Source organism: Macrotis lagotis, chromosome 1, assembly GCF_037893015.1.
Source record: "Macrotis lagotis isolate mMagLag1 chromosome 1, bilby.v1.9.chrom.fasta, whole genome shotgun sequence".
Lineage (NCBI taxonomy): Eukaryota > Metazoa > Chordata > Mammalia > Peramelemorphia > Peramelidae > Macrotis > Macrotis lagotis.
Window position 1 is genome coordinate 270,571,939 of NC_133658.1, and position 144,179 is coordinate 270,716,117.

The following is a 144,179-nucleotide window of genomic DNA, read 5'->3' on the forward strand; positions in this document are numbered from 1 at the left end:
TATTTGCTCCCAGATTGAATACACTGCCAGAGTTTATTGAATAGACAGAAGAATTATAGATTTAGATCTAGAAGAGACCTAAGTGGCTAGTAACATCATAAGACTTGCACTTTAGGAAATTGCTTTACCAGTTGTGGGGAGAGACATGAGACTAGAAAATGATTAAGGGGCTATTATTTAAGAAAACTTAATATGTGAAAATTCATCTTTATATAATCCCATAGTCACATAATACAGGTTCTAATTCAGTTTATTTTAAACAGATACCCATTCTGATTTTATTCATCATATAATGAACAATAATGTTCATGACACAAAATCAAAATCACAATTTTTAACTATTTAGATTACCTTACACAAAAACAACATTTTATTCATATTCAACATTTACATAATCAATTTACCTAACTTTTACAAATGTCCTAAAACCATTTTCAGTATTTCTCATAGAATTTGAGGTGGTGTTTTTGTTGGTTTTTGTTTGGTGTTTTGCTTTTATTCACTAACTTATATATAAATAGACTCTGAAGTTTCCTCTAAGAAGGCATTCTTGAATGTGACCACCTAGAGTTGTCTGAGTGGTTCAAAAGGTTGTACTTTCAATACCGAAGAAATGATGATTTGACATTAACTTTTAGGTCTGTAGATTATCAGATTTGCATTTGAGTTAATTCATAGTTTCTTAACCTTTTTTGGGGGGCGGTTTATAGACCCAATTATAGACTAAGAACAATGTTTTAGAATTCACAAAATAAAATACACAGGATTATAAAGGAAACCAATTATGTTGAAATATAATTATCAAAATATATATTAAAAATAAGTTCACAGACCCCAAATCAAAAACCCTTCTTCTAGTGCTTTTCCCATACCCTCCTCTGACTTGTTATGTGATATTGGGCAAATACTTTTTTTTTTTTTTTAGGTTTTGCAAGGCAATGGGGTTAAAGTGGCTTGCCCAAGGCCACACGGCTAGGTAATTAAGTGTCTGAGGCGGGATTTGAACACAGGCAGTGCTGACTCCAGGGCCAGTGCTCTATCCACTGTGCCACCTAGCCGCCCCTTTTTCTTTTTCTTTTTTTTAAGAAAGATTTTATTTATTTTGAGTTTTACAATTTTCCCCCCATTCTTGCTTCCCTCCTCCACCCCCCATAGAAGGCACTCTGTTAGTCTTTACATTGTTTCCATGGTATACATTGATCTCAGTTGAATGTGATGACAGAGAAATCATATCCTTAAGGAAGAAAAATAAAGTATGAGATAGTAAAATTACATAATAAGAAAACAGGTTTTTTTCCCTCTAATTTGAAGGTAATAGTCTTTGGTCTTTGTTCAAAGCCCATAATTCTTTCTCTGGATACAGATGGTATTCTCCATTGCAGATAGCCCAAAATTATCTCTGGTTGTTGCACTGATGGAATGAGCAAGTCCATCAAGGTTGATCATCACCCCCATGTTGATGTTAGGGTGTACAATGTTTTCCTTGTTCTGCTCATCTTGCTCAGCATCAGTTCAGGCAAATCCCTCCAGGCTTCCCTGAATTCCCATCCCTCCTGGTTTTTAATAGGACAATAGTGTTTCATGACATACATATACCACAGTTTGTTAAGCTATTCTCCAATTGAAGGATATTCACTTAATTTCCAATTCTTTGCCACCACAAACAGGGCTGCTATAAATATTTTTGTACAAGCAATGTTTTTATGCTTTTTCATAATCTCTTCAGGGTACAGACCCAGTAGTGGTATTGCTGGAACAAAGGGTATGCACAGCAAATACTTTTTTTTTTTTCCTTAGTTTTTGCAAGGCAATGGGGTTAAGTGGTTTGCCCAAGGCCACACAGCTAGGTCTTTATTAAGTTTCTGAGGCTGAATTTGAACTCAGGTCCTCCTGACTCCAGGGCCTGTGCTCTATCCACTGTGCCATCTAGCCTCTCCATTTTTAAGATTCTTTTTAAAGACCTTTTCCTACCTACATAGTAAATTCAACCTCATAGAGGTTGTTGTATTATATTGTGCTGAGAATGCCTAGACTCAGGACTTCTGGACCTTTGTCTGGACTAGTGACCTCAACTGAAGGACCTCCCACCCCTAGAAATTTGGGAAATCCAAACAAATCAAGAAGGGTTCTTAACAACATCTCTCAGTAAGATAGTCTTTTTTTTTTTTTTTTGTTATTCTTTTTAGGTTTTTGCAAGGCAAATGGGGTTAAGTGGCTTGCCCAAGGCCACACAGCTAGGTAATTATTAAGTATCTGAGACTGGATTTGAACCCAAGTCCTCCTGACTCCAGGGCTGGTGCTTTATCTACTGCGCCACCTAGCCACCCCTCAGCAAGATAGTCTTAAAGTTTTATTTTATTTTTCCAGTTACATGAAAAGGTAGTTTTCAACATTCATCCATTTTCAAGTTTATGAGGCCCACATTTTTCTATTTATGAGTTCCACATTTTTCTAAGGGTAGTCTTTTTTTTTTTTGCAAGGTAATAGGGTTAAGGGACTTGGCCAAGGTCACCCAGCTAAGTAAGTGTTAAGAGTCTGAGTTCATATTTGAACTCAGATCCTCCTGACTCCAGGGCTGGTGCTTTATCCATTGTGCCACCTAGCTACCCCCTAAGAGCTAGAGCTAGAGCTAACCAGGTCAAGCAGAGAGGAACCTGAAGCACCTGATCAATTAATTTGAGGTATTCCACCAATCTGCAAAGCCTGACTCATTCTCATACTCTCCAGACACAATACCACAAATGTTACCAAAGGTCAGCCAAAATAATGTCTTGCTAAATAACACCTGCCTTTTCCACTGATCAATCTAATTTATCTCTCCTCTCTAACCTAGACACATATGGAATGCTGGAATTGATCTCTAGTACATTGCTTTACTTATATTCCTTCATTGTGATACCAGATGATAATATTAAGCCTCTAAGAAATATATCAGGTACAATTAAAAAGCATCCTTCAAAGCACTAAGCATTTTACAATCTGGTTGGGAGCATTTATTAGAATTGGAGCCTGAAGTATGACTAGGGGGCATAATGACCTCAGGCCTTTGGCAAAGTCAGAAGAAATGCTGTTCTTGAGCTTGATGAGGACATTTGTCCTTCTGCTCTGAGTGGTTTTGGCTCAGGTCCCTGGATTGTGGAGGGCACTTGTGCAGGGGTTTTGTTTAAACATTGGCTTCTGCAGTGAATGAGTTTGATGTAGGGCCAAGCAAACCCAATGCTTGCTCTGACCCCAAAGAAGAAAGAGAAAAGCCTCAGTCTGTCTGAACAACATCTCTTTTCTCTCTTGTCTCCATGTTGGGCTGTTCTCGGCATAGAATTCTCAAACACAGCTAGCGCCTTCGTGGTTGGAAAGGCTGATGATGTTCCTTACTTTTTTTTTTTCACTTTGGATATTTGTGTAGCAGTACTGTGAACTCATCTTCCAGAGCAAGGCTGACTTCATCTCCTTTAGGGAAGGTGGGGTATCCTTGAAATTTTGGGAGACCATCAGCTCCGACCTCCATTGCCATATACTCTCTCCCATTATTAACCATCAGTAATTAGTTCCTGGTTTCATTTAACCAATTAATATCAATTACCTTTTCAAAAGGGATATTTACTAAAAAGATATAGCAAGAACCAAATTTACAAACATTTTTCTCATCCACCCTTGAGGGCAGAGTCTCCTTTATATTATCTAGTACCAACTGGAGTGAGGGCTCAGACAATGAAGTTTCTACTAGCATTTGCCCCACCAAGTTCCTTTACAAATGTGTTGTAGCTTATAACTGGATAAGTTTGAATCCCTGAGACTAACATAGTAAGGGCAGTTTACTTTGAATTTCAGTCCTCATCATCTATTTTCTTTCTTTTATTTTCTTTCTTTTTTTATTGGTTTTTGTAAGGCAATGGGGTTTTAATTGACTTGCCCAAGGTCACCTAGCTAGGTGTCTCCAGGGCTGGTGCTTAATCCATTGTGCCACCTAGCTACCCTCATCATCTTTTTTTTCTGGTAAATCCTGCCATGGACTCCAGCTCCTGGACTTTGGGTGGCTTGCTCTGCTGACCATTGAAGGTCACAAGGTCATAGCCATTTCCAGTTTCTCAGAGGGGGTGGTGGTGGTGCATATATCCAACAGAGACAGACAACAGAGACAGGATCATATGACTAAGGCTGGGAAGATAAAGACCCGAAGAATCTTCCCACCAAAGGCTCTCTCAGCCTTCTCATTTCAACATTGGATGGATAGGAATAAATATTCTCTTGTTTTGGCCTATTAGTGCCTTTTGAATGTATTCCAGTTCTGGCTATAAAAGATGTCAATAATCTACCTCCTTATCATAGGCAAGATGACCAGAACCAATCACAGAAAGAATGTCTGGGCATGGGTCCAAATTGAGAATCAGGTCACTTCTTCATATCTTTCATATCATCTTTCCCTCCAAACCCTCTCCACATGGGGATGAACCCCATTATACCTAAATTATTTGCTCCTTCTAGGACTGTACTTTAGCCTTTTCTATTCTTTTCAATCTAATACATCTCTAAAAGATCACTGAGGTAAGATTGCAGTTTTAAGAAAGACAATGGATGAGAATTGCCTTTCCCCAGAGCCTCAAATAGCAATTTTCACATTTGGAACAATCATCACAATTAGATCCTGGGACAAACAGCACTCAACTTGTCCTCAGATCAATCATGGGACTCCATAAAGAGGAGTCAGAGACCCCAGGATATTGGCTACTATTGGGGGGAGACACTGAGATGCCATGAATTTGCTACAGGGTAGACCAATGACCAGGGAGAAATTCACCTGTTTTTGGTGGTAAGGAAGAAATGCTTTATCTGTTAATTTCCAAGTCTAACTAGTTATTCTTTTTTTTTAAATAAGTTTTTACTGACATCTTTTGTTATTAAGTTGTCTCAGTTTTCCTCTGTTTCTCCTCCTTTCCCCCCTCCTGGAGAGCCATTCCATATAACAAAGAATTTAAGAGGAAAAATGAAAATGAAGAGGAAAGAAAATAACAAAAAGCAATCAAAGTATTTTAAAAATCTGACCCATAAAGTATTGCCTATATAGGTTACCCAAGTCTATATAAATATTGTTTACAATTTGGTTTGCCTAAATTTGGATTATAGGGAGACATGAATAGATATATCTGGAATCTCACTCACCCCTCTCTACTGGAGATTTCTATTCCTGACTGACTGACTGGAAGCAAAGGATTGAGGCTATAAAGTGGACTATTTTGCTCTCCTCCGAGAGTGGATACTCTATTACACCTTCCACATTACAGGGGTTAAGGGTGCAGTACCCCCTCCATGGAAAATCCATAGAAAATTTTTTGGCTTTCCCTTTGTTTCAGAAGAGGTCTGAATTATTATGGTATTAAAAATAAAATATGTTGATATTAATCAATATTATACATATATTTTATGCATTTCTGAATTTCAAAATTTTTCTATGTTGTCTGCAACTTCTGCAATATCCCCCCCGCAAATTCCCATTTAATTTCTTATGCTGATTCATTATATATGGAAACTGCATTGAGGAAATTTATGATGTAGAAGGTGTACTGTATGATGTACTGAAAGTTTCTTCCCAAAGTTTTTTCCTCCTTCCAGGGGCTTTTCCCTGAAGAGTGACTGGTTCTATGTATGTACTCTCAAAGTCAGAAGGCAGGGAAGAACCCTCCTCTCCCAAACTCCTGCCATCTCTGCCTTTCATACAGCCAGAGAACATTGAGTAATCATTCTATCCACCAATGAGGATAGTCTTATGCAAATACCCAGCTTTGAACTCAGATAATATAAACAATGGATCCATACTAATAGATCCCTCCCCCCACAAGAAATTTGGGAGAGGTGTTTGTGGCAAAGATGGTTCTTAGTAATCTGGCAATATTCATTTTCAACTGTTTCAAGTTGTCTTCATTTTCATTTCAGCAAATTAGCCTTGCTTATTAGTTTCTTTGCTGTTGTGGGAATGAACATAATTGTCAATTTATACATGTAACAATAAGTGATATTATACAATCTTTTAAAATAATTATTTTGTAATATATTATTTACATTTTTATTTGGAATATTTATAATTATTACTTATTTTATTAAGTATTTTTGTAAACTCTACATTTCAGTACCCAGGGAAAAACCCTAGATATCCAAACCTAATTGTGGCTCTGCCTTCCATCATAAAAATGAAGAACACCGTGCCTTTCAGAATATATTAGCCCTCTGCAGACCTATTCCTTGCTCATCTCTAAATATTAGTAGCAAAATGATAAATGTGAGGTAGAAAGTTGTGGATCTGAGATCTCCATTTCTAGGATGCCTGTTTCCTTTGTCATCCGATGTCTGTAGTAATAATAATGATAATAACCGCAATAGCTGACATTTAAATAATGCTTTAAAGTTGGCTAAGTATTTTACATACATTATTTCATTTAATCTTGGTGCCAGAGCGTATTGTATGCCAATGAGGTATGTCTTCTTCTTCATGAGGGTAGTAGTCCTTTGTGCTGATAGAAAGCTTTTGCACTGCTATTTCTTTTTGCAAGGCATTGTGGTCAAGTGACTTGCCCACATTCATACAGCTAGGTAATTATTAAATATCTGAGATTGAATTTGAACTCAGGTCCTCCTGACTCCAGGACTGGTACTCTATCCACAGTGCCACCTGGCTGCCACCCTTGCACTGCCATTTCAAAGGAAACCCTTCTACTATTGGTTTGAGAGTTGGCAGAGTTTGGACCTTAACTTTCTTTGGATATAGTGAAAACCTTTCAGGTTGGTTGGTGGGATAGGAGGTGTGGAGGTCTTGTCTTCCGAGTCAGAATGGCTACATATCCATTTCATCAATCTGCTAGCTAGGGTGTGCTTAGCGATCTTGAAATATTTGATTCCTTGGGCTACTCTATTCTAGGGGTTGTCTTTTCCTACTTAGGAAGTGCAACCTCATGGTTGTGCTAAGTCTCTGAGAATGCTTAACATTACATAAGCTATGAATGTAGATGGAAAAGATTAGCTTATAGGAATAATTTGTTACTCTCTCACCTTTGAGTTATAAAGGACAATCAGGTGCTGATAACTGCTGCAGGAGGTAACTGGCAGCTGGCCCCGAGTTTTGATTACAGGATGTAGAGAGGATTATGAGTGTGACAGGATGTTAGTCTTTGTTTTGAGTAACTGCATTAAAGTCGAGGGACTCTGAGTCAGTGGTGTGTCAGCTGGGTATGACTCCATGTGTCTTGTGATCAACTGAGGATGTCCTTTGGATAAGGATTCTTAGGTATTTGAGGACTTAGATGGACAGAAGGTGGAGGTTCGACACCTAGGTGAGTCTCCCTTTAGAGAATTTGGGAGTATTTAAGAATTAAGGCTGTGAAGATGTAAGAGAAGGAAACTCCTGAAACTTTGACTCTCTGTGGATGGGCACAAACCCTGGATTCTTGAACAGTGGACAGTGCTTCAACTTTCCTGAGATGATGAAGAACATCCTGATTGATCCTCATGTTTTCCTGTGACTGGTACTGAGTCTATGGGAATGGAATCTTGATGAGGCACCTTCTAACATAGTAAACTAAAACAGCTATAAAAAGACTTTCTCTCTCTCTCTCTCTCTCTCTCTCTCTCTCTCTCTTTCTCTCTAAATTAAACTGTCTTGTCTCAAAATTTCTGTTATGGGGAACTCCAACATATTGGGGAACTCATTTTTCTTTTCTTTTCTTTTTTTATATTGTTTTTTGAATTTTATAATTTTCCCCCCAATCTCACTCCCCCCCCCACAGAAGGCAGTTTGATAGTATTTACATTGTTTCCATGCTACACATTGACCAAAATTAAATGTGTTGATAGAGAAATCATATCATTAAGGAAAAAATAAAATACAAGAGGTATGTCTTCTTGATGAGGGTAGTATGCAAAATTGCATAATAAGATATCTTTTTTTTTTTTAAAATTAAAGGTAATAGTCTTTGGTCTTTGTTTAAACTCCACAATTCTTTCTTTGGATGCAGATGGTATGCTCCATCGCAGATACCCTAAAATTGTCATTGATTGTTGCACTGACGAAATGAGTAAGTCCATTAAGGTTGATCATCACCCCTATGTTGCTGTTAGGGATTACAGTGTTCTTCTTGTTCTGTTCATCTCGCTCAGCATCAGTTCATGCAAATCCTTCCAGCCTTCTCTGAATTCCCATCCCTCCTGGTTTTTTTTTTATACGTTTCTTTTGCAAGGCAAATGGGGTTAAGTGGCTTGCCCAAGGCCACACAGCTAGGTAATTATTAAGTGTCTGAGACTGGATCTGAACCCAGGTACTCCTGACTCCAAGGCCAGTGCTTTGGAGTCTACACCTAGCTACACTACACCACCTAGCCGCCCCTCCCTCCTGGTTTCTAATAGAATAATAGTGGGGAATTCATTTTTCTACTGGATCCCTGCCAATATATAGGGCAAACCGGAGTGAGTTCTGGGCAAAAATATTTTAGGTGGGCTTAACAAACTGTGGTATATGTATGTCATGGAACACTATTGTTCTATTAGAAACTAGGAGGGATGGGAATTCAGGGAAGCATGGAAGGATTTGTATGAACTGATGCTGAGCGAGATGAGCAGAACCAGAAGAACACTGTACATCCTAACAGCAACATGTGGGTGATGATCAAACTTGATGGACTTGCTCATTCCATCAGTGCAACAATTAGGGACAATTTTGGGTTTTCTGTGATGGAGAATACCATCTATATCCAGAGAAAAAATTGTGGAGTTTGAACAAAGACCAAAGACTATTACCTTCAATTTATTTTTTTATTTTTATTTTTTTTATTTTTTGGGAAAAAAATTTAATCACAAATCAAATTTACATAGTGTTTCATGGTCAATAAAATCACTGAAAGTTTCACAAAGAAAACTCCTGAATGCCAGGGACATCTCAGAAATCCCACAGAACTGTTCTCAGATACTCCCCCTTGACCATAGGGCAAGGATGTCCAGATACATTGGAGGGGATCATTATTGAACACAAGAGCATTTATTAAGTGTCTGCTAAGAGCCAGGCACCATACAAGGGGCTGGGAGGGTACAAAGACAAAAATCAAACAGTATTAGTGTTCTTATACAGTTTGTTCAAATACATAAATCACAAGTATTCAATCCAAAATACGTATGAATTAAAATGGTTTTGGAAAATTTGACTAGTTTAGAATGAGCTCCTCATTGAGTTGAGGGTGAGTTGTCCACCCATCAAAAATCTGAGTTTTCATAAAATAGTTTTTATTTCATTTCCAGCAGCTTTGATTTGAGCTCCTGAATGTCTGCTGTGACTAGGATTGAAATTTCAAGGAGCTGAGGCAGAAGAACTAGAGAGGATGCTTACTGTATCATCTTGAGAAAACACCTCTCCACCAGGATTGTCCTCCAAGCAATCACCAAGCATATGGGAGGATGAATGAGTGTGTGTTAATATAAGTGAGTGTGTGATACATGACTGGTATTACCTTCAATTTAGGGAAAACCCCCCATTATCTTATTATGTAATTTTACTATCTCATACTTTATTTTTCTTCCTTAAGGATATGATTTCTCTGTCATCACATTCAACTGAGATCAATGTATACCATGGAAACAATGTAAAGACTAACAGAATGTCTTCTGTGGGGGGGTGGGGGAAGGAAACAAGAATGAGGGAAAAGTTGTAAAGCTTAAAATAAATAAAATCTTTTATTTATTTATTTTTAGACTTTTTTTTTTGCAAGGCAATGGGGTTAAATGGCTTGCCCAAGGCCACACAGCTAGGTAATTATTAAGAGTCTGAGGCAAGATTTGAACTCAAGTACTCCTGACTCCAGGACCAGTGCTCTATCCACTGCGCCACCTAACCACCCAAAATTTTTCTTTTAAAAAAAAAGAAAAAGAAAAAATATTTTAGGTGGGTCCCTGAAATATGTAGGGCATCTAGAATTTCTCCAGTGAATCCCTGAAAAAACAATAGAGCATTTGGAATGGAAATCCAAACTCAGTTCTATTTAGGTAGATTAAAAAAAAAATCAGACTGATAAACTCCAAAAGTGTGTGGGTCAGCCCCAAAAGAATCAAGCACTTGGAATTGATGGGAATCAATTCCTTCCCTTCTCCATATCCTAGAAGAGTCTCTAAGATGTGAATTATGACTCATGGAGGCTGCTTCCTATAAGAACTCATAATAATTCTGGGCTCTAACTCTCTAAAAATCAAGCTTAGGCATGACTCACATCTAGGACCTTTCTATAAAGGCTCCTGTCCATAAAAAGAATTCATGTATAAATAAGATATTAAGTTATAGGACAGGTATATATTTATTTCTTTTGTTGCCAAAAATGCCCAAGACACACAAAAACTCATGTGTTCATTAAAAGAAATACTTAAAAACATGAAACAATAATGTATCATACTTATTGTGTTCTCCTGGGAGGTAAGGACAGTTTTGTTGGACTGCTAAATAGATATTTCAAGTTTATCTCAAAACTTTATGGACTGGACAAATCACAAAATCCAGGTTTTTCCTGCAGGTAGACATCTTTTCCCCTGAAGAATGGTGTAATTATAGAAAGTATCTTGTTTTGGATAGTGGGTACCAAGGTAGGAACTCCCAATCACTTGAATTCAAAAGATTATTACTACTAAGTCTGGAAACAGCTATTTCTTAGGGTCATTGCTTGATGACCTGTGCTTAGGGAAAGATATACAAATCAGAAAAGGCAGGGAGATATTTGAGTTCCAACTAAATGCTCCTCTAGACAAACACTTGTGTTGTAACTATTATTGATGCTAGGGGTAGGGAAAGTAGAAAAATCTCCTTCCTCCCTTGCTGAAATCCATGGAAGACTAGATCTGTTCCAAGGGAAAAGGCCGGAAAGAGAGAAAGAGTAGAACCTTTTTACAATTCTCATAGACCACTGGGGTGGAAGGAGTTATACTTGGTTTTGCTGGGTTTTCTTGTTGAAATCCCAGCTATTTTGCTTTCCAGAGTGTCATATTCCAGACCCTACACTCCTTTAGTGTGGTAGCTGCTAAATTTTGTGAGTTTCTGACTATGACCGAATGGTATCTGAATGGTTTCTTTCTGTATTCTTGAAGTATTTTTTTCTTTTACCCAGGTGATTTATAATTTGGTGATAATGTGCTTGAGAGTTTAGTTTTGGCATGCTTGGAACAAAGTAAGTACTTAATAAAATTTTTTATTTATTCATTCATTTATTCATTCAATCATTCATTCATTCATTCATCAGATTTCCAGAACCTTAACTACCTCTCCAAGAGTCTTTGTCTTCAGTCTTTGTCTCCCTTACATCTCAAACTAAATTACCCTGATTTCTAAACCTAGGGGTATACTGATAAATTAAGTTTTTTTATATGCAGACATAAGTTTCATCTGCATTAATGTTTTCTCTAGGACTTTCTTAAATATAGTCAGTAAAGAAAATTAAAAATTCTAACTGATTTGGATTGTTTACTGCTTTCTGAGGTATAAATACACATTAAAATTTAAAAAATCAACCCCAGGAAGCCTGGCTCTAACATACCACTGCATTTCAACATAAGTCCCTGAGGCTATTGAATTTTCCTGGTACACGCTAACTTGGACTCTCTGAACTCAGATATCTGATAAATCTGAGTTCTAATTACTTGCATTTTCCTAATACCAACCTTCTTCCTTGTCATTGTACCTAAGCATTCCAGATCATGAGCATTTTTTTTAGGTGTAATTATCAATAAAAGAGAATAAAAAAACATAATTTAAACAAAAGTGTAAGGTAAAACATAAAATTGAAAACTACTCAGATTTAAATTAGGTGACTTTAAACTTCCTAATCTATCCTGTTCTACAATTTCCCCACCAACTTCTCTTCCATTAAATTGACAGTAGCAGATTTTTTTTAACAGAGAGAAATCAGAATTTCAGATCTAATTCTACTGTTTGAAAGCTGATTGTTTTGGAAGTAGAGGGGAGGAGAGAGATATGAGGTGCACTGATAAATTGCTTTTTTAAAAATTTATGCAGATATGATAAAGATTATGGTGCTAAAGATACAGGCTTCCTGGGTAGCTGTGGGTGTTTGTCTCTGTTCCCTTTACTGTGTGTCCCTTATATCAACCATGTTCCAAGGTGTCCAAGACTTCAAGCATAAAGAATGGAGGAGGACTTGGACAGTGATGGTGCTGTGTTAACCTTTGACAGCATCTTCGGAGCCCTTCCCTAGTCACTCAAATGTGGTGGGACTCTGACAAGATGATATAGATGTGCACACACTTGCTCCCAAAGTCACTTATTTATTCAATCAACTTTGATGATTTATAACTCCTGAACACTCTCCTAAATAGATCTCCAGAGAACAGAACTGTGCTGATTAGGTTGTTACTTCAGCCAGGGTTTCACACTATAATTTCCAAAAGCCAGGACCCTTCTGTGGAAATCAGCACTGAGACCCAGAATGTCTTAATCTCCCTGTCTGAACACATACTTGTAGTGGCCTGCTTCCTGATAGCACAGACCACCCCATGAAACCAGGGTTCCCAATGCTTGGAAAAATGTGTTGTGAGTCCACAGAGCAAGTTAATATATCCCTTATACTATTCTTTTTAAATTTATTCATCATTGTTATTCATTGGTGTCTGACTCTTTGTAACTCCATTTGAGGTTTTCTTGGAGGAGTTACTGGAGTGGTTTGCCATTTCCTTTTCCAGCTCATGAGAAGACTGAAGCAAAACTGAAGCAAAAAGGTGACTTACCCAGTGTCACAAGCTAGGAAGTGTTTGATGCCAGATCTGAATTCAGGAAGGGGTGTTTTCCTGACTTCAGGTCTGGTACTCTATCCACTGTGCCACATAGCTACTCAGATTTATTCATAAAGTGTTTACAATAATTTAGCATATTTTCCCATGTCATAGACACATTCTAATTTTGGGGCCTGAAATTTGAAAAAAATGTATTACATAAAGTTATTGAACTCATTTTACTGATCATGAAATTCAAGGACCTTCTGCTCATAGCTTTCAGGAATCTTTTGGGCAAGTCTGGTGTGTGGACACATGCTTAATCCATTCTGTTTCATGAACCTGAAGCACCAATTGTGTCCTCCTTTGAAATCAATCACTTCTTTTTCATTAGAATTCTTCTTGCCTCATACTGAACCATCTTTGTGGATACAGGAATTCCAATGGCTCTTTGCTCTTCAATCTTTCTCTTCAATTCCCTCTCTAAATCAGGCCATTTTGCTGATTTGCCTCTCATATTCTTATGCCATGGTATTTTCAGGAGGGTTTTTGCTTCCTGTAGCCAGTCTTGGATTGTTTTCTCACTCGGAGGAGGACAAAGTGACGTTCAAACAGCATGATTTCCTTTAATTTTTGCAAACTGGATCACTTTGAACCTGAATTCAGCACTGGACGAGAATATTTTCTGCCCAGAATGTGGCAAAACGTAACCTAATATACTGGTAACAAATGTGAAACAGTGAGCTCAAGGTGCAGGAAAAAGTGGGAAATGCAAGTAAAAAACTATAGCCACTGTTTAGGATGCTCCTAGTTTTTAGACCCCAAATTTTTCAAAAAAGGGTGCATCTTACACATGGGGAAATACAATATACTGATAACTTTTGCTAAATTAAATTTATATTATATAATTGTAAATTATAAAATATGCCCATAATTATGAAAACTCAAGATCATAAAACTCATAAAATAATTATTAATATTTTAGGTGGAGAATTTTATAAGAATTAAAATACAGCAAGACTTCATATGGGTACTAATTTCATATATAAAGTAAACTTTGTAAAGAAAGAATCACTTCAGATGTTACTTTCTTCTCTTCTATTACCAGCACATTAACTACTCAGAGAAATTCTACTGAGTGTATGTTAGGTTGGGGGATAAGAGAGGAGGAAGAAGAGGGGAGGAAAGAAAGGGATATTTATGTAATGGTTATTATATGCTAGGAAGTGTGTTAAGCACTTTAAAAATAATATCTCATTTTATCCTTACAACAACCTTGGGAGGTAAATGCTATTATTATCTTCACATTACAGTTTAGTAATGTATTGTGATTCAAGCAAACAGGTCAAATGACTTGCCATTTCCCTCTTCATCTCATTTGATAGATGAGGAACTGAGGTAAACGGAGATGAAGTAATTCGCTTAAAGTCACAAAGCTAGTAAGTATCTGAGGTTAGATTTGAACTCAGGTGTTCCTGAGACCAGATGCTGTGCACCGAGCCATCTAAAAGCAAGGGTTAAGTTTAAGACAGGAAAAATAGCCTTAATACTGAAATGAGCAGCAATATTAGGTTTGATTCTGCAGAACATTTGTGATTGGTCCATGATGGTTTCAAGACGACTCATAATCCCCATGCAATCATAGTTTTCATCTAGACTAACATTTATGCTGTGAGAACACAAACATTATTAATATTGATCAGGCTATGATACTACTAATGATGAACAATTATGAGGTAACAAAAGGGAACAAGGAAACTACTCTCGTGTAGTGTTCAGAATTGAGGTTTTGGAATTTCCAGGGGTGAAGCCATGATGGCAGAGCAGAGAAAGGATTCAGTTTAGCTCTCTCAATTTTTCCCCTCTCAACAACTTTAAAATAAAATCTCAAATCAAATTCCGGAGTAGTAGTGTCAACAAAAGGTGAGAGTCAGATTTTCTTCTAGCCCAAGACAACTTAGGAGGTTGGAAAGAGAGATCTCTGACATTGGGGAGGAAGCTGGTCCAGAGACCATACGGATGAAACAATGGAAGTGAGACTAAGTAGAGGCTGCAGCTGCTTCAGGAGCTTTTAAGCCAGAGGTGGTAAGGGGGAACTGGTAATTGGTCAGAAACAGTTGTTAGGGGAGTCCTGTGCTAGCACCATACACAGGACCAAATACTGTTAGCCAACACCTTTGCCTATACCCATTTCTGGATCATAATTCAAAGGCAGAGGAATACTTTTGGTAAAGAAGTTGTGGGAATCATGAGGGACACTCCATTACCCACACGCAGGAGTGGAAAGCCTGAGGGATAATATCACTTCTAGCCCCAAGGGATCAGGATCCCAAGGAAGTAGTTCCAAAGATCAATAGTTCCTCCTGGGTAAGGACCAAAATGTTGATTAGGATGACAGTCAGCACACCTCTCCCCAGATCACACCACCTTGGAAATACCTGAAAAGTTCCAAGCCCCAAGAACAGTTTCTGAAAATATCAGTGCAAAAAAGTCTGAACCTTGAGACAGTGCCCTCTCTCTGCCCCCCCCCCCGCCCCCCAAGCTGGAAACAAAGTTCAAACTTTAATATAAAGTTCTCTACCAAAAAATAGGTTAGAAAAATGAACAGTGTCCAAAAAGAAAAAAAAGGAAAGACAAGAACTTAGTAAAAATCTACTATAATGACAGGGAACACATTCAGGAGAAGATAATAAAGTCAAAACAGCTACAAGTAAAACCTCAAAGAAAAATGTTAATTGGACACAAGCCTAACAAGAATTCTTGATAGAACTTAAAAATATTTCAAAATCAAATAAGAATAGTAGGAAAACTAGGTAAAAAATGAAAGCAAAGGATGAAATTTTTTTTAACAAGATCAGACAATAAGATATATGTTTTTTTTCTAAATTAAAGGGAATAGTCCTTGAACTTTGTTGAAACTCCACAGCTCTTTATCTGGATACAGATGGCATTCTCCTTTGCAGACAGTCCAAAATTGTTCCCGATTGTTGCACGATGGAATGAGTGAGTCCTTCAAGGTTGAACATCACCCCCCTGTTGCTGTTAGGGTATACAGTGTTTTTCTGGTTCTGCTCATCTCACTCAGCATCAGCTCATGGAAATCCCTCTAGGCTTCCCTGAAATCCTGTCCCTCCTGGTTTCTAATAGAACAATAGTGTTCCATGACATACATATACCACAGTTTGTTAAGCCATTCCCCAATTGAAGGACATTTACTTGATTTCTAATTCTTTGCCACCACAAACAGGGCTGTTATAAATATTTTTGTACAAGTGATGTTTTTACACTTTTTCATCATCTCTTCAGGGTATAGACCCAGTAGCGGTATTGCTGGGTCAAAGGGTATGCTCATTTTTGTTGCCCTTTGGGTGTAGTTCCAAATTTCTCTCTAGAAAGGTTGGATGAGTTCACAGCTCCACCAACAATGTAATAGTATGCCAGATTTCCCACAACCCTTCCAACAATGATCATTATCCTTTCTGGTCATATTGGCCAGCCTGAGAGGTGTGAGGTGGTACCTCAGAGAAGCTTTAATTTGTATTTCTCTAATAATTAATGATTTAGAGCAATTTTTCATAAAGGATGAAAATTTAAAAGATAATTAAGAGCTTGTTAAAAGGGCCACCAAAAAAAACCTGAAGAAAGTAGTACCTTAAAAAGCAGAATTAGACAAATGGAAAAAGTACAAAATTTCACCGAAGAAAATAATTCCCTAAACGCTAGAATTGGGAGGTGGAAACTAATGACTCCATAGAGATATCAAGAAACAATAAAACAAGATCTAAAAATTAAATAAAAGAAGAAAATATACAATATAAGAAAAATAAGAGTCCTTGCTCTCACCACTGTCCTATAATCACTGATGTATTTACAAGCCTTACTTCTCCAAACTTCAAAGTATTGTAATAGTTAGCATCTTCTTTGTCTTTATAGTAGCTTTGTGAATGGAAAATAGAGTTGACTTTATTGTTCTTTTTTTTCATAGATGAAGCATTTTAGGCACAGGTAACAGGCACCTGCCTAGAGAGGGAAGTTATTAAAGAAAATCTAAGAAGAACATTAAGAATCTATATACCAGGCTATATAGGGGAGGAAGGTGGTGGGGGATAAGTATCCCAATTGGATTGTATGAATCCAAAAGTCTGACATGAAAACCATATTTTGGACTTTGGAAATGTGGAGTTCATTCCTAGCACTCTATTGTATTTTCTTGAATCAGACTTTTTTTCACTACTCTTATAACCCTTTTTTGTTAATAGGTGGTATTTTTGACTTTTAACCTTTCTATTCAACTTAAAACTGGCCTTCAGAGTTAGTGAAGTTTGGGGGACTCTTCCATCTAGGGTTAACCTCCCTATGAGTTAAACTTTTTGTCTCCCTTGTGTCACTAATCATGGCCAAATTTCCCTTGGGGACTTTGGTGAGTGAGGGAGAACTCCAGGTGTGTGCCATGTACTTTCCAGAAGTCTCTGCTACATTTGCTTCTTGATAATCAGGGCACAACTTTCTGTAAGTGCTTTGAAGATTGGGGCAATACCCTTAAAGATTTACTATCAGGGATGGTCCCCTTATATTCGTAACCTCCCATGCCTAGATCTGTGTATTTCTCTGGAAATCACCTGGTGTCCTGTGGTAACCCTGGATTGTGGAATAAAAAAGTTATTTTTAAGCCATAGTGGAAGCCAAAGAAGTTATATCTGCATCTTAGGGAAGGAAAAAAAAATATTTTGAAAGACAAAATGGTCCTAAGTGATGTTGGCCAAATTAGGTAATCCTAAAACCTCCAAAATGGATTTGGTCACTATACCTCAGATTATGATTCTTCAGAAACATTCAGAAAGGTCCAGTTGTTTTTCTTCCCTGCAAAGATCAGTTACTTTTCTACTGTGGGAATTACATTTAATTCTCTGGAACTCAACCTATAGATATCAGAAGATTTGAGTGAATCCTTGATCTTATCAGTGCAAATATTCCATTTGTGTAGTTTATACCTTTTCATCCTGTGCAATTCTTGCCTATTTGTCTTGCCTAAAGCTCCATAGATTATCAACTATATGCACCAAAGAACTTCCTTTAATTCTTTTAATATTTCCTGAATACAAAATTTAGGGTATTCAGCCCCTACCTTCATGACTATATTTCTCTTTGGAAGTTACATCATTTCAATGATGATTTCTGCTCTATTTTTTTAAGTTTTTTTTTTTTTGCAAAGGTTAAGTGGCTTTCCCAAGGCTTCACAGCTATGTTATTATTAAGTGTCTGAGACTGGATTTGAACTCAGGTACTCCTGACTCCAGGGCTGGTCCTCGATACACTGCACCACCTAGATGCCCCTTGCTTTATTTTTTATGTACAGGTTCCTGTCAGTGATGAATTGTAACCTGTTGGCACCTACCATATCTGGGTTTTTGGGGCACTACTTCTTTTTCTTCTAATAGTTACTCCTTATTCTCTTTTTCTAGATCTTTATTCACCTCAGCCTGTTAATAGGTATCTGTCCTGCGTTCTCTTCTCCATCTATCTTATTTCATTTGGTGATCACATCTGCTCCCATGGATTTCCATTTAGTGACATTGGCTTCCTTGCTAATCCTAGGACAAGATATTCCATTTTGGAAAATGTATTGTATACAAAATTATAGTAATATTGCAGGATGATCAGTTGTGAATGACCTTTTCTCAGCAATGCTGTGACTCAAGAGAACTCTGAAGGACTTATGATAAAGTACATTATCCATCCCAAAGGCATAGCTGATGGTTCCTGAATATAGACTGAAGCATAAAAAAATCCATTTTCCAGCTCCTTGTATTTTCCCTGGTTATCCCCCAGGCATGGAACGTTTCCCTTCTTTTCTCTGTCTCCTGATTTTCCTGGCTTCCTTCAAGTGTCAGCTGAAATCTCCAATTTATTCTGAATATTATTTTGCTTGTATGTAGCTGTTTATATGTTATCTCCCCAATTAGACCATGAGACTCTTGAGAGCAGGGATTATCTTTTATCTTTTTTCATATCCACAATATTTAACATAGTGCCTGGTTCTGCTTAATAAGTTTATTGATTGACTAACTATGAGTCCTTCCATTGTTTTTTGGGAGATAGGGTCATACGATAGATTTAGAACTGAAAGGATCTTAGAAGTCATGAAGTACAATTCCATTTTACAGAGGAAGAAACTGAGGTGCAGAGAGGTTAAGGGATTTAACCAAGGTCACATAGATAATTTGTTCCTGATCAGAGATTTGAACCTAGGTCTTTTGACTTCAAATTTAATGCTCTTTCCACTGTACCTTGCTAAGTATGGAGAGCCCCTTGATATATATACTAGTCACTTGGTGATGAATAATTTAGCCATAGAAACCATAAATTAAAGACAGACAAGATTCACATTATACTTTTGCCTTTATTAGAGTGTCTGTTTTAAATGAGCACTTTAATTATGCATAGATTTTTATTAATTTTAATTGTGATAGTTGTTTTGTCAAAGCCCTTATATAAATAATTCTGCTCTTTGTGCTTTGATCTCCCTGAGTATAATAAGTCTCCATCTTTGGTTTGTGTTTCCTTTTATATCTAAGAGAGTTCTGAGCATAGGTAGGAATTCAGTTAAAAATGCTAATAGCCTGACTATATCTTCTAAGTAGATTCCAAAGAATCTAAAGGCCTTCAGTTTCCCAGAAAATTTGTCACCATCCCCCAGAGCATGCTATTGCAAGTATTTCTTATAGTCATTATAGGGATAAGGAGATTCTATCCTTGCTCCATCTTCTAATCCCACTCATTAAGTTTCACAGTTGGCTGAAGGGAGATTTTTTTCCCCTACTAGGAACGACTCTGGTGAAATCCAGATAAAGAGAAAGGAGATATAGAGGTTAGTAAATTTGTTATCAGATGCATCACCTGCTTTGGAAAGCCATAGCCTGGGGTGTGTGAACCCATGCATCTTTGGGTTGTGAATCATCAGGGTTGAATATAACTTTGTTGCTATCATGAAACTGGGGAACATGCAAGCCCTCTCCTTTTTCATATTGGGCTTCTTTCTCACTATTTTCCCCCCTCTAATTTCCAAAATGTATTGTGGGAACCAAAAAACCCCCTAATTTATCTTGGACTGTATTGATAAAAGTCTTGTTTCTTAAATGAAGGAAACTTTGCCATCCTCTGCTCTTGCCAGACCATGTCTGTGGCATCATTCTCAGTTCTGGAAAACACATTTTAGGAAGGGCACTGGTTAAACTGAAGCATGTCTTGAAAATTGTGGTCAGAATAGTAAAGCAGACACCTAGAAATTGTATTATATGAACAATGTTTGAAGGAATTGGGAGTGTTTTTATCTGGGAGGTATGGTGAAGAATATTGGTTCATGGATTCAGAGCTGTAAAGGATCTTACAGGCTATTATACCTAATTTCTTCATTTTATTGATGAGGAAAACAGATCCAGAGAGGTTAAGAGATTTGCTCAGGGTCAAATAGTTAGTAAATAGAAGGCTGGGATTTGAACCCAAGTCCTTGTTCAAAATCCATTGTTTTTTTCTATTATACCACACTTCTGCCTTAAATAGTTGAAGGCTTTTCATAGAGAAGAGGTGGTAAGTAGACATTCTGTATAGCTCCTGAGGGCAGGGCTTGTGCTAGAGATGTGACAATGATAGGAGGGAAGATTTGGGTTCAACATTGAGAAGAGCTTTCTAACCACCAGAAAGGACCAACACCAGAATGGGATACCTCATCATATAATACCCTTCCCATCACAGAATGTATTCAAGCAGGGACTAAATGACCCTCCCTTAGAACCTGTCATAAGGATTCTTGAATAGGATGGAAGGATAGACTTTGTAACTTGCAATGCTCCTTCCAAACTGGAGATTTTATAAATGACACCGTGGCTTCCATTTGAAATTTTATTTTCACAAAACTCTTAATATCATTTCAATGATAAGAACACAGCACAGAAATGAATTTCATATCACAGTGTTTTAAATTGAGAAAAATGTTCAACAGGGAAGATTCATAGATATCCTCTGAGCTACGGACCACAAAGATTAAGAGAAAAACCCAGAATTACTGTCTAATGCCCATTTTGGAATTAAGTTCCCCCTACCCATTGATTCTCTTTTCTGATTAACCACTAGCCTTGTCTGATTGATTAGCTTGTCTACTGTGACTGTTCTCTCTGCCAGCTTTAGCATTGGTAAAATATAGTATTACCAGGATTTTCCACCAGGTGGCAGACTCAGACTATGAGTAAAAACAAAACAAAAGTTGGGTAGGATTCGGGGTAGACCTTTTCTCATTCTTTGAACCCCCATCTTTGGGAATTCTTAATCTATATACTAGAACTGTTGTTTAAGTGTTGCCTGTAAATTTAATTTTAGAAACTATTTCTAATTTCAAAAAGTCATTTCTAAATACATAAGAACATTTTAAATCTCTCATAGTAAAATGCATCCAAGCAAAGACTGGTTGTTCCCTTGTCAGGCTGTAGAAGAAAAAGCTCATGGTCTGTTTCAGGACTGAACTAGTTGACTTCTGAGACCTTTTCTAATTATAAGTCCCATGCATCCTTTTGTAAATCTGTTTGGTTCTTTATTTTTTTTTACATGGACTCAGTTTTTTACCCAGCTGGAATCCATGTACCCATTCTTCAAATAATTTCAGAATTAGAAGGGAACTCAGAGATTATCTGGTTCAATTCATTCTCAAAACAATAACTCCCTCTATAAATGCCAAATCAGTGGTCATCTTCCAGGGAGGAATACTTTTTTTTTAGATTCTTGTATATTTATCCCAAGATGCCCTGCTAGCACTTCTAATTTAACATAGCTCAAAATGAACTCACCATTTCTTTCTTACCCTTTAAAAATATACTATCTCCTAACTTCTTAATTTCTGCTGATGGCATTTTATTTTCCCAGTCTTCCAGGATGAAAATTTCAAAGTCAACTCCAACTGTACCCTCTTTCTACCTCCTCTAACAGAGTTCCTGAGAGACTAGAGGAGAAAAATGAAGGTAGGTGGTTTGACCAATGTAAAAATTCAGGGATTCTGAGGCTCCTAGTCCTCACAATAGAACCTTTACCAATAATGACTTCATTTTGGTCAAGGAGATGCATGTTCACATTGTGGTTTTCAGTGTAGGTTTAAAGACTTATCTAACAATTCAAACCTCACTGAACTGCCTGGCATTGTAACCTTTAGAGTCCAAAACACATAGTTTAGCCCTTAGTTTGTTGAATTGAATTATATTATATCTTACACTGTTCATTCTTCTCTTCCCCAACACCAGCCCAGTCAGACTATGAATTTCCTGAGGGTAAGGATGGAATCTCCTGTCTCTCTTAGAATATAGGCTAACACAATGCCATAGATATCATTATAATTGAGGTGCATAATTGTGACATTGACTTTATGGAAGAGAGTCAAATCTGTTGGATATAACAAGGATTTTGATTATTTGTGGGATTCACTTTCAAATGGTACTTCTGGGTAATTGAGAGCTGATAGAATGAGTAAGCTGACAGAATCAGGGAGAAGAATGCAATCAGTTTCTGAGGGTTGTTATAGGATCTTTCTCTTGAAGAGAGATTGTAGGGTCATAAAAACAGTCATCTCTCTGTTTGCCCATTGGCCACTATGTTCCTGTTGTCTCTAAGCTCAGAAAGTAGCAGACATGTGAAGACCAGTGTCTTCTGTTTTTCTCTCTTCTTCCTCCTACTCTCTCTGTTTCAAGTATATCTTATCTGAAGCCTTGGACCATCTACTTCCCAGGTTCACTCAATTGCTATTTGACTTTTCCCCAAGGAAGAAGATATTAATTGCTGATTTCAGAAACTGGACTTCCAAGTTTTTTTGAACCCCAAAGACTGGATACAAATGTTAGACAAAAAAAAAGTTCCCCACTCTGAGTGGAGGGTTGAATCTCATCCATCCTTTGCAAACCCTCTCTTCCCAGGGTTCTTTGCTCAATCATTAACTTGCTTCTCTTACATCTAAGACCCTTCCAACCACTTGCTCACAGTTCTCAGTTTACTATCAAAAATTGATTATATTCATTTTACTTAAGAGAAGAGTGGAAACCAGAGGGGTTCCTGAATTTGTGCCATCTCTTTCATCCTTGGGTGGATTGTGATTTTAGTTCATCCCTTCTCCTCCCAATACAAACCAAGTCTTCATAATGCCATCTACTCTTATCTCCTTGGTGGTGATGTTGGAATCCAGAAATAGGAATGGAATTCACACAGTCCAAGATTGCTGGAACTTAGTCACCTAGCTGTCTTTATGTCATGTTCCATTTTTGTGTATCTTAATGAAAACAAAACTTCCTGGATTCCCACTCATGGCCCACTCATGGATGTCTCCTTTGAGGCCCCATTGCTTGAAACAGGACTGGAATTATCTTCTTCCTTTGGACTTTCCTCTTCTTCAATCTGGGCAGAGACCCCTTTCAATTTCCTTCTTCCTCTTGGTGATGTCTTAGCTACCAAAAACAAGAAGTGAGATTTTAGAATTAACATCAGGGTAGAAGAATCTTTCAGATTTTCTATGTGAGCCATCAGATATGAGAGGCACTAGCAAAAATGGACACTACTAAGCTAGATCAGATCTGAGATCAGGTGTTATCTCTGGCAAATTTCTGAGTGGGTACCCATTCACATTTATTTCTACATAATTTTCTTACTGATTAGCAATCCTCCTCTCCTATTCTCCAGAAGTCCTGGGCTTTCTGGTGGTTCAAAGAAACCCATCCAGACTTATCTTCTCTAACCCTTTCCAGTTCCAAATTGCCTTCCCACAAACTTCTAGGCCCTCTATATGGAAACTCTTGTCTAGATGTTAGAAGAAATCAAAACATAATGTTTTGATAAACTAAGTCACACTAAAATGTGAATGATTCATTATCCAGTGCTTTCAAGAGTATTTGGAAATGGAGGCTTGTTAACTTAAGGAGCTCTCTAATTGGTGTTACTTAAGGTTGGAACAGTATAAAGAGTCTCAAGGATTATAAAGGAAATTCTTCTGAGAAGTGCAACCAGATACTAGTCCCATGCTTCCAGTCAATAAGCATTAAGCAATCTTTTGGAAGAACATCACCTTCTAGGGATGGAGACATTGATTTAGGCAACTGTATCTTCCTGAGGTAGGAGTGCATTTAAGAGCTGGCAGAGGCTATTAAATCCAGTCCATACTTGAACAGAAATCCTTATCCCTCAAAAGTACTAAATCAGTCTTGTTACTTTGATTTTTATTGCCTAAGTGTGATAATCAGTTCCAAATTTGAGAGTTGGATAGGTGGACAATTGGATGATGAAAAGAAAACCAATTCAGTGTTCAAACTCTACCCCAACACAAGTTGATCATCTTTGAAGAACTCTAAAGGCAAAGGAAGGTCATCTTTCTGAAGACCATGCAAAGCACATTGAAGCAACCTAGTATGGTGGAAGTGGCTGCTGAATTTGGAAGTGGCTGCTGAATTTGGAATCAGATACCTGCCTCTGCCACTTTCTACATGTGTGATATTATACAAGTCATTTAACTTCATTAACTTCAGTTCTTCAACTATAAAATTGAGGGATAGGATATATGACCTGTATAGTCCCAGTTCTAAGTTGAACTCTCTGATTTTTTTGAATTTTCAATAAATGAGAGTTTTACTATTAAAAAGCCTGTTTTTTTTTTTTTTGCGAGGTAATGTAGTTAAGTTAAGTAACTCAAGGTAACACAGCTAGGTAATTATTAAGTGGTTAAAAAACCTTTTCAAAGGGTCACTAGAAGCATAGTTCGGTGGAAGTCAGAAGTCTGGAAGATGGATTTATCAAACCCCTTTGGTGCTGGTCCCACTCTGATTTTCCAGTGGCTTAGACAACTGATGTCTTCTTTCTTGTCATAAAACTCTCTGTTCCCAATACTGAGGAGCATCTCAGGTTGGTTTTCTTTCCTCTAAAATGATTTGATTTTCAGTGAGTACTGTCACTGACTTAGAGGGCATAGAGAAAGAATACTCTCCCCTGGTCAGTTATGGAATAAGAGGTGCAGAGTGAGAAATATTTGTTTTTCTGCTTACGTTATGCTTATGGATTCTGTACAGGAAGAATTTTCTTTGAAGGTTTGCCTAACTTTGAAGATGTACCTTGGGGATTAGTGGCATTTGCTGACTCCTTTTACTTCCTGAGTGTCAAGTCAGGGCCCTTCTATCTTAGGGTAGAAGCAGCAACTTCCAGGGAGGTAATCCTTTTTATTGCCACCTCAGAATTTAATTTTAACTCTTGAATCCAGAGTCCCTTAAAACCAGGGATAAAAAGCAAAAATAAAAACAAACCACATGAGGCAGCTAAGGGATACAGTGATTAGAGTGCTGGGACTAGGGTTCAAATCTGACCTCAGCCACTTACTAGCACTTACATAATACCACTTGCCTCTACCTCCTAACCTCCCTTAGCACCCCCCAAAAACAACCAACTCTAAAACAAAAACAAAATCCAGGACAGAGGAAAGACTGCTTGCTGGTTAGCCATCAGGGAAGATTTTCTCCCAGTGCAAGGTGGTGGTACCTACTCCCCTGAGGGCAGGGAATTCTACTTTATGGGCCCTTTATTGACAAAAACAAGCAGCTCTGCCCTGGGTCCATGGACTTTGCTTTGTAGTATGTTCTAACTTTATGGGAGTCCCACCTGGTAGTACATAATTGTTCTTTTCCTTTTAATACTATTTCTGCTAAATAAGAGTCAAATAAAAGGTAATTAGATCAAGGATTGCTCTTGGAATCAGGAAAGCCAATATTCATGTCCTGTCTCTAAAATATAAAAACTGCATGCTTGTGGGTTGTTATCAGTTGTGCCTAACCCTTTGTGACCCTATTCGAGATTTTCTTGGCAGAGATGCCAGAGTGATTTGCCATTTCCTTCTCCAGTTCATTTTGTGGATGAGGAAACTGAGGCAAAAAGGGTTAAGTGACTTGGCCACATTACACAACTAGTAAGTGTCTAAGGTGAGATTTGAACTCAGGTTTTCATGACTCCAGACCCAGCACGCTATCTACTGTGCCACCTAGCTGCATGGTGTTATTAAATTTGTCAAGGATCCTAGAAGCTCTCTAAGATTACAAGTTATAGATGAGTTGCTGATCTCTATCAGTAGAGGGTATTTCCAAACTGGTAATTACCCACACTCATCTAGATTAAAAAAAGAAAATAGGAAATAAAAAACCAAGTTAAAAGGTAACCCCATGTCATAGACTGAGCCCATTTATTATCCCTGTGCATATAGGAAAATCCACCAGGACCAAGGCCCCCCCCCCCCCCAGATGGAACCAGGAATCTCCTGCCAGTACCCCCTCCTAAATTGTTTCGAAAGCAAAGAACTGACTTAATAAACCTGCAACTTCTCCACCCATGGCGCCTTGTGGCCCATCTGTACCATTCTGCAAAACATCTGGTTTGTATGATGAGGAAGGATACAGCTCCTGAGTTTGGGCTCTCTCAAGCTTGTTCTTATCAAGGGCAATTTTCTGCCTATTCACCAGTGGGAAATAGCTCTATAACTCCTGCCATTGTTGGAAAGTCCAACTGCTATAGCCGGTCTGGAAAATAAACACGAGGTGCATAAAAGCTTTCTCCAAATGTCAATAGCTTATTGTGGAGTGTGTGGCCTCTGCTGTCAATCCATGTTTCTGGGTATTGCTTGGATAAACACTAAGGACTCACATGTATTAGCTAACGTGTGAAAGAGGGCTCTTTCAGTGGTCTGGTTGCCAAGTCTGGGTGGCTAACCATTAGCAGGAAGTTCCCTGGGCTGGAGAGATACGTGGGGTTCCCAATGTACATGGGACCGTGTCTTATCACAGGGAACTCAAACTCCAATAGTATCACCCTAGGCAAATGTTTGAGCAGCATCAACTTCTTGTGGTGGGAACAAACAGTCAGGTTTCGCCCTCTATAGCTCTTCCTCTTTTAAATGGAAGTTTAAATCCTAATTCCTCAAGCCCAGGATTTGGGCCCCAGCATCCTGGGAAGGGACCCACAATAGTCTTTGACACTTGATTTGGAACTTTTGTCACAGAACAGGATAATGGTAGCAGTAATGACAATAAGTCTCTTTATATGATACCTTAACCTTTTGATCTCACAAATAGTATTTCTATTCTTTTTTTTCTTTCTCTTCCATAATGCCTTAAATTATCCCAAATGGAATCCATCAATCCCTTCATTTGCAGTTGAGTAAACTGAGACTAGAGATAAAAAAAAAGGGAGGCAGAATATGGTATAACATGCTTGATAGAATGTAATTTCTTTAAGGGTCAGGACTATCTTGGCTTCTTTTTTTAAAGGCATCTTTTATTTTTTTATTTTTTATTTTTATTTTATTTTTTGTTTTTGCAAGGCAATGGAGTTAAGTGACTTGTCCAAGTTCACACAGCTAGGTAATTATTAAGGGTGTGAGGTCAGATTTGAACTCAGGTCCTCCTGACTCCAGGGCTGGTGCTCTATGCACTGTGCCTTCTAGTTGCCCCCACTGTCTTATTTTTTAAAAATTTGTTTCCAGTGCAAGTGCTTATTATGATGTCTACTATGTATAAGGTACACAAAATATAAAAGGCAGACAGTGCCTGCCTTTGAGGCACTTACATTCTTCCAAGGGGGACAGAATACATTTAGGGAGTACTTATAGCTTATGAAGTTTAATCTCTTCACTCCTGTCCCTGCATTTAGTTGAACACGGACTGCCTCAAAGCAATTCAGGTGGTTTTAACCACAGTCTTGAGTAGGCAGATAAGTATGTCCAGAATTGCTAGTAGGTAAATTCAAACATAGTGAAACCAAAAATAACAGCTGCTCCCTATCATCCTCTTCCCTTTCACCCTGTCCTCCTTTTCCTGTAATGCTCTTCAGCCCCTTGGGAAAGCCAACCCTTTAGGCTAGGCCCTCTCCCCTTATACCTTTACTCCACAGATCTTGTCCCCGTTTCCGTTTCTTGGGCAATCCCTGAATTTTATCCTTCACACAAAAATACCTTAGGTCTTCTCCCTGGGTATCTTGGTTGGTTCCTGGGTCATAATTAGGAGCCACCTGAAGCACATAAGAGATATTGCTTATGTTAGGACAAAGAACCTTCTAATTCTAAGTCATAGAATCATAGAATTTGAAGCTAGATGGGTTAGAGATCATGGAATCCTACCACCTCATTTTTCTAGAAGACTAAGCTATGGCTCAGAGAGGGACACACAGTTAGTAGCTAAATTGAGATTTGAACTCAGTTCTTCTGGCTTCAAAACTACCGCTGGTTTCATCCTTTCCTTCTTGTTATCTTCCCAGATCATTCTTATTCAACCACTTTCCCCTTTGGTACTGCTAAGGTTTGGGTGACAGGAACGAACCTCACTGTCTGAGGTATCCAATTCATCAGACTCTGGCTTCGAGGACTCAGCATGGTTGGCATCTGTAAAGCACAAGAAAGAATTATAACACTCTTAGTTTTGGTGAACAATGGCTTAGAAGGTCAGCTGTTTAGGCCCATATCTTATTTCATTGCAATAATGGGTCTTTAATTTCATCAGAATTACCTGTTATAGAAACCCCCCTGGATCCCACCCACCAAGTTGTTGGTGAGCCTTGACTTGAAGACCTACAATGAGGGAAATTCTTTACTTCCCAAGAAAGCCAGTTACACTTTTATCTAGCTCTAATGGTTAGGAGTTTTCCATCATATTAAACTTAAGCTGACTTCTCTATGACTTCCCCTTAGTGTTCCTAGTTCTGCCCTTTGGTGCCCCAAAGTGAAAATGATAGGGATTGTACCTATGATTTTATAGACTATATATCTCTAGGTATAAGGAACATGAAGATGAGGAAACTTCCTTTATCAATGTAGGTAGGAAATTTCTCTTCAGTCATTGACTTAGTGAATATCCTTGAGTACTGAGAGATTAAAAGACTTGTCCACATTCACACAGCCAGTTTTATGATAGGGGTGGAACTTAATCCAGGTCTTCCTCAGTTGGAAGCTGGTTTTCTATCCACTATGACAAGCCTAATCTTTCTCCCATATGACAGTCCTTAAAATAGTAGAGCAGAACTTTTATGTCCCTCTAGTCTTCTCTTCTCCAGAATAAGCATCCTTCAATTTTTTTTAGTTTCTTTTTTTTTTTTTTGCAAGGCAATGGGGCTAAGTGGCTTGCCCAAGGCCACACAGCTAGGTCATTAATTATTAAGTGTTTGAGTCTGGATTTGAACTCAGGTACTCCTGACTCCAGGGCCAGTGCTCTATCCACTGTGCCACCTAGCCATCCCTCAATTGTTTCTCAAATGATATGAACTCAACACTCTTCATCATCTTAGTTTCCCTCCTCTGGACAGATTACAGTTTTGCAGTGTCCTTCTCACACTGTTGGAGCCCAGAATACTCTAGTGATCTGATCAGGGCAGAGTATGGAGGACTGTCATCTTCCTGCAAGTTATGCCTGTCTTAATGGAGCCCAAAACTAATACTCTCTCATTATATTATTGACTCAAATTAAGCTTTCAATCAACTAAAATCCCAAGATCATTTTCAAACAGTTGTTTGTCTGATCTTGTACATGTGAAGCTTGAGTGGTCCCTCTACAGAGAGATCATATTGGGTGACATCTTTTGTCTCCTTCTGTTAACCTTCCAAATAGGGTCCACTCAGCTTAGAGGAAGTGATCCTCTAATTGTTTTTATGTCTTGGATAGACTGGTCAGTGTGATATAACATGTCTAAAATTGAATTCATCATCTCTCACTAAATTCTTTCTTCTAAACTTCCTTATTTATGAAAGTGCCACTGTCCTTCCAGTCACTTAGGATGACAACTTAATATCATCCTTGACTTTTCACTCTTTCTCACCCCCATTCACCATTCTCTATATCTAATCTAAATTGCAAATTTCTTTACCTTTATAGCACCTTTCATCTGATAGTCTTTTGTTTTCTTTTTTTTTTGATAGTCTTTTCTCCATTAATTCTTTCATCTTTGGCAACATCATTGATTCTCTAGCTCCTCTCCATTGGTTCTATTATTACCCTGATGCCAAACTCATCACTTCATGTCTAGATGTTTGCAATAAGTTGCTGATTGGTCTTCTTGCTTTCAGTCTAGCCTCCACTTGGCTGTCAAATAAATTTTCCCAAAGCACATGTCTGACCATATCACCTTCCTGCTCAATAAACCAAGTGGTTCCTCTAGTTTCCTATTCTAGTAATAGTTCTCTAGATCCCTATTATCTCCAGCATGAAATATAAAACGTTGACATTCAAAATCCTGTATATCCCAGCTCCTTCCTGCCATTTTAGTTTTCCAACACTTTATTTTTCCCCTCTATTATCTGTTGTCCTTGCTATTTCTCAGCCAAGATTCTCAAATTCCCAACTCCAAGCAATTTTTGTTTTCAAGGCAATGGGCCTAAGTGACTTGCCCAAGGTCACACAGCAAGGCAATTATTAAGTGTCTGAGGTCAAATTTGAACTCAGGTCCTCTTGACTTCAGGGCTAGTACTCTGTTTACTGTGCCACCTAGCTACCCCTTCAAACAATTTTTCCCAGCTTCCCCCTTTTACTGAAACTTTCTCCCTCCTCATCCTCTCTTCCTGGATTGATTGAAGTCTCAGCTAAAATCTTACCTTCTATAAGAAGTTTTTCTTTGTTCTCCTCAGTGTTAGTGTCTTCCCATTGAAATATTTTCCAGTTTCTCCTGTCTATATCTTTTTGTACATCTTGTTGTCTCTCCTTTCAGATTGTGAGCTTGAGGGCAAGGACTTTTTTTGTTTTCTTTTTTGTTTGTTTTTCTTTGCAAAGCAATGGAGTTAAGTGACTTGCCCAAGTGACACAGCTAGATAATTATTAAGTGTCTGAGATCAAATATAAGCTCAGGTTCTCCTACTCCACGGCTAGTGCTCTATCTCCGGCACCATCTAGCTGCCCCTTGTTTTATTTTTCTTACCCTTTCTTCGTATCAATAGTCCTTTGCACAGTGTACTGCAAGTTGAAAGTGCTGCTTGACTTGAATTACAGGGACTCCTAAATAAGATTTGAATTCAACCTCTGCAGTAATAACTTAATTGTTTGAAGAATGCTTATTATCCAGATTGATTGTGGTTGAATGAACTGTCCATTAAATTGGTCCAACAGTATAGATATTACAGATGGACATTGAATTAGGTCTAGAATTTTAAGTAGCAGAAGAATAGGTTAGATTGCATTTGGAAAATTGCCCAGCCCTTTAAATGGTCTTATCTTCCTTTGGAAACAAAGGTCAACAAGTTAAGTCAAGGAACATTTATTTGATTCCTACTATGTGTCAGACACCGTGCTAAGCACCAGACATACAAATAAGGACAAAAATCAGCCCCTACCTTCTAGGAATTTACTCATAATTTAGTGGGGAGACTACATACAAACAACTAAGTATCATCAAGCTATAGACAATATAAATTGGTGTTAATCACAAGAGGGAAAGCGCTGACATAAAGGGGGCTACATAAAAGACTTCTCTTAGAAGACAGAATTTTAGTTGATCTTGGAAAAAGTGCAGGGAGGGAGTGAATTTCAGGTTGGGGGTCATGGGGCAGTGAAATTCCAGTAGTTGACAGACCTGAATGTCTTATGGGAGGAATAGCAAGCAGAATCACAAGATTGTAGTGTATGAAGAGGGGAGAAAGGTATAAGAAGGTTGGAAAAGTAGGAAGTGGCCAGATGATGAAGGATTTAAAAGTCAAACAGAGGAGTTTATATTTGATCCTAGAGACAATAGAAAACTTTTCAAACAGGCAGAAGAAGGGAAAATATGAGAGTTTTACTTTAGAGAAATCAATTGGACAGATGAGTAGAGGATGGACTAGAGAAGGGGAGACTTGAAACAGTGAGACTAGGCAATAGGCTTTTGTCTAGTTCAGCTATAAGCCCATGAGAGGGCTTGCACCAGAGTCATGGCAGTGTCATAGTGAGACACCAGCCACATCCTCTCTAATAGCAGAGACTATAGGCATACACCAGTACCAGTTGTCTTGTCACCCTTGAATCTCTTTCTCTTCGGGTTAAATGTTCTCAGTTTCTTCAGTAGATCTTCAAATAGCAGGGTTTCAAATACTTTTGCAACTCTTGCTAAAGTAATTAATTACTAAAATGAACCTAAAACTGAAATGAATATTCCTGTTCTCCTGGGTTTCAAGGCCCACCTAAAATTTCACTTTTTGCAAGAAGTCTTTCACCTAAGACTTAGATGAACTGATGCAAAGTGAAGTGAACTAGGAGAACACTGTACACAGTAACAACAATATTGTATGATGCTCACCTAGCTTTTTTCATTGACACAATAAGACAATGCCAAAGGACTCATGATGAAAAATGCTTTCCACCTTCTGAAAAAAAAACCTAATGAAATCTGAATACAGATCAAAGCACACTTTAAAAAAAACCCTTTATTTTTCTCTAACAAAATAACTAATATGGAAAAATGTTTTTATATGACTGCACATATATAAAATATATGAAATTATTTGCCCTATCAAGGAGAGAGAAGGACAGGAAGAGGAGAGAGAATTTGGAACTCAAAATTTAAAAAATAAATGTCAAAATTTTTTTACATGTAATTAGAAAAAAGAAACAAAATAAAAATGTCTTTCCCATCCTCAATTCTTTAATACTACTAAATGCCCTTCATCTGCTGACAATCACCAATTTTCCTTGTATATATCATGTGTATGTAGTTGTTTTTATGCTATCTTCTTCATTAGACTGTGAGTTCCTTAAAGGCAAAGATTATCTTTTGCCTTTGCATTTCTAGTGTTTAGCACAGTGTCTGGAATATAGTAGGTGCTTCATAAATGCTTTTTTGATTGATTGACTAAAAATCTCTCATCTTTACTGGATAACCTGCCCACCTTCCTTTCCAGTCATTTATGTCCTAGATTATGTCTGGTTTCTTTCAGTCTAAATGTCAATATGGATGTGATTTAGTTCCTTAGCAGCAGGTCAGTCCATTGACTGTTGGCCATATTAAGAATATGAACAATTAAATTAATGTTTGTATATTGTGTAAGAGTTATGTAAATAATACCTTCTGTATCCTGCTTCATCATTACAGAAACTGAAGAGAGGGAGGAGCACATAAGACTTTTGTATTTTGTCTGTTTTTCGGGTCTCATTGCCCCACTTCCTTCCTTCCCCCAAATATAATTTTATGCTTTGTCAGACACCTGGCAATGCTCCTTCCTGCTAGGATAGCAGACACAGTGTGTAGGTTCCTACTGTAATTAGATGATAATAATAACCTTTCTTTCTGTCTCATCAGGGAATAGTGCTCTATGGTGATTTGCAAAATGTTTTAGAGTGAATAGAATCTTTACTAGTCATAGTCTTCTTTGATTTGTACTGAAGTAAACAGAATAGAGATACTTCTCCTAATTTTACAATCACTTTTCCATCATCTATCTTTTAGAGGATCCAGCCTTCTTCTTTCAGGCAATTTGTTAGACTGGAATAGGATTAATTCCTCTCTTGGGGACTATAAAGCCAGGTCAAAGAAAGTCTGTCACCCAGGAGAGGAATTCCCTCATTGACATGTCATTCACCATCACCTTGGTGCAAAAGAATCTATCATCCCATTCTTGGTAGCAGCTTTAGATATAGGAAGAGGGAGGGAACCTGGAGAACAAGGGATAAAGACTCAGGCCCAGGAGAAGGAGCCTGGGCATGTCAAGCTTTCCTGATTTCTCAGTTTGCTAAGGGCCAACCTCGCCCAGCACTAGCCTTGCAGCCATACCTCTAATCCAGCTTTCCTGATCGTCCCAGGATCTTCTAGCTAGATCCAAGGCTCAGCTTACATTGTGAGTTGGCAAAAAAGTCTTAGGCCACATCTCATGATGTTGACTCATAGTCTGACTCCCAGGCAATGTCCATGAAGGGAGGTGACTCAATTATAACACCTTGGGGAAGGTGTAGAGAATGATTACAGTTGGAAAGGAAGAGATAGGAGGAGGTTTCTAGAGTCTCAGTCATATAAAAGGGAAGGATCTTCAAAGGAAATCTCACCAACTGGGCAAATATCTAAGCCATTCAAGCTAACCTTAGTGAGTTGTATTGCAGTTCTATATTAACGTGTCATTTGTATAATATTTTATATTTTTCAAGCAATTCTACTTACATAAAACATAAAGCACTCATTTCCAAATATGTTTACATTTCTGTCATCTTATCTTTCCAAAACTCATGTGAGATAGATAATGTAGATTTATTTTTTTTCCCAGTTTGTAGATGATGAAACAGAGGCTCAGATAAATTGTCTGAGAGCAATGCCCCACTCTAAACTACTTATTAATTCTATCAAGGCCACTTTGAATCTTACCCTCTGCATATTTGTAGACCATTATTGCTATTGTCTTCAACCTCAATAAGTAAATCAAATAAGGTGGAACCCCAGAATTTATTCAGTTTGGATGTCCCTCCAAGTTCACCATAGTCCACTGATAATACTTTGTACCTGACATCTACGTAATAGTATTATAGTTATCAGGAAAATTGACTTTAAACCAAGATTCTCATACCAGTTCTACCACTTTCTATTTTGTTACCTTGGGAAAGTCACTTTACTTTTCTGAGTTTTAGCCTCCTCATCTTTAAGATGAAGATAATTATAGTTGTATTATCTAGAAAAGCAGCAGAGTATAGTGGGAAGATTGCTAGATTTAGAGTTAGGAAGACCTGGGTTTGAATTAAACATTTAATCTTGGTTCCATGAGCTGATTGTGTGACTCTTGGCCATGTTACTTGTCAATCTAAGGTTCAATTTCCTCATCTTTATAATGGGGATAATACTTGTATTACCTAACTTGTAGAATGGTTCTGAGGTCAGATGAAATAATATATGAAAAGGACTTTGCAAATGTGAAACTTCTAAATAAATGTTACACATAAGTATCTAAATAAATTCTTAGGGATTCAGTGAGATCATGTATATAAATTGCTGCAGAAATATAGACAATTATTATTACCATGACATGCTCAAATTCGGTTCCTTAAGGGGAAGATCTCTTAGAATCATAGGATATAGAATTTTTAAGAGACTTTAGAGATCACTTCGTCCATTTTATAGTTGAAGAAACTGAGATCCAGAGAAGAGAAAATGGCCAACCATGGTCACCCAGGTAGTAATTGGCAAAGATAATAGCCTTTAAGCAATTATTTTTCATTTTAATAGAAGGCCATGGTTGGGAGAGGGATTCAGAACTGTCCTGGAGATGAAAATATAATGTGAAAGTACTAGAAATAATGAATTTTTTATTGCTATCCAATATACTAAATTAAGCTATTTAAAAATAACAACTAATAACTAATATGATATATAATATATAATATAAAATACATAATATAAAAATAACAACAAATATTATAATTAATATAACATTATTGATTATAAATTAATATAATATAATATATTATAATAGCATAATACTTTAAATTATGAAAAAATTTGCATATTATCTCATTTTGGTCTCATACCAACCCTGTGAGGCAGTTGTTACAGTCAGTTATTTACATTCTATAAATTTAGGACAGTTAGGTGGCTGATTGGTTTGAACACCAAACCAGGAGCCAGAAATAACTGATTTTAAATCCAACCTCAGACACTTATTAGCTATGTGACCCTGAATTTACAGTTTCCTTATCTGTAAAATGGGGATATTGATAACATCTACTCCCCCCTCCAGGGTTGTTGTTGTAAGGATCAAATTAGATAATAATCATAAAGTGCTTAATACAATACCTGGTACATATACAAATGATAGCTGTTATTATTGGGAAGCTGAAGCTCCCAAGGGTAAGTGACTTGCCCAGGATCACACAGCTAGTAAGTGTCTTCCAGACTCCCAGTCCAATGAACTGTCTACTGTGTCCCCCATGACTAATAGGAGGATTACCTTGTTGATCATCTGCTTCTTGTTTATGGAGAGACAACCTCAGCCTGATTCCTGTTTCCTGTTCAGCCTCATCTGAATCCAGTTTGCTGGGATGATGACTTTGTGGGGATGGCATTTGCTCCTATGAGAAATGAGACATGGAAGACAATAGCATTTAGCATCTCCAGAGCTCTGCTTACTTGTTGATCCCTTCAGACCTGGGGACTTTTAGAAACCCTCCCTAGTGTCCTTGTTACTCCAACCCTTGTTCCAGAGTCAGAAATTCCTGGGCTTCAGATCTAGACAATATTCAGCTATTGTTTCATGTTTAATCTTATTTCAGGTACCATCTCTCCATATGATATTTTATAGATTTACTTACTTTATAGATTTTTCATAGGTTTTACAAATCATGAAGTCCAATTCCTAATTTTTATAGATGATAAAACAAGTTCTCAAAGTTAAGTGACAGAATTGGAATTTGAACTCAGGTCTTCTGATTTCAATGTTAACATTCTTTCCACCATGTCATATTGCAACACTGGATGACTTTTAAATAACCCCCTCTAAGGATTAGTTCATGTCCAAGGGTTTTTCTAACTGAGCTGAGCTCCTTTGGGTCTTGGTTTTTATCACTTTGCTTTTCAATGATGGGGTTATTTTTTTTAGGAGCCTTGTGAGACATTGTTTTAGGCACAGAAAATTTTACTTACTTAAAGAACAATCAATATAATAGTCTAGAAATCACAGTGCACAACTTAAGAAATTTAGAGGCCACTGAAGACACAACAGGGTGGTTTTTTCTTTTTAATTTAAACAGTGCTATCATTTATCTGGAGGTAATCTCTAAGTCTCTAAGTCCCTAAGTCCTGTAGCTGTTACAGCAATGAGAATCAGGAGGCTGCCAAGCAATTAACACTTTTTTATACAGTATATATAGTTCTCTAATATTTCCTGAGTGGGAAGCATGTCTCATGGTTAGAGGAGGAGACTTCTCCTCTGCTCCTCCAGGACAAGGAGCAATTTTTCTGAGTATAGGTTCCATAATTCTGAGAACATGGGGATGGGGTGGTTGTAAGTTGTGGAAGAACTTATTGACTTACTGATCAAACAGGCCAAGTTGGAGTTACAAGACCTAGGTTGTATTCCTAGCTCTGCCAAATAATAACAAAAACAAAGTTTTTTTAAAAAAAATCCACTTTGATTTCTTTGTCTGAAAATGACCAGTTCATATCCCTTGATCAATTTTTCAATTGGGGAATGACTCATATTCTTATAAATTTGACTTGAGAAATGGGCATTTATCAGAGATGCTTGCAAATTTTTTTAAACTTCAAAACTTTACATAATTAGAATTATCTATTTTACATTTTTTAATGCTCCCAAGATCTTGTTTGGTCTAAATTCTCCCCTTAACCATATGTCTGCCAGGTATACTCTTCCATGGTCTCCTAATTTACTTATGGTGTCTTAACTTTATGTGTAAATCATGTACCCATTTTGACTGTATTTTAGTATATGGTGTGAGATATCAGTCTATACCTAGTTTCTGCCATACTGTTTTCCAGTTTTTCCAGAAGATTTTTTTGGACAAATAATGTTTTTGTCCCAAAAGAATGGATCTTTGGGTTTATCATATGGTACAGTGGATAGAATGATAGTCTTGAAATCAGGAGGACAGGAGTTCAAATCTAGCCTCAGATACTTGTTACTTACCAGCTGTGAGACCCTGAATGAGTCACTTAATCCTGACTGCCTCACATCCAGGACCATCTTCAGTCATCCTGATTCATATCTGACCATTGGACTCAGTATGACTCTGGAGGAGAAAGTGAGTCTGGTGACTTAGCAGTCTCCCTGCCCCCCCACTCAAATTCAATTTATGTGCTTGTCATGGTCCTACCTCCATTACATCATGGTCTTATTTGAGAACAAAGGACAAACACCATCATTGTCTTTTACTATAATGTATTGTGTGCCTAATCTATTCTACTGATTCACCACTCTATTTCTTAGCCACTACTAGATTGTTTTGATGTATAACCTACATCAGATTGTTTACCCTCTCTTAGAGGGGAAAGAGAAGGAAGAAGGGATGATAGAATTTGGAACTCAATACTTTATTCCCCCCTTAATAATATTTTATTTTTTTCTAATTATACATATAGTTTTCAACATTCATTTTTTTTTGCAAGGCAATGGGGTTAAATGGCTTGCCCAAGGCCACACAGCTAAGGTAATTATTAAGTGTCTGAGACTGGATTTGAACTCAGGTACTCCTGACTCCAGGGCTGGTGCTCTAGCCACTGTGCCACCTAGCCGCCCCTCAACACTCATTTTTAAAAAAATTTATTTAAGGCAATGGGGTTAAGTGACTTGTCCAAGGTCACACAGCTAGGTAATTAAGTATCTGAGGTCACATTTGAACTCAGGTCCTTCTGACTCCAGGGTCGGTGCTCTATCTACTACACTACCTGGCTGCCCCTCAACATTCATTTTTTATTTTTATTTATTTTTAACTTATTTTTTGATTTTTTTTGTTACAAGGCAATGGGGTTAAGTGGCTTGCCCAAAGCCACACAGCTAGATAATTATTAAGTGTCTGAGGTCAGATTTGAACTCAGGTACTCCTGACTCCAGGGCCAGTGCTCTATCCACTGTGCCACCTAGCCACCCTTTCAACATTCATTTTTATAAAATTTTGATTCCCAAATTTTTCCTCTCCCTCCCTCCCTTATCCCCTCCCAAGACAGTAAGAAATCTGGAATATGTTATATAAGTACAATCATATTAAACATATTTTCACATTATTCATGTTGTGAAAGAAGAATCAGGAAAAAACCACAAGAATCTTTCCCCCAAAAAGGAAAAAAGTGAAATAGCTTTCCTCTGGATGTGGATAGTATTTGGAACTGTCTTGGATCATTATATTGCTGAGAAGAACTAAGTCTTTCATAGTTCATCATCACAGTGTTGCTGCTAACTATGTACAATGTTCTCTTGGTTCTGCTCTTTTCACTCAGCAGCAGTTCATCAAAGTCTTCCCATTTTTAAAAAATCTACCTGTTTATCCTTTCTTGTATCACATTAGTATTTCATTACATGGGCATGATCACAAAATGCCAAATATTTTTCTTTAGGTTGGTACAACTTAAAAAGTTCAATAAAGATACTTGAATAAAATTTTCTTTTAAGTTGCATATCTGATCACAACTCTATATATTTTATTTGCAAATATACTGAAATGCACTTTTGTTCTAAAATCTAGAAATCTATTTTCAAAGTCCTGTGACAAAATAACAATGCTGCATAAAATAAAGTTATCTGTTGTAACTTATGATGAATCACATAATATTTTAAAAATAAAGATCCTAATTCCTATATACATATCTTTTGTAAACATGGTCTGTAAGACTATACAATTAGTTACATGAGAAAGTCAAGCTGTGTTAGGGGAGACTCCAGGGCAAGTTTGTGGATAGTTTGGGTGAAAATGGAACATGGATTACTATGGGAACTTAAGGTGGGGAAGGGAACTCTCACTTTGAATGTCCTCTCCTCTTTTTTACTCCTCTACCCATCCTTAAAGGTTTGAATCTTCCAAGATTACTCCAGGCCACACTTGAACTATCCATTCTCTAAACTCTGATTGAACCTGGAGATTGTACTCCATGTTTTACCACTTCATTGTTCTCTTTTTCACATGGGTCAATCTTGTTTCCTTGGATAGACCAAAAGCTCCTTGAGGACAAGGTGATGGTTTTTCTAAACCACACTTGAATAAGACTCCCACAATATCATCACCTAAAGCTCAGTTCTTTACTTAAAGAAATTTAGGGATGAGACAGCTCATTCCATTTGTTTGTATAACATTATTATTATTTATTTTTTAGATTTTTTTTTTTGCAAGGCAAATGGGGTAAAGTGGCTTGCCCAAGGCCACACAACTAGGTAATTGTTAAGTGTCTGAACTCAGGTACTCCTGACTTCAGGGCCAGTGCTCTATCCACTGTGTAACCTAGCTGCCCTGTATAACATTATTAATGAGATTTTTTTTCTCATATCAAGCCTGAGTTTTCCTCTTTAACTTTTAGCTATTGCTTCTTGTCTTCTGGATCCAGTCAGAAAAGTTTAATTCAGGGGCGGCTAGGTGGTGCAGTGGATAAAGCACCAGCCCTAGAGTCAGGAGTACCTGGGTTCAAATCCAGTCTCAGACACTTAATAATTACCTAGCTGTGTGGCCTTGGCAAGCCACTTAACCCCATTTGCCTTGCAAAAAAACCTAAAAAAGAAAAGAAAAAAGAAAAGTTTAATTCATCATCCAAGTGATGACTAAGTTATGTAAATGAATGCAATGAAATGTTTGCTAAATAATATTTTTAAAGATATATTTTAAATATTTTAAGAGATTATAAAAATGAGGAATTCAGAGAAACATGAGAAAACTTATATGAATTAAGGCAGAGTTAAAAAAAATAGAATCAGTAGAATAATGTGCTGCACCACAATAGAGTTTAAAAATGCTAAAAGATAAGTTAATGCATAGTAAATGAAATGACCTATATTGTTTCCAGAGGACTGACAATGAAGCACATTTCCCTTTTCCAAAAGAGAGGTGATGGACTATGGGTGCAATATGTTACATATGTTACATATCCTGGCAGATGAAATCACTCTTTGGGTCCATTTTGCTTAGCTGTTTTGAATTGTTCCAAGGAAGGGCTCTAACATGAAATGAAGGTGAGCAAAAGGCATTAATAAAACATTTAAAAAGGTTATGCCACAATAAATATACTTGCTTATGTGACAGGGTTATTAAAGTGGTAGAACAGGGGAATGTAGTAGATATAATTAACCTAGCTATTAGCATAGCATCTGTTAAATCTCATGTTATTTTGTGAAAAAAAGATGAACTAGATGATTTTACAGTTAGGTGTATTTGGAACTGATTAAATGTCTAAATTCAGAAATATAGATAACTATCTTGTCAATGTCATCTTGAAAGAAGGTATTCGGAGAGATATTTATGCTTGATCTTGTGTTGACAAACATTTTTTTTTCCTTTTTCAGTCAATGATTTGGATAGAGGTTTACCCAGAGGGTATAGATGGTGAAAGGAAAAGAGGCTGCCTTTCAAAAACAGGCAATCAAGTGAGAGGATCACTAATTTTCTGTTCTATTCAATTAAATAAACATTGACAGATAATGAATCTATGGGAGATATAGAAGCAAAAATCCCAGAACTTATTCTTAGAGTTTGTAGTCATATAGGTAAATTGAATATAATGTAGGAAAAAAAGACATTAAAGGCAGCCTGCTCCCTAAAAAACTCCAGGGGATCCCTATTAGCTTGTGACTGAAATATCTGTTTAACATGTAAAACTCTTTACAAGGTATCCCCTTCCTACCATTTTAGTTTTCTTACACATAAATCATCTCCTGGTATTCTGAGATCCATGCATTTGTTCTAGGTTATTCCCTCTGCTCCTGTCTCACTTCTGCCTCTTGAAATCCTGGCTTCCTTCAAAGACTAGTAATAAATCTTCAGCATCCACCTTCTGAAGGAGATTTTTCCTGTATCCACCCTCCTCTTCTGCTACTCCCTACCTTAGGTGCTGATGCCTTTTCCTCCTACTATAACTTGTATAATGTCTATTTGGATGTATCTTGCACATGTCTATTTTTTTTTGCACACATTATCTCCTTCATTAGAATATAAATTCCTTGTAATCAGGGAATATTTCATTTTTGTCTTTGTACCCCTCATCACACCCTAGTATGAACTATCTTGGCAGCTCAATAGCCTCAGCTGAGCATACTGAAGTGTAATTGAGGGCCAGATACTCTGTTGGCAGACCCTTTTTTGTCTGTCTGAAAGTCAAAAAATACTCTTGAGGATGGCATCTCCTCTGGGGACCCCTGTACCTGCTCTGAGGAGCCTGCTTTGGCTTTACCAAAACCACAGATCCTGGTTTGTTTCAAAAGGCAAGTGGTAACTGAGTAGTCTTTCCAGGAGACTTCAGGGTTCCCAGACCAGTGCTGTAGTTCCTCCCCAGGTGTCTCAGAGAATTTGAGAGTCACCAAGCAAAAAATCAGAGTTTTTCACCAGGAGTCAGAGTTAGGCCACTCAGAATACCAAGAGTAAGGGGGGAGACAAGGAGGGGATAATTAAACCTCCTTATATTCCCTTAGGAAGAATAAAGGAACAGTCATGAATGTATTAGGGGGGTTTCTAGGTTTAAAGAATTAGATCCCCATTTTCTTCTCTGTTCTGTGCTGCCCTTTGGGAGCTTCATATTATATTTGATTATTTCTCAATTTCTTGGAGTAAACTCACCTAAACCACAAAGTGAATGTTTTCCTCTAGTTCATACAAGGCTAGAACTGGAATTAAGAATGTTAACGGTGAAATGAAATATAGGTTATGCTTGGAGATTTCCTCAGAGCTTAAATTCAGAGTGGAGCCAAAGTACAAGCAGAATGTGTGATAGAATCATGAAATATAATATGTAAATAAGTATTTAACAGTCTGAAAACTCTAGACATCTTAAAAAAAAAACCTGAGCCAAAGTAAAGGGAATAAAGAAAAAAGTAAGGGGAAGGGAAAGGGCAAATATTTATTGTATTTGGGAAGACTTTCTAATTAACCTACCTTACAGGTGTTAGAAACCTTTCTCTCACTGCCTCCCTACTATTTTTTTTTTTTAGGTTTTTGCAAGGCAAATGGGGTTAAGTGGCTTGCCCAAGGCCACACATCTAGGTAATTATTAAGTGTCTGATAATGGATTTGAACCCAGGTACTCCTGACTCCAGGGCCGGTGATCTATCCACTGTGCCACCTAGCCCCCCCCCCCATTTTTTAAAATTAAAATTCATTTATTTATTATTCCAACTCATGCAAAGATAATTTCAACCGGCCTATTTTTTTTAAGGTTTTTTTTTTTTTTTTGCAAGGCAATGGGGTTAAGTGGCTTGCCCAAGGCCACACAGCTAGGTAATTATTAAGTGTCTGAGGTCGGATTTGAACTCAGGTACTCCTGACTCCAGGGCCGGTGCTCTATCCACTTTATGACCTAACTTCCCTGAACCTGCTTACTTTTAATGATGCAATTAAAAACCTTATCTCATGAAGATTCATTTTCATAGCTTCATGTGGATAAGCATCAACTACTCTATATCCATTACTGAGATAATAAAGCATTTTGAAAACTTTGAGCACCATATAAATGTCAGCTATTGTTAGTTATTATTATCATCCAACCCTTGACCTTTATTTTCCATGTTAACCTGGGTAAGATACTTGCCTGCCATGGTTTAAACAAGTTAGATGACAAGCTTGTCAGACTTTCAGATAATAGAATGCTAATATGATTAGTTAACATACTAGGTTATAGAATGAGAATTCCAGAAGAATTTGACCAGCTAGAATGCTGGGCTGACTTTAATAATATTAAATGTAAAGTCTTATTCTTGAATTTAAAAAATCAACTTCACAAGTACAAAAAGGCAGTGAGTGGTATGGCTAGATGGCTATTAATCTGAAACTATCTAGGAATATTAGTGTATTGTAAGTTCAGTAGGATTCAGCAGCATTAAATGGTACACAAGAAACATAATAAAAAGCAGTCCTAAGCTTTATAAATATAGCCTTGGTGTTTTGATTCAATAATGTCTGACTTTTTACAGATTTAAATCAAACTGTTCTATTCAGAAGGCTTCTTTAGGGTAGCTAGGTGGCGCAGTGGATAGAGCACCGGCCCTGGAGTCAGGAGTACCTGAGTTCAAATCCGACCTCAGACGTTTAATAGTTACCTAGCTGTGTGGCCTTGGGCAAGCCACTTAACCCCATTACCTAGCAAAAACTGAAAAAAAAATAATGTTGTCCTTCATTTTTGAAGAAGACCACTACATGAGGGAGGTGGTGTCACAACAAGCACATGAATTGGATTTGAGTGAGAGGATGCTATGCTAAGTCACTAGCCTCACTTTCTCCTCCAGAGGCATCTGGGTTCAATGGCCAGATATGAATCAGGACAACTGGAGATGGCCCTGGTTGGGAGGAAATCAGGATTAAGTGACTTTCCCAAGGTTACAGAGCTAGTAAGAATCAAGTGTCTGAGGTTGGATTCAAACTCCCATCCTCCTGATTCCAAAGCCAGTACTCTATTCAGTGTACCACTTAGCTATACTGGCTTCCTTATTGCCTAACAGTGCATGCTTAGGACAGTGTATTCACCTAGTATGAGCTTAATAGAGGCTTGTTGTTTGACAGTTGGTACTTAAGAAATGTTTGAATGGAATTCTTTTTGGTTAAACTTCTGTCTCTTATCTAAGTACAAATGTATATTTAAAAAATACACCCCTTCCCCATTAGTAAGGCCTACAAGTACTCGGAGCTGTTATCAGGCGTTGGCATTGACATTAGTTTATAAATGCCTTTCCTGCTGGCTGACCAGAGCAGGGAGAGAGATATCAGGCATCAAGAAGGGTGGTCTGCCTGGCTTCTCTAAGCAGGTGAATGGTAGTGTAGGAACCTGAGAGGGGGTGCCGGGGTGAACGGAAGCCAAGCCTGGGGACCTCAGTGATCTGAACTGGTCCTGCCTCTGGCTTATGAGTGACATCCCCCTTGCTTAAGAAGCCAGGGATGTGAACGCGGCTTTGTTGGGGGCCGCAGCGGGGAGAGAGCTCTGATGACTTACCAGAGTTGCAGGGGACTCATCCCTCTCCTGGCTAGAGACTCGATCTGCATCTCTGTCAACATCTGGAGGGTTGGAGGCTGGGAATTTGCTTAGGATCTCTGGAGACAGAAGGGAGTGAGCCCCTTTGCTCCTCTGTGCGGAAGATCGAATTTCCCCCAACCTTGGACTTGGACTGCGAGTCTCCGGGGGACTAGGGGACTTGAGCCAAGCGGGGAGTTTGGGGGCTTCTCGACAGCGGCCATAGTCGGAGAGGTCCAGGGGTTTGTCCAGGGCATAATGCCGGGACTCCTCCTCCTTCTCCCTTGCCTCGGAGCAGTCGCTCCCCACTAGAAGCAGAGGTCTCACAGGTTCTGCGCAAGGTTCCCTGGGCGGGTGCTTCTCCTCCCTCCGTGTCTCTTTGCCCCCGGAGTCTGCAGCCTGGAGGGGAGGAGAGGGCGGCTTCTCTCCCGGCTCTGCCGGGGCTGCCTCCCGCTCTTTAGTGCTCTCCACTCGGACTCGGAGCCCCCGAAGCTGCTGCTGGGCCAGGAGGTACTGGAGCCTCTCTCTCTGCTCCAGGAACTGGAGCGTGCCCTCCAGGCTCTGGTCCCGCATGTACACGATAGCCCCGGGCAGGTCCAAGAGGGCCGGGCGGTCCTCCCAGTCTTCCTGCAGCCGGCTCCGGACTTCCTCGCCCTCCCCGCCTTTCAGCCCACTCCTGGGGAAGCTCTGGGACCCCGTAGGTGAGGAGCCGTGACTCCGGAGGCCGATGCGGTGCAGGGCCAGGTGCCGGTTGAGAAAGCAGAGGTGCTCGCTGCGCGCTGTCAGCTTCAGGGATTCGTAGGAAGAGGCTGCCTCTCGGGAATCCTGCTTGTTGGTCTTCATGTAGCTATGCCGCATGAGGGGAGAAAAAATACACCACAGGACAACTGATAAACCCATGTGAGAGTGAGAAAAATACGCCCAAACCCGCTGTCCTCAGTTTCCCGTTCTGTAAAGTGAAGGGGTTGGGATTGGAAGTCTTTCAAGGTTCCTCCCCGCTCTGACATCGTGCTTTTTGTTAGAGAAAGTGAGATGTAGTGGAAAAAGCACCGTTTTGCATTATCTACCCCTGTGGTTCATATATGTTCAGAGCTGGAAGGGACCTCAGAGACCAGTCCTCACATTTGATAGAGAGAGAGGCCCAGAGAGATGAATGACTTATCCAAAGTTATATTTAAGTAATATTCAGGCTTTAAAATGAATCCTTTCTGACTTCACAAACTTTTAACAGCGTCATATTATAGGACCACATTCATTCCTTCCCTCTAAAAACTGTCCTTGCCTTCTAAACTATCCAGACCAGGTCCTGACTGTTGAAAAAAATGTGTTAAACTGAATTCTGAGATTTTAGGTTTTTGGATTCAAAGCAGTTATTACTTTTACACCACATTAGGAGTCTAAATTTCCAATGGTGGTCCAATGAGCATATTAATACATGTCTCTATACCTCTGAATCTTCCTCATCCTAAAGTATGAGAGAAAATAATTGATATTCTATGCCAGTGTAGTGGCCAGAAGGCTGACATTGTAGTCAGAAAGCCCTGGATTCAAATTTTGTCTCTGACAAATAGTGGCTATGTGTAGCAGAATGGCATTTAACTTCTCACTATTCCATACATTTATCCAAGACTGTAAGTTGCAGAATAGTTGCAAATCTGAATCACTGCAGGGAGTTTATAAACTAGGAGATTTCTATCCTGATGAAATTTCAAATCTAGATCCTATTGCCTTCCCACATATCCCACATTTGGGCTATTGTAAAATTATGGAATATTAAATTATACAGGGAATGTAAGGTGCCACTTTCAAGTGTAACTTCTTTTTAACTAGAATGGCATCATTATTCCTTTTTTCTCTTCAGGACCTACAGAAATCCTTAAGAATCAATCCAAAACTCATAGATCCTTTTCTATAAAACCCTTAATGATCTCTCCCACCACTAAGTTTTTATAGTATTTAGGTTTGTACCATTCAGTGGACACTTTATTACCTAGGATCTTTTTTTATTAACTCTTTTGCATACTGGTGAGACTTGTTTCTCCAAGCAGATTTTGAAGTCCCTGGGGGCAGGGACTCCATCTTTTCTTTCTCTCTCCCTATCACCCATCACAGGACCTTGTATTCAACAAATATTTGTTAATTGGTATTAACTGAGTTTACATTCTCTGTGCTCATACCAATTGAAGGTTTTATGGCCTTGAGGTTGTGGAAACCATATGTTGAGTAAATGGAAGAAGGGCAAATCAGCTTGCAAGTAAATTTTTGCCACAGAATATTCCAGTGAGAAACCAGTTGCAAATATTTGGGAGTTAGTTTCATACAAAGGAAAAGAAAAAGATTTTTTTTTGGGGGGGGTTGTGAATACATTTGTATTCAACTGAGAGTTCTGCCAATGACATAATCTTTTCAAACAACTAATTATAGAAAACAGACATCTAGTTTCTGGTGACAGATTTGGAGGAATGTTGAGCAACAAGAATGTTTGCTCCAAATAGAATAGTTTTTTACCTCACATGCAATTTACAACTCTGCACCCCAGATGGATTTGATGGACATAATTTCCCGCGTGTGTGTGTGTGTGTGTGTGTGTGTGTGTGTCTGCCCCTTTCACAGTGGGATGGCTCACAGGGAGAAGTCATCAGGGATGTTACCTTTTGAGAAAAAGCAGCCAGGTCTTTCTCCATAATTTAAACATTAGTTATTCTCTCTCTCTCTGGAATAAAGACTCATAGGACCAAAGGGATAAGAAGACCTGGGATTTCATTTGCATAGAGAACTACAAGTTGGGGAAACCCCCTCTGACAAGCTAGAGCAGACCTCTGCAATTTATGGTGTTAAGGAGAAACTTAGAGCATCCAGAGTTTAAGTAGCTTGCACAGGATCATAGTCAATATGTTAGAGGCAAAACTTATATCTGTCTTTATGACTTTGAGTCTAGCTTCACTATGTCCCATTGCCTCTCAAGAGGATCATAGAAAAGATAATAGGTTACAACTGGGAGGAACACTGGAGTTCACCTAACCCAACCTCTGAAGCCCAGGAAGAGGAAATGACTTGTCTAATGTAGTACAACTGGTTAGCAAAATCCAGTATGGAGCCAGCCCCATTACATTTAAAAAAAGCTTCTTCTTGAAATGAGGGACAGCTAATTTGGTTAGATGATGACACAGTGAGCTTTTATGATCAGAACTTCTCTGTTATAAAATTTTGCAAAATTAGTTGGAAGTGATTGAAACCCGCTCACTTCAATCAATCATTCATTTCAATCAACAAATACTTTCTAAGAAGTTCCTGGATTCTTAGAGCTATTCTTCATGCTATGGGTTAGAAAAGAAAGGAGAATGGTCCTAGCCTTTGGAGAGCTCATTGCCTAGTTGAGGAAAAAATAAATATTCAGACAGGAAAGTAGCATGCAGTGCAGTATAAAGAGTAGTGGACTGGGGGAAAGGAGATTTGGGTTTCAACCTCAGGTCACATATAGGTCTACTAACCTGGCCTCAAGAGGTAGAGGAGCTCTGGGAAGAAGGGAGGTAAAGAAGGTAATTCCCAGAAATCTTGAACAGGCTTGGTTTTATTCAGGAAGTCCCAGTTTAAAGGATTAGACCACGAAGGGATGAGCACAAGGACAAAAGGGACAGTTACCCTGGGCTCCCAGATGTCTGGAGTTTCAAAGGCCCTCTTGGAATAAGTGTGTGGCGAAGGCTGGTTCTACTTTTGATCTCCCCTTCATCAATTTATTCACCCCCCCATCCCTTGCTTTGATTCCACTCCCAAACTCTGATTCAGTTTCATCAGCCTGGGGATTGGTAGAAAGCAGGGTGTTATCAACTTCCTCTGTGCAACCCAGATGTTTAGTACTAGGGAAGTGAACAGGGATTCTACCCTACTATGGGGATGGAAAGTTGGGTCAGGGCTGAAATGGAGATCCCTATTCAGGACAGTGGAAATTATGGGAAATAAGCTACAAGGTGCAACTTCTGGGGAATTCCTAGGAATGGTCCTTCAACATTTCCTCTGCTACCTTCTTCCCCATTTGGCTAGAGCAGCACTTCCTTGGAATTTTTGGCTTTCCCAGTCTTCTTCCACTACATTATTCCATCCCAAGCCTAGGTTAGGTAGATCAGGTGATTCAAACTAATTGCCATACAGATGACATTTTATTTTGGTATGGCATTTGGGATGGTAACTAGATTGCTGTGGGGATGGGACCTTCACTCTGGGAAGTGTGTCAGCAGAAGACTAAATTCACTTCCTCACCCTGTTTCACTCCATTTAATAATATGGAAGGGAATCCCTTTTGACTGGGCTATTTCAGGGCTCTCCTCTTTCTTAATTACAGGATTATAGATCATGATTTTATATTGTAGATTATATACACTATACAGTGAGGCTGCTTGACTTTAGATGTTATCTTGTTCAGTTCCCTCATTTTGGACACAAAGAAACTGAAGATCAGAGAGGTTAAGTGATTGATCCAAGGTCACAGAGGAAATACATGGCAGAGTTAGGATTTGAATCCTTGTCTTCTGGCCCAATACTCTTTCTACTGCACCATGTTCTACCCCCAAATCAGCTGTGATTTGGTCTGAGCCAGTGGACAGATGTGTGTGTGTGCGCTGAGGAAGCTGGTGGAGGGGACTACCACTCACCTGTCCAGGGTATGATTTCGGTTATAGGGTGGGGATGGAGGACTGTTTCTTGGTGGGGGTGGAGTGACTGCCTCAGAAGAATTTTTTTCAGAGAGGCAAGCCCGGGAGCCTGGTCTGACTACAGCAATGGTCCCATGCAGTTGATTAGAAATCCTCTGGGGATTCTGAAAAGAGGAGAGATAGATACGAATGGCATCAGGATTACAATATTCATTACACTTACCCAAGGGCACATGGAATCCGATGCAGATGTGCCCTACTTTAAACCACACTGCTATATGCATATTAACATGCTCAAAAGCTAAGTCAGGGATTGGTTATTCCCATTAAAGAAAAGATAACATACTACAAAAGATGGTAATTAATTGTTAACACTGTTGATTTAGTATGTGATCTTGGACAATCATCTAATCTCACTGGTCCTCAGTTTTCTCATCTTTTAAATGGGGATAGTACTTGCTCTATCTCTCTCTCATAAAGTTTCTGTGAGCATAAAACATGACATTTCTTTAAAAGGTACAAAGCTCTATAAAATGCAGAGTTTCATTATTAATATTATTCTTTAGTAAGTTGTTCATTACATTTAGGTGTTTATTTACTAATTACAGAATCATAGAATCATAAAATCTCAGAGCTGGAAGAGACTATAGGTATTATTTAGTTCAATCTGTACTAAAATAATGAATTATATGCTTAACATCCTTGGCAAAGGGTCATTCAGCTTCTACAGGAAGTCCTATGGTGATTTCGGGGCAACTGACTCAAAATATCCAGTAGCTAATAATTGGTGAGGTAGAATTAGAGCTCAGGACATAAATTTGGGCTGGATATAGATATCTAAATCATCTGAAGAGAAATGATAGTTAAACATATGGGGGCTGGTGAGATTATTAAGATAAGGGGTATATGGAGAGAAAAGAAGAAAGTCCCTGGACAAAGTCTTGGCTGGGGGTATGGATAGTTAGGGGCAGAGATGAGATTGGAAATCTAGCAGAGGAGATTAATTTGAGGACATTAGTAGTTAGAGAAGTGAAACGAGAACCAGGAGAAGGCAGGGTCATGAAAACTGAGGGAAGAGAGGGAAGGAGGAGTGATCAATATTGTCAAGAACTGAAGAGAAGAAGGATAAAGGCTAAGAAAAGGCTGTGACATTTAGCAATGAAGAGATCCTTGGAAAACATGGAAAGGGAATTGAATTGCAGTGGTGGGATTGCAAAGGGGTAAAAAGTGATAGAAATGTAGATCATTTTTTCTTTTCTAGTCATTTGACTGTTAAATGGAGGAGAGATATGAGATAGTATAGCTAGTTTCCTAATTAATGAGAATAAAAAATATTCCCTGAAGTGATCACATGTGTTTGTTTGTATTTTTAAAATTTACAATCATATAGTCAATTGTTCTAGCTCAGTGGAAATATCAGGAGCTTTCTATTTTAGCTATTTTTTTTTTTAGGTTTTTGCAAGGCAAATGGGGTTAAGTGGCTTGCCCAAGGCCACACAGCTAGGTAATTGTTAAGTGTCTGAGGCCAGATTTGAACTCAGGTACTCCTGACTCCAGGGCAGGTACTCTATCCACTGCGGCACCTAGCCACCCTATTTTAGCTATTCTTGCTAAATGTTAGATGTGTGTGGACAGTTCAATTGGACTCCTGGCTTCCAGTCTCTCCTTTCTACAAACTATCTTCCACATAGGTGTAATAAGAAGCTTCCTAAAGCACAAGTCTGATTACATCATTCTTTTCCTCAAGAATTTTCATTAGCTCCCTATTGCCTTTTAGGATAAAATACAAGCTCTTCAATTTGATAATTAAAACCCTTTCCAATTTGAATTCACTCTATCTTTTCAGGTTTATTTCACATAACTCTATTTTATACATGCTGTATATTCCATCTAGGCTGGATTACTTGCTATTTCTTGATTTCTGCAGTCCATTTCTTGTCTATGCACACCTATGTGCTTTTGTGCAGGTTTTCCTCATCCTTTAAAAGCACTTCTGGGAAAAAAGACTCTCCCCCAAAATGGAGCCAAGATGATGGAATAAAGGGCAGGGACACACCTGAGCTCTTCCCCAAATCACTCTAAATGCCTTTAAATAATGACTAACCAACTTCTTGAATGGTAGAACCCACAAAAGACTGAGTGAAATAACTTTCCAGCTCAAGACAACTTGGAAGCTCTATGGGAAGAGTCTGTTTCATCAGAGTTAGAATGGACACGATTTTCAGTCTGGACCTTGCCAGCCCCCACACCCACCATCAAGGAGAAGTAAGGGGGGTGACTGGGTCAGGGGCAGCAGTGGTGGTTTCCAGACCTCTCAGCCCAGGGATTGCCAAGGACTACTTGGAAGATCAGCAGGAAAACTCTGCCACACAGGGGTGAGAGTGGAGCATAGTTCAGTGCAGGTCTTTGCAGCATAGACCCATCTTCAGCAGACCAGGAGTAGCTCCTGGGGACCTCTGAATTAGTAGCAGCAGCTGCTTGTGGAGCTCTCATTCTATGGAAAGTAAGGGAATCAGAAAGAGATTACAGGGGGGCAGCTAGGTGGTGCAGAGGATAGAGCACCAGTCCTGGAGTCAAGAGGACCTGAGTTCAAATCTGGCCTCAGACACCTAATAATGTGTGATCTTGGGCAAGTCATTTAACCCCACTGCCTTGCAAAAACTAAAAAAAAAGATTACAGGGTTCTCTTTGCTGTCACTGAGATAGGACTCTTGCTTTGCCCATACTCAGATCTAGGTTGATGTCTAGGGCCCAGTTGAAGTCTAGGGCCCCAGTCTCAAGAAGAGGAATAGAAGCACAACAGAGTTTACTGCCATAGTGAAGCAGGGATCCTCCTCATCACTCCAGGGCTGACGGGAGTGCTTGTGGTCACCCATAGATCAGAGCACAGGCCTGAAGAGTAGTCATAACCTCTCATAAGACCTTGGAAGAATTTAAAACTTGCAAGTCTCTAGAAGCATCAGCTGTAAAAATCCTCAAAGCTTGGGACAGTGTGTCCTCCACCCTGGAAGTAGAGAGACACCTTAACAAAGTTAAAATCAATTCATAGACTGAGGAAATGAGAAAGCAACAGAAGAGAGATGATGTCAGAATCATTAGACTACTTGAAAGCCAGAAAAAAAGAGGACCTGCCAGCATCTTTCAAGAAATTAAAAAAAAAACTGTCCTAGTACCCTGGAACCAGAGGGCAAAACAGGCATTGAAAGTATACACTGATCACTTCAGATTCCAAGAGAAAAGCTCCAAGGAATGTTATAGCCAAATTTTAGAACTATTAGATCGGAGGGAAAAATACTGCAGATGGCAGTATCAAATATTGGGGAGTCAATCAGAATTACGTATGACTTAGCCACTACAACATTAAAGGATTAGAAGTTATGAAACATGTTATTCCAGAAGACATAGTACTTCAAGGGAAAAATATGGTCATTCAGTGAAATAAAAGGATTTCAAGCTTTCGTATAGAGAAGACGAATTGAATAAAAAAAACTTTGATCTTCAATATCAGGATCCAAAAGGAGACAGGTTTCTGGGAAGATGATGAAGTAGGTAAGAAAACTTTTGACTATAAATTTTCTCTACCAAAAAAAAAGACAAAACATCATTTCAGAGCAGCAGACGTAAACATGAGGTAAAACAGTTGTTCTCCTAAGACAATTTGAGAAGATCCCAGGAAAGACCCACCCTCCAAATGCAGATGTTTGATGCTGAGTGAAGTGTAAATACTTATAGGCTGATTCTGTAGAATCAACAAACTCTGTGGACAGCTGGGTTGAGAGGTGGTCTTAGTCTTGAGACTTTCATTTCACAGACAGTGTAGGTTCTGATGACTGAGGAGAAGAATGAAAGACCTTTTACTGCTGAGGGACAGCTGTGCTGATTAGACACTTCCTAGGATGTGAGTATAGGGAGAAGGAGCTAGTACATTTCTAGTGAGTTTGATAATGATGGACAGGGACCCTGTTGGTTGTGGGCACTTTCAAGAGAGCAGAGTCCTTGATTTCCCATTCTGGAGCAAAGAGAACAATTGTAGTTTGTAACCACCAGAGGGATCACAGGGAGCAAGATAATTTATTGGACATTAGAGCTTGGGGCCTTAGCTGTGACTTAGGAATGGAGAGGAGACACCAAGGTTGGGCCCTAAGACAGACCTCAGAAAATAATAGTAAGAAGGACTTGAGTATTGGGACATCATTCCCTCATATCTCAGGAATACAACTTGATTATACAAATAGCTGCCAAAACCAAAATAAAACAAAAATTAAATAAAAATGATTAAGAAAAGAAGAAAGAACTCAACCATAGCTAGTTACTATGGATAGAGAGATCTGGCTTCAGAGGAAGGTAGTATAACTAAAAAAAAAAATCCCACACCTTTTTCAATGAGAAACAATAAATGGTCCCAAGCACAAAAGGAGTTCCTAAAAAGAACTTAAAAGGATATTAAAAATCAAATAAGAGAGATTGAGTGGGATGGAGTCAAGAAGGCAGTTGTGAAGGCGGAATTTCACAAAGGCTTGCTTCCAAGAAACTCCAAAGGCCTTAAAACTAAATTTTGGAGAGGCAGAACCCACTCAATTCTCCAGCTCAAGGTAACTTGGAATATCTGTGGGAAGGCTCTGTTCAACCCAGGTTGGAGGGGGAGGATCCAGCCTTCCAGGAACAGCAACTGGGCACCTGGGACCCTGGTGACACCTGGAGCCCTGGGGGCACTTGGGCTCATGGCAGTGAAAGTGGTAACCAGACCTCACAACCCAGGGATCACAAAGAACAACTTGAAAGATAAGCAGGAGGGGCAGCTAGGTGGCGCAGTGGATAGAGAACCGGCCCTGGAGTCAGGAGTACCTGAGTTCAAATCCGGCCTCAGACACTTAATAATTACCTAGCTGTGTGGCCTTGGGCCACTTAACCCCATTGCCTTGCAAAAAAACAAAACTAAAAAAATAAGAAAGATAAGTAGGAAATCTCTGCCAGGGTGAGTGCAGAACCCAGGCCAGCATAGCCCTCAGCATAGTTGGACCCTTGGTGCAGCCCCAGCCAAGGAAACAGAAGCAGTCCTGCTGAGTCCCCCAGCAGGGAACTGTTGGGCAGCTGCTTCCAGAGGACTTGGTCCAAGGAAGGTAAGGGGGTGAGGGGAGACTGTTGAGGTCTCTCTGTTATCCCTGGGACAGGACTCTTGTGTTTTGTCCATTTTCAGACCCTGGTTGCAGTCTGGGGTCCCCCATTGCCATAGAGCAGGAACACTCCTCACAGTCCCAGGGCAAAGGGATGTGATTATGGTCATCCACAGACCAGAGCACAGGCAGTAGAGCAGTCAGAGCCTCTCATAAGACATTGAAGGATCTGAGGCCCTTGTGGGGATGTCCCAATAACACTCAAAAGCTAGGTAAGCACCTCAAAACCAGGGCATAGGTTGGGAAATTAATAAACAGAAAAAAGAACCTGACCATAGATAATTACTTTGGATCATGGGGGATCAAAACACATACTCAGAAGATGACAAAGTCCAAGCTTTTGTATTCAAAGCCTCCAATAAATTGGACTCAGGCTATGGAAGAGCACAAAAAAAGATTTTGAAAATCAAGTAAGGGAGGTTGAGGAAAAATTGGGAAGAGAAATGATAGTGATGCAGGAAAATCATGATAACCAAGTCAGCAGCTTGGTCAAGGAGATACAAAAAATACCAAAGAAAATAACATGTTAAAAACAGGTTTAGGTAAAATGGAAAAAGCAGGCCAAAAAGTTAATGAGTAAAATGTTTAAAAAGCAGAATTGGTCAGATGGAAAAGGAGATAAGAAAGCTCTCTGAAGAGAACAACTCCTTCAAATGTAGAATGGAGCTAAGGGAAGCTGATGACTTTATGAGGAATCAAGAAACAATAAAACAAAACCAAAAGAATGAAAGACTAGAAGAAAACATGAAATATCTCATTGGAAAAACAACTGACCTGGAAAATAGATCCAGAAAAGACAATTTAAAAATTATTGAGCTACCTGAAAGTCATGACCAGGAAAAAAGCCTTGACTTTATTTTTAAAGAATTTCTACAGGAAAATTTCCCTGATATCCTGATATTCAGATAGTAAAATAGAAATTGAGGGAATCCACTGATCTCCTCCTGAAAGAGAAATCCCCCAAAATAACTCCCAGGAATATTATAGCCAAATTCCAGAACTCCCAAGACAAAGAGAAAATATTATTGGTAGCCAGAAAGAAACAATTTAAATATCCTGGAGCTACAGTCAGTATTACAGAGGACTTAGCAGTGACTACATTAAGGACTTGTAGGGCTTGAAATATGATATCCTGGAAGACAAAAGAGCTTGGATTACAACGGAGAATCAGCTGTCCAGCGAAGTGAACATCCTCTTTTAGAGGAAAAGATGGACATTCAATGAATCAGGGTGACTTTCAAACTTTCCTGCTGAAACTACAAGAAAAGAACAGAAAGTCTGATCTCCAAGTATAGGACTCATGTGAAACATAGAGAGGGTAGATGGGAAGGGAAAATTATGAAGGATTTATTGATGTTGTATTCTTTGTATTCCTGCATGGAAGATGATACTTATAACTTATATGAACCATTTCAATTAATAGAGCAGTTAAAAGGTGCATATCTAGACAAGGCACAGAAGAGCTGAATATGAAGGTATAATATAATATAAAGATGGAGTCATTGGGTGAAAAAGGAATGTACTGGGAGAACAGGGAAGGAAAGGTAGAATGGGCTAAGATATTTCATGTAAAAGAGTCAAGAAAATCTTTTGCAGTGGAGTGGAAGGGAAGAGGGAGAGGGGGAATGAGTGAGCTTTCATTCTCAATGGAAATGACTCAGAGAGGAAACAACATATGCACTTAATAGGGTATAGAAATCTTTCTTACCATAGAGGAAAGAGGAGAGGAAGGGACAGGGGGAGGGGAGGGGTCATAGGTGAAAGAGGAGAGGGAAGATCATGGGAGAGAGTAGTCAGATACAACACCCTTTTTTTGTTTTTTTACAGGGTGGTGGGGTTGGATGACTTGCCCGGAACTGTGCAGTTGGGTGGTTGCTGGGTGTCTGGGGAGGGACTTGGGCTTGGATTCTCCTGGCCCCAGGGCCAGAGCTCTGTCCTCTGCTCCACTTGGATGTCTCATAATGCAGTTTTAAGGAGGACAAAGTGAAAGGAGAGAGAAAATAGAATAAATGGGAGTAGGGAGGAATGGGTGGAGGAAGTACAACTGACAAAAGCATCTATGGGAAAAAAAATATGGAAGCAACTTCTTTGATGGACTTATGATAAAGAATGCAACCCATCCTAGGGACAGAACTGATGGAATCTGAACACAGACTGAAGTACATTTTTTTTTCTTTCTCTATCACTTTATTTTTCATGAAGTTTTTCTATTTTTTGTGGAGGGGAAGGGGATTATGTTTAGAGCATTTTAGTAATGTGTAAATAAATAACTAAAAAAGAGATTGAGGAAAATAAGAAAAAGCATAAGGGCAATCTCAAAAAAGCAAGAAAATTATGAAAAGAAAGTCAACCAACTGGAAATAGAGAATCAAAAACTAAAGGAAGAAAATAATTCCTTGAAAACCAGGATAGGGCAAGGGGAAGCTAATGATATTCTAAGACATCAAGCAATATGAAACAAAATCAAAAGAATGAAAAAATAGGAGATAAAGTAAAATATCTTATCAGAAAAACAACTTATCTGGAGAACAGATTGAGGAGAAATAATATAAGAATAGTCAGACTACCTAAAAATTATAATAAAGAAAAAGAATCTTGATACAATATTATAAGGAATTCTCAAGGAAGATTTCCCTGAAGTTTTAGGTCAAGAAGGCAAAGTGGAAAAAGAAAAAATTTACTGATCATTATCTGAAAGAAATTCCAGGAGCTGAAAACTTAAAAAATATCATAGCAAAGTTTCAAAGTACCCAGGTTAAAGGCAGGAACTCTTAGAAGAATGGGTAGGTTAAGGCATAGGAGGGCAAGGGAGCAGGTAGAAGTAAAACAGAGGAGTGAGGAGGGATAGGGTAAATAGGATGAGAAGGATAGTGAGTAAATATAGGAAAGCGAAAAATGCACAACAAGTAACAGTAGCTTAGAATGTGAATGAGACAAATTTTCGCACAAAACACAAACACATAGCAGACTGAAAATTTGAATTCAACATATTGCTTTCAGGAAAAATAAAAATAAGAGATACATCTAAAGATAAAATGAAAACCAGGAGAATTTAGTATGTAAAAAGAGCAGGGATAGTAATTATAGTCTCAAACAGAGTCAAAGTTAAAATAGATTTCATCAAAAGTGAAAAAACAGGTAAACTATACTGTGAGTAATATTATTCAATATTGTTTTAGATACATTATAAGAAATTATCATGGAAAATTGCCCTGAAGTTTTAGAAGAAGGCAAAATAGTATACCTAGACAGCAAAAGCACCTGAATCTATGTATACCTGCCAAAACTGTCATAGGAACTATATGAGCATAAACATAAAACACTTTTCTATATAAATGGACTCATCTAAATAATTGAAGTTATATTTATTCTTCATGGCTAAGTAAAAACAATATAATTTTTAAAATAACTATTTTATCTAATTTATTCAATGTCATCACAATTAAATTACTAAAAAATAGTTTTTACTGAATTAGAAAAAATAACAAAATTCATTTGGAAGAACAAAAGGTCAGGAATTTCAAGGTCAGGAACTTCAAAGAAGTTGGGGGAAAAAGATGTAAAGGAAGTATATTTAACAGTATAGACCCTAAATCATATTATGACATGAGAGTATTGTTGAAGTATAAAAAAGAATAATTTTGATTATTTTGAATTAAACATTTCTTATATAAATAAAATCTGTGTAGGAAGAATTTTCTCCAGAAAATTGGGGGAAAAAACCTTTCATAGACAATATCTTAGATAGGATGTGATTGGATTGGAATATTGTTATGGTGTAGTAAGTGATGAGCTGGTTGATCTAGAAAAACTTGGAAAGATTTGGACTTATGTAGGGTGATACTATATAACTCTTCTCAGAAACCCAAAGACTCAAAAAAAAGAAAAAGCTATTCACATCCAGATAAAGAATTGAATGGAGTAGCTAGGTAGCCCTAGATGGAGTGGAGTCAGGAGGACCTGGGTTCAAATTTGACCTCAGACACTTAATAATTACCTAGCTGTATGACCTTGGTCAAGTCATTTAACCCCCATTGCCTTGCAAAAATCAAGAAAAAAGGATTGAGCTCTGAATATAGATCAAAGAATACTTTTTTCACTTACTTTATTCTTTTTTTCATGGGTTTGTTTCTTTTGATTTGTTTCTCCTTTTACAATTCTGACTAATATCGGAAACATGTTTTATATGATAGCACATGTATACCATATCAATTATCATCTATTTTCAGAAGAGGAAAAGGGAATGGGAGGGTGGGAAAAAAATTTGGAACTTCAAATCTTGTAAAAATGAATGCTGAAAATTGTCTTGACATGTAATTGGGGGAAAAATGCTATTTTAAAAAAATGTCAGAGCTAGAAGGGCTATAGTCTAGTTCCTGACAATTTACAGGTAGGAGAATAGGAACTAAAATCCATGCTTCCTGAGGCCTAGTGGCATGGTAAATATAGGTATTGGACTTCGATCTAGGAAGAGCTGAGTTCAAATCCTTCCACAGATACTTGCTAGCTATGGGACACAAGCAAGTAATCTGCTTCTTTCATCATAGTTTCTATTTGTAAAATATCCACTTGTGAGAATCAAATGAGAAATTATAGCAAAGTGCTATGGAAAATTAGTTATTATTACTCTCATTATTCATTCCACTATGTCACAATGCATATCTAGTTCACTCCTTCATTTAGACAATAAATAATTTGAGCACCAAAAAGAATTTGTGTAAAGTACTGAAGGGTAGACAAAGCTGAATAATCCTCTGAAGGAGATTACCCCTGTTGTTAGTCTTCCTAATCTCTTTTGGAGTAACTGAGTTAAAAAAATCTAATTTAATTAATTTTCATTATCTAGGGTAGAGCAAAGGAAGAGTTATTCTCTACAGATTTTTATTTAGGAACTGATTATTGCATCAATTAATAGTGTTTAAGGATTATGAGGGTAATCTGAATTCCACTAACTTCCCTATTGGTCACATGGTCACTGTGGACACAATTGTCTTACATAAAAAAGGATGAATTTCTTGGAGGATGTGGCCATCAGGAGAGACCTTATAGCTCTTGGGAAAGGAGGTCATGGTAGTTAACTTTGAAAACAGAACTCCATTTTGCTTTTATCTAGTCCAACAGAAGAGACATGACTCCAAACTTTTCAACCCTCACCATGTCCAGAACTCGCTGCTCTTGAAGATTTGTGCCAGGAGAGATTTTAGCAATTGGAGAAGTCTGATATCCTGTTGATTTTTCTGTTTTTAAGAAAGAAAGAAAGAAAAGGTCAGAGAAATCTATGGAAGAAGGTCTCTGAAGGTATGTCTGTGTATGAGTGAGTGTGTGTGTGTGTGTGTGTGTGTGTGTGTGTGTATTTATAAGCAATTACCTGGGATTTTATTTTGTTCTCTCTAGTACAGCTAAATTATTGCATTTCTCTATAGGACTTCTCATGGATTCTGTGTAGAGGATGTGGTTTTGGTGGCAAAACTTTGCTAACTGAAATCTCTCTCCCTTCCAAATAGTTTCTCAAATCTTCAGCGCAATAGAAATTGTGAATGAAACGGAAACTGAAAGGAAGAAAGACCCCACCCCCAGTGCCTTTCCTACACCTACTCATACTCTGTGCTCACTAATTCTTGGCCCTCTCTGTTTCATGGTTCATTCTGTACCTTCTCCTAGGGGAGTGTGGGGAAGATAGTCGTCCTCTGTCTCTCGGCTTGGTGGGGGTTTCTCAGTGCTAGGCTTCCGCCCCCCTGGAGACAGCAAGGGCATAGGTGAATCTGGACTGGAGCTGCTTTCCCTGGATATGGTGCGGTGGTGCTTGGGTCTGTCTCTGGGATGAAAGAAAAAAGAGAGATGAGGATGACACCAAAACATCATGGCAAGATTGGTGAACAGAGACTAGAGTTATTTCTAAGCATAGTAAAGGGGACTGTATGTGACATTGTTGGAGGATTGCTGGGAAGGCACATTTGTTTGTAAAGTTCATAGGAACACAGGATTTTAAATTTGAAAAGGATCACAAGGAACACTAATATAATTAACTCAATTTGTAGAGAAAAAGCTTAATTAAGTGATTTACCCAAGGCAGGTTGATGGCACAGTTAAAGGAACCCTGGAAATCCTGAGTTCAAATTCAGTCACAGACACTAGTTGTGTGACCCTAGGAAGTCACTTAACCTATATTTGACTCAGTTTCTTCAACTATAAAACAGGGATAACAATAGTATCTATCTCCCAGAGTTGTGGTGAGGATCAAATAAGATAACTTGCATAAAAAAATGCTAAACCAAGCATCTGGTACAAAGTAGATATTGTATAAATTGTATTTTTATTGTTTTATTTTCTTCCCAAGATCACACAGGTGGAAGAAGTAGAGTTTTCAATCTATGTTTTCTGACTTTAAAGCAAATACTCTTTCCAATACATGTTATACTATTCTGTACTGCTTATGCCACTGGACAAATAACTTCATTTCTCAGAGCCTCAGTTTCCTTATGTATAAAATACAGAGCCTGTGCTAGAAAACCCCTAATGTCCCTTCCATCTCTAAAATCCTACAATCCTATAATCCTAGGGAATAATTTTTTCCCCCAATGGTCCATGAAATCCCACCAATACTACTTTATTCTTTACCATTAAGCACTTCCTTCCCTAGGTCCTATTTTAAAATTTAGGTACCCCCTTCTTCAAATAAGTCTCAGTTTCTTCATCTGTGAAACGGGAATACTTGACTTGTTTGCAGGAATGTTGTGAGGAAAGCCCTTTGCTAAACTTATAATGCTCCAGAAAAGTGACTTACTTCTTTTAGAGGGAAAGATATTGGGCCTGTAATTTATTTGAAATAGGCAACTCTGAGGTGAGGAAACTTTCTCTAGCACTGGAAGTTGGTGCCTTATCTTCAATTTATAGCTGTAGAGGTTTACTCTTACTGTTTAACAGGCCCTGATGGGAGACCTTGATGAAAATATGATTGGGAAATATTTAACAAAACAAGTAAAAATTCAATGAAACATAGATGATGTTAATAAGTTAATAGTCAGCTATAAGGGATTCCTCATTTCTATTTGTTTGACATAATTGTTCTGGACCAGTGGTATTAGATAGATACTAATCCTTACATAAGTATCTCTGTTGTCGATTTAGTTTTAAAATGTAATTTATCTATGTTTCATTGTATTTTGTTAAATATTAAATATACATTTTAACCTCCTTTGGAGGCATGTGCCTGTTTGATACTTGTCTAGAGCACTGAGAAGTGACTTGTCTTGGGTCATATAGCTACCATGTGTCAGAGGCAGAACTTGAACCCAGGTCTTCCTAATTCTAGGGTTTGCTCAACCTCCACTACATTAAATTGCCTTTCACTATTATTTTTGCTGTTGTTTAGTTGTTTTCAGGTGTGAACAACTATTCATGACCCCCTTTGGAGTCTGGAGCAGTTTAACTTTTCTTTCTCTATTTGATTTTTTAACAGATGAGGAAACTGAGGCAAATAGGGTTAAGCCCAGAATCACATAGCTACAAAGATTTTTAGTAGCTATGCCTGAAGCCAGATTTGAACTCTGAAAGATGGTCTGGTGTTCTGTTTACTATGATAACTCTAGATGCCTACTATTATTATAGTTCTTTTTTTTTTTAGGTTTTTGCAAGGCAATAGGGTTAAGTGGCTTGCCCAAAGCCACACAGCTAGGCAATTATTAAGTGTCCGAGGCCAGATTTGAACTCAGGCACTCCTGACTCCAGGGCCGGTGCTCTATCCACTGCGCCACCTAGCAGCCCCTATTATTATAGTTCTAATAATTTAATGGCTAATGGCAGATGAACGACATTGGCTTTCCCCCTCCATGGTAATGGAGAGATTAGGGAATTATTTTCCAAGTTGATGGTTCAGGGACTTTTTACCCAAATCTTGGTGGGGTAGAGGGAGGGTGACTTAGCCATAACTCACTCCAGGTTTCGAAGTCTCTTCAACTCTTCCTTCAGAGCTTTGTTTTCTTCCTTTAGTCCAGTCATTTCATTAGCTATAAATAAATAGGGAAAAGATCAGCTTGGCTTGGGGTGGTATCAGAAGCAGAGGAGCTCTGGGACTGTTTGCCCCAAAGAATAAACTGCCCTAAATATCCCCTAAACAACCTCTTAGGTTACTATGGGGGAAATTAGTCTCTCAATGGAATGTGGTCTTAGTTTCCATATCTATAAAATGAGGGGTTGATTTTACCTAATGTGGTGGACAATATTGGACTGGATTCTTTTTTCTTCTTTGCCTAGTAAACCATTTCAAATAGAGTGAGCCAGTAGTTGGGATGGTTCCCAGATGGTAAATAGTAATCTCAGTGTGGAAAGGTGGCGGGGGTTGGGGGGTGGTGGAAGAGGAGGGGAGTCTAGGATTATAGAAGGTAGGAATCAGAATTGTAGAGTTGGAAGAGATCTTAGAGATTTACCCATTAGTCCCTCTTATCTCTACCTATGGAAATCCTTTCTATCTTTCAACCCCAACTCCAATGCCATATTCTCTATGAAACCTCCCTTGATCCCCCACAACTAGAAATGATCTATACCTTCTTTGAAGTATTCTAGTACTCAATTTTACTTTTCCTATGAACTCAGCATAGTCTACTTTTATTGTAGTTGTATATATGTTAATGCCTTATCTCCCTGACTCCACTGGGTGCTCCTTTAGACTCCTTGAGACTGGAAAGACATTGTCTTCCCCATAAGTGTTTTTACTTATTTGGAGTGCTCAATAACTATCTACTGACCTGAGAAACTAAGGATCCAGGAATGCTGAAAAAGTACAGTCACAAAAATAGAATGAGCAAAGAAAGACAAGACTTCAGCATCCATCTGACTTCCTTTTACTTTTTATTTTTTCCAAAAAGCTCCACAATGTGCACAAGACATTCAAAATTTATATGTACATTCATGTTCATGTGCACACGTGAACACACAAGTAGACACATGCCTGTTCTCACACATTGATACAACCATCCCCACCTCCATATTCATGGAGGCATAGATGTACATATATAATAACATGTGTTGTTGTTCAATAGTTTCAGTCATATCTGATTGTGACCCTATTTGGGGTTTTCTTGGCAAAGATACTGCCAAAGGTTTGTCCTTCTCCACCTCATTTTTCAAAGGTGGAAGTGGGGCAAATAGGATGAAATGACTTGCCCAGGATACACAGGAAGTAAATGATTTGAAATCAAGAATCCCTTCCTGATTCCAGTCCCAGAATTCTATTCACTATGCCTCCTAGCCTGCCCCTCTCCTCCCCAAACACACAAATATATGGTTATTGGAGTGAAATACATACTGACAATGCTACATGTATGCATATACATATACAAAATGCCTAAAATTCCTGATTCATTTTTAAATTTCACAGTATTTTACAGATTTTACAAGATCCATTTTTTAGATGAAGAAATTGAGGTTCAAGGAGATTCATTCAGGGTCACACAACTACTGTGGTAGAATTTGTTAATGTGGGTCTTCCTGATTCCACATCCAACTATCTTTCTACAACACATGTTTAAAAATGAACACTTATATAAGCACTAATAACATGCCAAAAACATGTTTATTCACAAACATACCTTATAATACAGTGCCATGCACAAGTCACATCCCTTAGACAATCAAATACAGACATGCACATGTGCCCACTCACACATACATGTGCATATTTATACCCATACATATAGACATACATTTTCATGAGTTTACTGATAAATATATATATATATATATAATATATATATATACATATATTCACATCCTTACATATATGCTTGTCAATGTATGTATGAACAGAATCAATTAAGACTTTTTAGAGAAGCACAAAGTCATGATTTCAGTAGATTATGAAGAGAGCTGAAGAGGCAAGAAGATTCAGTCATCTATTCTATCCCTCACTTCCTGAATATGAGGTTCCTTTGCCAGCTGACTTTTGTGGGAGTTTTCTCCCAGTCTAACACAGAGCCTCTCAGCTGCACAGGAGCCCAGGAGCTAAAGCTCCTTTTAGCAAGGGCTTTCTCAAGTACATCATTTATCTTGATGAACTACATATTTAGGGGATCAGGTAGGAATTGAGTGTCATTAAAAGCTGGACCTTTGAAGGACTTTTCTCTGGTCCCTGGATCATCTAGGTTCTTGACTAGAGAAGCATCAGATGGCAGAGGGGAGCACAATAAAGACTGAAAGCAGTCCTTGGGTACTTTTTTAGAAAACGCAGAAACCAGAAATTTCTAGGAAGATCAGTCAAGTTGCCAAAGTGGTTTCCTTAAACCATAGTGGGACTCCCATACTCAATAGGCTCCAGCGTCTCCCTTTTGTATAAAGGGAAACATTTAAAACTCTTGACATAGTCCTAACCCATCTTCCTGAACTTGGTATAAATTAATCCTCTTCCCACGCTCTGTAGTTCAGTCAAAATTGCCTTTTTGCCACTCCATCTCTAACCTCTGTGCCTTTTCATAGAGTGCCCTTCCAACCATGCCAAGAATGCCCTCCTCACTCACCTGAGTCTCTTAGAATACCTTATTTCCACAAAACTCAGCTCAGCCACCATTTTCTACACAAAGTCTTTGCTGAACCTCCCCCACCTTCAAAACCCAGCTCTGAGTGCCCTCATTCCAAATGTGCTTTGTATTTGTTTCATATATTCAAGTTTATAATACACACATATATGCATGTATAAATATACACACTAAATGTAGATACAGATATATAATATATACACACATACACATGTATACATATGAATTATGTGCCAGTATACCCACATCTAAATAGATACATGCACACATGTAGACATATAGGTATGCAATATACATACTATTCACACACAAACATGCAACACAAACACATGTATGCATGTGTAATACACACACCCACATATCCATATATATGTGTATGTATGCGCACATATATTTATATTTGTTTATGTCCTAAATATTTCTCCATACCACAAGGAATATAAATTCCATGGGTGTAAGGGACAGCTTTATTTTCTTATTTGTATTTTAAGCCCCTAGCACAGTGACTGACACATAGTAAGGACTTAATGAATGCTTTTTAATTAATTTAATGATTAACTTACTGAGGATGAAGATGTGCTGCAGGCTCTGGAGATGGGAATTCTCATATTCATGCTGTTTCTTCTTAGCCAGCTCCTGAGTCACCATGCATCGGTCACAGAGGCCAGCCCGCAGCCTGAAATGAGATAGTTGTTGACTGTCCCTATACTAAGGCTGCACCTGCCCTTCTCAGGTCTGGCCCAGTGGAGGTACCTTTGTTCCTGACTATTTAGGTCTGGCAGGAAACCCAGGTTGGAATAACTTAGATAAAGTTTAGAATTGGAAAGGATTTTGGGGTGTGACATGCTCATTTTCCAATTGCATTTTAAATTCATAAAGAGAAAGGCCAGTGATGAGAGGAAACCTCTCTCTTTATATCCTACAGGTGTTTATGAGAAGTTGAGTATAAAAAGGAAATTTTGCAAAGTGAATGCTAATTTAAATACAACCAAAGAGAGATTTTTTTATGGAAAAATACTCTTAAAAGCATTCTGCGTGTACTCTGATAGTCCTAATTACAGGAGGGAGTGTGGTACAATTGAACTTGAGTCTGATGTCTGAGTCTGCCATTTACTAACTGAGCATTTGGGGAAAGTCATCTCACCTTTTACGGCCTCAGTTTCTCATCTATAAAATGGAAATCATACTTGAACTACCTACCTCACATAATAGTTGTAAAGATCAAGTAAGATTATGTATGTGAAGAGTGGGACAGTCTAAAATCTTTAAAATACTATATAAATTACACACACACATAATTAACAGTAATCAGAATTACCTCTATTTGGTTGATAAATTTGGATTTTCATTTATGGGAATTATTGGAGAGAGTACTGAATTAAGAATCAGGAGACCAGAATTATAGTCCCTTCTTGGTTGATGACAAACTCTATAACCTTTGTGCAAATTGTTTCTCTTTTGGGTCATTAGTTCCTTCTTCTATAAAAAAAGGTACAATACTTCTATTATCCTCACAGGGGGATAGTAGAGAATCATATAGATAGGAGGGCATTTTAAAAATGCTTTCTATATAAAGATGAGGTATGAAATAACAGATTATTAGAGTTAGAAGGGGCTTAGATTATGATTATTTATTCAGTTGTCTCAGTCATAGCAAAGGTACTAGAGTGATTTGCCAATTTCTCAGAAAATTGAGGCAAACAAGGTTAAGTGACTTGCCCAGGGTCACACAGCTAGGAAGTCTCTGAGGTTGAATTTGAATGCAGAAAGATGAATTTTTCGAACTCCAAGCCCGATGCTCTATTCACTGAGCTACTAAAGTGGGGCTCATTAATGCTTTCAAATTGCTTTGTGTTCTTGGAATCTCTTAAATGAGAAATCTTTTCCAAGTCATGTTCTAGAAGGACCCTGTGGGGTGCTGTTCATTTTTCTGGGTCCTCCCAAGATGCAGGACTTACCTGTTCTCTAACACCTTAACATTCTCCTTCAGGGCTTTCTGTTGCTCCCGAAGCTGGTGGTTTTTGGCGAATAGCTCTTCAATCCTCTGGGCATCTCTAATTCAAGAAGCAAGGAGGAAACAATGAAAATGACCCTTTCCTTGCCTTCAGCAGGGAAAATTTCCAAGTCAGAGAAGTTTATTAAAGTTGACCTGGATAGAGGAAGGCCTGAAGGTAGGGGGGAATTCCACCTTGGAGGCCATCACAATAGCTCATTTGAGAAGTGATGAAGGCCTAAACTAGAATCATAGGATTTTTTTTTTAATGGGAAAGGATCTAATCAGGATTAGAGAAATGATAATGAGGAAGATAGTTTCAAGAAAGCATGGATAAAATGAAGGGGAGAGAGGAATCAACACTTAAAGCTTGGTACAGGGAAACTAAATGGCACAGTGGGATAGAGTTGTAGGGCCTGGAGTCAAGAAGAACTGAGTTCAAATTTGACCTCGGTCACAGTCTGTGATCCTGGGCAGATCACTTAACCTTCTTTGTCTCAATTTCCTCATCTGTAAAAGGAGCTGGAGAAGGAAATGGCAAACCAGCCCAAATAGGGGTTTAATGGAAAGATCACTGTTCTGATTAATCAGAGGGTCTGGGTTCAAATTTTGGGTTTGCCACAACTTTTTGTATGACTCTATCCTAGTTGCTTAGATGTTGAACAATAAGGGTTCTTAGAGAGTGTTTAATTCAAGTGATATGAGAAAGATTAAATGACTTGCATCAGGTCAACTAGAAAGTAACTGTCAGAAACAGTCTGACTTTGCTCTTAGCATTCCTACTACTATACTCACAGCTGTCTTTTCTTAACTTCACTGGTTCTCAGTATCGACCGGAGAATGAGTGGGATGGGGCAGATAATCTCTAAGGTCTGGCTTTGCTTAGACATTCTATGATTTCTATATGGTTCATTCATATAAACTAAGGATCATGGACTATTTCCAGTTTTCAAAGAATGGTTTTCCTCCTCTGCTTTCCCATTCCTTTGGGTATCCTCCCACCATTGGGGCTATTTTGAACTTGGTATCCATCTTGTGTCATAAAACTGAGCGACCAGTCAGAAATTTGAAGGGAAAAGTTAGTATCCTGTAGGTATCATAAATCTCCTGTGATCGGGTGAGGCACCCTAAAGTGGAAAGGGATTTTGCCAAACACTGACAAAGATTTCCTTTGAAGTTTTCCTCTGGACCCTTAGGGAGAACACTAAGATTTAGCCTACACAGCAATGGGGCCCCTTCTTCTGCTAAACTCACCGACATTTCTCTGTATTAAGCTCCAACAACTTGTTCTGCAGCCCTGCAAGAGGGAGAGAATGTGAAGACACTGAACATTCCATTTTAGAACCAAGTCACTGTCTGTTAAGTGTATGGGCACATTATCTGGCAGAAGGGTATGAAAATGAAAGTCTGGGGTCCTCTTTTGTAGGAGGAGCTCAGGCTGAAAAGGGATATTAGAATTTTGGCAGTGAGCCAAGGCATCTTCCTTCATTTCTCATCCATGGCAAAGGCCTTTTCTGACTGTCTTTAACAATAAATTACTATGATTTTCTTTCAAGGTTATATCAGGGTATTTCCAAAGCTGTCTCTTATCCTTCATGCACTTATCTCTGAGGCATCTTGGTATAGTGATAAGGGTCTTTGGATTTAGAGTCAGAAAAATGTAGACTTGCATTTGCTAGGTGATTCAGTAGACAGAGTCATTTGGAATCAGGATCATTTTTATGAGTTCAAATCAGGGCTCAAACATTTACAAGGTGTGTGAGCCTGGACAAGTCACTTAACCCCATTTGTCTCGATTTCTTCACCACCTTTGTAAAACAAACTGGAAAAGGGAATGGCAAATCACTCCAGTGTCTTTGCCCAGAAAACCCCAAATGGGGTCACAAAAAGTCAGGCATAATTGAAATGCCTGAACAGAAAATTTCTGATTCTGCCATTTATTTCCTGAATGACTTGGGGGAAAATATTTAATATTTCTGAAGTGTTATTTCCTCATCTGAAAAATGAAGGGTTTGGAATAGGTGGTTTCTGCGACTCCTAGCTTTAAATCTATGATCTTATATCTTTCTCAGGGGAAAGAAAAGACCCAACAGAGTGTTCCCTCAGCATGCACCAGCCCCTCTGGGTCCAGGCTCTGTGAATACTTATCCTTTGAGTCCCAAGTCTTCATTCCAGGGTAAGTTGAATAATTCTTGCCCAAATGATTCCTGCAATTCTGTGATGGGATGGAGACCCACAAAGGAGGATATGTTCTCTTTTTGCAGGAGAGCTGCTTATTTTATAATCCATACATGTTTTTTTATGAGATGTTGGTTGGGAGCCTTGTCATTTATACTGGTCTTCATATGGGCATTTTGAATCTTCTTTCATTTAAGGTGCCACAGGATTAGAGAGCTTTTTAAGGTACAGCTTACAAGGTTCTGGTCCCAAGGATTATATAGCCCACCCTGTGACCTTACTCTTGTCTCCCTAGAGGCTGAATCTTACCAAGGACTTCTTTTTCGTGGACGTCCTTTAACTTGTTCAAGCATTCGATGAAACTGTCCATGGCCGGAACCTGGTCCTGGCAACTTTCCTCTTTTCCTCTCTTGATTCTTATCTCATGTTCGTCTCTGATCTTAAAAAATAAGAGTCATTATCTTATGAGAGAATATGAAGGGCAGCAGTAAGGAAGACAACCAAATGGTCCTTTTCTTGACTTCAAATAAAATTAAAAGAATCTAGAGAAAGGAAATATCATTTCTGCCTCTGATGATCAGCAAAGGTTTCTGGGAAGATATGACCTTCTAGCCATGTCTTTCAATAGAGGCAAAGTAAAGTGAATGGTGAACTCTACTCCCAAAGTCTTACTACTCCTTCCTACTTCTCCCCAACCTCCCACTCCACTCCCCTGACCCATTTTAATGAGTGTTATACTGAAATTGGGAGTTTGCAAGATCTAATTTCATTTCTTATTTATTTATTTATTTTTATTTTACTTTTTTTACTTTTTTATTTTTGCAAGGCAAATGGGGTTAAGTGGCTTACCCAAGGCCACACAGCTAGGTAATTATTAAGTGTCTGAGACTGGATTTGAACCCAGGTACTCCTGACTCCAGGGCTGGTGTTTATCCACTGCGCCACCTAGCTGCCCCAAGATCTAATTTCAAATAGTAACTTTTGTTTTTTAAATTAACTGTATGACCATAGGCAAATTTCTTTAATTTTCTTAGATTTTTCTCCCTTTAAAATAAGAAAATTAGGTTCTCATCTCTAAGGGCTTTTTTAACTCTGAAACTCTTTTTTTAAAAAAAAAAACTTTTCCTGTGATTCTCCAATCCAGAACACAATTTCTACCAATCCCTTGAATATGCTATTGGATGAATATCAAGAGGACAGATCTGACATCTGGGCTCACTGCCATGATAAATTTTGTAGATTGGAGGAAAGGCATTCCCTGTTTCTTAAACATTAGAATGAAAACATATACACACATATACTGCAAAAATCATTTAAAATTTCCATCACCTAACTTAACAATGTACAGCAGAGGAAGACTGAAATAATGAAATGTCTATCCCTCTTATTGGGTTAAGCTATCAAAAGACTTGCCATGAGTTACTTGTTTGATGTTCTTAATTTTAAGTTCTAGAATAGAGTGCAAAACAGTCTTATGACTTGGTTGTTGAATTTAATGAACTTGTATTTAATAACACACATACCAGGAAGCTTATGAACTCTCTTTTCAAGACTCTTTTTGGAAACTCACATTGCAGTAAGGCCAAATGGAAGTTGACATATGTGGGAAGCTGTTTTCCAAGAGTGGGGATCATTTGAGGTAATTCAGATCTCATTGTGGCCATTCCTTTATTCATTCATCTAGTCATTTTTTGATAAAAAAAATTATCGAATACCTGTATGCCTAAGTTGATGCTCCTAGATGAAGGAGAGGCAGAAGGAAAAGATGCAACCTCTGTCCTCAGTGGGGCTTATATCTAGCACAGAAAGACATAGTTTAGTAGAAAGAGAACTAGGCCCGGTCCCAAGGAGTATAAGTTTAAATCTGGGTTCTCAATACACACACACACACACACACACACACACACACACACACACACACACACACACCCCTATATACATATATATCTAAAGATCTCTCTCTCTCTCTCTCTCTCTCTCTCTCTCTCTCTCTCTCTCTCCATAAAAACCTCCCCCTCTAAAAAGAACCAAAAATAAAACCATATAACCCTGGGCAAGTCATTTAACTTAGTTGTTGAGTAGATAAAGAACTGGATAAAAAGCTCAGCTTAAGTCTAATTTGGATTTGAAACATGAATTTGAACCCTTCTTCAGTCACTTACTAGCTTTATGATTTTTGGCAAGTCATTTAACCGCTCTCTCTTTTGGTTTCCTTATCTATAAAAAGGGGAATAATAAGAACTCATCACATTGTGATGATAAAAAGGAGATAATGTTTTTGGAAATCTTAAAGTACTATCTAAATGTCAGCTCTTCTTATAAAGAGGTTGAATGTATTGTCTAGAGCCACTCAACTTAGAAAATAAAGAGGGGAAGAGCAGATGGATCAGACTGAGTATACTCAAGGGCATTCTATGTTGGAAGGTGCCATGAATTTGAGCAAGGGATTGAATGACAACATAGCAAGCTGAAAGATGTCTTGGAATCAATTGATGATATTTTTATAAAAAAAATCAAAATGATCTAGAAAATAAAAATAGCTTACTGACCCATAATCCTACTTTTTTATTTCTAAATTTTTTTCCTAATAATAACTGATATGTATCTGCAGCTTTAAAATTTGTAGCGCACTTTATAAACATCTCAGTTGAGAATTCAGTACCTTTATGAGGCAGGTACATCAAGCATTATTATTCCCAATGGTCATTGCCATTGCCATATCTCCAATTCCTATGGTCACATGGATTATAAGTATCAGAGGTAGGATTAGAGTGAAGATTTGTCCCTGAATCTAAATTTCTATTCTTTCTCCCACACTAAGACTTCATTATCAGATGAATCTGCATACATATTAAGGAAATTTTTTAATGATGGTATTAGAAATGTATTAAGCAGACTTTAACAATAATATTCCATAATTATTACATTACATTACAAAAACAATATTACATCTTTTCAGTGATAGAGATAAACATATTCTTAGTTGGCTATAAAATTTTTGATTTAGAAGATTTTGTTTAAAAAAATAAGAATTAGGCAGAAGTTTCATAAAGTATATTATTTGAGGAAGTATATATAAATTTATATATTATATATAATATATACATATAAATATACTATTTGATTTACTTTCAAAGGTAATTATTTTTCATGTAACAAGTGGTCAGCCTACATTCTCTATTTCATTAATACAATGTTAAGAGAGGTAGAGTTAAGTATGTGGTATATTGGGGGAACTTCTATGGAGGATTTATTGAAGGATATAGAGCAAGCATTATATGGGATGTCATTGGCTCAAAAATGATGTCACAGATCTATTTAAGTATCACAATAAATGTAAGCTATTGCTTAGGACACTAGGTAAGAATGACTTGGAAGAGCCCTTCTTCCACAGTTTTCTCATTGATTCTCCCCTTCTTCACCATCTGCTCCCCCCATCATCTTTCCCCATCTTCTATGAATACTGCCTCCTCCCATTCCTACCTCTTTAGGAAGGAACCTCAAATCCCTATTCTACCAGAATTCTCAGGGCTACTCCCTTCTCAGGGAAGCCAGGCTGGGCCCCTTCAGGTTCCCTGCCCTACAATATAGATATTGCTACTTACAACATTTGGATTAGTTGGGAGTCATCACCCATAAATAATCCTCCTAATAAGGTGGAGGACTATGGTCTTACCATGCCCAGTTACTGTGATCTTTCTGGCCTTACAAATTGCCCTGTCACTATACCATTCTGACCCCTAGACACTTCCATCTGCTCTACTAATGCATCCTAAAAGTATACTAGATGGCACTTGCCATCTACCCATCTACTACAGCCTTGGGACTTATGGACCTTTCTATTGCAGCTGCATCTTCAAATGGCTATTGTCTTTTCCACTTGGAGTATGAGTTTGAGAGAAGGCACTATTATTTTTCTATTTCTATCCCCAGTACTTACCATTTAGTGTTTGGCATATAATAAATGTTTAATACATCCATTTTCTTTAATTCATTAATTTTATGTTATTATTATTATTATTATTATTAATGCTACTACTATTATTTCATAATTATATAATTTTATAGGACTTGTGATTTCATTGGTATGGGGAACTTCCAATAAGAAAACTCCTATCTGAGCAAGTCAATACCTGCTCATAACATAGGGTCTTAGTTATCTGAGGTACTAAGAAGTCAAATGACTTGCCCAGAGTCATGCAACCAGTTTCAGTCAGAAATGAACTTGAAGCAGTTCTACCTGAATCTGAGGCCAACTTTCTACTATACTAAACTTCACATATGCCATTGTAAGACAAGTGTAATTGTCTTACATTATCGATTATTCGTGTTATCTGGAAATCACTTGGCTGCCTCACTCAAATTCCTTTCCTTTGTCTCAACAAAAATTGTATTATTATGCCTCTTCATCAGATAGAATCAGAACCAGGAGGTTCTGATAAATTCAATTTCCCAAAGTGAAAGGAATGGCCTCCCAAAGTGATTCTGTGAGCTCTCCATCAAAGGATAACTTTAAGCAAAGACTGGGCTCATAAAGGAGGTTGCTACTTGGGAAAGGAGACTAGAATTCTTTTAAAATTTACAACTGAATTCCAGGATCATCAGGCTGGAAAGTCCAATGGAAGGCTGTCTAGTCTACTCTCCCTTTTGATAAAAAAGGATCATAGATTTAAAATTTAAAGAAACCTTGGAATTTATCTAGTACAGTACCTACATTTTCCAAGTGATGAAACTGTAGCTCAAAGAGCTATGGTGACTGATCCAGAATCATACAAATAGTAAGTTACTGAGACAGGAGTTGAAATCAGTTCCTCTGCCTTCAAACCCAGCATTTTCCCCATTATAATATATCTTTGAGTCTCACTCTATCCAGGTATAACTGTCTATCTTTTTCTTTAACAAATGTCCAAAGTAAAAGGTGAAAAACTTAGATAGACCTGGAAGGGAACACAGAATAGAAGCATTTTCTTTCCTTGTTTGTTAGTTCATTTAAAAAGTAAGTCCTCATTAAAGAATGGAAGTGGGTTATAAGATTGGTTTGCCCCCTGTTTTGTGTATTTATATGATTTTTGCTTTTATTAATAATTGTTGAGTTTACAATTAAAAAAATAAAGCAACTTTGATAAAAGGGACCTAGGAATGTATACCTGGCAAAGACCTTGGAGTTCTGCTTTGAAATTGTATAGGCCTTCTAAAATGACTCAATGTTTTCATAGGCCTTTTCTTTTGAGTATCTCAAAGTATTTTACAGATTTTCCTTGATCCTCCCACTGATCTTCTGTGAGGAAGGGAGGTGCCAAACATATAGCCCCCACTTTTTCTTTGAGCTTTTTCAAAGGTAGACTCTCCTTCACTATAAATACAAGGTGTGATTGGTATACATTTTACAGCTTAAAATGCCTTACCTTTTACCTCCCACAAATAGAGTATTTTAAAGTTCACAAAGCACTTTCGCACCCATTATCCCAGTTGAAATCCACAATAATCCTATGGGATAGTTAGTTAGGGCAGGAATTCTTAACCTCATTTTATAGATGAGGAAGCTGAGTCTAGAAGAGGTGAAATTATTTGGCTAAAGTCACATGGCTGTGATAAATCTGGTCTTTCTCATCATGCTCAAGCACATATTGATTGGGGTAGATTAGATGATTAGATGATTGTCTAGAGAGAAAACTTTTGGTAATCATGACATCCTCTTCTGAACAAACCACTGTATTTATTTAATTTAGATGTCATGAACTATTGATTGATTTTAATGTAGCTTCACTAGATTTTTGGGGGAATAAAAAGACTCCTAGGCTCCTAGAATTGCAAATCAAAGAGCTGAAAAGAAATTTAAAAGACATTTAGTCTAATCTACCATCCCAAGTACAACCCTAAACATCCCTTGATATGGAGCTCACAAAACCACTTTGGACAGTCCATTCCTTTTGCTTTGGGAAATTTGGATTGTTAAGAAGTCTTTCCTTTCATTGAGCTAAAATTCTGCAGAATTCACCTCTTGGTTTTGATTCTATCTGATGAAGGGGTGTGGTGATGGGATTTTTGTTGAGACAAAGGAAAGGAATTTGAGTGAGGCAGTCAGGTTAATAAGATGTGATAATTGCTTGTAAAAAGTTTTAACTAGGTATTTAAAGTTGAGGTATAAACATTCACAAATAGTTTTGAGAAACCATGTTGGAAACATCAACCTTTGTGGTGAACAAGGGAAATTGTGAAATGGCTCATATTGAGTGTAAAATATTTTTATTTTTACCACAACCTTGTGCCTGTTACCTGTGTGTTCCCAGCATAAGTTGATTTTTTCTCTTAGGGAAGTAAGTGAAGAAGTTGGAAGAATGTCTCTACACATTCCAGATTGTTAAAATGATTTACTGAATCAACAGATGTGAATGCTTCCAAGGGGAAAAGAAAGGAACCTGAGGTGGGGGAAGGAAGCTAGCAGGTGAGAAATTATCTGGTAGAGGAAGAAAAGGAAGTAGAAGAATAGTAGTTGGTGATTCCTTGCTTGTAGTTGTGAGACATTGTTGTCTATTTTATGACCCAATAACAAAAATATCTCTTGTTTTTCTGGATAACTATAAGGTGTAGTGGACAGAACACTTGATCTGGAGTCAGGAAGACATCATTCTGGGTGCAATCTGGTCTCAGGCACTTATTAGTTGTTTGACCTTGGTCAAGTCACAAAATCTTGTTTACCTCAGTTTCCTCCTTTGTAAAATGAGCTGAAGAAGGAAATGATAAATCACTTCATTATCTCTGCCAAGAAAACTTAAAATGGGGTCACGAAGAGTTAAAAATGACTGCAATTATTAAACAAAATTTTCTTTCTGGGTTTTCTATACAAGACATAACAGAGATCACGCCAAAACTTATCCAAATGTATGCCAACTCTCTATTCTGCGAGATTCATCCATAGCACAATTGATGCCATCAGAAAAAACTTAAGCATTGTGAATAAAGTCTTGATAAGAAACAGAGGGCCACAGGGAGCAGGTTGTATTTTCCTCACTATTGTCTATCAAAGTTAAAAAATGCAGAAGAGAAAAATTAACTTGGGAAATGAACAACTGACTGAGAAGGCATTTCTGAGAATGAGCTTTGAATTTCTCCATCATGGGTTTACAATATAAAGTTGACAGATTCCTGATCAGAAACTGGGGATAACTAACAAAGTCTGATAAGGATGTTTTTGTCACATGTCTTGCAAATGTAATCAACATACCATTAAACTGAAAAGGATTGGGTGACTTGGAGGAGGATTGTGCATATCCTTGAAAATCAGAGAGTTTTTAGGGAGTAGCCTCAAAGAAGAAAGTCAGTCAGTTGGCAAGCTAGCTTTTATTAAGTATCTACTATATTTTGAGAATCCAAAAAAATGCAAAACAATAATCCCCATGAACTCTAAGGAGTTCACATTCTAATGGGGGAGACTAAATACCAACAATTATGTACAAACAAAATAAGTACTGTAGGATAAATTGTCAGCAATTCACTAAGATTAAGGAGATCTGGGAACAACATCTTACAGAAGGTGTTGAGATTTAAAGGAAGTCGGAAAGTAAAGAGATGGAGAAGAGGAAAGAAAGTATTCCTGGTTTGGGGGACTAGGAGTATTGTATGTGAGGAATATAAGAAAGACAATGTCACTGTCATTGGGAGAAGAATAGTTAAGAGAAGTCAGGACACCTAAAAATTCCAGGAGGCATAAACACAAGAAAGGAACCAGTAGGAAAACCCATGACCTCAAGTATCTATATGTAAATGTCCAAGGTTTAAGCAACAAACAAGAAAAACCAGCAATCTTAATTTAAGTGGGCAAATTTGACTTCAAAGGTATCACTGTGTTGGAACACATTACTGGACTATGGCTTCAAAAGAAACCCTATAGGTAAAAGAGGCACTGGAGTAATATTACATATTTAGAAGGTATACTTATGTGTACTCATGAGTAGAAATGTTGGAACCAGAATTAGGAAGTATGATGGAAGAGTATTTGGGTAAAGGTTGAAGGAGAGAGAAATAGATGAGATTTTTTTTTTGTCATTGATATTTATCTTGCAGACCACCTTGGCATATAGAAGGAATAAATGAGGAGTTTGGGAAACTAATTACAACTTTAGTGCAGAAGTATACTAATATATTATACCTCTGGGTATAATATGATGGGAGACTTCAGCTATTCAGACACATTCTGGAACTCTTTGCCCAAAACAGATTAGATAATAGCATTTGGTCACGCCTTAGTGATAATTTCATTCTTCTAAAGAAAGAGGAAAATATTCTGTATTTAATTCTTACTTGCATAGAGGGAGTAGCTACTGGGGTGGAAATGATGGGAACTTATGGGATAGGTGACCACTAGCATTCCCATTCTAGAATTTGTCATATATATGAGGAAACATATGATATGCACTTTGGATTTTGGAAAAATAGGTAGGATCCCATGAACTAAAAAGTTTCAGAGGAAGACAACTTAGGAGGGATGGAAGATGCTCAAGAATGAGATTCTGAAAATACAAAGGGAAATAAAGTGATTCAAATAAAGAGGAAAAATGGAATTTATTTGAAGAGTCCCATGTATATGCATAGAAAATTCATGAACCAACTTTGCTTTTTAAAATTGTATGGAACTTGGGACACTAATACACTATTAGTGGAACTGTGAACTAATTTAATAATTTTGTAGGGCAATCTGTAAATATGTCCAAAGAGTTATAAAACTGTGTTTACCTTTTGACACAGTTTTCCAAGTTGATCAGGTAAAAAAGGAAAAGAACATATATATTATGTATTCTACAATATTTATAATAGTTCTCTTTGTGGTGGCAAAGATCTGGAAATTGTGGAGATATCCATCAATTGAGGAATGGCTAAGTTGTGGTATATAATTGTGATAGAATATTACTGTGTTTTAAGAAATGATGAACAGGCTAATTTTAGAGAAACATGGAAAGACTTGCCTGAAATAATGGGTTAAATGAGTAGAAACAAAAGAACACTGAATATAGTAGCAACAATATTGTTCAAAGAATAACTATGAAAGACTAAGCTATTTTGAATGTTAAAAATATTCAAATAAACTACAAAGGGCATATGAGAGAAGATGCTAATCACCTCCTAAGAAAGAACTAACAAATAGAAGTATACATAGTATGACTTTGTATACTATACATACTTTTTATAGTATAGTTTTGCTGTGCCAAATGATGGCCTTCTTAAGTACAGGGTGGGGAGAGAGGGAGACAGTTTGGAACTTGAAATGTATCAAAAAAAATTAAATTGTAAAAAAATATGTACAGAAAATAGAAGCAAAACCAGGTAACAGGTTGAATATAAAGGTATGTCACAGACCTATATAAATAGTATTAGGAATATTAAAGCTTAGCTGTTTAAGGAAACTAAGGACAATATATAATGTTTAAAACTTATATTGGAAGAAAAATGAGAATTGCAGAAAGCATAGGATCTTTGCTTGGGGGGTAGTTTAGGTGATGTTAACAAAGAGAAAATAAAGTGGCTCAATTCTGATTTCCTTTCTGATTTCTCAGTAGTATAGAATTACATCTACACTGGAAATGACCACACAGATAATTAATGTTTTTAGGTGAACTTGATAAATTTAAGTCACCTGCTGTAGAGGAACTCCATCTTTGATTCCTGAAAGAATGGGCAGATGTGATTCCTCAATGATATCCTCAGTGATATATGAAAAATCAAGAAGAATGGAAAAATTGTCACAAGACTAAAAAAGGGCAAATGACATGATTTTTAAAAAAAGAGAACAGAGCCTTTGAACTATAGACCAGTGAGTTTGACTTTGATTTTTGGGAAAATTCCAGAAAAGATCATGAAAGAGATGGTGGACAAAGTAATTACAAAGAGCCAGCATGGCTTTGTTGAGAATAAATCATACTAGATTAAGCTCATTTCATTTTTGTGATAGATTTCTAATGTAGCAAATGAAGAAAATCCTGTTGATAAAATTTACCTAGATTTTAGCAAGCTTTTGAGAAAGGACCTCATACAATTCTTGTGAAGAGAAATAGAGAATTTTGGATTATATGATAATAGCTTCACATAGATTCAGGACTACTATGATGACTGGATGCAGAGCAGTTATTAAAGGTTGAATTTTCACATGGCAGGAGGACTCAAGTGCAGTGCTCCAGGCATCTGTGCTTAATCTTGTACTATTGAACATTTTTATCAGCGACTTGGATAAAGTCATATATAGTATGCTCAACAGATTTTCAAATTATTAAAAAGCTGGGAGCAAAAGCTAACAGTGAGAATCCAAAAGGACCTTGACAAGGCCAGAGCATTGGACTGAATTTAATCAAAGGAAAATCAAAAGAGATAAATGTAAAAGCTTACTATAAATAGCTCCTCTATGAGCATAAAAAGGAGGAGGTATGGATAGACAGCACTTAGTCTTTAAAAAAATCTGGAGTTTTTAGATGAGTTGCAGGCTCAATATGAGGGACAACTAGTTGATACACTGGATAGAGCACTGGTCTTGGAATCAGGAAGACTCAACTTCCTAAGTTCAAATCTGGTCTCAGAAACTTATAAGCTGTGTGATCTTGTACAAGACATTTCACCCTGTTTACCTCAGTTTCCTCATCTGTAAAATGAGTTGGAAAAGGAAATGATAAACTAGTCCAGTTGTTATTGTTTGTCCTTTGTTCTTTTTTTCTTTTTTCTTTTTTTTTAGGTTTTTGCAAGGCAAATGGGGTTAAGTGGCTTGCCCAAGGCCACACAGCTAGGTAATTATTAAGTGTCTGAGACCGGATTTGAACCCAGGTACTCCTGACTCCAAGGCCGGTGCTTTATCCACTACACCACCTAGCTGCCCCCTTGTCCTTTGTTCTTAAAGAGGACCATGGCACCAGGAAGGTGATGCCATGACTTGGAAGTGAATTAGTTTTAAGTGAGGGAGGGCTGTAAAAAGTATCACTGTCAAGAAAGTACTAAATGGGGTCACAAAGAGCCAGACATGACTAAAATGACTCATGAACAAGAACAACAGAAACAGTTCAATATGAATCAGCAGAATGATATGGCAACTCCCCTCCCCTCCCCCCCCAAAGTTACTTCAATCATGGGCAACATTAGAAGAAGGCATGGCTCCCAGAATTAGGGAGAAAATAATCTCATTAAATTCTGCCTTTGTCAACTCCTGTGGTTGTATTCAATTCTGAGTGCACAATTTAAGGATATTGACAAATTGGACAATGTCCAGAGGAGGTAAACAAGAATGGTGAAATGTCTTGAGCTCATGAAACATGAGGATCTTTTGAAGCACCTGGGCATGTTTAGCCAGGAGAAAAGAAGCCTGGGGAGGGGCTGAGTTGGAACATGAGTATCTAGTTCAAGCACTTGAAGGGGTTCCATGTGGCAGAGGATTATATTTGTTCTGTTTGGCCCCAGAGACCAGAACCGGAGCAATAGATAGAATTTGGAAAAATTGTTAGGAAAAACTGTCTAAAAGTAGAATGGGCTACCTGGAGAGCTGATAATTTTCCCTCAATGGAGGGGGATTAGATGACCACTTATTGGGTATGTTAAAGTTTCTTTCATGTATGGATTGAACTAGATGACTTCTGAGTTCCTGTGAATTTGTGGACAAGTAAAAACAGTCAGTATTTCTATCCCATAAGACCATTTCAAATATTTGGGGACAACCATCATGTTTCTCTTCTCTAAACTAAGCATTCTTAATTTCTGCAACTAATCCTGCTTGTCAATGTTTTCTTCTGTTGTTTGGAACTGAGCATGAATTCATTTGAATCTCAGGTAGGGTCTGTATTATGAACAGTTATAAACTGGAATCAAGAAATGGAATGAGAATGACCAAAATATTTTGACTTGAGAATTTTCAAGAATTCATTGTTGAAACAGAAATGAATGAAAGTCCTGTTGAGGAAACTACCAATAGATTATATACAGGATATTTTTTTCCTGAGGGAAAGTCTGATTTCTAACCATATGTTCAGTAAAATTATATGTCATCTGTCAGAACCATTTCAAATCTTGAGATTACAGTACCAAAGTTAGCAAGGTTTTTGTGCATTACCTTCTATTTTGAAATAAAAAAAATAATGTGTGAAACACTTTGCAATTAAAGCAGTATGTAAATATTATTATTGCTGTTTTCTTATTGGCTTATAATTGGAATTTTAGCTCTAATGTTTACTAGTTGTATAGCTTTGGGATAGTCTCTTGACTGAAGGAGGCTAGATGTGATAATTTCTAAAATTTATTCTAACATTGAATGAATATGGTACTATATTCTTCTTAATTTCTGCCTTTGTTGGTCTTTTTTTTTTTGCAACAAAATCAATATTTTATACTTATGGTTCTGCTTCTGACTAACTGTGCAACCTTGTATAAATCATTACCCCTCTTTGAGCATCTGTTTCTTCAAATGGGAGAGAGTGTTAAATGAAATTCTCTTTAAGAACTCTTCTAGTTCTGACATTCAACAGTTCTATGATTTTTGGCAGCTAATCAACAAACATTTATTGTCATTAACATTGACTAGCCCTATCAGTTATAAGGTCAAGATTGGTCTGACTATGCCATCTCCTAACCACAAAGCTCCAAATGCTCACTTTTGTCTCAAGGATCAAATCTAGAGTCCTTTGTTAAAGCCCTTCATGATCAAGTACTAGCTAGCTTCCTTTACAATCTCATTATATGTTACCCTGCTACATACATTCTAGGGATGGGTCTGCTTGCTGGAACTTTATAGTCCATATCCCATCTCTATGCCTTTATATAGGTAACCCTCCAGTCCTGAAATACATTCCTTCATCTCCTTCTCACAGAATCCCGAATTTCCTTCAAAGTTCACCTCTGAGAGGAAGCCCATCCCAATGCTTCCAATGGTCAGTGCCCTCCCCTTGCAAATTACTAATTATATTTTTGACTTAATTTTCCTAAAGACATATTTCTTCTCCTCAAGAGAATATAAATCCCTTGAATACAGGCACTTTTTTGTCTCTTAATCCCTAGTATCTGGAACACAGTAGGAGCTTAACAGATGCTTTTTAAAAATTAAAATATGCTTGGAATTTGGCATAACATTTCATATTCTCTCCTGCTATCCTTGTGGACAAGACAGACAGATAGGGCTGAATTACATTTAGGTAGTTTCAGTTGACTACCCAGACCCAAGGAGTCATCATCAGTGAGTTGGTGCTAATTTAGAAGACCTCTAGGAAATGTCACTGGGTTTATTGTCTACTGTTTTAATCAGTGGCTTGCCTGAAGGTGTAGCTAATGGACATAATAGGCAGGTGACAAGAAGAAGGATGGACGGTTAACACATTGGATAACAGAGTCAAGATTAAAAAAAAGATCAGCATGATATGGTAACCCAAAAAATAAGTGTGATTTTAGGATTGCATTGAAAGAGGTAAAGGGAAAAGAATTATGGATGCTATCATCCCATATCAGAGCAGATATGTAGTGTATTATTGTTGAGTCCCCCATTTTAAGAAAGATTAGACTTCTGAAGTTCCTTGTGACCCTGAGATTCTTTGTATCCCCAGAACTTAGCATAGTATCTATAGTATCTGCCACATCTATAATAATAATAATAATAATAATAATAATAATGATGATGATGATGGTGATGATGATGATGATGATGATGATGATGATGATGATGTTTGTCCTTTATTCTTGAAGAAGACTATGACATCAGGGAGGTGATGCCATAAGTACATGGATTGGATTGGAATGAGGAGGTGCTGTGGTAAGTCACCAGTCTCACTTTCTCCTGCAGAGCTATCTGGGTCCAGTGATCAGATATGGATCAGGAGGACTGGTATGACCCTGAATGTGAAGTAATAAGGGTTAAATGACTTGCCCAAAGTCACACAGCTACTAAGTGTCAAGTATATGAGGGTAGATTTGAACTCAGGTTCTCCTGACTCTAGGGCTAGTGCTCTATCCACTGCACCACTTTAATAAATGCTAAATGAGTTGGCTGATGTGAATTTATAGACTCCTGATGAATGAGAAAAGTTCATTTGTATGGAGTAAGGAAACTTGGGTTCTAGTCTCAACTTTGCCACTGTACCCTAGATAAGACAAGAGGCCAAGGGATGCAAATAAGAGTGTTGTCAGGAGGCCTGAATTTGAGTTTTAGTTCTGACACTAACTGTGTGACTTTGAGTAAGTCCTTCAACTTCTCTGAACCTCAGTTTCCTAATCTGTTAAACAAAAATAGTAAATCTTTCACTAGAGAGGTAGCGTGGAGGAATGTCTAAAGGTCCAGCAAGGCTGGAAGTCAGGAAACTAGCAGATCAAGTCTAACCTTTGATACCTACATATTAACTATATCAACATGAGAAAATGATTTAACTTCTCAATATTCTTGGCAACCTTTAAAGACTAAATTGCAATTTAAATTTAAGGACAATTTAAATCATTTAAAGACAAATCCCAGATGAATTGTTGATTTTGTCAGGACAATATAAACAAATAATTAAATCTTTGCATTAAGTGCCTTATGGGGTTGTTGTGATGAGAGCACTTTGTAAACTGCAAAGTTTCAGTCAGCCAACTAGCATTTATTAATCATTTACTGTGTGTTAGGCATTGCTAAGTGCTGGGGGGATACAAAACAAGGCAAAAAGAAGTCCCAAATGTCAAGGGGCATGTGGTCTAACAGAGAAGTCAACATGCAAAGAACTCTATATAAAACAATATACATACAGAAAAAATTGGAGGTAGTCTCAGAGGGAAGATAATAAGATTAAGGAGGTATGGGAAAGTCTTAATTGCAGAAAGTAAAACTTTAGCTGAAATTTAAAGGAAACCAGGGAAGCCAGGAGATAGAGAGGGAGAGCTTTTAGTATTCCTTGGCTCAGAATGGTAGCATGTTAGACAGAGTTAGAAATGGATGTGAGAAATCATCCCATTCTCCCTTAGTATGAAAGAAGAGGAAAATGGGATTGAGAGAAGCTAAGGGTCCTGGTTCCTAGATCAGTGAGTTGCTGCTCTGTCTCATTGCTATTGACATTCTCTTGGTAGAAACAATGTGAGTCTTAGAGCTAGAAGAACTGAGTTATATGCCAAACCCCTAATCTTACTCAGATAGGAGGCTCTCTGTAGTATGCCTGGATTGTCACTTAAACAGTCTGTGCCTCAGTTTCCCCATTTGTATAAAGAAGGGGTAAGACTTGATAGACTTTAAAGTCCTTTCCAACTCTAAACCTAAGATCCTATCATCATGGGTCTAAGATCAAATGTCCTAGGGAAATTCCCTTGATATTTCCACAACCTCAGTGTTCTTCAAGTATTTTAGTTTCCAGGTAATACATTATAGAGGAAAGGAATAATGTCCTATCTTCTTCTATCTTCTATTTCTTAGAATCCCTAAGTCTACAGGATCTGAGTTGCTAATTCACTACCTCTAAAGTCACACTTTTGTTCCTGGAACCTCCCCTCAGTTCCAGACTTCAGAAGGAGACATGGGAAACTTCTTTGCTGGTTTCTGTGCTTATTCTTTTAAGAAAGAGGACAAGGGGAGCTCCTAGCTCCTGGGGTGATTGAGGCTACAGTATGTATAATGGCTATGTGAGGGTGGTGGATGCCCCCTAATGACAGAACCGAGAACAACACACACCGGCTACAGACCTGAAAGAGATCCAGATCTGAGTTTGGTCTCATAGGGAAAGGGTAATGAGCCCACCCCTCGTCCTGCTTGCATTCACAGGCAAACCAGTCTTCTGAAGCAAAAGACATGTATGTGGGCAGATTCTTAGAGGTATCTGAATTATTCAGAACTCTCTAGGGATAGCTGTGAGATTCCAATCTAGAGGAATGCTTCTTTTCACTTTTTCTTTTTTTCTCAAGTTCCCTGTCAGAGAACATTGTTCATTCTCCCATTTATTCAATCAACATGTTTATTAAATATCTGTTATGTGAAAGACACAATTCTAGGTTCTAAGAAAACAAAGATAGATTTATGGGTTCATAGATTTAGAGGTGAAAAGAACCTTGCTATAGTAATCTTAAGGTCTAACTCCCTCCCCCCCTCCCTCTCCCTCCCTTCCCCAGTTTTTTGGATAGGCCAATTGAATCCTAAAGAGCTATAGGGACTTATTCAAAGTAATATAGGTAATAAGTAACAGTGAAGATTTGAAAATGAAACAAGTTTTTCAACTCTAAACCTAGAGGAAGTCAAAGTTTCTGTACGGGGAACATAAGGAAGGCTTTCCCCTCTCTCTCTTTTGTTCCTGAGGGAAGCAACTTCCCTAGCACCCCAAGATTCAGAAGGCGTCATTTCTACACTTCTACCTCCCCAACTTAAATTATAACTATAAGCAGCTAGATGGCATGGTAGATTGAACATTGGGTTTGGAGTGAGGAAGATCTGTGATCAAATCCTGCTTCAGATTCAACAGTTGTGTGATTTTGGGCAAGTCATTAAACAACAGTTTGCTCATCTATAAAATGGGGATAATATATAATATCATCTACTTCATAGGGTTGTTGTGAGGATCAAATAAGATAATATTTGTAAAGTGCTTTGCAGGCCTTAAATACCAGCCTGCTTTTGGTTGTCTATCTGTCTTGTAGTTCACCTAAATGATATTTAAGCTTAGGTTGGCCTTGGAATGTATAGAATAATAACTGCAGAAAGGGACTTAGAGATTATCCGGTCCAGTGATTTCTAAAATTTTACCCCCCTTACAACAGCAACAACAGCAGCAACAATGGCAATAACAGTAAAAATGGCAGCAACAACAACAACAAATAGCATGTGAATTAGTCATTTAATATCCTACTCATAATATGCTGTAATAATTAATGGTTTATGGTGCCATTAAATAATTTTTAACAGAAATACCTTGGATTATTATCAAGAAACTGAAGGGACTGGAGAAACACTAAATGGAAATCACTCATTTAGTCCAATTCTTCTCATGTTACACATGAAGGTAGTGACTTGTGAAAGGGCAGGTGAAGTGGATTGAGTGTCTGGCCTAGGGTTAAGAAGACTCATATTCCTGAGTTCAAATCTGGCCTCAGACACTTGGTAGCTGTGTGATCCTGGGAAAGTGACTTAACTCTATTTGCCTCAATTTCCTCATCCGTCAAATGAACTGGAGAAGGAAAAAGTAAAACTACTTCAATATCTTTGCTAAGAAAACCCCAAATGGGATCATGAAAATCTGGAAATGACTGAAAAATTCCTGAACAACCAAAAGTAATTTATGAAAATCACAAAATTAGCTACTGGTAAGGATCAAAGTCAGGATTAGAATACAAAACTTCTGATTCTAAGTCATGTAGTCTTTAAACCAGTATATGCTGCTGTTTCTACTTCTTTGAATATGGCATCACTGAACACCAGTATGATCCAGTGGAGTGTGGTCCAGAGAAAAGAAGAATGGATTCAGTCAAAGGTTGTTATTGGCATTTATTTATTTATTTATTTTAGTTTTTGCAAGACAATGGGGTTAAGTGGCTTGCCAAAGCCACACAGCTAGGTAATTATTAAGTGTCTGAGGCTGGATTTGAAGCCAGGTACTCCTGACTCCAAGGCCAGTGCTCTATCCATTTCGCCACCTAGCCACTCCTGTTATTCTTATTGTTGTTCAGTTGTTTTCATTTTTTCATTCGAGTTACCTAACTGAGACTTGCCTATGGTCACAGAGCTAATAGATAACAAAGGCAGAATTTGAACCCATCACTCTCACTCTAAAGACTAGTACACTGAGCAGTCTGTCATGTTGTCCTTTTTTGTTCTTTACTATGAAGATTACAGAGATGTATTAGGGGTATGTTGGGACCATCTCCTCTTGTTTAAGTTTCTGCACTGACTGATCAAGACTAGAATTACTATTTTGTTAATTGTCTAGACTTAGGAAACTATGAGGAAAATGTTAACAATGAAGATCAAATTTAAAACTTGTTCTGTCGTAATACTTTTTTTTTTCCTGGAAAGCCACTTGTTAAACATTTACTAATGTATCCCTGGAGAGGGTGCATTTTAAGCAAAGGTCTAGTGGCAAGAAATTGGCCTCTCAATCAAATCAAATTGAAAGAGCTCTTGGAGCTATCTAAATCCAACCCCCTGATTTTATGGATAAGGAAATTAAGGCTCAGAATAGCTGAATGATTTGTCGAAGGTCATGCAAGTGGTTAGGGCAGAGCCAGGATAGTGGGCCAGAGAATACAAATTTGTTTAAACATCTAACTGAGAAAAAAAATGTAATGAGGTGGGATGCATAGTTTATCTCCTATATGGGGGTTGTTCAGGCCCTTGCTACTTTTACTTCTGCAAAAATCCCAAGGTGAGTCACCCAGTGTCCCTGCCTGTCCCCTGGGTATCCACAGAAACATCTCCCTTAAGTCCAAGTTTAGTTGGTGCCGGGGGCAAAGTCTCCATTTCAGCACTATTTGCTTTATAGAAAGATGTATATTAGTTATGGGTTGAATGAACTCAAGTCATTAAGAAAAAAAACAACAAACCCAACCCACGCCCTTTCCGTCCTCCTGCTCATGGAACAGCCCAACCAGTTTGGCAGAGCTTGGCGGGTTTTTCCTCTCCAGGCATGTTCCCATCAGCTTTACAGGATCTGAGGCCTTGCTGAGGGTATAACTGGTGTGGCCATATCCATGAGCTACTTAAGGCGGGGTGGGGGTGGGGTCTAGCCTTGGGGCTGGAGCTTTTAAAATGGGCAAAAGGATTTATATATATGTGTTTTTCTGGGCCCTCAAAGCTCTCAACTAATTAGAAAAAACACTGAAATATTTAATTTCTGATCTTTGCCAGGTTATTTTTCTGGCTGTGTGACCTTGGAAAAGTAATTTTCTGGTGTAAATTATTTAACATGATTGTGCATGTAAAACTATCAGATTGCTTGTTGTCTTGGAAGGAGACATAGGAGAGTGAGGGAGGGAGGGAGAAAATTTTACAGAAATGAATGTTGAAAAACAATCTCTACATATAATTGAAAAAATAACTAATAGAAAAGGAATTTCTTCTCTGGGTCTCAGGCTCTTCCTTTGTAAAAATGAGGAGTTTGAAGGATGTTCTAACACTGCGTGGTATATTTCTTTATAAGAATTCTAGTGCTTAGAGGTGTTTATATATATACAGTGTATATTTAATTTATGGAACTGGTCTGGATCTAGCCAAGGTTCAGGCCCTTCCCCCCCCCCCCCCCCGACTGGACAGAATAATCCCAAGCAGAGGAGGAGATGTGTCTTTTAAAAACCCAGCTTTGGTGAGTAGCAGTGCTGGCTTATCTTGGTTTTTCACTGACTCCCCCATTCCTTTCTTTTCTGCACTCTTCCACCCCAGCCCTGGAAGGTGTTGATCTATGCTCCAGGAGACAGTGTCTAGAGGGCCTGGGGGATATTGTCTAAGTTAGGGCTGATTCCTTTCCCTGACTCCCATGTGTTGCAAACATTATTACTATGTATTACCCTGGACTTTTAGGATATGAAACCTTTCTTAGGTTCAAGGAAACCCCTGTGAACACTCATCTAAATAGAGAGAAGCTTGCAGAGCTATTTGAATGTAAACAAGGAAAACATCTTGATCTCCAGAATTTCTATTCTCCAGACTCCTGCTGGTGGTCTGGGAAAGACAGGGTTGGCAAGTATGGTGTCATGAGAAGAACTATGGAGTCAGGAGACTTGGATTCTAGTTAGTCAGTCAACAATTATCTATTCAGGCCTGTTATTGTTCAGTTATTTCAGTTGTATCCTACTCTTTATGTCCTCATTGGGAGTTTTCTTTGCAAGGGCATTGAAGTAGTTTTCCATTTCCTTCTCCAGTTTATTTTACAGATGAGGAAACTGAGGCAGAGTTAAGTGACTTGCCCAAGATCACACAATTAGTAAGTGGCTAGATTTGAACTTAGGAAGATGAATCATCCTGACTCCCAGCCTCATACTCTACCCTTAGCACCATCTCCCTAGGAACTTATGTTTTCTCTGATGAAGTCTTCTCTAAAGTTTCCCTTTTTGGGGCAGCTAGGTGGCACAGTGGATAAAGCACTGGCCCTGGAGTCAGAAGTACCTGGGTTCAAATCCGGTCTCAGACACTTAATAATTACCTAGCTGTGTGGCCTTGGGCAAGCCACTTAACCCTATTTGCCTTGCAAAAACCTAAAAAAAAATAAAGTCTCCCTTTTCATTTAAACCCTAATAGAAACTTGGGTAAAAAGAAATATATGACCCTGAATGTTACATCTTATGTTGGAGTTGTCTCCATGCTACTTCCTACTAGTCTGTGAGCTCCCTGAAAAATGAGTTGGATATATGTGCAAGACTAGGATTGGAATTCTGGGTTCAAATACCACTTTGCTGCCTGTAAAATCTTGGAAAAGTCCTTTTTCAACTTGGCTTTCAGTGTCCTCATTCATAAATGATTGCTATGGATTAGATCACCTTCAAAGTCCCTTCCAGTTTTCAATCCTTTGTGTTTATTTATTATTATTATTGTTATTATTTTGAGTTTTGTGATGCAATAGGGTTAAATGACTTGCCCAAGGTCATATAGCTAATAAGTATCAAGTGCCTGAGGCCAGATTTGAACTAATCCTTTGGGTTTATGAAAGTAAGAGCCTCAATCTGTGTATTGAATTTAGGATCTGAATTTGGCAGTGAATGAATGAATGAACAAATTTGTTATATAAGAGATTAGGGTTAGATCTCTGAGTCCCTTCTAGCTGTAACATGTTGAGATTCTAAAAAGTGTGACCTTTGGCCTCTTCATTCCTTCCTACTACCCCAGAGATTTTCCAACTGTAGGAAAGGGAGACTAAAAGCTGCTTTAGAAGCTGGGCATTTCACCATGAGGTTGGTCAGAGATTGTAACCCATCCTGTTCCTTTGTAGGCTCATCAACCATGGAAGCCAATGGGGGACTGGGAGTTTTAGAGCCTCCCAGCTCAGTTACCTGAGCTAGGTCTTGGTTTCAGATTTCCTGCCCTTCAGGTTCTATTCTGGAATCCTCCTCCTCCTCCTCCTCCTCCTCCTCCTCCTCCTCCTCCTCCTCCTCCTCCTCCTCCTCCTCCTCCTCTCTTCATCCTCCTCCTTTTCCCCTCCTCCTCCTCCTGCTCCTTCTCCCCTCCTCCCTTCTCCTCCCCTTCCTCCTCTTCCTCCTCTTCCTCCTCTGCCCACTATTGTTTTGCTCTGTGTTCTTTGGGTTCTTTTAAACCCCCCATTTCCCAGCTGCCTCTGCTCTGGGGAAAGGTGTGTGCTGGGGCTTGTGGAATGTTGTAGAAGGTGGTGGGGGTGGTGGATCATCCCCAGCACAGCCTCCTCAGGCAACAGGATCCTCAGCTTAGTGGGCATTCCTGCAAACCTCCTGCCCCACCGGTCTGCCCTAGCCCAAGCTGGCTGGGAGTTCATGCAAAGCCAGCCCACAGATATCTGGAGACTCATCTCTCATTGGCTGCTTTTAGTCCCGTTCCTGGAGCCTGGAGCAGTTTAATCTTTTATGAAAAATTCACCTGCATCCTGGGTTACTGAAGACTTAGTGGGAGGATTTTAGAAATTTTTTTTTACCCTTCCTTCACAAAAGAAAGATTTTTTTGGTTTCAGGGACACCAAGATATCAGACAAAGGTAGGATGATCCACTTTCGGAGCCAGGCAGGCCCACCCGTAGAAGGCCATTTTCCTGGATGGCCTAAAGAAAGGACCCATAGGATTCATTCATTGTCAACTATTTGTCCCTGACTCTTGAATAATTCCTTGTTCTACCTTCTTTTCCAATTTAGGATTGTCTCTAGCAATCTCTTTCCTATCTCAGACTTCTAGGTTAGCTCCAGAAAGGACAGAATCTCAAAAAACAAATATAATGCAGCTAATGATAGAAGATCTGAGTTCATATCCAATCTCTGATACTTTCTAACTCTGTGTGATCCTGGGCAAGTCATTTAAATCCCTTTTTCAGTTTTCTCAACCATAAAATGAGTATGATAAAAGTACATATCTTCTAGTTGTAAAGATCAATTGATAAATCTTCACAATACTTAGTGAAGAATCTGACACACAGTATCAGTATGACACACAATATGGTTGTTTCCTTCTCTTTCCCTTCCCTTCGATGACCTACAATGCTTTGTATCCTTTTCATCCATACTCTTCCTGATGTTTTTCTCCATTTCTTTTATGATGTGGGTCCTTTGTAGTTTGACTTCTGCTCCATTGGGCTGCTTGGGATCTCCTAAATTTTTTCATTCTTGTAGGAGCATGTGAATTATGAGCCAGGGCCTTATTTCATGGAACTGTCATCTTATTTAATATCTCTTCCCTAAAGATATCATAGTATCAGGGCAGCTAGGTGGCACAGTGGATAAAGCACCGGCCCTGGAGTCAGGAGTACCTGGGTTCAAATCTGGTCTCAGACACTTAATTATTACCTAGCTATGTGGCCTTGGGCAAGCCACTTTAACCCCATTTGCCTTGCAAAAACAACAACAACCAAAAAAAACCTAAAAAAAAGGTATCATAGTATCTCAGAGATAGAAGGATCCCAGTCGACATGCAATATGACTCATATCTGAGCAGAAATCTCTCTTTAAAGTTTCTACTTAAAGACTTCTACTGATGAGGGACTTTCTAAGATATTGTTAGAGGTAAATCATTCCACTTTTGGACAGCTATAATTATTAGGACATTTTTCTCTTCTATATTCCAAATCTGTCCCCCTGAAGTTTTTATCTATTGCCCCTATTTCTATTCTTTAGGACCAAAAGAAGCTTTATCTCTCTTCCTTATGACAGCCTTTCAAATATTTGGAGACAAGCAATAGCAACAATAATAGCCTACATTTAAGTAACTTTTTATAGCTTGTAAAGTTCTTTGAATGGCATAATTTCTAATGCTCTTACATTATTCCCATCAGTTTAGTTTTTTAAAATTTATTCTATAGGCTTCTCCTCTTTTTCTTTTAGGAAGTTCAGTACTTGCCCTCCAAGACTTGGGGGTGCTTGGAAGATTCGGGACAGGAGTTACTAGGGGCTTACAATATCACATTACAGAAGGCTTCGAAGTGGTTGTGACTTATTTCAATACATTAATGTTCTCACATGAAGAAAGGGTTTGGATGGTACCTTAGAATTTTTTGTAACAAAGTTATTAGGTTATTTTTTTTGGTAAAAACATGCCTAATTAACAGATTAGTCAAGGACAGACCCTAGAAATCTGCTTCTTAGTTTCTCTACCCAGTATGTTCAACATATTTAGTGAAAGGGAAAGTACTGAAAAGCTTCATCACTTTTGCACCAGGGAGGCTCTGTTTGTTAGATAAATCAGCATGAAGCCTGTCTGAGAATAGACAATAGCAGCAGTATCCTGGCCCTACAAAGCCCTTCACTGTATTTGGATCCTTATGTGTGTGAAGTGTTCCAATGGGCCTCTCAATAGGGCCCTGTATTTGCCTGTTAGAGTCTGTATTTGCTTAGGAAGAAGAGAGGTTTCTAATGGGTGTTTCCAGTTATATCACCCTTTCTTGCCCTGGCCCTTAGTTATGATATTTTACCTAAACTAGAGACTGGAAGGCCAATACAAGTTTTTCTGTTCTCTACTGTCCTGAAGCAAGTAGAGAACAAGTCAGTGAATTCAGTCAGATTGTCTGTATTTTCTTTCTCCCACTTTCCTTTTTTAAAAAATTTCTTTCTCTCCAAATCTCTCCTTTCTCCTTTCCTCTCTCTCTTTTCTCTTCTCTCATTATTTCTTCTTCTTCTTCTTCTTCTTCTTCTTCTTCTTCTTCTTCTTCTTCTTCTTCTTCTTTTCCTCCTCCTCCTCCTTCTCTTCCTCCTCCCCCTCCTCCTCCTTCCTTTTCTCTTCCTATTTCTCCCCTCTGCTATTCTCTATGTCTCTCTCTCTCTCTCTCTCTCTCTCTCTCTCTCTCTCTCTCTCTCCCTCTGTTTCTCTCTGTCTCTCTTTTCCACCAAAGATTGAGTACTTCTGGTAAAGGACAGCTAGATAGTGCTGTGTATAGAGAACTGGCCCTGGAGTCAGAAGGATGAGAGTTCAAATCTGACCTCAGACACTTGACACTAACTAACTGTGTGACCCTGGGCAAGTCATTTAACACTGATTGTCTTGCATCCAGGGCCATTTCCAGTAGTCCTGCTATATATCTGACCACTGGACCCAGATGGATCTGAAGGTGTAAGTGAAGCTGGTGACATAGCACAGCTCTTCCTCACTCAAATTCAGTTCATGCATTTGCCATGGCATCACCTCTCTGATTCATGGGCTTCTTCAAGAATGAAGGACAAATATGATTACTCTTACTTCTGGTAAGGAGTATCTCTTTTAGCATTGTACTCTTAGGATGAAAATGGCCTGTATCAAGGTTAAGAGATCTCACCTTAGTGCTACCCTTCATCTATTCTAACTTGGTCCAAGAATCAGTGATTGGTCCTTTGCTGGGCAATGAGAGGTTGACAGGAGAAGGAAAAAGCTCAATCCTTACCCTTGGGGAATTTGCAGTCTTTTTAGACAGACAAGTCTCAAAGCCATGCGAACAATTAGTGAAGGATATAGGACAGTGTGATAAGGTGTTCAATTGTATGGCACTGACATTATTCAAAGACTAGACAGAAAGTAATAAGGTGCTAATTGTATGATGGAGCCAAAGGCCAGAGGAATTGAAGAAGGGAAGCAGCCTGGTAGAGTGGAAAGAGAACTGCAGTCAGAGAATCTGAGTTGGAATTTTGGCTCTGGCATTTACTACCTGTGTCACCTTGGACAAGTAACTTCCCCTGCTCTAGTCTTCAGTTTTCTCAACTGTAAAATGAAGAAGTTAAATTAGATGTGACTTTTTGACATTCCTTCTGGCACTAAATCTACATATGAATATATGTCCATCATTTCAAATGATGGGTGGCAGAGTGGATAGAGTGCCAGCCAGGAGACAGAAAGAGTGATCTTCCTGACTTAAAACAAGTCTCAGATATTTATTAGGTATGTGACCCTGGGCAAGTCGCTTGACACTGTTTGCCTCAGTTTCTTCAGCTGTAAAATGAGCTGGAGAAGGAAATGACAAACCACTCTAGTCTTGGTTAAGAAAACTCCACTTGGGATCTTAAAGGGTCTATACAATTAAAAAATGACTCCATAAGAACAGCAACAACAAAAGATAGAGCATTGAACCTGAAGTCAGGAAGAACTGAATTCAAATCTGGTCTGAGACACTTTCTAGCTTTTTCTAGCTGATGAAGTCATTTAACTTCTATCTGATTCAGTTTCCATAGCTGTTAAATGGAGATAATAATAATATCTTCCTCCCAGAGTTGTTGTGAAGACCAAATTAGATAATATTTGTAAAGACTAGCACATAGTCTGATACCTGGCAAGTGCTTAGAAAATACTTGTTTCTGGGTGGTGCAGTGGATAGAACACCAACCCTGGCATCAGGAGGACCTAAGTTCAAATGCCACCTCAGACACTTAATATTTACTTAGCTGTGTTACTTTGGCCAAGTCACTTAACACTATTGCCTTGCCAAAAAAAATATACTTGTTTTATTCATTCATTCATTCATTCATTCATTCATTCATGTTTATTACCTCTCTACATGGCTATCCTGCTGTCACTCTTGACTCAGATGAATCAACACTCAATTTGTTATCCTTTTCTCTTCCCCTCTTAAGATTTCTTTTTCCTCCCAACAACCTTAACTGAACCTTAGTTTCCTTATCTGCAAAAATAGGGATGGTGATGCTTGCGTGTCATACCTTCTTCTCGGGGTTTAGTTTGAGGAAAGAACTTTCTAAACACTGACATCCTGCAGAAATGTGAATTATGATTGAACATAAACAATTCACATGTTGCAATGCAAGCACACAAATGCAAATGATTGAACACACACACATTCCTATGCACACATACAAGCATGCCGATACAAACTTCCACATAGACACACCTGTAGATACTGACATGTGTGTGCATGAACAGTCTTGACCTCGCATGCCAGTGGTGGTCTGTGCCCACTTATGCACATGCACACCTGTTGGTACAATATGCAAGCTTGGGAGCATTCATATGCATGCCTTTACTTATAGATATGCACAGTATAGGCTGGCACACACATATATGTATGTACACACACATATATGTATGTGCACACACATAAAAATATTACAGGATTGAGGCAGAGCCTAAGATGTAAGATGTCAACTTGCTCTCCTGTCCCCTGCAGCTCAGGTAACAGAATCCACTGCAACCTGACTCCTGAGCCAGGCTGAAGTCAAACAACTGCCTTTGGGGTGCAGCACAAAGAATGACCTGACAGGAGCGTTGGGGGCTGGGTGGAGACAAGGGCCAGTTTGGTGGGGGCTGTCTTTGCAGGAAAACAATGAATTCACTGGTGCTGAGTATGGAGTCCATATCTCTAAATGGGGTAAAGGTAGAAATGCAAAGGATATCTTACTTCATAGAGTTATTTCCAGCTCAGAACCATAGTAGCTATTATGCCCCTGAAAGGGAATAATGGGGGAGGGGTGGAATTGGGGAAGGAGACATTTTCTTCCTCCCACATCCAGTCCCTATAGTTCCTCTCTCACCCCCAAATTCTGCTAATTAAGGGATTTGGGGACATATCACCTTTTGCATAACTGAGCTCTCACCCCACAGACCAATATGCCCTTCATGCTATCTTCTCCATATTCCCTACTCCCAGACTGGGGTTAGAAGGGGAATGGAAAAAAAAAAAAGGATTGAGGTTCCATCCAAATGACTTTTCTCAAGAGAAACCAGGCAGACATCCTGTTTTCTTGAGTCCTTTCACTTGGAGTCTCCCATCAGCTTAGTGGTCTTGCTTAGAGTGGACTCTATTCCTTCTTCCAGTCGTATTTAAGGCAATAGTTTTATTCATTCCTTTCCAGCTGAAGCAACTGGGGTAAGCTCCAGACATTCTGGTCCTTTCTTGCAAGGGGTAGGGGGAAGAGTAAGAAATTACTTTTATGGGCAGCTGTGACTTTGTAGGGGAAACCAAGCCCGTCCCTGCCAACTGAGCAACTAGAGAAATGTTTTGGAATTTCAGGCTTGGATTAAAAGGCAGAGAACCCATTCAGGGAGGAGAGAGACCTCAGAGCCCTACTGAACAACAGAGATAGTCCCTTGCCACATCAAGGACAGAACCTGGACCTCAGCTACCTCATACACTGGAGGAACTTGGCTCCCGAGATTCAGCTCCCTCGCTCTTCCTCCCCAACGTTACACACTGAAGTCCATGCTTCTTTCTTTCTTTTTTTCATAGACATTACTGACTTCTAGAGCATCAGGGCTAGGGACAGGCCCCTGGTACTTACATCATGGCTCTGCCCCTCTGGTCTTCTCCTGGCCCGGTCCCGGCCTCTACCTTTGAGTCAAGAAATGCTCTCCTGGTACACAGGAGAGCTATAAAGGAGCAGTGTGTGAACTTGCACAGACAATAAGCCATAATTTTTGACCAAACTTGCTATACTGGTTTGTGTTTCAGAAGCAGAAAGGAGGGAAAGCCAAGCCGAAGTTGCTGAACTAGTTCTGCTATAACACAAAAAAGTGGTAAAACGGGTAGGGTGTGAACTCAAATAGAGATCTGATTGTTTTCTCATAATTACGGCTCAGTCTGTACTGCTGGTTGAAGTCAATCCAGTTAACAAACAGGTCGAGTTCAATAAATGTATTCTGACATTAAGGTCACTTTTGTTTTGGGCATTGGAGAAAAAATATCACCTCTTGGATAGGAGGAAGAAAACTCTGTGTCTCATTTCCCAGAACCATAGGATATCAAAAGTGAAATAGGTCATCTAGTCTAGCTACCATTTTACAGAAGAGGGAACTGAGGCTCAGAGGAGATGAAGATAGGACAGCAACTTCTATATGATATCTGAAGTTAGGAAGACCTGAGTTCAAATGTGATCTTAGACACTTCCTGCTGAGTGACCCTCTGTGAACCTCTCTGTGCTTCAATTTCCTCATCTGTAAAATGAGGATAGCAATGTCACTTACCTCCCAAATAAGATAATAACTCGAAAATGTTTAGCACAGTATCTGGCACACATTGCAAAAATGCTAGCTATTATTAGTAATTGTATTCTCAGTATTTTACTGTTATTATTATTATTATTATTATAATCTATAAAGTAGGAATAATAAAGTGGGAATAATTCTACCTCATAGAAGTATTTTGAGGAACAATTGAGAAAACATGTAAAATGCTTTGTAAACCTTGAAGTGTTATTAAAATGTTGGCTAATATTATTGCTAATCAATCAATAAATAATTATTAATTGACTATTCTGCATCAGACACTGTGCTAAGTGCTGGGGGATACAAAAAGAGGCAAAAGATAGTTCCTGTTCTCTAGGAGCTCACAAGCTAATGGGAAAGAGAATAAACAAACATGTATACAAGCAAAAATATAAATAGGAATGATAGGAAATAATTAACAGAGGGAAGGCAGTAGTAGATTTAAGAGGGACTGGGGAAAACTTTCTGTGGAAGATGGGATTTTAGCTGGGACTTGAAGGAGGTGGAGATAAGGATAAGTCAAGAGGTAGAGATAAGGATGAAGAGCATTCCAGGTTTGGGGATTGTCAGAGAAAATGCCCAGAGCCAACATTTGGAGTGTCTTGTTCACGGAACAACTAGGAGGCCAATGTCCCTGGAGGATATAAAATAAGCTATAAGAAGACTAGGAAAAAAGCCTGGAAAGGTAGGAAGGGGCTGCATTTTGAAAGTCTTTGCCTGTCAAAGGGAGAATTTTATATTTGATCCTGGTCAGATGGGCAGTTTAGGAAAATCAGTAAATGGCTGAATGGAGGATGGATCTGAATGAATAGAGATGGGTAGATCTAGTAATAGGCTATTTCAATAGTTCAGATATGAGGTACTGTACTTGAAAGGTGGCAGAATCAGAGGAAAGAAGGTGAAAAGCTCCAGATGCTGGCAATAGCTTGGGTTTGGGAGGTGAGAAATAGTGAAGAAGCCAGAATGGCTCCTGGGTTGTGAGCCTGAAGGACTGGGAGTATGGTGTTCCCCTATAGTAAGAGGGAAGATAGAATGGCGTGGGGAGGGTTTAGGAGGAAATATAATGAGTTCGGTTTTGTTCATGTTGAGTTTAAGATATTTGTTTACATACTGAACAGCTAGTTCGAGATTACTGAGAAGGAGTTGGATATGTGAGATTAGAGGTCAGCAGAGAGATTGGGGTAGGATAAAAAGACTCAGGAATCATCAACATAGAAAGGTCACTAAAGCCATGGTAGCTGAAGAGAAATAAAGTATAGAGAAAGAGAAGAGGATACAGGACAGAATCTTTAGGGACACCTATGGTCTGGATGAAGATTCAACAAAGGAGATGGAGAAGGAACAGTTAGGTAGGTGGGAAGGAAACCAGGAGGGAGTGATGTCCTGAAAACTTAGAAAAAACTCCAGAGTATTAAGGGTGATCAACAGTGTTAAACAGGGTCATTGGTCTGAACTCCTGAACAGTTTTGATTGAATGATAAGGCCAGGAGTCAGATTGTAAGGGGTTAACTTCAGGGTCAAAGGAGAGAAAGTGGAATAATCTTTTGTAGATGGTTTTCTCAAGGAGTTTAGCTACAAATGGCAGAAAAGATTTAGGACTATTGTTTTCAGGGATGGTACAATCAAGTGAGGATTTTTTGGCAGCATATTTTTAGATAGTAGAGAATGAGTCTGTAAACAGAGAGAAATTGAAAGTGATAGGGAGGGGATGACAGAAAGGACAATCTGTGGAGAATACAGGAAGAAACAGAATCACTTGAGTAGGTAAGGAATAAGGCCACCTCCTTTCTCAAAGAGGTGATAGTGGCAGAAGGTTCCTGAGTGATGTGAAATGAAGAAGAAAGAGCTCAGGGAGAATGGCCTAGGTTCTCAGCTGATATGGTGGGAGGAGGGAGAACCATGAGAGATTTGAGGATCAATGAAAAAGCTTGAAAAGAGTAGCTGTGGAATGAGATAGTGAATTGATAAGGTAGGTATAGATGGATTGCCTAATTGGGCCCAATTGAGGATGTGAAACATAACTTTGTAGTGGACCCAGTCATAACAGTGGAGTGTAAATTTGTAGTGGACTGTCACAATAGTGGAGTGATTTTTTTCCACCTTCATTTAGGATCATGTATGTAGGGAGTGAAGACAATTTAATTATTATTTTACATTATTTTATAATAATATATTATATATTTCATCAATGTTATATTATAAATTATATTATAAATAATATATTATTTTATATTAATTATTATTTTATTTTTATTATTGAATTGACTTAGCCAAGATCACACAATAAATAAAGTGGCTGATTTCAAACTCAAACCAAAGGTCTTTTGACTTCATATCTAGAATGCTTTGTCTCCCATTGAAGGAGCTGTCTAGGTGGTCATTCAGACCAACTCATGAGCAAAATGTGAGAATTATGAATCACACTTCTGCATGATAGTCCTTTAAATACTAGAAGAGAGTGATCATGTTGTCCCTAATTCTTCTTTCCACGATAAATAGCAGTGTAGCCTTCTACCAGTTCACATATAGCATTGGACTCTGGTCTCCTCATCACCTCTTCTTGACACACTTCAGATTATCAATGTCCTTAAAATGTAGTGCTTATTTTTAATAGAATACTTCAGATTTGGCCTGAAGAAAAAAAGACATAGAATGGTGGAACTATCACTATTACTTCCATTATTTTGGAAATCCCATCTCTTTTTTTTTTTTTTTTTTTTAGGTTTTTGCAAGGCAATGGGGTTAAGTGGCTTGCCCAAGGCCACACAGCTAGGTAATTATTAAGTGTCTGAGGGTGGATTTGAACTCAGGTACTCCTGACTCCAGGGCCAGTGCTCTATCCACCAGGTCACCTAGCTGCCCCCTGTTTATTTATTTTAAAAAGCTAGACTTAGGGTTATAGAACTGAAAATATTCTTTACACTCAATTGAGTGTTTATGGAAAAGGGGGAAACCTAAAATATTGCCACAGAGAAAAATCAGTGAAAGTTTATATTTATTTAGATTTTTTAAAAGATGGAATTCTTGGGCCAGCTAGGTGGCACAGTGGATAGAGCACCAACCCTGGAGTCAGGAGAGACAGTTTAAATCTGACCTCAGACACTAATTACCTAGCTGTGTGACCTTGGGCAAGTCACTTAACTCCATTACCTTGCAAAAAACAAAAAAAGAAAGAATGAAAGAAAGAAAGAAAGAAAGATGGAATTTTTCCTGAAGGGAACTTGAAAGTGAAAAAAATGAAAACATGAATTGCAGTCAAACTTTTTCCTCTGTGGTGTTTTGTTTATAAAAGGGGTCATTGTATACAACCATTTAAAATTTAATGGTATACCCCTCTAATTTTGTGTTTGTTAAGTTGAACTTTTTGAATCAAAGATAGGATTTTATGTATGTGTCTATTAAATTGGTGCAGTGGATAGAGTACAGAGCTTGAAATCAGCAAGATTCATCTTCTTAAGTTCAAATCTGGTCTCAGATACTTAGTAGGTGTGTGACCCTGGACAAGTCACTTAATCCTGTTTACCTCATCTGTAAAATGAGCTGAAGGAAATAAAAATGACAAACTAATCCAGTATCTTTGCCAAGAAAACCCCAAATGGAGTCATGAAGAAGAGTTGAATATAACTGAAACAACTGAATAACAATAATAGCAGCTATGAAATTTTACCTAATTTGATAATTACCTAATTATCTAAATTTTACCTAGTCTTTTTTCTTGAAGGTCTTTTTATTTCAGTTCAGTCCACCAAACTATTAGTTATCCCTTTCAGCTTTGTATCATTTGTAAATTTTATAAGCAATCCAGTTATGACTTCATTGAAGTATTTGATAAAAATTTTAAATTGAACAAAGCCAAGGACAGATTCCTTGGCTAATTTACTTCTAAGTTGACACTGACCCAATAATGATTCTACTTTGGGTCAGGTCATTCTATCATTTTTGAATCTTCCTTAATTGCACTATCATTTGGCTCACTTTTTTAATCTCTGACAGTGACTCCACAATTATATTTCCTTCCCAGTGACTTGAATTTGTTGAGGTGCTCTCGTCAAAAAAAAACTCCCCTTTTATCTTGGGTTTCACTATACTGTTGACCATTTTTTGTTCAGTCTTGAAAATCATTTTCTTTGGCAGGAAAAATAAAAACAAAACACATGATGATTAGTTCTGCCTTCTTTGCATTATCCATTTTTATCTTATTCATTCTGAGCAATCCATCTTATCCTTTCTCTGAGAGTCTCCTCACTCTAGAATTGTTAACCCCACCTCCATCTTCCTATTGTCTTTAACATTTATCACCAGTCTTTGCCTATTTTGATCTTTAATGTAAATCTCTTCTTATAAAGGTTTTATATTTTTGGTCCGTCTTTATAATGTGTATTTTTTCTTTCAAAAAAGGTTTTTTGATTCTTATTTTTTTCACATTCCCATCCATGCTTCATAATGAGCCCTCCATTTGTGACAACTATAATATCATATTTTGTATTATCATATATGTCATATGTAAAATGACATTATGACATATAGCATGTATACGATATATAACATATGATATATGTCTTATAGACTATCATAGATATATGTATATCTAATTCTTTGTGAACCTTAAGACACTTTATTAATGCCAGATATTATTATTAATAATAAATAAAACATACATTTTTGCCATAGAGGTTGTATCTGATAGCATTTACAAAATTCTATTCTATTAGTTCCTTATCTCACTGTCATGAGAGAGAGTTTTTTTCATTATCTCTTCCCTGAGATCTTCATAAGTTATTATCTAATTGTTGACCATATCTTTCTACAATAATTTAGAGAGAATTTATGGAGGCTTTCTTTTGGCTTTTACTATTTCATACATTTTAGTTCACCACTTGGACTCACTATAGTGCTTTTACCCATTATTCATAATAAATGGCCAATTTACCTCCTTTTCTAATCATACGTATATCTTGAGAAGACAAGTATGCTGATAGACTGTTGGAAATGCTGCAAAGTGATCTAGACTTTTTTTTTATTTCAATTTGGGATTATGCAAGAAAAGTAATTAAATTGTCAATATCCTTTGATCTAGCAATCCCATTACTGAATTTATTCCCTAGGAAGTCAAAGACAGAAACAAATGTTCATTATATACCAAGATTTTCTACCAATCATACATATCTTTAATGATGTTTCTATTGCTATGTTAGTCAAGTAGTCAGTATGACTGACTCTACATCCCAAGTGGATTAGATTTGAGGGTCTGGAGCAGAGAAAGAACTAAACAGGCCTTAAACTACTGTAGGCTCCCTATTAAAGTTTTCTCTGGCAGCAGAGAGCTGGGAGGTGGGGGGGGAGTGCAAGGGTTGGAGACCATTGATACAATGGGTTTATTTATTTGTTTCTTAAAATAAAAACATAGCAGCATAACTCATGCAGAAAGAAACACTTGGAGAAGAGACCAGGAGGCTTCTGCCAGTTGCTTTTTCATTTTTTTTTTTTTTTTTTTTAAGGAGAGTCTAACTTCTTAATTATGTTGTTTTACTGGTCATTGGAACAGGATTCTGGGAAGGAGATTAAACACACCACTGGGGTCATCCTGACCCCATAGCAGGGACTGATGTTCCCAGAATTCCCTGAGCAGGTTGGATGGATGAAAGAATTTCCTGAACTGTTTGCTCTCATACATTCAGAGAAATGTATTGTCTTCTATTTAGGAATTTGGAACAATTTACAGGCCTGCATTCCCTAGCTGTTTTTGTTTTGTGATGCTTATCTAGATTGAGATTCTTAATGATAAGGACCAGAGACATTTCCAGGGTCTAGGCAAATTGATTGATTGATTGTCCCAAGTTTGAAGTTTGGATAGCTCCACCCTGCTGTGAAAAGTTAGCAGTGCTGTAACCTCCAGACTTGGGGCAGGAGATCCTGTCTAGCAGGGGAGAAAAGGACAGCTCCCTCAAGTGGGACCAAAAAGAAGATCCAAGACCTAAAGCTCCCAAATGGAAAGAACCCTGGATTTCTAATCAGAAGACTTTTTTTTTTTTGTTTACTGTGATTCACCACCTGCTTGTTCTTAGACAAGGCCCTTTTTACTCCTCTGGACCTTATTTTTCTCATCTGTAAAATGAAGGATTTGGACAGGATCATCTTTATGGTCTCTTTCTCCTTAGATTTTCTGTGACATATATTGACCCTAAACCTAGCCCCCAAGGGGAATAGGGTAACTAGCTTTTTCTCCATCTTTCTGACTCTCAACCCCTGGATATATGTTTGTGATATATTTCCATTCTCTGTAAAGGCTACCTTGATGTACCTTATTTTGCCTGCATATAAATATCGGGGAGCAGGGATTTCCTCTACATTTACCATCATCCCAGGTAAACTATTGTTTCTCCTTCCCTTGAATAACTATAGTGCTCAACACTAGCTTTAATAAAAACAAGTTCATTTAATAAAAACAATGTTCATTCATTCATTAAAAAGCATTGAGTCTTTTACTAAGCACTCCTCTGCTAGAGCACTGAAGAGAACATAAAGATGGATAAAATACAGAAACTTAAATTTCAGGGTACTATAAGGTAATATAGAGAAAGTAAATACAAAGTAGTGTGAAAAATATATGAGACAGGTACAAAGAGAGACGAGGTTCAGAGGAAGTAGAAAGGGAGGGATCAGTGAGGATCAGGGAGGGCTTCATAGAGGAGGTGTCATTTGATTTGAGTCCTTGGTCACCAAAAGGAATGAATTTCAACAGGTGGAGATGGTCTAGACATGGAAAGAACAATCTAGGAAGATGAAACAATCTGAGTAAAAGCAAAAAGGGAAGGGGAATCTCTCTCTCTCTCTCTCTCTCTCTCTCTCTCTCTCTCTCTCTCTCTCCCCCCCCCCCCCGTGTGTGTGTGTGTGTGTGTGTGTGTGTGTGTGTGTGTGTGTGTGTGTGTGTGTAAAGTCTGATTGGAACAAAGGGTACATAAAGAGGAATACACAAAGTTGAAAATAAGTAGAAGCCAGGTTAAGGAGGCCATGAATATCAAGCTATGTAGTAAATATGATGGTTAAATCAAGGTCATTTTTTACTTCTGCCTGAAGAATAAAGTTCTGGGGAGGGATAATCTGTGGGAGGTCCTTTTACTTTTTTCTACAAAGGTATCACTCAGGGTGATGGGTTTGGCAAGGGAAGTTGGCCCTGGGAAAAAACAGTCAATAATAAGCAAAGCATCACTTTGTAACTGGACTTGGTCAAAAAATTCCAGATCCCCATGGGGCTGTTGTGAAATCCTCTTTAAAGACTTTCCTGGATTTAGCTATGTTCTGGAACTAGTCATTTTCATAGAAGGTATTTAAAATTCAAACTTGCCCAAAATTTTCTTCTTGATTTCTTCTTGAGCTACTCTTGTTTTTATGATAACATGTTTTCCATGATTGTAATGATTTATAGAATCTCAAAACTGGAAAGCAGTTGAAGAGGTCTGGAGGGGGAAATTTCTCTGCTATGTCTTTGAATGAATGTGTGTGTGTGTGTGTGTGTGTGTGTGTGTGTGTAGGGTGGAAGGAATAGGAAAAGAGGGAGGAAACAGAGGGAAAGAGAGGAGAAAGAGATAGAAAGGAGAGCGCAGAGAGAGAGAATAGAAAGAGTGACAGAGTAGAGAAAAAGAGGCAGAGACAGTCAGAGACAGATACAGAGAAGAGAGACAGAGACAGAGAGATAGATAGACTGACAGACAGATAGAGATAGAGTCAGAGACAGATACAGAGAGGGAGAGACAGAGACAGAGAGAGACAAATACATATACAGAGACAGAGAGACAGAGAGTCAGAGACAGATACAGAGAGATAGAGAAAGACTGAGAGAGGGAGAGAGACAGACAGAGAGATCGAGATAGATATAGATAGATAGAGAGAGACTGAGAGAGAAGGCAGTGACTTCCTATCTATTAATGTCAGTTTCTTCTTTTGTAAAATAAAGGAATTTGAACTCAAAGATTTGTAAACTGCCTTCCAGTGCTACTTTGCTTTGAATTCAAGTCAGAGCCAGCAAGGCAAGAGATGGTATATTGGGAATTTGGTGTCTCTAAATACCCCATTACTTTATTTACTCATTCCCTGTGACTATTTTGCTCTGGGCAAGTCACTCTCCTTTTTCTGCTTCTCAGGCTTCTCTCCAATGATGCAAGGGGATTCACATTCTTTTTCAACTCTAGCTCTGACTTCTGTGATTCCATGAGATTCAGAAAGATTGAATTTGGTGAAACCTTGAAAGCAGGCAGTTTCACAATACAGAAGTGACTGAGAATGTTACAGTCAGACTCATTTTCTGAGGGGGATTAACATCCAAGTACCTTAACTGCATGATTAAGAGGGAATCAGAATTTATGTGAAACCTATTTCCTTTTGTTTGGTCTCTTAGTTTAGATAAAAATAAATTTCTTCTCTCATTTAGTGATAAAAGTTTCCTGGGGTGCCTCATTATATGAAAGATAGGGTGTTGTGATGGAAAGAAGAATCTGTTTGGTAATCAGCTCCATCATTAACTTATGGTGGGCAGGGCACTCACTTTTTCTGGAAAAGAAATATTTCTGTAATTAAAGGAATTAGATTGGAACAGACTTTTTTTTTTTTTTTTTTAGTTTTTGCAAGGCAGTGGAGTTAAGTGGCTTGCCCAAGGCCACATAGCTAGGTAATTATTAAGTGTCTAAGGCCAGATTTGAACTCAGGTACTTCTGACTCCAGGGCCAGTGCTCTATCCACTGCGCCACCTAGCCACCCCACGGAATAGGCTTTCTTAATCAAGTATTTAAAACCAAAAGTGATAATTGATTTCACTACAGTTAGTTTCCTTTATAATCCTGTGTATTTTATTTTATACATTAAAAAAATTATCCTGAGCAGGGGATCCATAGGTTTCACCAAACTGATGAACTTTGACATACAAGAAAGGTAAACAAATAAACACCCCCCCCCCCAAAAAAAAGCCTACCCTTAGATTAGATTGTCTTTAAGTTCTTCCAGCTTTGACTTTCTAAAATATTCTAGAGATGTCAGTTAACTAGAGGGACCCATTAGGATATATTGAAGAGGGTACCTCCCCAAGGCTGCAAGGCAGGTGGGTAGGATCTCAGAGCCATCCTGCACCAGTGGACTGTCCACCAGAGGTCACTCTTCAGCTTTGGAATGAAGAAACAGTCACTTGTCTATTGCTCCCTGAAAATCTGGGAAGTTTCCAAGAATTCCCTCTCAGCAGATTCTTCTAGACTCTAAAAAAGAGACAAGGAGGCCTAAACCTTGTCAGGATCTTCCCCACATCTAAATTCCAGATTCCCACTTCTTTCTCTGTGTTTATGAATAGGTGGTAGTGCTTCCGAAAGACTTCCTTGAAGTTGTGGAAAAGGGATAAAAGATTCCCAATACTCTAGTGTTGCTTTTTTAAAATAGACCTGTGATTTCTTCTATGTAGATTTCTTCCATTAAGAGTTTTCTGGACTTTGGGATGTTAAATGTATCACTTAATCAGGGTCATGTGGTCCCTAGGTGACTGAAGAAAGACTAGAACCCAGGTCTCTTTCTGCCTATTCTGCCTACATACTCTCTACTGTTATTACCAATCATAGACTAAAGAAATGGGAGAGCTAGAAGTTCCCTCTAAATCTATTCCAATGTCTCCATCTTAAAGATGAGAAAACTGAGGACAAGAAAAGGGAAGAAGTTTACCTTAGTCATTACAGTTAACCAACAACTGAGTTATAGTCATTTATTCTAAAAGTGTTCATTGAACTTGAATTCATTTAATTTAACTAGATTTCATTCAATTTAGTCAATGGATAAATATGAATTATGTTTCTACTGTGGAACAGAACCAGTGAAAGGGGAAGAAAATTTAAAGACAATATTGAAATGAAATAATGAAACCAGCCTTACTCTCAAGGAAGTGGTACCCACACCTTGTCTATGGTAATTTGAGGGGAGAAGTCACTAGAATTTAAGGGGAATCAGGAAAGAATTCACAAAGAAGTGGCCTCTGAGTCATCTGGGGGATGGTGGTAAATTAGTTCTGAGCTTGGCATGAGGGGAACCTGGGTTTCTGAGGTGTTCTGCCATAAGCCTGAACTTGGATAAAATACTTCACCGTAAAGGCCCTAGCTTTCCTTGTCTATAAAATGGATTCTTGCATTACTTACCTCAGAGGGTAGTTGTGGGAAACATTCAACAATTCTGTGATTTTGTTGATTAGCATGGATAGTCCCTTCCCTGGTGCATCTTACAGTTCCTGTCTGTCTTAGCAAATAATCTTGTGGGATTTCTAGAACTGAAAAAACTCACCAACCTGTGGCCTTGCTGCCAATTAGCCTCACTGTGTTTGAATAGATTGGTATTTGAAAAACAGATATAGAGATCATCACCAGGTCTATACTCAAAACTTGACCCTGCTTATACTACATTGGACTTGTTTTGAGAACTTGTTTCTGCCTCTTGTTTTGGGCCACCTCCACATCATAGAAAGAACATGTTTAGAAAATTAATGAAGACTGTGGGGAAAATTCTATGTAAACAATATATTATTATTCTAGTGATGATGGTCTGTGCACCTGAGAGTCTAGTCAGGGAGATGTCACCTTCCCAACACAAGTATTATTCAGTTGCAATAGAGAAACTGTTTGGAGGTGAAAGACAGGGTATTTTGTTCTTGAAAGAGATAGAAGGCTGTTGTGACTGGATTGCAAGGGAATGAGATGTAAGAAGATTGAAGGTTAAGTTTTATAGGGTTTTGAATATCAAATAGAGGATTTTGTATTTGATCCTTCAGGTAATAGGAAATCATTGGGACTTAATGAGCATGGGTGACATGATCAGACCTGCAGTTTAGGGAAAAATCACCAAATGACTGATTCAAGGAGAAAGTTGAGGCAGGTAGACACACAAATTGGCTATTTTAGTAATGCAGGTGATGAAGTGACTGAAGTCAGAGGAGAGAGGGGGGTATTTTTGAGAGATGTTGCAAAGATAAAATTGACAGGCTTTCACAACAGTTTGGATGTGAGAAGTAAGAATCCAGGATAACTCCTAGGTTGTGAACCTGAGGGATGGGAGAATGATGTTGCTTTCCTTAGTAAGAGGAAAGGTAGGAAGGGGTTGGGGTTTAGGGGAAATTATAATGAATTTGTTTTTGGATGTGTTGAGTTTAAGCTATGTATTTCTGGGACATTGAATTCAAGATGTCTGAAAGGGATTTGGATATGAGAGATTGGAGGTCAGTAGAGGGACCCGGCAGGATAAATAGATCTGAGAATTCAGAATGGTCAATATAGAGATGGTAATTACCCAAATAACAACTAATGAGATCCTCAAGTGAAGTAGTATAGAGAGAAGAAGGTTAAGGACAGAAACCTGACAGACATCTGTGATTAGGAGTCATCAATCAGATGAGAACTCAGTAGACAAGAGGAGAAATCTGATAAGGTAGGAAGAGAATCAGGAGAGGGTGATGCCAAAAACTTAAGGAGAAGAGACTATGGAGGAGGAAAGTGTGATCAAAGGTTACACAGAGATTAAGGAGAATGAAGACTGAGAAAAGAACATTAGTTTGACAACTAAGATCATTGGTAATTTGAGAGAAGTTTTGGTGGAATGATAAAGTCAGATGCTGAATTGTAAGGGGTTAGGGAGTGAGTGAGAGGTGAATTAATGGAGACTCCTATTGTAGTTGTTAGCCTCAAAGGGCAGATGATATAGAATGATAGTTATTAGGGATGTAAGGATCAAATGAGGGTTTTTTTTTAAACATGTTTGTAATAGTACAGAAGGGAGATAGAGAGACTGAAAAAATGTGTTAAAATGGAGATGACAGAGCGGGGCAATATGTTGGAGAAGATAGAGTAGAATGGGATCATTTAAATTGATAGAGGAGTTTACCTTGGTAAGGATAAGGCCATCTCTTCATCTGAGACAAAGATGAAGGAGGTGATAGTGGCAGAATGTACCTGAGTGATATGAAATGAAGAAGGGAGAAGGACATTGAATGTCTGTTGAATTTGTACAGACCTTCCTGGAAACAGGGAGTTGGTCTAGATGGCCACTCAAGGCCTAATTTCTAGCCCTATTGACTCTGTGAAAAAGTTGCAAAATCAGAAATAGAGAATGATGAGCTCCATGACCTAGAAATACATGGGTAGACATATACTAAATAACAGAGAGCAAAAAATGAGCAGAATCAAGAAAATATTGTAAAGACTAAAAACAATATTGTTTTAAGAGCAAAGGACAAAAGAAGGAAGATACTATCTGTATTTAGAGAAAACTGATAAATAGAAGTATGTATATAATGATTTTACATATACATTATATATGTATATGTACACATATTTGTGTTAAATAGCAGTTGTATATAATAGATTTGCAGTTTCATTTGCAATCATCTTTTTATTATACTGTATTATATAAATGTTTGTTTTATTCCATAAATGAAAAATAAAATACATAAATACATTTTAAAAAGAATTACAAGGAGATTTTCTTGAAATGGAAATTCATTGTTTTTATAATGAATTGTTTTATAATAAATCCTCTCTTATTGCCTGCTGTGTTTTTATTTAAATTTAAAATAAAAGAATTTACAAAAAAAAAAGTTGGAAGGAATCTTGGTGCCTGTGGAGTTGTGAATTCACTTTTCAGCATATCTGGCAAGGGGGTCATTCATCCTTTGCTGGAAGAACTCTAATGAAAGAGGTTCCACTTTGGGAATTGTTCACTCTAATTGTTAGATCCCCTCTCCCTTATATTAAACCTAATTTGCCCCCTTGTAATTAATCCCCATTGTTCTTAGTTCTGTCCTCTAGGTTAAGTAATATAATTTTAATTCCTTTCCCCCTAGGACAGCCAACACTTCAAATACTTGGAGTCAGTTATCATGTTTCTAAATTCTCTCTTCTCTAAGTTAAATATGTTTCTTTCTTTTAATTGATGCTGATATGACATGGACTTGAAGCTCTTCATCCTTCTGGTTGCCCTCCAAGTGATATCTGAAAGGTTATGAGTTTCAGTGAAAAATATGCTAGACTTGGATAAAGGAGTTCTTGGGTTCAATATCAGTGAATCCACTCATTAGCCTTGTGACCTTGGTCAAATTATTTAACCTCTCTGTGCCCTGATCTATAAAATGATGGTATTGGGTGCAATGTCCTCAAAGGTTCCTTTCAGCTATGATTCTATAGTCCAATGATCCTCATTTCCTCACCTATAAAAATTGTAATAATCATAAAGACAGAAGTTGGTTCCAGACCAGCTGATTTCTCTTCACTACCCTTCCATTCTAACTTTGGCCATTCCCAGCAAATCAACCAGGATGTTCCACTTACCTCAGAGGATTATTGTAAATGGAAGAAAATATAGAGAAATTCGCCTCTATTTTGAGAAATGAACATGCTCAGAATTTTTAAAGTACTTGGCATATACATAATCTTATTTCATTTTCTCAGCAATGATCATTCCCATTGTGCAGATAAGTAAACCATGGAAAGAAGGGTTAGGTGATTTGTTTAATAACTTGTAAACAATAACTGGTAGAAAAGATACTAGGACACTGCCTTTTCCACTATCCCACACGGTCTTAGACTCAGCCTAATGCTACTGGCAATAGAAGAGGAACTTCTGTGTGTGAGATGTGATGCTTTATTGGGACAGGAGCAACAAGTTTGGGTTCATTTTCATTTAGTTCCCTTTCCTGGCCTGCTAAAGGTGGAAAAACTCTATAAGAATATATAGACCCAAGCCAATATAACTTGATTGTTTACTGTTGATATAAACTTTCAAATAACATTTTGTTTTATTGTCTGCTGTGGCCTATCAAGGAGGTTGGGGCAGGAGAAGGCCAGGATGGTTTCTGAGCTTCATATAAGCAAGGTTGTTTAAAGGAACAATACTTCAGGCAGGGGCAACCCATTCCCAGGTTTTATCACTGCAGAGAATCAGTAGCAGCAGGGGAAAAATAGACCCATGCCCCTGCATCACCAGGATTAGGCCTACATCCTGTATTTGTAAGGGTTTCCTGGTGGTGCATGGTGCCCGTCTTCCTTCACAACTTCTAGGTTGGCTGGGTCTGTACTGACTGGGTCAGACAGGGTGTGTAGTCAAGGAAGTTTAACTCTTAATCAACCTCTCCCTGTCCCTAAGTTTTGTGTCCTTAGGGAAGCACATGTTCTACTCCTTTCAGTCAGAAGAATCTTGACCCAGAAATAGAAAGACCCAGCTTTCATTCCTGCTTTCCCACTAACTATCTGGGTAACCACAGGCAATTCCTTTCCCCTCTATAGGTCTCAGTTTCTTCCTTCATGAAGACATAAGACAAAATGAACTCTAGGGTCCCTGTTAATTCTAAAATACAGTGATTCTATGATCTGGATATTTTAGGTCTCTTCCCCCAAAGCATATTTCAATTTATAAAGAACTTTACAAATATTATCTCATTTCATCCTTACAAGATCATTTGGAGGGAAGTGCTGCTTTATCCTCATTTTACAGATGAGGCAACTAGGGTAGATAATAATAACAATAATAATAATAACAACAGCAACTAATATCTATACTTTAGCATTATGTTTTCCTTCTTTCTAAAAAGAGAGGGTTGGATGAGATGACTTCGAAGGTCCCCTTTTTAAATTCTGCTATCTATTATCCTCTGAATAATGGTCACATTTCTTTCCTTTGCTGCTTATCTTGGAGTCAGGAGGACAGGAGTTCAAATCTGACCTCAGACACTTGACTCTTGCTAGCTGTGTGACCTTGGGCAAGTCACTTAACCCTGATTGTCTCATATCCATGACCATCTCCAGTTGTCTTGATTCCTATCTGACAACTGGACCCAGATGGCTCTGGAGGAGAAAGTGAGGTTGGTAACTTAGTACAGTACCCCCTTGCTCAAAATCCAATTTAAGTGCTTGTCATGGCATCACTTCCCTCATGTCATTATTATTAAGTGTGAAGAGAACCTTTTAATGTCAAGCCCTTCCTTTTGGACTATGACTCCTTAATCTGAATATCTAAAACCTGTTAAACTCTATACCTTTTTTCACTTGATTGCTTCTCTTAGAATAGGCCTCATGAGCCCTATGGACTCAGGACTGCTGGGCCCCAAGATGTATTAAGTTGAACCTTGATCTTGGATTATTGTTGTTTTTGATGAGAATGATGGTGGTAGTATGATGATAATGTAATCATCTCCCAAGTGAGAGGTAGCTAAGTAATACAATGCATAGATTTCTAGACCTTGAGTCAAGAGACTCAGCCTCAGACACTTATTTGCTATAGGACCCTGGGCAAGTCACAATTTCTGTTCACTTCAGCTTCCTCATTTATAAAACAGTACTCATCTTCCAGCACTTTGGATCCACAATCCAGTCCAATATTCTGTACCACACATTGCCTTTGTCAATCTTACATCCTGTCTATCTCTTCTCCTTACAATCACATAGCCTAATAGATGCCAATGTTTGCTAGTGCATCTGGGAAGTTTTGTTGTGCTTAGGTAAATGCAAGACAATGTTTGTGATGAGAAGGTCATAAGATGCACAAGTTTTCAATAGTGGATGACCATTGCAGTTTCTGTTTCCAACTCCATTCCTCCCAAGGATTCCCTTCCATGTTTGATAATCTGAGCATACTCTAGCTAAAGTCACCCAGAACTATAAACTTGTCATCTTTGTTGATAACTATAAGCATGTCCATCTAATGTTGATGATAAGGATCTCTAGGTCTTCATAAAATTTTCCTTTAACTTCATCAATTTTCATAGGCCCTAATGAGGGTGGCATGGCATTTTCCTAAAAGTAGCAATCTCATTGTTATGAGCCTGTCATTCACCCCTTTTGGTAGGCAATCAAGAATGTTGACTAGATTTGTTTTGATCACAAAACGTACCCCAGCTTCATGGTGTTCCTCTTCACTGAGGCCACTCCAGAAAAAAGTGTATCCAAGTCTGACTTCAGTAAACTGGCCTTCATTTGTCAGCCTTGTTTCACTCAGGGCTGCTATTTTGATATGATACCTGCTGAGTTCTCTTGCAACAAGAACTGTTATCTTCCAGGTCAATTGGATCTTGTGTCATCTATGAGTGTGTGCACATTCTATGCATCCATGGTGAGTGGAATCTTCTTTGAAGAAGCTTTTATAGATTTTTTTTGTCTCTTGACCACACTATGGCTTCCCACCTGCTGCAGTAATCAGGCCAGGGTTGGATAAGAAGCAGACAATTTTTAGGACAACTTTTCTAGCCCATTTCTCATATCAGGAGGTGAGCAGTACAATCCTTAAAAAGGGCTTCCCAGTCACCCAGAGGTCTGCCAAACCACTGCTGCTTTCAGTGGGACAAATGACCCTATGGGCCTGGGTCACTTGTGTGCAGGCTTGTGACTACAGCTCCTAGTGTATCCACACCTGCTGTTTCATCACTTGCCTGTTGTCACAGAACTTTGAGGAATGGTTATGAGTGATGTCTTTTTGTTGCTTGCATAAATTTGGATTTAAGTGAGGTAGAGCTGCACAAATTCATCTGTCTCACTCTCTTATCCAAAGTCATTATAATCCAGCATAGCAAGACAGAGTCAAGACAACTGGTGATGGCCCCAGATACAGTGGATGTCAAGGTCATCCTTGGCATCTTCAATGTCTAACCAAGTTCTAAGTGCTCCATAATACCTGCTTCAGCTGACTCCCTGGCCATTGGAATGAATTATTCTCCTCCACCCATTCCAGCAGTGGAAGACTTCACATGCTTGGGGTAGACCCCCCCCCCCACTACTCACTGATGAGCTTGAGACTCCCTTGGATCCCTCAACCTGGTTTAGCCTACCTGCCAAAACAGTTTATTGGGGTGTTGCAATTGTGCATGCTACAACTTCTTGGAGCCACAGGTGAGAGATAGTTGACTCAGATGGACATCAAAGATGGAAAGCAGCTCTGAAGAGGGCTCAGCAACTCTCATACCAGGGTGCTAATCTTCCTTGAACACATCCTTAAACAAATGCTAGGCGTATCTAAAAGAAAGAATGACAAATACCATAGAGTTGAGTGGATAAAGGCAGTTGGGGAAGATGTCATGGAGGAGATGATAGGACTTGAACTTGACTTTGAAAGTTCAATAGGTTTTAGAGGAGCAGTGCAAGAAAATGTAAAGAAATATTTGTGAGTCAGACATATAGAAGGAAGAATAAGGAGTCTAATATGATGGAGGGAAGTGTGAATAGTGGGAAAGATAATATTTTTTTTAGGTTTTGCAAGGCAAATGGGGTTAAGTGGCTTGCCAAAGGCCACACAGCTAGGTAATAAGTAAATGTCTGAGGCCGAATTTGAACTCAGGTACTCCTGACTCCAAGGCCAGTGCTCTATCCACTGTACCACCTAGCCACCCCTTAAAAGATAATATCTGAGAAGTCCCCTTCCCTCTCTTCCCTATGCCAAGATAAAGGTTATGGGATGCCTACAAGATAAAAGCCACATGAAAAACAACTAAATAATAGTTCTTTTAAAAAATTTAATGTTTTTGTTTCATATAAAATATATATGTACATTATATATAATCTATATTTCTCAATATACTCCTCCCTACTCCTTTCTCAGAGAGTTATCCTTTATAACAAAGAATTTAAAAGGAGGTTAAAAAAAACCCCAGTTCAGTAAAACTAGCCAATATATTGAAAAAGTGTGACATGTATCTATCCACAGTTCCCCATCTCTACAAAAAATTCTGAAAGAAGAGCCTTTTCCTATCTCTTCTTGGACTAAGCTCAGTCACTATAATTTCACAGCAATTAGTTTTGGTGACTTTGGTATTGTTCTTTTCATTTATATTGTTATGGTTGATCTTTATACATATTATTTTCCTGGCTCTGTTAATTTCACTTTGTCTCAGTTCATATAAGTCTTCCCATGCTTCTCTGTATTTAAACTGTTCATCATTTCTTGCAATGCAATAATATTGTATTATTGTATTATTAATACAATATATTATTATTATTACAATATGTTGTATTATTATTGCAATACAGTATTATTCCATTATGATCATGGGCCAAAGTTTGGATAATGAACAATTCTCATTTCTAAGGTGATACATTCTACTGGAGAGATAAAATACTTAACCATAAAAAATATGATATAATTATAGACGAAAGAGGGAAGGGAATGGAATAAGCATTTATAAAGCAACTACTGTACTAAGTGCTTTGTAAATATTATCTTATTTGATCCTCACAACAACCATGAGAAGAAGGTGCCATTATTACCACCATTTTATTGATGAGGAAACTGAGGCAAACAGTAGTTAAATGGCTTTCCCAAACTAGAAAGCATCTAAAATTGGATTTGAACACAGGTTTTCTTGACTCCAGACTCAATATTATATCCATAGTGCTACCTAGCTGCCTTAAGAGAGCACCAATAATTAAAGGGATCAGCAAAAACTTCCTGTAGGAGGTGGTATTTGTATTTTGAAGGAAACTAAGGAGACTAATTAACAAATTAAGCAACCAGACAGCATTTATTAATCACTCTGTGCTGAGGGCACATATTATAAAGAATAAGACCGGTAAAAAAGGAGTGTTTCTTTTGTATAGAGAACAAATAACCCATGTAAAAGCCCATGAGGGTCAGCAAATGAAATGATGAGTTTGGAGATAGCAAGTAAATCAGTTTGACTGGATCAGGAGTAGAAGATAAATCTAGAAAAGTAAACAGGAAACAATTTGTAAAGAATTAAAAAAAAAATTTTTTGCAAGGCAATGGGGTTAAGTGGCTTGCCCAAGGCCACACAGCTAGGTAATTATTAAGTGTCTGAGGTCGGATTTGAACTCAGCTACTCCTGACTCCAGGGCCGGTGTTCTATCCACTGTGCCACCTAGCTGTCTCCAAGAATTTAAAAATCTTTAAGTGTTTATTTGATGCTTTTAAAAACTGATATAATTTCTCTATGACTACCCTTTCAACCTATAGAATCTTCCCTGAAAACAAAGCAATATAATTAACCAACATCATGGCTTCATCTAATACCATCTTCCTCCTTTGGCTTTATGTTTCCCTATGAGAGTCAGAGATTGACTACTGCATTGAAAGTTCAGATTACTTTGAATATTGTTTACCTTATTTAAACATTATGTGGATTATATTCTTGGATCTATTTACTCATCAGACTAATTCATATACACTTTGCCAGAATCCACAAATTCTTGTGAGGAGCATTACTGAAGAATTTGCATTTTATCATAGAACTGCCAGAGCCTCATTGAAGAATCATGGTCAAGGGACTGATATGTTCACTTATGAACTTTAGGAAGAGTATTTTGACAATTGACCTTTCCTCTAATTCATTGAAAATTTGGTGAGAAGAAGGGTTGGAAGCAGGGTTAGTTCTGTTGGAAAGCTATTGTAAATGAGAAGTGATGAGGGCTTTAAACCAGTACTATGTGAATGGAGAAAAAGGACAAGATGGAAAAGATGTGGTGAAGGCAAAACTGACAAAGCTTGACAATTGATTGGATATGAAGGGTCAGAAAGAAGGAAGAATCAAGATGAGCCTGAGGTAGTGAACCTAGGGGACTCTAAGGATGGTGATGCCTTTAAAATAAATGGGGAGTTTTGGAGAAGGAATAGGAGGGAAATGAGTCCAACTTTGGACATATTGAGCTTGAGATATCAGTGAAATCTGAGATAGATGTCTAGTTACTTGTTTCCTGTGCAGCAGGGCCTACTTCGCATTGAAAGGTAAAAGAATGCTTTACTTGACTAGTCCTCTCTCCTTCCTCATAGTTCATGAACATCATTTTTATGTATTGTTTCCCTCAGCATAATGTAAGTTCTGGGAACATAGAGAATATATTTACTGTTGTCTTTATATCCCCAGCATCTAGTATAATGCTTTACAGATAGGAGGTGCTTATTGAACTGGAAATGACTTAGTTATATATATATATATATATATATATATATATATATATATATATATATACACACACACACATGCGCGCGCGTGCGTGCACACATATGTGAATGCATATGCATGTATGTATACAGACACATGCATCTATACATACATGCACACATATATTTATATATTCATGTATTATTGTATATATATATATTTAAATGTATAAATAGGAAATTTCATATATATATGTATGTATGTATAATAGACATAAGGTAATTAATTGAATCCACTGGAATTGATGAGATTACCAAAGGAGAGGATGCAGAGAAAGAAAAGAGATAGGACCTGGGTGACATCCAGAAAAACAGACTGATAAAGAAAAGTGAGGCAGTTAGGAGGGGAACCAGGAGAGAACAATGTCCTGAAAACCAAGGAAGGAAAGAACATCCCATAAAAAGGATGAAGCTCCAGAGGTCAAGAAGAATGAGGGCTGAAAAAGGTCACCAAGGTACTCACAATATTGGTGACCTTAGGCAAATCATGGGATCATAGATTTGGAGATGAAAGAAACCTCAGAGACCATCTAGTTTCCCCATCTCATTTTTTTACACCATAAGAAATGGGGGCCTAGGGAGATTTAAGGGACTTATCCAAGGTTGCATGGGTACTAAGATTCAGAGGCAGGATTTGAATCTGCTTCTTCCATTCCCAGAGCCAAAGCTCTTTCTGCTATATTGTACTTATCTGCCCCTGACCTCAGTCTTCTCTTTTGTAAAATGAGAGAATGGATTAGCTCAGAGGTTCTCAGTCCTTTACATGTCATGGGATACTTTGGCATTCTGATGAAAATTATGAACTTTTTTTCAGAATCATGCTTTAAAATACATAAAGAAAAATAAATTTGATTTATCAACCAATTATATTGGAATAAAGACATAAATTTTCCCCATCTAAGTTCATAGACTCCTTGAAATCTATCTTGAGGTTAAGAAGAGAGTCTTTTAGATTCCTTCCAGATCTAAATCCTATACATTCCTTCTCTTCTTCTACCTTTAGTTTCCTCCTGTGTAAAATGAATAGAGAGAGTTTCAACTGGATGACCTCTAAGGTCCCTTTTAGTCCTAACATGATGTTTTGTGATATATATTCTGTTGGGTGAACTTTGAGCCAGTTGACTGGTCCAGGGCTCCAGAGAGCTGCCTTTGTGAACCAGGCTGCCACTGCCTTGTTTCTATACCAGCACCTGGGCAGGCAGATTAATCTCAGCACTGGGGTGTCTCAGGGGGATTCTACCAAGTTGTTTTACTGTTTTGATCTGTACCTTTATGACATATATTAAATGGGCAACTATCTGAAATGGAGAGGAGGGAGGAGACTGTGTATTAAAGAGGTTGGAAAAGGTTACAGTTCTCAGGGTTTTTTCCATTTGCTTTTCCAGGAGTTAATACTCAATCCAGTGACATAGCTTGGGGGAAGGGCAGTTTCAAATTTGACATTTCAGTCAATATTTATTGGGCTTTTGCTCCATGCTCCACCCTGTAGTGGATGTGGTCCTTTTCTTCAGAAAATTCAGTCTTCTGGAAGTGATACTTCAACAAAAGTCAATGAACTAAGTATTATTTTAAAAAAGCAGTAAAAAAGCATTATTCTGAGGATCAGGATTAAACTTCTGAAGAAGTCAGGAAGGCTTGTGGGCAAGTTCTTCTAATACACGTCAGCTATGTGACCCTTGGAAGTTCCTCATATCAATGGCATGATAGGGCCAATTTTTAAAAAAAAAAAGTACAATGCACCATTCAAGGTGCTGGAGGTTGTTGTTCAGTCATTTTTAGTCATGTCTGACTTTTGATCTCATGTGGGGTCTTGGCAAAGACACCAGAATGATTTGTCATTTCCTTCTTCAGCTCATTTTGCAGATAAGGATCTGAAGCAAACAAGGTTAAGAGACTTGCTCAGAGTCACACAGCCAGGAAGAAACTGAGACTGGATTTGAACTCAGAAAGATAACTCTTCCTGACTTTAGACCCTGTATACTATCTACTATTCCACCCAACTACCCCTGATTTTGGCTTTGAAGAATAAAAAGCAGTTTGAAGGTTGGAGGGGTGGGTTGGGACATCATTTAGGGTTGTAGGGACCACATGAACAAAGGTCTGGTAGAAAGAAAGGTTTTGGTTTCTGTGGGGAAGAATGAAGAAGCCTATCTTGTCATTTGGGCAGTTCATATTGAGGGGCAGTGAGGAACTGCTTGGGAAAGGTAGGTTGGAACCAAATCATGGTGGACCTTAAACCCTAAGCTAAAATATTAGAACTCTATTCTGTGGGCAGTGGGGAGCCACTCAGGAATTATGAGCAGGACATTGCAAGCTGGGTCTGCTGGGGGATACAGTTCTGCTTTGTATATAAATAAGGGCTTTCTACAGCTGCCAAGATGCATGGTAGTTAGCTCCTAGAATGGAGATGGATAATTGAAAATTGCACTGTGTTAGAGAAGAATTTGGATCAGGGGTCTGATGATCAAGATTAAAATTGTGGTTCTGCTAATTATTATCTGGATGATCTTGAACAGATCATTTAACCTCAGGGCCATAGTCTACTCATCAATCACATGAAGAAGTTGGGTTAAATTATCTGAAGCTTTGTCTAACTCTTTTGATAAATTCATAAAGGATCAGATACTTATCTTCCCAAAAGTTCAAAACCCTTCTTGAGGTTTGACTCAACTCTTTTTTCCCACTGGAAGTATGGTGTAGATGTAAAAGTATGAAGCCTTTTAGATCTAGAGAGATAAAAATGGGTGAGGAGCTGGGGTTAATCTTGTGAAAAAGAATGGGGGTACATGACATTGGCTTTGTTAATCAAATCTGGGCCATGATGATTAGAGATGAGCTGGAGAGGCTTTGAAGCTTGAAGAAAGTAGGTTAGGACAAAAGAAAGGCCATCCTGTCTCATTTGTATACCAAACCTACATACAGTGTGTAGTAATAACCTTTTAAGGGACTTGGTATCTTGAGAGGAGGCATTAGGGCAGAGACATGGTTCTATAGGTCCCATGATGAACATGAATATCAGCTATGCCTGTGAATGTATTCATTTCACCCCCAACCTATGACATTCTGTGTCCTTTGCCAGGTTCAGTGGGAGGGGCAAAGATGAGTAAGCCATAGATTCCATTTACATTCTATCTGGGGAGTTGATGGACTCAGAAGCAATTTTTACATATATATATAATATATACACACACATATATGTGAGAAAAGGAATCTTTATTACATACGATCTACTTTGATAAAAAACATATAGTCAGTTCAATTCAACATATTAGTTGCTTTTCAAAATTTTATTTTATTTTTTAATTTATGGAATAAAATAAGCATTTTTGTAACATGATAAAATAAAAAAGATAATTGCACATGAAATTGCATATCTATTATGTATATAACCTTATATTCTTTTAAAATATATAATAAAGTTATCATGTAAATTTTTTTATTCTTTTTCCCTTTTTTTCTTTACTTCTCTTGCCCTCTAGATGGCTACATTAGAGATACACATACATATTTATTTATATATCTATATGCATACATATATACACATACTTCTATACATATATATATACTTCTATACATATGTATTTATTAGTGCTTTCTCTGAATGCAGATAGCATCTTTCTTCATATGTCCCTTATAGTTAATTTGATATTTATAATAATCAAAATGACTTATCCACTCAAAGTTTTTTTTTTTTTTAGTTTTTGCAAGGCAGTGGGGTTAAGTGGCTTGTCCAAGGCCACACAGCTAGGTAATTATTAAGTGTCTGAGGCCAGATTTGAACTCAGGTAGTACTGACTCCAGGGCTGGTGCTCTATCCACTGTGCCACCTAGCCACCCCTCAAAGTTGTTCTTAAAACAATATTGCTTTTCCTGCATACAATGTTCTCTTGATTTTGCTCATTTTGCTCTTCATTATTTTGTGCATTTTTTCATAGGATTTTAAATTGTTTGTATTTCTTCATTGGAATGTTGCCTGTTCATATCCTTTGACCATTTATTAGTTGGGTCATAATTGGTATTCTTCTAGATTTGGAAAAATTCTTTATATATTTGAGATATGAATCTTTTATCTGAGAAACTGTCCATAAAATGTTTTCCTTGTTTTCTTTTTTTCTTCTGATCTTGGCTATATTTGTTTTATTTGTATAAAAACTTTTATATCTAATGCAATGGAAATTATTCATTTTACACCCAGTTCTGCTATCTCTTGTTTGTTCATAAATTGTTCACCTTTCCATAACTCTGATAAGTAACATGCTTCATGTTCTTCCTGTTTTCTTGTAATATCTCTCTTTATATCAAGGTCATATATTCATTTTGAACTGATTTTGGTAAATATCGTAAGATATTGGTCCATGCCCAGTTTCTGCCATACTACTTTTCAGTTTTCTCAATAGTTTTTCCAAATAATTACTTCTTATTCCAAAATCTTAAGTCTTTGTACCTTATATTTATTTGCTGCTGTAAATTGTAAGTCTACTCTGTTACATTGAATTACCTCTTTATTTCTTAGCCAGTATAGTTTTGATAATTATTGCTCTATAATATTAAGATCTGGTACTGCTAAATATACTTTATGCTTTTTTTCATTAGTTCCTTTGATATTTTTGATTTTTCATTCTTCCAAATGAAATTTGGTAAAATAATTTTTGATAATTTAATTACTTTAGTAATAAAAAGAATATAAGTGACATCCAAAGAATGAACAAAGTACTGTGAAGTCGTGGAGGGAGGCAAAATTGGATTTTATAGGGGGATCAGGGAAATCTTTAAGGAAGAAGGGACAACTCTTTGAGCTTCAAATAGTCTCATCTATAAAATGAAGAAGGTGGATTCTGATTGACTATTCTCCTTTTAAGCTTTAAAATCCTGTTGTATCTACTTATAAGGACAACCTTGCTCCCAATAACTCTAGGCTATGTGGTATATTTAGTGATTCATGATAATTCAAGAAAGAAATGGCAAGCAACCTTGTGTGGCAGGGTATTGGAAATGGTATCAAAGGACTTGGGTCTGAATCCTGATTTGTCCACTTCCTAGTTGTTAGCTATGTGACACTGAAGAAATCATATGCTGCTTTGTGACTCAGTCCAGAATTGGACTAGGTGATCTCCCAGGCCCCTTTTAATTTCTTTTTTCTTTTCTGTTTTTTAGATTTTTGCAAGGCAAACGGGGTTAAGTGGCTTGCCCAAGTCCACACAGCTAGGTAATTATTAAGTGTCTGAGACCGGATTTGAACCCAGGTACTCCTGACTCCAGGGCTGGTGCTTTATCCACTGTGCTACCTAGCCGCCCCCCCCTTTTAGTTTCTATGAACCTATTTTTTTAAATGATGGACAATGTGGGAGCCTTGGTGGGGAGATGACTCCAGAGAGGCAGCAGTTAAGCATAATACCCCCACCCCATTCAAATTTTTGCTGGACTCCAGTAAGTCCTTTGGAAACCTGCTTTCCTTTGGGACCCTTGATTTGTTTGATTGCAAAAATAGAGATACTGCCAAATTAACTGTCTGTGACATCAGAAAGGAGAATGTAAGAAGAGATTATGAAACCCTTTAGCAAATTAATGGTTTCCCATCCAGCTCTCTGCTTTTGGTCGAAAATAACTTATCCACAAAATATTGTTCATATTATTCCACCTTTGCCAGGGTCCTAATACTGATGGCTCCAAGTATCAACAGCAACAGTAAAGCAAGTTATTGTTTAAATGTCAGGACTTAGCAATGAGTTGAATCTTTAAGGTCATCTGAGTCTAACCTCCTTATTTTACAGATAAAAAAAAACCTGGGACCCTGTATTTCACAAGGGCTTCCAATATTACCAAAGCAAAAAGTAGCAGCTACCATTTGAACTCAGGGATTCTGGTGCCAAATCTAATCATGTTTCCAGTGAATCTTGTCATTCTTCCTTTAATGAACTGATTTCTGCACTTGTTCTAGACCCCAGGGATGGGAGTTCTTTTAAATCATGGGTTTTGGAGCTGGATTGCACCTTAGAGCACATCTGCTAATAGAAATAATTCTCATTCAGCCTTGTTATTTTTAAAGAGAAGGAAATTGATGTGCAATGAAAGAAAGCAAATTCTCTAAGGCATCCTTCAACTATTGTGTCCAATTCTCTGTTCCACATTTTTGGAGGATCACTGGTGAACTGGAACATGTCCGGAGGAGAATGATCAGGGTTGGGGAATTGCACCTTGAAGTCATTCCATTGAAGGAATAAACATTTATATAGCCAGGCACTAGCTAAGTGCTTTTATAAAAAATTTCTCATTTAATCCTCATGACAACCCTGCAAAGTAGGTGCTGTTATTCTCTCGATTTTATAGTTCAGAAAATTGAGGCACTAAGATCCTGACTTGCCCAGAGTCACCTAGTTAGTAAGTGTCTGAGGCTAAATTTGAAATCAGATCTTCCTGATTCCAGATTCAGAGCTCCATCCACTGTGTCACCAATCGCCTTCTCAGCTAAGTCAGGGCACCCTTTTATTTCTTACCATTGCTTTACTTAAGATTCTTTCCCAGATCAGTGATGTCGTTTTTAGAGAATAACTAGATTATTTTTTAAAGAAAAAGGAGCATTTTTTTTTTAAAGAAAAAAATGAGACTATAAGCACCACCACCACTACCGACAAGACTGTTACTGGGAGATGTGAGGAACTCACCTTGGTGGATTTATTCTTCTAGGTCCCAATCTATGATCCTAGGAGAGATACTACTATTAGATCTTGTTCAGTGATGGAAAGAAAGCTGAATCTGGAATCAGGCCACTTAGGTTTGAATCCTAGCTCCCTTAATCAAATCAATTCTTTCTGCACTTCTGTTTCCTAATTTAAAACAGTGATGAGACTAGACCATACTAAGTCCTTTTACATCTCTTTGGTTTTTTGCTCCTCTCAAATTCCAGCCTAAACTTGGCTCTACCTTCAACTCTGCCTTTGGTTTTCTCTTTTGCCTTCTGTTTCCTTCTATCTTTTTACTCAACTGCTTTCATTTTTGTTAAGCAATTTATTCTCAAGTCTGCCAAGGGCTTATCAGTTTCAGCATATGTGTTCAGGAAAGCCAGACCCCATGACTTTGGGAAGAAGGAGGGGAAAGGGTTGGTTCTTTTTTTTTTCTTAAAGAAAGAAGGGAAAAAAAAGAATGAATGAAAATCCCCAGTGAAGGGTAATAGAACCTGGCATTGAATGAACATGTCTGGGGCAGTATTTCCTGAGCTGAGAACAGTGGCTAAGGCTGCCAGAGTCAGTGTGTTCATGTATAAGGAAGGAGGGAGGGAGTGGATTTCAGGGTGAGATAGAAGGCTAGAGATGGGATGTGACAATTCTGTCTTTCCCAGGGCTTAACTCTTTAAGGAAATCATGATTCTTTTGCTCCTCCTCTGGAAAGGATCTCAGAGAAACTAGTTAGTCCAATTTGTTTGCAGATAAGAAAAGTGAAATCCGGGAGGTTCAATGACTTCTCCATGGCCACAAAAGTAGTAAGGATCTGAGGTGGCCCATTCAGAGGTGGGGCAATGTACTTTCCATGGTTTCATGCCTGGGCTGCACACATTCATTCATATGTTCTCTTTATAGGTAAATTCAAATTAATTAAAAGCCACTCTAGTCTAATTCCCTTATTGTTTAAATGAATGCACTGGGGCTTTTGGAGAGAGACTTAACCCTCTGCAAGTGGAGGAGGTTAAATTCAGAAGTTATTTTTTCCTTTGATTAGGTCATGTGAGGCTCTCCTACCTCACTCTTTGCTGGTACCTGAAATGTCCTTTCTCTCCATGCTTTTCCAGCTAAATTTCTATGTGTCTTTTAAGGTCCAATTCAAATTTCACCTTCTTCATATATCTTACCACAATTCTCTCCTATTTGTAGTGACTATTTCCCTCATGCAGCACTTTGCCTCATAGCCCAAGAAGGCATTTACATATATTATTTTGTATTGTAGCTATCTATGTATGTCTTATATAGACTGTAAGCTCATTGAAGGTAGGATGTTATATCAAACTTTTGCATCTCCACAGTGCACAACACAGTACTTTGTACATGCTTACTTTACATTTGTTGATCAATTATTTGATGTTCCTATTTTCCAAGGAAAAGTGGGCTAATAGTCACCCTCCTCTCCCCTACTGGTTCCTCAGACATACCTCATCAAATTCCTTGGAGCAAGGGGAAAGAGCTCTTTTCCTGGTCCCTCAAGCCCTCTCTACACCATAACCTTTCTATATGATTGGCATGGAGATGGGAAATGGTTGGCCTGTTAAAATCAAATTACTTAAATTTGTTTGGGTTGCTCATTGGTAGGATTAGATTTATTTGTAGAAGGCAGATTTTGTATGATTTATAGAGTGCCTCAAATATCTCTTAACCAATACTTGAAATTCTATGATTCATTTAATTAGGGGTAAGACCTCTCCACATACAGTTTTACCCCAAAGTATAGTCATGAGACTTGAATGATAGCTTCAGATGTGCCATCCACTTGTTGTATGACCTTGGATGAATCACATCATCTCTCTGGGCCTCAATTTCTTTCTGTAAAATTAAGGAGGTGGGTTAAGTGATCTCCAAGGCCTCTTTCAGCTCTAACATTCTCTGACTTTGCAAATTTATAACTGGGGAGTGTTGATCTACTTGAGGGTGGTTCATGGGGAAGCTAAGGGCTCGGAAGCAGTTTTTCTGACAGTAACTTGAACTTTGTGCTTGGCCTAGGGGTGTGAGCAGTGGTAAATCCTGAGACAGCAGCCTGAGATTGAAGTTTTTCTAGAAGGAAGGCCTTGCCTTTACTCCCCTAACCCTGTACATTCTCCTTCTTGGTTCTTGCCCCTACCTAACAGCAGAGTCCTGACGACAAGCTTGCTTCCCTCTCTGGTGGCTGCTTGGGAGTCCTTGCAGGGCTGTACTAGAGAGTGAAATGTCTTGGGGCAGAGGCAGCCACACTGGGCTTTTATCAGTAGAGCAGAGCGGGCAGAGATAAGGCTTCAAAGAAAACACACTTTAAATACACCTTTAAAAGCCTTCAAAATGTAGTTTCATAAATGTTTGTGTTACTTGATTGATAGATAACACAGAGGAGTATTGCTGAACTATAGTCCAACTCAAGACACCCAAACGGCATTGTATCCCTATCAGGAAAATGGATTACTTATTAATATGGACTGGGGACCAGAGGGTGGTTTTTGTCACCTTTGTGACTAATCTTAGCTATACAGCTTTGGCCTCTGGGACTCCTCCCTACACCCCCCTCTTGAAATTCAACCCTCTTTCCTAAGATTCCCAGGCTTTGGGGACCAGGGAAGCAATATGGTTTCCCTATTTTTAAATGAGTCCAAATTCTTCTCCAAGATAATCTCTAACTGCTTTCAAGTGAACCCAGCTGAATATCAAGCCCAGTCTATCCTCAGATCTCTTATGTCTGAAATGGGCCAGTCCCTCTAAAGATATTTATTTCCTACTTCAGGGTTCATAAGATCTTTGAATGAGAAGGACCAGAGGGTCCAGTCAGTCTGACCTCTCCTGGAGTAGAAGCCATCTGTATAATATTAGAAGATATTTTCATACAATCTCTACCTGAAGGTCTCCATTAATGAGGAACCCAATTTGTTTTGAGATTGCTCATTTCACTTTTGGGTAGCCCTAATTGTTAGCTTGCCAATTCTCTCTTACATTGAGTTGAACTCTGTAGGACTCCCACCCAATTGCTCCTACTTCTGCCCCTTTGAACCAGGCAGAATTTTTGAAGGTAGTTGGCCAGCATCCTATGTTTTTTCTTTTTATCAGGTTAAACATCCTCAGGCTATCATCATGGCATAGTGACAAGTGTTCTGGATCTTCTCCCAACAAATGGTCTATTAATCTTTAAAGGTAATTTTTGAATCAAAATGTAGGAATTTACATATATTCTTCATTTTCTCCCTTCCCCTTCTTCCTCTTATAAGTTACCTCTCAGGATTGCTTAATTAAACAAGTCTATATATTGTCCCTAGATATCTAAACCCAGGGGTAGACCTTCTAGGGGAGACCAGAATAGTTGAATTTCAGATCTGGAAAGGACTTGAAAGGTCCCTTAGTCCAAATCATATGTACCTGAAAGAGAAATCATCTCTACAATGACCCTAACTAATAGAAATCTATCCTCTGCTCAAAGATCTCTAGTGATAAGGAACTTATCTCTGGCTACAAGGATTCTCTTTCTATGATGGAAATTGTCCTTGTTCTTGCAGGATTTATAGTCTACTTGGTAGGAAAAAAAACTCAACAGTTGATAAACAGAGGAATACCCAGTGTTAAATCATATGACCCAGATAAGTAAATCTGGAACTCAGACATCAGAGAGAGCCTTGTGGATTAGAATAGAACATTGGCATGAACATTCCAAGACTATGGATAACTCAAAAATGATTTCTCTTGGCTTTTGGAACTGGACACCAAATAGCTAACAACTCATTTATAAGCATGCTCTGTTTGCTGTAGATACACTAATGTAACCCACTATTACAATATGATTTGATCTGTAGTTTAGAGAGCTATTTTTCTGGGATGTTTCATTCACTGTACAAGTGAACTCTGATTTTAAGCAAATACAATGTATGAAAATCCATACTTTCCACAGAGAAATATTAGGAGGGTCATTATTTGTACTATAAAAGATTAAATGCTTTATTGTAGAGTTCCTCAATTCAATTAGATTCAACAAGCATTTATAAATCATCTACTATGTGCCAGATACTATATTAGGCACTAGAGTACAAAGACAGAAAGGAAACAGATCCTGCCTTCAAGAAGCCTCCATTCTATCAGCTGGGGAACAATAGGTCCACAGATATGTTTGGTCCAAAAAATATACAAAGTATATTTTATGGAAGAAAGCCCAAACAATTAGGTAAATATATAGTAGAAGGCACTGTGGCTGAGTGTTGAAGGGAATTGGGAGTTCCTGGAAGCAGAATTGAAGATGGAGAGCATTCCTTGAAAGTGGGACAGCTTGTGAAAAGTATGGAGTTAATATATCACATAACAGAAATGTTTTAAGAACAGAATCAACTATGGGGAGTGAGAGAGAGTGTACTGTTGAGGATGACACAATTTATAGGAAAGGCTTTGAAAAGTATAAAGTGCTTCACAAGTGTATGGTATTACGGGGAAAGCAGATGGCACATGGAAAAGGCCATGTCCTTTTCTCTTGTTCAGTCTCAGTTTCTACATCTGTACATATAATTAGAGATTTGGACTTGATGGTCTCCAAGTGTCATATTTCAAGAAAGAGCCTTGACAGGTGCCAGCAATTATGACAGTATGAGAGGCTGGTGAAAAGGAATGGGATCTCAATGAGATCTAAATGAGTGTCAAATGAAAGGGTGTGCAGGGCAGGTGGATTCTCCTAGTTTCTTTGGAGTGCCTGAAACCAAATGCTTGAGATGGAAGTGGATGATTGGTTGTAGGAGAAATGATTCTAACCAAGGGATTAAGAGATTAGGAGGTAAAATAGAAGGAATGCTGGGGTCTGACTCCCTCCCCAACCTTCCTCTCCCTAAATTTCCTCCTTTTGTGGTAGATGCAGGCATTCTCTGATGCTACCCTGCCCCAGTTTGTCAATATGATAACTTATTAGGTCTGTCATTACCCCTCCTGACCTGGCCAGATCTGGAATTTTCAGTATATACAAGTTGCATGACTTTTCAGGAAAGCCAAGTCTCAGATATTAATGTCTCTTCCAGTTCCAATTTTTTCTAAGCAGGAGTCTTTTCTAGGGTCACTTAGGCAATTTGGTAGCAAAATAGTTGTCCAGTGTTGGACCAAGACCTGAGTTCAAATTCTGCCTTACTAGCTATATGACCCTAGACAGATAATTTAACCTGTCTGCCTCAGTTTCTTCAACTATAAAATGGAAATAACAATTAGCACGTAGCTCCTAGGATTGTTGTGAGGATCAGAGGTAATAATTGTAAAGAGTTTATCAAAGGACCTGGTACACAGTAGTGTGCAATAAATTCTCCTTCCTGTAATCTCTCCTTTAAAATACAATCTGATTTCCATATAACTTTTCCAGAAATATATGTATTTCAGAAGCCAAAGAGTTCAATTGTCCATTGTCCTTTAGGACAGAATGTTTGGCTTAGGCTTTACATGTATAAAGATCTTCCTTCCCTTAACCTACAGGGAGCTACAAGGCAAGTAGTTCATGCGTAGAAAGAGACTACAAGCTGGATATGAGTCAACAATGTGACATGGCAGCCAAAAAAAGCTACCTTGATTTTAAGTTACATTAAGAGAGGAATCATGTTTAGAACAAGGGAGACAATAGCCTTGTTGTACACTTTCCTAGTCAGGTATCATGATTACTTCTAGATATCACATTTTAAGAAGGGTATCAATCAGTTGGACCAGGATGACCATCATGGCTAGGGTACCCAAACCACTCTAGTCAAGCATCAGTTAAAGGAAATGGAGATGTTTAGCTTGGGGATGAAAAGTCTGAACAGAGCAATGACTACTGTCTTTAAATATTTGAAAGGATAGACAATATGGTATAGTGGATAGAGAGCTAGTATTAAGATCAGTTCAGGAAAGAAAGAGGAAAGGAGGGAAGGAGGAGGAAGGAAGGAAGGAAGGAAGGAAGAAAAAAAAAGGAAGGGAGAAAAGTCCAGTTCAAGTCCTTCCTCTCTCACATGCTGACTGTATGATTCTGAAAAAGTCCTTTGACTTTTTAGGGCTTTAAGCAGTTCTCTAAGACTATAAGTTGTAGAGAAGGTGCTGATCTGCAATGGTAAAGAGAATTTCCTCATTCAGGAGTTCTTTATAGCAATGAACCCACAGGTCTGGTCTTTATTGCTGTCATGGGGTCAGTGGATAAGATAGCCTTCTTAAGAATCATGAAAGCCTGAGTTCAAGAGTTTCATCTAGCACAGATTGTATAATGTAGAATTCCTGGGTAAAATTTGGGACAACTCTCTAAGATTAAGTTGTAGAATACTTGCTGATTCATTGTGGAAGAGGGAATTTTCCATGCTAGCATGGATACATCACAGGTACATGCATGTACATAGAAGTTCACATACACATAGAATCTTGTGGGGAAAAAAAGATAAGATTTATTCTGTTTGACCCCAGAGGGCAAAACTAGAACAAATAGAACTTGTAGGGAGGCAAGGCTAGGTTAATATGAGCTAAAACTTTCTATAGAGTTAGCATTTCCTCATCTGCAAAATGAGGCAGGGGTGGGGGAAACCAGATGACCTTGCAAGCTCTAAATTTATGATCCAATGACTAGATTAGGATGTAAATAGTTCAGATCTTGGTTGGAAATGCTTCAGTTCAATTACTGGCTAATTATCATTTGTTGTAGATATGTAAGACCGCCAGGTGGCACCATAGTTCACAGAGCACCTGGAATCAGAAAGACTTCTCTTGGGGTCAAGATAATCTTAGACACTTAATAGTTGTGTGATCCTGGGCAAATCACTTAAAGAGGCAGCCGGGTGGTAAAGTGGTTGGAGTTATGGGCCTGGAGTCCGTTAGACCTGAATTAAACTCCAGCCTCACTTACTAGCTGTGTGACCCTGGGCAAGTCACTTTAACCTCTGTCTCAGTTCCCCATCTATAAAATGGGCATAATAATGTTATGAAGATCAAATGAGATAATATTTGTAAAAAGCTTAACACAATACCTGATACACTATAGGCATTTAATCAATTCTTGTTCCCTTTCGACTCTTAAAGTGATTCCTACTTAGAGTATCTATGGGGCTTCTATCCAATATTGACATCATTAGTTGAATGAACATATATGTGAATGAATGTATATGTGAATGAATGAATGAAAAAGAATGGACTCAGGCACCATGCTAAGAACTGGGGTTATAATGACCTAAGATACACAGAATTTGAACATGATGCTGATTATCCCTCTCCCTCCCTAGAATAAAGATAAATGGAAAACTTTAAGGTTTGTATAGTGTTTTACATGAATCATTTCATTTGATCCTCAGCAATCTTGTGAAATAGATGCCATTCTTATTATCATTCCAATTTTACTGACAAATAAATTGAGACTCAGGGAAGTTGAGTGACTTGTCTAGAGTCACACAGTTAGTTAGTAAGGGTCTAAAGCTAGATTTGAACTCACACCTTCCTGATTTCAAGTCCAGTACTCTATCCTCTCTTCTGAACTTCTTTGGACTGGAGTTATTGTACACTACATATGTTCCAAAAATCCTAGTGCAGTTTTAAGTTTTTAATAACTTCCAAAGAATAAGAATTTGTTGCTGTTTAGTTGTTTCATTCATACTTGACTTTTCTTGGGGTTTTCATGGTAAAGACATTTGAGTGGTTTGCCAATTTTTTTCTACAGCTCATTTTACAAATGAGGAAACTGAGGCAAATAGAGTGGAGTGACCTGCCCTGGGTCACACAACTCATAAGGATCTGAGTCTGGATTTGAGCTCAGATCTTCCTGTCTCCAGGTCCCCAGTACTCTAACCATTGTACTACCTACCTCAATACAAAAGCTACAAGTTTACAAAAAGTATCATTTCAAAGGCTGATTTTTAATCTTTAAAAATATCGACATGTTTCTTTGCTGCAGCATAACCATTGTCTTCTGTTATATAGCCTTCTGGTCAGTTTTCAAGCATTGTAAAAAGTTTTATTAGTTGCTGCGCAGTGATGAGCATTCAAAGAGCATGGCTTTAATTTCAGGGAATTTCAGGGAAAAAAGTCTAATGGACATAAATCAAGTGACCAAGGTGCAAACTCTGTTGAAGTGGTGCTCTGAAAATGGGTCATTCAGAAACTAGAAGTAATGAATAATGTCAGGGTGTCCTTTCTTGTTTTAAATTTAAATGTATTAGTATAGTCAAATTCACAAGAGTAAATAAATTTCAATAATTAAGCTTTTAGTGATTTTAAAAATAAAATAATTTAAATCTCTGAAGTCATTAAAACTTAAAACCTAAGACTTCTGGGAAACCCTGAATCTCTCAACCCTTTAAAGACAAGCTTTGTGAAGAAGTCTATAATATATATAGCTTATACTATCTATATTTCCATTTCCTCTTCTCACATTCCCAACTTAACCTTTTGCAAATGCCTTCCATCCTCGTCATTCCACTAAATTGCTCTCACCAAAGTTATCAATGATTTCTTAACTGTCAAGCCTTTTCACAACCCTGATTATTCTTGACCTCTCTGGAGCCTTGATACTGTTGATCACCTTCTTCTTGATAGTTGTTTCTGGGTTTTCATGACACTATTCTTCCCTAGGCTTTCCTCCTAGTTGTTTGATTCTTCTCTGCTAGATTTTCATCCATTTCAGGTTCTCTAATTGTTGGTATTCCCCAAGACTCTGTACTGGTCCCTTTTCTTTTTTTTTCCTCTTTATGCTGCTTCATTTAGTAGTCCATTAGCACCTATGAGATAAAATATCATCTCTATACACATAACCCCCCATTTCTGAATATCCAGCTTAATTTTTCTCTTGAATACCAATAATTTATCATCAAATGGTGATGTACAAACAGTTTGGAGATATTGGTTGCTTTGATTGGATAAATAGGTTTTTCAGGCTCAACATGACCCCAAAAGTATTCATTATATTGCCTCTCTTTCATCTCTCTCTCTGTCTCTTTCTGTCTCTGTCTTTCTGTTTCTCTCTGTCTCTCTTTCCCTCCTCTCTCTCTCTGTCTCTCTCTCTCTCTCTTTCTCTCTCTCTCTCTGTGTCTCTCTATCTCTGTCTGTGTCTCTCTCTTCATTCTTTTGAACTTCCCTATTATTTTTGAAGTCCTCACTGTACTCCAGATTTACAATTTTGTGTTATTCTCACTCATCATTCTAGCATTCCATATCTCTAAATACTAGCCAAATTTTGTATTTCTACTTTCACAGGATCTATTGTATATGCCCCCTTTACTCTTTTTATATAGCCACCATCCTAGGTCAGGCCTTTATCACTTCTTGCTTGGACTATTATAATAGCTTACTGATTGGTTGCCCAATCTCAAGTCTCTTCCTATTCCAAGCAGCCCTCCACACAAGTTGCCAGTCTTATTTTTCTAAAGTTTAGGTCAATTCATGTCACTGCTCCTCCTTTCCCCAAATCAATAAGCTCCATTGACTCCCTATTGTCTCCAGAATCAAATATAAACTCCTCTGGTTGTCATTTAAAGTTTTTTACAGAACAAGTTATGGTATTTGAACTGATACTGAGCAAAGGGAGCAGAACCAAAAGAACACTGTGAGTTGATCAACTGTGATGGATGCAGTTCCTCTCAGCAGTTCAAAGATAGGACAACTCTGGGAGACCTGTTATGGACAGTGCCATCCACATTCAGAGGGGGGGGGAAACCCCCAAAACCCTACAAATCTGAAAAGATATTATAATCACTTTTTAAAAATTCTCATGTTATTCTATGGTTTTCTATCTTTTCCCTTAGTCCTAATTACTCATACACAAAATTACTAATATGTAAATATGTTAAACACAAAAGTACATGTACAAATTTTACCAGACTTTTAGATATTGAAGGGAGGGAGGTGGAAGGGAGGGTGGTAGAAAAAATGTGTAACTTGTAAATATACAAGTGGATGAATATTGAAAAACTTTCATAACATGTAACTGAAAAAATAAATTATCAATTAAAAAATAAAGCATAAAAAGCATTTGAAAAAATAAAGTTCTTTGCAAACTGTTCCTTTCTTAACATTTCAAGTGTTTTAACATTTTGCTCCCCATCCATACAATCTTAATGGTGCCATTTTCTCTCTCATTTCCTTTGTAATCTGCTGTACCCCAAACTTGGAATGCTATGCCTTCTTAATTCTGCCTCTCAGAATTCCTGACTTTTTTCAAAGCTCAACAAAGTCTCTGTTGAGGCCTCCCCATCCTCCCCATCTCTTTCCTCTCTCCTTCCTCCATTTTTTCCACCCCAATTTTTCCTTTTCCTCCCTTCAGCAACTAAAGTTTTCTTCTCTAAGATCATTCTCTATCTACTATGTGCATTTTGTATGTTACTAATTATTTATATGTTGTCTTCCCTGTTAGAATGTAAACTCCTTGAGAATAGGGATTATTTTTTGTCTTTTTTTTGAATTCCCAGGGCTTAACACAGTGTTTGGTACAAAATATGTTTTAATGAATGTTTGCTAATTGTTGTAGTTGTGTCTTAAGAGGTTATGTCTAGAAAACTGATTCCCTTTTACTGATAAATTCTTTTTCATTTGCCTCTATCCTGAGGTGTAGGGAGGCCCCAAGTTAACATACAGAAAGATTTTTGTGATGATTCGAAAGCAACTCCTTTTCCTCAGAGAGTAAGAACAGGGATGTTTCTCTCTCCTCCAAAAACAATGTTACTTTATTTTTCTGAAGAAAATCTCCAGAGGATGAGGGAAGGAAGATAACTGGTTTGGATAGTTTCTATCTTTGCCCACAGATTTACTCCTTCTCTTTTTTTGTGAAGGCTAAAAAGCATCTAATTATAGAGGGGAATCTTAGAAATAATCTGGTTCAGCATTTTATGAATGAGTATGTATAGATCCAGAGGGAAATGACTTGCTCTCAGTCATTAAGTTGCAGAACTTGGTTTTGGATCCTGGATCTCTGATTCCATATCATTTTTCCTCTTTCTTTTACACTAAGGGGATGAACTGGTGCTTATTTACTTGGCCATTTTTTTGTGAACTGAAAACTTAGTACAAACTATACTGATTCAAATGATATAACATAGGTAAAGTACTTTGTAAACCTAAAAGGGTTATATAAATGTTAACTATCATCACTATCATTATTATTGTCATAATTATTACTCTCCTACAAGAGGGCTCATTTTTTTGTTCAATCCTAAGGCTAGGTAGGCCATTTCTCAGAAATGACTTCAGAAATCATCCTTCCAGATCGAAATTCTTCCCCTGACAAATGCACTGAGGACATTTTGGGAGCCCATGGTTGTTCCCCAGTGCATTACCTAAAGTTGAGTCAAGTTTTCTCAAATGTCTTTAATTTCTTCATTAATAATGCCCTGCTTGAGCTTGTTTCTATTGGCACTTCCATATGTCCTCTTGATTGATAAGCTGGAGTATCCCAAGGAGGAGGGTAACCATATTATTAATGGGCCTTGACTCCAGGACATATGGTGATTGATTAAAAGAACTGAGAATGTTTAGCCTGGAGTAGAGAAGATTCAAGAGGGAAATAACTTCCTTCAAGCATCTGAAAACTTGTTATATGGAAGAGTAATTGATTAGACTTGACCCTAAAGGTTTTTGGAGCCATGGGTAAAAATTTTAAGGATTTAAATTTAGACTTGCTGTAAGGAAAGATTTTGTAACAATTAGAATTAGTGCAATGGGTTGTCTCAGCATTTCATGAGTTCCCCTTTTCTTGAGGTTTTTCAATGAAAGATGGATGATCACTTGTTGGATATGTTTTAGTGGGGATTTGGGGGAGGTATCTCCGTATGTCAGTGTGTTTGTGTGTGTGTGTGTGTGTGTGTGTGTGTGTGTGTGTGTCCATGATCTTTGAAGTCCCTTGCAGCTCAGAAATTCTATATCTGTGGAGTTCTGCAACCACACACTTACCCACTCTAGGACTTCAATTTATTCCTAGTCAGTATTTATACTTATTATACTTATGCATATGTATATGCATATATATAATATAAGGTTCTTACTGAATGCTAGGGGATACATAATATATGACTATCTATCTATCTATCCATACATCATCTATCTATCTATCTATCTATCTATCTATCTATCTATCTATCATCTATTCATCTTTGTATCCAGGGGATACAATAATGTACAATTTCTGCCCTCAAGAAATTTTCAATCTAATTGGAGAAACAAGGCAGATACATCATCAGTCACATACTTGTGCCAGGGATTGACAAGGTGGCTTTGAAAAATCAATGAATAAGCAAACTAATCTAGAAAACACATTACACTAAATTTTGATGGAGGGAAAATCCAAGAAGTCACAGTGAAGCTCTGACTTTTCCAGACCAGTTCAACACTACAAAGACAGAGAGGACTCTAGATAATGGAGAAGGAATTTGACTAGTAGTAGTGTGCTGTCTGGACCACTTCAGTGCAAGAGAGAGGCATATACCAGGACAAGATCCAAGCAAGGCATCAGGAAGGTAATAGATACCTACTGGCATCTTTGTTACCCATTTGCAGTTTCTGGTCATAGGTTCAGGGAGGACTGAGGATACAGAGAAAACAAGCTCAGAAGGAAGCAGGTAGCAATGGGATGCAGATCCTTAGAATAGATGACGGTTTTAATTTCAGTTTCTAGCACAATTTGAAGACTGGGGAAGAATAATCTGGGCTGAAATCTCAGACTAAAGGGAAATTTGCTGTTCTGTCACTGAATCATTAGAGTTTCTCAGCTGAGTTAGTAATCATCTACTCTATCTCAAACCCAAACCCAAACTGGGAACTTGCAGGTTGGGTCAGCTATCAGACTTTACATAAATCAGGCCACTTAGGAACAATGAAAGCTTGCAGGTCCCAGGTCTGAGTTTACCTTGAAAGTCTAGAATAACACAATATTGAATAGCAAGAAATCAGGGAATAAACCTTTCTATAGAGTCTACTTTATGTCAGGTGCTTTTAATAAATATTATCTCATTTGATCTTAATAATGACTTTGGAAGATAGGTGCTATTATTATCTTTATTTTATAGTTAAGAAATCTGAGGCAGCCAGAAGCTAAGTAACTTCCCAGGATCACACAGTAAGTATCAGAGGCTGAATTTGAACTCAGATCTTGCCTTCCTAAAATTTCACTGCTCTCTTGCTCTGAGTCATCAGCTGCCTCTTCAGGATAAGTCTAGACTTTCTCTCCAGATGACTGTAGAGTTTAACCTTAGCATCAAGTTTGAAGTTAGGAAGTAGACTGGAAAAATAAGCAAACAAGTGAAAAAAAATCTCAGCCTAAAAAAGTTTTTATAATTATGGGGACTCAAGACACTAACTCAGAAGAGAATGACACTAAAACATCTACAAGCAATGCCCTGGGGAAAAATAGAGCTAGAATCTATAAAAAATCAACTACAGTTTCTGGAATGAATGAATCAAGAATTAAACAAAGAGATGAAATATTTTTATATATAAAATGAATGTTAGATGAAAGTAAAATTGAAAAGAAATGAGAATTACAGAAGAGAAATTGGAAAGGAAAGAAAAAGAATGGTTTAACAAAATAAGTACAAAATGTTGTCAATCATTAACTCCATGAAAATTAAAATGGACCAATTAGAATATAATTACTCTATCATGCTTATAGTAATTATTTTTAAAAAGCATTTAATAATTAATTATTAAATAGAAATGTTAAAGTAAAGAACTGAGAAAAATAGAAAAAACTAGTATTACTCATAGCAAAAACAGATCAAGGGAAAAAATTAAGAATCATTGGATTATCTGAATGCCATGATCAAAAAAGAGGTTAGAAATTATATTTTAAGAACTATTAAGAGAAAATTTCCCAGATCTCATAGAACCATGGGTCATAGAAATAGGAGAATTCTCAAAGAAACCCCTATATGAAAGCTCTTGGGAACATTATAGCCAAAATCCAGAGCTTCTAGGTCAAAGAAAAAATCCTGCAAGCATTTTTAAAAAAGTATCAAATTTCAAGGAGTTTCAATTAGGATCACACCCAATTTAGCAGCCATCTTTATAAAGTAGGGAGCAGCTGGGTAATAGAGTGAATAGAGTGTGGGTCTTGGAGTCAGTAAGACTCTTCTTCTTCAGTTCAAATCTGACTTCAGACACTCATTAGCTATGTGACCCTGTGTAAGTCACTTAACCCTGTTTGCCTCAGTTTCCTCAACTGTAAAGTGAGCTGGAGATGGAAATGACAAATCACTTAAGTATCTTAGGCAAGAAAACTCCAAATGGGGTCATGAAGAGTTGGACATGACTGAAACAACTGAAAAACAGTAACAATAATAAAGTAATAAATAGTTTTAGGATATGATAATCCAGAAGGCAAAGGATAAAAATTTACAGCTAGCAATAATTTATCCAGCAAAACAGAATACTCCTAAAGGGAAAAAAGATGGATCTTTAATGAACTAGAGGACTTCCAAGTATTTCTAGTAAAAAGATGAGAGCTTTGTAGAAACTTTGAAATTCAAATACAGGCGTTAAGAGAAAATAAGCAAGATTAATAAGTTTAACAATGATAAAGGACCAAATAAGGATAAACTGCTTATATTCTAATATGAGGAGAAGATGCACAGTCCCATTTGAACATTAGAATCATGGTGGGGGGGAGTTCTAATAAGACTAGGTTTGGGGACAGTTCTGTTATCTTTTGATAAACTTAAGAAAAATGGAAAGGGGATAAAATGCTATATTGAGGGAAGGGAAGAGAAAGTTAGGGAAAAGTATATCATATTATCAAGTGTATAAGTAGAGAAATTCAATGAACTTCACCATCATCAGAAGCTAGTCAAGCTAGGGAAGAATACACACAGAGATGGATATAGAAATCCATTTCACTCAACAGGGAAATAGGAGGGAAAAGGGGAAAGGGAGTAGGGGGGTATTAGAGAGAGAGAGATAACATTAAAATGGAGATTGTTCTAAGCAAAATAAATTCTAACTAAGGTTGTGCAAAATATAGTTCTTTTGAGGTCACAAAGAATGAGAATATGAGGGGTGTGTCCATAAATTGCCATAACAAGTTATGGCAAATAAATATGATGGAATACTATTGTGCTATAAAAAATGATAAAGAGTATGGTTTCAGAGAAACCTGGGAAGTCTTGGATGAGGACATAGGTAGTTTTTAGAGCCATGAATCTGGAAAACAGTGTGGGATTGGGGAAGAAGGTCAGTTATTACTAAATGTATAACAGAGTAAGTATCCAAATATAGCTCAACAGATCAGAATGATGTTGTGATCTAATAAATCATGAAACTCAAAATTCTTTTTTTATTAAAAATTTTATTTATTTTGAGTTTTACAATTTTCCCCATCTTACTTCTCTCCCCCCCGAAAGCAATTTGTCAGTCTTTACTTTGTTTCCATGTTGTACATTGATCCAAATTGAGTGTGATGAAAGAGAAATCATATCCTTAAGGAAGAAACAAAAAGTATAAGAGATGACAAGATCAGACAATAAGATATCTGTTTTTTTTCCTAAAGGGAATAGTCCTTGAACTTTGTTCGTTCTCCATGGTTCTTTATCTGGATACAGATGGTATTCTCCATTGCAGACAGCTCGAAATTGTCCCTGATTGTTGCACTGATGGAATGAGTAAGTCCATCAAGGTTGCTCATCACCCCCCATGTTGCTGTTAGGGTGTACAGTGTTTTTCTGGTTCTGCTCATCTCACTCAGCAGCAGATCATGCAAGTCTCTCCAGGCTTCCCTGAATTCCCATCCCTCCTGGTTTCTAATAGAACAATAGGGAACACAAAATTCTTAAAAAAAAAAAAACCAGTAACCCATAGTGCACTGGAGACATGCATTGTAAGTATGAAAAGTATACAACAAATGACCAAAAAATGAAAAATTATGGAAGAAAAGACTGGTTTTGTTGAGAATAGAGGGATTTCTAGCCCAATAGCATACCTCTAATGTAAAGAGAAATTGAGGAAGTCCTTTGAATAGACTTCCTGTGGCAGTCTGAAGGAGGACATAGATAAAGGTCATTCAGAATGGACAGACATGGATGAATTCTCATCTTTGTCATTAAAGGGGACATTTACATTGATGATTACAGATATATTTGAGTTTTAAAGATCCTTTTTTCAAATTTTCACAATATCTTCAGTCAAAGATATCACAAAGTCCTAGTAAAGGAATCTCAAGGGAAATGAATCATTTTGTGACTCTATCATATGTTGGTATCAACATTTGAAGACCCCTCTCTTAACACTTGTATAAAACAAAGCAAGCTCCATCACCTCTCTCTCTCTCTCTCTCTCTCTCTCTCTCTCTCTCTCTCACACACACACACACACACGCACGCGCCACGTACTCATCTGGTTGATTCCTAAAACAGCATATAAAGTATCTTCCCTCTGGCCTTAGCTGAGAAAAAAGTTTGGAAGTTAAAATACATATTCCAAACAGTAGTAAAAGGTTTATCATATTTGGGACTGTGAGTCTTTAGGAGTTTTTATTACTGTGAAAATCAATTTATCAGACTTGAGTTTACTGTGAAAGAGTTTTTTTAAAAAAATCTAAATTCATTGAATGTTGGTAAGGGCTGATTTCTTAGTCCAAAGGCTCAGAGAAGGGGTCAATTCCAGTGGCCTCAAGCTGAAATCAGCATGGTTAAGAGGGATGACTGACAGACATGGCCTGGAAGTGTCTTCTTCTCTGTCACACCATCTTTTAAAAAGTCTTTATGAAAGAGAGCAGTCCAGATCTTTCTAAAGATTTAATTTTTCCCTCAGAGACTTAAGGGAGTTATTTTCTTTAACACGTGAGCCTCACCAAGTAATTTAACAGTTGAAGTCTTTTTTCTAAGTTTCTTTGTATTTCAATGAGTTATACCCATTTTATGGAAGGGAAAATTAAGATTATGAGAGTATTTTATCATATCTATCATTATGGCATAAACATGGCATAAACTACAGGAAAGATCCAAATCAACAACCAGGCTTCTTCATAAAGGCTGAGTAATGTTGGCCTAAATGATTTTTTCCACTCTGTAAATTCATTTTTTCCTCTGTTTTTTACTTTCTTATTTGGAGGGAAAATTTCCAAGGAAGGTACTTATTGCATTGGCTCTGTTTTGTCCCTTTCCATGGTCTCTTGGGTTCTTGAAGAAAACTAGGTAGATAAGAAATTATCAGAATCAGTGAGAAGCAGCATGACAGAGCAAGTAGAGGACTCTGAAGACCTGGGTTTAAGTTGCATCTGTGGATGTGATCCTGGGCAAGTCATTTAACTTTTCAGGGTTCTAGGCATGTTTCTTAGACTGTAAGTTGCTGAACAGGTACTGCCTTGGGTTGATAGAGGTGGTGCTTACTTATCATTTAGGAGTTACCTACACAAATAATTTCACATGTCCAGTTTTCATCCCATGGGGAAAAAAGAATTTTTGCTTCCTGGACCCTCCCTCAACCCAAAACCCTGTTTTTGATGGAGGTACTGAAGTCCTCGTGGAACTCGTCCTTGTGATAGTAGCCTCATGTCCTCTGGCACTAATTTGACAACTATAATGGAAGTACCTATTCTTTGTGCTTAACATTGTATTAGCTTATGTGAGAGATACAAGGGAGATGGACTCTGGCTTCAGGGAGTTATCAATTTCTGCCTTGTATGATTCATTGGTTTTTGTCCTCTCTTTTCTGTCCAACTTTATTGTTACTACCTTATATTGACTTTACAAACTGTTAAGTGTTGAAGGAGTTCAGAGGAGGAAGAACTCATTTCTGGATGAAACCAGCATGAAAACCTATAAAGTTACTTCAAAAGGGTGACCTATTACTGTATAAAATTGAACAATTCATCTTAATCATGTTCAAGGGCAACTAGGTGGCACAGTGGATAGAGCACTGGCCTTGGAGTCAGGAGGACAGGAGTTCAAATCCAGCCCCAGACTGTTATGACTTACTTGCTGTGTGACCTTGGGCAAGTCACTTAACCCTGATTGACTCACACCTAGGGCCATCTCCAGTCATCAAGATTCATATATAGCCACTGGACCCTCCTCACTCAAATTGAATTCCTTTGCTTGTCATGGCATCACCTCCCTAATGTCATAGTCTTCTTCAGGAATGAAGGACAAATATTGCCATTTTCAAGATACTGTGCCAAAGGCTGGGTTTAAAGAGACAAAAAGGACATAATAATCTGCCCTCAGGGAGTTTACATTGTAATTAGAGGGGGGGAACAGATCACATGAACCAAGCTATCAGTATAGATCATTTACAAAATAAATAGAGAACAAATTTTTTTGAATTTTTAAAAAATGTATCATAGATTTAGACCTAGAAAGGATCTCAGAGGTTATTAAGCCCAACCCATTAAATTTTTTTTAAATTTAATATTTATTTATTATCATTTTTTTACAATTTTTTTTATATATTAATAAAACATTCTTCTGGGGTGACTAGGTGGCACAGTGGATAAAGCACTGGCCCTGGAGTCACGAGTTCCTGGGTTCAAATCCAGTCTCAGACACTTAATAATTACCTAGCTGTGTGGCCATGGGCAAGCCACTTAACCCCATTTGTCTTGCAAAACCCTAAAAAAAAATTCTTGTTTAAGAGTAAACAAAATACCTCCTTTCCCCCCAAAAATATAGACTCACTTGAACGATAAAGTAAAGAGGAGAGAAAAAAATTAAAATTAAAATTAAAAAAATAATAGTAATAATTGTAGGTATGGCCAGGTGGCGCAGTGGATGGAGCACCAGCCCTGGAGCCAGGAGCACCCAAGCCCATATCTGGCCTCGTACACCCAAGAATCACCCAGTTGTGTGACATGCAGGCCACCCCAACCCCACTGCCCTGTATAAACAAAGAAAAAAAAGACCTAAAATAAAATAAAATAGTAATAATAGTAGGGGTGGCTGGGTGGCAGACAGAGCACTGGCCCTTGAGCCAGGAGCACCCGGGTCCGAATCTGGCCTCAGACACCCAACGATTACCCTGCTATGTGGCCCCAGGCAGGCCACCTAGCCCTATTTGCCCTGCACCCCCCCAAATAATAATAATAATAATAATAATAATAATAATAATAATAATGATGATGATGATGATGATGAATTTGCTTCAGCCTGTGTTCCAACACTACCAACTCTGTTGCTGATGGATCACATTCTTTATGATAAGTCCATCACAAAAGTTACTTCCATATTTTTCCAGCATTGCCATTGCTGATTGCAACTCCCTCCTTTTGTATTTCTCCACTACCATGTACTGTATTTTCTCTCTCCTTTCACTCTGACTCTGCTGTAGGGTAGCTGAGTGGCGCAGCAGACAGATCCCCAGCCCTGGGGACAAGAGGCCCTGAGCCCCCACACCACCCCTTAGGCCCAGCATCCACCCGGTCCTATGGTCCTGGACAGGCCATCCAATCCCAGCCCCTTGCAAGACATGAAAAAGAAAATATGTTATATCTGACCACTCTCCCCCATAGTCCATCCACTCCTCCATCACTCATATCCCCCCCTTCCTCCTGTCCCCACCCTCCTTCTTACTCCACATGTCTTTACCCCATTAAGTCTATATGCTGTTTCCTCTCCTAGCCACCTCTGATGAGAGTGAAGATTCCCTCATTCCCCCTTGCCTTCCCCCCTTCTATATCATTGCAATAGCTCATTGTAATAAAGAAAAATCTTATTATATGAAATATCTTGGCCTATTCCCCCTCTTCTTTTTTCTTTCTCCCATTACATTTGCCTTTTTTTCTATTGACTCCATTTTTACACCATATTTTATCTTCAAATTCAGCTTTCTCCTGTGCTTCATCTATAAAAGGTCCTTCTACCTGCTCTGTTAATTGAGAAGGTTCATATGAGTATTATCAGTGTCATTTTTCTATACAGGAATACATGCAGTTCATCATCATTAAGTCCCTCATATTTTCCCCTTCTCCTCCAATCTCTATGCTTCACCTGAGTCCTGTATTTGAAGATCAAACCTTTTATTCAGCTCTGGCCATTCCAACAGGAACATTTGAAATTTCCCTGGTTCATTGAAAGTCCATCTTTTTCCCTAGAAGAGGATATTCAGTTTTGCTGGGTAGTTGATTCTTGGTTGCATTCTAAGCTCTTTTGCCTTCCAGTATATTATATTCCAAGTCCTACGAGCTTTTAATGTAGTTGCTGCTAAGTCCTGTATAATCCTGACCGCAGCTCCATGATATTTGAACTGTGTCCTTCTGGCTGCTTGTAATATTTTCTCCTTGACTTGGGAGTTCTGGAACTTGGCTATAATATTCCTAGGTGTTGGTTTTTTGGGATCTCTTTCTTGGGGGGGATTGGTGGATTCTCTCCATTTCTATTTTGCCCTCTGCTTCTACAATATCAGGGCAATTTTCCTGTAGTAATTCTTTGAAAATGATGTCAAGGCTCTTTTCCTGATCATGCCTTTCAGGTATTACAATAATCTTTCCTAAATCTGTTTTCCATATCAGTTGTTCTTCTAATGAGATGTTTCACATTTTCTTCTAATTTTTCATTCTTTTGGTTTTGAAGTATTGAGTCCTGATTTTTAGTAAATTCATCAATCTCCCTGAGTTCTATTCTTTGTCTGAAGGATTTGTTTTCCTCAGAGAGTTTTCTTATCTCTTCTTTCATCTGGCCAATTTTGCATTTTAAAGCATTCTTCTCCTCAATAACTTTTTGCACTGTTTTATCCATTTGACCTAAGCT

General features: G+C 38.0%; 1 protein-coding gene across 4 annotated transcripts; it reads right to left on the reverse strand.

The window, feature by feature from the left end:
- Positions 1 to 20,629: 20,629 nt before the first annotated feature.
- On the reverse strand, positions 20,630 to 96,317 carry RBBP8NL (RBBP8 N-terminal like). Of its 4 annotated transcripts, XM_074210420.1 has the most exons (15): positions 96,190 to 96,317; positions 70,597 to 70,677; positions 69,191 to 69,320; positions 67,958 to 68,000; positions 66,669 to 66,764; positions 65,274 to 65,386; positions 62,115 to 62,187; positions 59,833 to 59,996; positions 59,336 to 59,418; positions 49,008 to 49,171; positions 44,341 to 45,205; positions 35,663 to 35,783; positions 28,107 to 28,168; positions 27,669 to 27,798; positions 20,630 to 23,213 (listed from the first exon to the last, which is right to left on the reverse strand). In XM_074210420.1, the coding sequence occupies exons 3-15, from the start codon at positions 69,249 to 69,251 to the stop codon at positions 23,071 to 23,073; spliced, it is 2,118 nt and encodes a 705-aa protein (XP_074066521.1). In that variant the 5' UTR covers positions 69,252 to 69,320; positions 70,597 to 70,677; positions 96,190 to 96,317; the 3' UTR covers positions 20,630 to 23,070. The 4 variants fall into 4 exon arrangements, with proteins under 4 accessions (XP_074066521.1, XP_074066523.1, XP_074066522.1 ...); XM_074210422.1 differs by lacking the exon at positions 70,597 to 70,677; XM_074210421.1 differs by lacking the exon at positions 96,190 to 96,317 and having other exon boundaries at positions 70,597 to 71,983.
- Between the last annotated feature and the right edge of the window lie 47,862 nt (positions 96,318 to 144,179).

What these genes read in the sequence shown, in the direction of transcription:
- RBBP8NL (XM_074210422.1), bottom strand. Translation starts at nt 69,251, where the DNA reads ATGGACAGTTTCATCGAATGCTTGAACAAGTTAAAGGACGTCCACGAA. An exon ending in CTTAATACAGAGAAATGTCG is followed by an intron (nt 66,765 to 67,957) that starts GTGAGTTTAGCA and finishes TTCTTGAATTAG; the next exon opens with AGATGCCCAGAGGATTGAAG. An exon ending in AAGAGACTTCGAAACCTGGA is followed by an intron (nt 59,997 to 62,114) that starts GTGAGTTATGGC and finishes CTTTCATCCCAG; the next exon opens with AGACAGACCCAAGCACCACC.